This window comes from Lucilia sericata, unplaced genomic scaffold, assembly GCF_015586225.1.
Source record: "Lucilia sericata isolate MDLA Ls3-8-SP2 unplaced genomic scaffold, ASM1558622v1 Contig000048F_arrow, whole genome shotgun sequence".
Taxonomy (NCBI): domain Eukaryota; kingdom Metazoa; phylum Arthropoda; class Insecta; order Diptera; family Calliphoridae; genus Lucilia; species Lucilia sericata.
In genome coordinates this window covers 302,828-444,390 of record NW_023994085.1, presented here as the reverse complement: position 1 = coordinate 444,390, position 141,563 = coordinate 302,828, and the positions used below count along the sequence as shown (strand labels likewise).

The 141,563-nt window shown below is 30.0% G+C and overlaps 11 protein-coding genes across 37 annotated transcripts; 9 read left to right on the top strand and 2 right to left on the bottom strand.

Moving 5' to 3' along the window:
* The first annotated feature begins 3,501 nt into the window (after positions 1–3,501).
* On the top strand, positions 3,502–6,728 carry LOC119615341 (DNA replication licensing factor MCM4). Its single transcript, XM_037971406.1, has 7 exons — positions 3,502–3,737; positions 3,805–4,112; positions 4,175–5,103; positions 5,172–5,543; positions 5,605–5,971; positions 6,036–6,488; positions 6,561–6,728. The coding sequence occupies exons 1-7, from the start codon at positions 3,671–3,673 to the stop codon at positions 6,654–6,656; spliced, it is 2,592 nt and encodes an 863-aa protein (XP_037827334.1). The 5' UTR covers positions 3,502–3,670; the 3' UTR covers positions 6,657–6,728.
* Positions 6,729–7,387: 659 nt separating this feature from the next.
* On the top strand, positions 7,388–11,138 carry LOC119615313 (mesoderm induction early response protein 1). Of its 2 annotated transcripts, none has more exons than XM_037971384.1 (4): positions 7,388–8,490; positions 8,821–9,275; positions 9,337–9,513; positions 9,577–11,138. In XM_037971384.1, exons 1-4 carry the CDS (start codon positions 7,479–7,481, stop codon positions 10,006–10,008), a joined length of 2,076 nt encoding a protein of 691 aa, XP_037827312.1. In that variant the 5' UTR covers positions 7,388–7,478; the 3' UTR covers positions 10,009–11,138. The 2 variants fall into 2 exon arrangements, with proteins under 2 accessions (XP_037827312.1, XP_037827317.1); XM_037971389.1 differs by having other exon boundaries at positions 8,833–9,275; positions 9,577–10,717.
* Positions 11,139–11,361: 223 nt separating this feature from the next.
* Positions 11,362–13,468, top strand: LOC119615329. Its single transcript, XM_037971398.1, has 2 exons — positions 11,362–11,746; positions 12,283–13,468. Exons 1-2 carry the CDS (start codon positions 11,482–11,484, stop codon positions 13,083–13,085), a joined length of 1,068 nt encoding a protein of 355 aa, XP_037827326.1. The 5' UTR covers positions 11,362–11,481; the 3' UTR covers positions 13,086–13,468.
* Positions 13,469–17,048: 3,580 nt separating this feature from the next.
* Positions 17,049–31,702, top strand: LOC119615893 (protein wech). Of its 4 annotated transcripts, none has more exons than XR_005232480.1 (6): positions 17,049–17,442; positions 24,481–24,748; positions 24,811–26,686; positions 26,750–26,902; positions 26,990–28,328; positions 31,684–31,702. XR_005232480.1 is itself a non-coding variant. In XM_037971874.1 (5 exons), exons 2-5 carry the CDS (start codon positions 24,558–24,560, stop codon positions 27,158–27,160), a joined length of 2,391 nt encoding a protein of 796 aa, XP_037827802.1. In that variant the 5' UTR covers positions 17,049–17,442; positions 24,481–24,557; the 3' UTR covers positions 27,161–29,262. The 4 variants fall into 4 exon arrangements, 1 of the variants encoding a protein (XP_037827802.1); XR_005232479.1 differs by lacking the exon at positions 31,684–31,702 and adding an exon at positions 29,016–29,262; XR_005232478.1 differs by lacking the exon at positions 31,684–31,702 and adding an exon at positions 29,016–29,262 and having other exon boundaries at positions 26,990–28,738.
* A 4,792-nt stretch (positions 31,703–36,494) lies between these two features.
* Positions 36,495–62,325, top strand: LOC119615894 (aldehyde dehydrogenase, dimeric NADP-preferring). 13 transcript variants are annotated; one of them, XM_037971879.1, is made up of 12 exons: positions 36,495–36,756; positions 41,217–41,329; positions 41,402–41,470; positions 46,725–46,762; positions 47,028–47,086; positions 57,011–57,413; positions 57,473–57,867; positions 57,933–58,130; positions 59,356–59,471; positions 61,002–61,137; positions 61,207–61,357; positions 62,241–62,325. In XM_037971879.1, the coding sequence occupies exons 2-12, from the start codon at positions 41,251–41,253 to the stop codon at positions 62,253–62,255; spliced, it is 1,659 nt and encodes a 552-aa protein (XP_037827807.1). In that variant the 5' UTR covers positions 36,495–36,756; positions 41,217–41,250; the 3' UTR covers positions 62,256–62,325. The 13 variants fall into 13 exon arrangements, with proteins under 13 accessions (XP_037827807.1, XP_037827803.1, XP_037827805.1 ...); XM_037971875.1 differs by having other exon boundaries at positions 61,443–62,325; XM_037971877.1 differs by lacking the exons at positions 59,356–59,471; positions 62,241–62,325 and adding exons at positions 59,671–59,786; positions 61,443–61,976.
* Positions 62,326–63,199: 874 nt separating this feature from the next.
* Positions 63,200–65,058, top strand: LOC119615897 (NSFL1 cofactor p47). The gene is made up of 6 exons (XM_037971890.1): positions 63,200–63,458; positions 63,523–63,683; positions 63,744–64,160; positions 64,240–64,371; positions 64,437–64,667; positions 64,724–65,058. The coding sequence occupies exons 1-6, from the start codon at positions 63,357–63,359 to the stop codon at positions 64,854–64,856; spliced, it is 1,176 nt and encodes a 391-aa protein (XP_037827818.1). The 5' UTR covers positions 63,200–63,356; the 3' UTR covers positions 64,857–65,058.
* Positions 64,897–66,646, bottom strand: LOC119615896. Its single transcript, XM_037971889.1, has one exon. The coding sequence runs from the start codon at positions 66,537–66,539 to the stop codon at positions 65,232–65,234; it is 1,308 nt and encodes a 435-aa protein (XP_037827817.1). The 5' UTR covers positions 66,540–66,646; the 3' UTR covers positions 64,897–65,231.
* A 507-nt stretch (positions 66,647–67,153) lies between these two features.
* LOC119615873 (beta-alanine transporter) lies at positions 67,154–69,318 on the top strand. The gene is made up of 4 exons (XM_037971857.1): positions 67,154–67,377; positions 67,446–67,752; positions 67,819–68,077; positions 68,163–69,318. The coding sequence occupies exons 1-4, from the start codon at positions 67,265–67,267 to the stop codon at positions 69,239–69,241; spliced, it is 1,758 nt and encodes a 585-aa protein (XP_037827785.1). The 5' UTR covers positions 67,154–67,264; the 3' UTR covers positions 69,242–69,318.
* On the bottom strand, positions 69,310–74,590 carry LOC119615882 (protein lifeguard 1-like). Of its 6 annotated transcripts, XM_037971868.1 has the most exons (6): positions 74,373–74,521; positions 73,247–73,305; positions 73,075–73,191; positions 71,102–71,406; positions 70,779–71,027; positions 70,067–70,722 (listed from the first exon to the last, which is right to left on the bottom strand). In XM_037971868.1, exons 3-6 carry the CDS (start codon positions 73,103–73,105, stop codon positions 70,363–70,365), a joined length of 945 nt encoding a protein of 314 aa, XP_037827796.1. In that variant the 5' UTR covers positions 73,106–73,191; positions 73,247–73,305; positions 74,373–74,521; the 3' UTR covers positions 70,067–70,362. The 6 variants fall into 6 exon arrangements, with proteins under 6 accessions (XP_037827789.1, XP_037827800.1, XP_037827796.1 ...); XM_037971861.1 differs by lacking the exon at positions 73,247–73,305 and having other exon boundaries at positions 69,310–70,722; positions 74,373–74,590; XM_037971872.1 differs by lacking the exon at positions 73,075–73,191 and having other exon boundaries at positions 69,407–70,722; positions 74,373–74,519.
* A 686-nt stretch (positions 74,591–75,276) lies between these two features.
* On the top strand, positions 75,277–78,193 carry LOC119615901 (aspartate--tRNA ligase, cytoplasmic). 2 transcript variants are annotated; one of them, XM_037971894.1, is made up of 6 exons: positions 75,277–75,408; positions 75,894–76,023; positions 76,093–76,415; positions 76,477–76,883; positions 76,951–77,568; positions 77,626–78,193. In XM_037971894.1, exons 2-6 carry the CDS (start codon positions 75,916–75,918, stop codon positions 77,787–77,789), a joined length of 1,620 nt encoding a protein of 539 aa, XP_037827822.1. In that variant the 5' UTR covers positions 75,277–75,408; positions 75,894–75,915; the 3' UTR covers positions 77,790–78,193. The 2 variants fall into 2 exon arrangements, with proteins under 2 accessions (XP_037827822.1, XP_037827824.1); XM_037971896.1 differs by lacking the exon at positions 75,277–75,408 and adding an exon at positions 75,821–75,839.
* Positions 78,194–80,675: 2,482 nt separating this feature from the next.
* Positions 80,676–105,889, top strand: LOC119615917 (protein vestigial). 5 transcript variants are annotated; one of them, XM_037971955.1, is made up of 9 exons: positions 80,691–80,787; positions 81,373–81,393; positions 84,844–85,784; positions 94,092–94,521; positions 96,100–96,363; positions 103,580–103,671; positions 103,784–103,971; positions 104,135–104,208; positions 105,659–105,889. In XM_037971955.1, the coding sequence occupies exons 3-9, from the start codon at positions 85,689–85,691 to the stop codon at positions 105,706–105,708; spliced, it is 1,194 nt and encodes a 397-aa protein (XP_037827883.1). In that variant the 5' UTR covers positions 80,691–80,787; positions 81,373–81,393; positions 84,844–85,688; the 3' UTR covers positions 105,709–105,889. The 5 variants fall into 5 exon arrangements, with proteins under 5 accessions (XP_037827880.1, XP_037827882.1, XP_037827883.1 ...); XM_037971951.1 differs by lacking the exons at positions 80,691–80,787; positions 81,373–81,393 and adding exons at positions 81,498–81,549; positions 84,185–84,446; XM_037971952.1 differs by lacking the exon at positions 81,373–81,393 and having other exon boundaries at positions 80,676–80,848.
* Positions 105,890–141,563: the final 35,674 nt, after the last annotated feature.

The following is a 141,563-nucleotide window of genomic DNA, read 5'->3' as shown; positions in this document are numbered from 1 at the left end:
ATGAAAACATCCGGGATGGAAAAATAAAATTTTTTGCATCGACTTAATTTTATTTTGGATTGACTTAAATTTTTCTGCATCGGTTAACCGGATAATAGGGGTAACGTGTTATCCGTGATTATAAGCAAAATTCTTTATATTTTTTAACAATCAAGCACAGTTAGAACAAAGCGAAAAGGGGAGACAAAAAAATAACAACATAATATGATTATTTTTAGAAATTACATAACATGAAATCATTATCTACTGTTCACTGTTTTCTGACAAAATTACTTTTTTATTGTTGAATAAAATCCTTAAATTATTTAGTTTTTAAATAAATATGTACATTTTTTATTAATAAAAATGTTTATTAAAAAACTACCCAAAATTGGTGCTCAAAACGACCAGGAAGACGATAATCGAGGTCCCACTGTATTTCAAATTTTGCAATTTTAATACATAAACAAAAAATGATGTGGCAACTCTTTTCAATTTGGCTTTCAAAAGTGGCAACTCAATTCAGCATGCATTTCTGTTCCCGCCAGAGACTTGCGCCGATTCGGCTTAAGCCGACTAAGCCTAGCCGCCGAACAAAATGTCAAAGCCGCCGCCGCCGAAAATTTTTCAGCTTAATACGGCTTGAAAATTTCGCCATATTTTGTACAATTTACAGAATACTTTCGCTAAATTTGTGGAATTTTACAATATAAAATTAATTTGTTTTCATTTAAGCAAGTTTTCTTTTATCTAATAATAAGCCGCTCATTGAAATTTGGCCGGTGTAGAACTTTGCTCAACGTTCGATGTACATGCTTCGCCTCAGATATTTTCGTGTTTTCGCGCCTAATTCGAGTCGCTGCTTTGACTTCAAACCAGCTTCGTTGACGTCAACGGAGCTACACCTTTTTACATTGCTGGTATGTCATACCGTAAAGGGCTAGGGTATCGAACATGTGTATTTCAAATGGGAAGTGCAGTTGATGTCAATTCTGCCGACTGCGAAAAGAAATTCTGCTAGAATTTTTCGCGCCAAGCTGTTTTCTGCATTTTTTATTTGCCACAAAAAATCTGTTGTTGTGTGTGTGCGAAAATCTAAAATGACAGATCTAGAAGATTAAAAAATGTAAGTAATGGTGTTAATTAATTATTTATTTGTCTATAAAGAACGTCTTTCTTTTCAAGAAAGAGGAGGCATCATGATGGTCTCCTGGAAGAATGCCCACATATATACCGTGAAAACGAAACTTGAATTCAAGTCGAACATTACAATGTTTTTACAGTATAATTCAATGCACGAAATCTATATACATAATCTATATATATATATAAAATTCTAACGTTACTGACTGACTGACTGATTCATCATCGCACAGCCTAAACGGTTGAAGCTAAAGAGCTGAAATTTGGACAGGAGGTTGGTCTCCCGCCAAATAGATCCACTAAGACGGGATTTTTGGAAATTCGAATGTTTAGGGGGTAAAAAAGGGTATAAACGGGTAAATTCGGTAACCTTATATCTCCTAAACTAGAAAAGATACAAAAACAGTTTAAAGCTTATAGCCGTTCATTTAAAAAATAAACGGACAGGTGTCTGGTACTTTTTTAAAATTCGGCCCCTTTAGGGAATAAACGGGTAAAAACTGTATTTTGGTACTTTTTTCGCACCCCATGTATCTTTTAAACCAGTGCACATTCAAAAAATATTTTTGACTCCTTCATAACTTAACGAAAAAATAAAAATATGAATTTAGTACTTTTTGGATATTCGGACGTTTAAGGGGTTAAAATTGTACCTATTTTTGGTACTTTTTTCATAAAACATTGTTTTTGGTTTATTAACTTATACATATGAATACATAATAACGGGCTCCCAATACGATGTTGCAACTGGTACTTTTTTGACTTAGAACTTAGAAACATGTAATTAAGCACTTGAGAATCTATAAAAGTGGACTTTTTGGTACTTTTTCGTTCTTCAAAAGGTACTTTTTGAGTTTTCTATTTTTCGTTCTTCGACTGGTACTTTTTGAATTTTTTATAATATTGAACCTAGAAACATGAATTTAGGAATGTACAGCCCGGATTAAGTAATAACATATAAAAGGGAACTTTTTGGTACTTTTTCGTTCTTCAAAAGGTATTTTTTGAATTTTCTATAATATTAAACATGGAGTAAGTGAGAACATATAAAACGGGACTTTTTGGTACTTTTTCGTTCTTCAACTTGTATTATTTGGATTTTCTTTTATAATGAACCTAAAAACATAAAACTAAGCAATCAGGGACTTGAGTGAATGAAAATTTAAACTGGAGTATTTCTGGTAATTTTTCGTTCTTTAACTGGTACTTTTTTAATTTTCTAAAATATTGAATATATAAACATAAAATTAAACACGCAGTATCCTAATTGAACGAAAATTTATCTCGCTTACGTCCACTAAAATAGGAATAGTCTTCCTTTAGAGTTGCGAGTTTTCATACATTCTAATAATGTTTTCAAAGTGAAACGTTTGGAATATTTTTCAATCTCTTTGTGATCCCTTTAAATGATGTTGTTCTGGAAGAACTTTAACATCCATGTAAACATTTTGGGTAATAAACTGGGAGACTACCAATGAGGGGAGCGGAAACTCCCATATGAATTAAATACAAAAATTCGTTTATCTGGGAAACTAATATAACTAAATTCTTCAAATTTTGCACGAACAACTTTAATATTCATCTGAACATTTTGGAGAAAAAAGGGCGGATTTTCATCTGGGGGGCTTGGAGCTCCCATATGAATTAAATAGAAAAATTCGTATATCTGAGAAATTATTAGAGCTAGAATCTTCAAATTTTACTGAAGAACATTTAGAGAATAACGGGCGGACTTTCAATGGGGGGCTTGGCACTTCCCATATGAATTAAATACAAAATTTTGTATATCTGGAAACTATTAGATTATTCAAATTTTTCATAGAATAAATTAAAATCTTAATTAACGTTCGGAATAATTGGCGAAATTGCAATAATTTGCGTGGAATCTCCCATATGTAACAAATTGTATATCAGGAAAACCATTGTAGTTAGAATCATCAAAATTGTTAAGTAGGCTTCTTATTTATATTGCTTTTAGGGTAGCACAGCACACTGGGTATAGCTAGTAAATAAACAAATAAAATATCTTTGTTTTTACGTTATTGATCATTTTCTTAATGCAAAATTTTTTAGAAACTGATTTTCTGCAAGATGTTTTATATGGAAGATAGGGTTAAATATCGGCAGATCCTAGTAAAACTTGGAGAAAGGATTTGTTTTTAATTTTTAAGAATTTTTTATTCATCCCTGCATAATTTCTCATGCAACTTTTGAGTTTGCTCTGTTTTGTTGTTATAAACAATATATTTTCTTCCAAAATCCTACTTTCTGATCTCTCGGATTCCGTTTTTATTTAAAATCGTTGAAAAATTAAAAACTAAACGTAGTTGAAAACTTAGCCGGCTTACAGTCGATTTTAAGCCGCCGCCGATATATTTAGTGTCAGTCGCCGCCGCCGTTAATATTTGTCGGCGCAGGGCTCTGGTTCCCGCGTAAAAATTTGTCAAAGAACGCTTGCATATTTATTGTTTATCGAAGTGTTGTGAAGGATAGTTGTATTGCTGTTTTACTATTTTTGCAATTGAAATATTTAAGGAAATAAATTATTATGTCTAGCCCCGCAAGAACTCCTAACAGCGGTATAACCTCTAAGGGCCAGAAGACACCAACACGTTGTAAGTTGTGGCTATTGTTCATTAATTGTAGTTTCTTGAGTTCTCTATTTGTTGTGTTTTCAATTAGCTATCAATGTCCAAGATGCAGAGACACCAATGCGTATGGGACCGAATCAACATGCCCAGCCTTCGGACAACATAAGTTTACCTCCTACTTCACCGGGTAATATAAGCTTACCAGCAACCAGCCCAGCTAGAGGTCTGGGAGCCAATATGAGCGAAATTGACTTGAGTTCTCCTTTAAATTATGGTACACCCAGTTCAATGGGTTCTATAAGAACTCCACGTTCAGGCATCCGAGGAACGCCGTTGCGTGCAAGACCTGACATTCGTACAGACAAAAAAATGCGTCAAGTAGCAATCGCCGGTACTGGGGTAAGATCTATGAAATTTGTATAAGATGGGAGTTGTAAATTGTAATTGTATTATTTTTTTAGCTGGAACCAATACCAGAACGCGTTTCTGAAACAACAGATCCAGTGTCGGAAGCATCTACAGCTCCGCAGATGGTAGTTTGGGGCACAAATGTTGTTGTTAGTCATTGCAAAACTAAGTTTAAACAATTTTTACTACGCTATATTGATCCCACTGCTGAGCAAGATGAAATATCTGAAAATATAGATGTAAATCAACCATTGTATTTGCAAAAGTTGGAAGAAATTCATACTCTCGAGGAGCCGTACTTGAATTTAAATTGTTCTCATTTGAAGACGTTTGATGAGGCTTTATATCGCCAACTGATTTGTTACCCCCAGGAAGTCATACCAAGTTTTGACATGGCCGTCAACGAAATGTTCTTCGAACGTTACCCCGCTGCAGTGTTGGAACATCAAATCCAAGTTCGACCCTTCAATGCTGATAAAACTCGTAATATGCGTTCGCTCAACCCTGAGGATATGGATCAATTGATTAGTATTAGTGGCATGGTCATTCGTACCTCAAATGTTATACCCGAAATGCGAGAAGCATTTTTCAAGTGTATTATTTGTGATTTTGTGACTACCGTGGAGGTTGATCGTGGTCGAATTGCCCAGCCTACATTGTGTACAAATTGTAATACGAATCATTGCTTCCGCTTGGTTCATAACCGTTCCGAATTCACGGACAAGCAATTGGTAAAATTACAAGAATCGCCGGATGATATGGCAGCTGGCCAAACGCCTCATAACGTTCTCTTATATGCTCACAATGATTTAGTCGATAAGGTACAGCCCGGTGATCGTGTTACAGTGACTGGCATCTATCGCGCTACACCCATGAAAAATAGTAATACTTCATCCAGTGTAAAGAGCGTCTATAAAACACATGTCGATGTTGTTCATTTCCGCAAAGTTGATAATAAACGCTTATATGAAGAGGAAGAAGGGTATTTAGATGTAAACAATTTTCTTCTCACCATATTTAACTTTTGTTCTTTATTTTTTTTTTTTTTAGCAAAGACCATATATTTCCCCCAGAACGAGTGGAATTGTTGCATGCTCTCTCACAAAAACCAGATATATACGATAGATTGGCCCGTGCTATTGCACCATCGATCTATGAAAATGATGACATTAAAAAAGGAATTCTTTTGCAGTTGTTTGGTGGCACTAAGAAGAAACATTCCACTTTGGGAAGACAAAACTTTCGATCTGAAATCCATTTGTTGTTATGTGGAGACCCAGGAACGTCCAAGTCGCAAATGTTGCAGTACGTTTTCAATTTGGTACCACGTTCACAATACACATCGGGACGTGGTTCATCTGCTGTCGGCTTAACAGCATATGTAACGAAAGATCCAGAAACCAGGCAATTGGTATTGCAAACGTGAGTTAGAATATTGTTAGTAAATACTTCAGTTTTATTAGTAAATTTATTTGATTTCTAGTGGTGCCCTTGTTTTAGCTGATAATGGTGTCTGCTGTATTGATGAATTTGATAAAATGAATGATGCTACCCGTAGTGTTTTACACGAAGTTATGGAACAGCAAACCTTAAGTATTGCAAAGGCCGGAATCATTTGTCAATTGAATGCTCGTACTTCTATATTAGCAGCTGCCAATCCAGCTGAGAGTCAATGGAACAAAAAGAAAAATATAATTGATAATGTTCATTTGCCACATACTTTGTTGTCACGTTTCGATTTAATTTTCTTGGTTCTCGATCCTCAAGATGAAATATTTGATCGTCGTTTGGCAGGACATTTAGTGTCATTGTACTATGTAACTCGGCATGAGGAAGAGGATACAATGTTTGTAAGTATTCATAATATAATGGATCGAATCGTTTTCTCAATGAGTTATAATTGATTTAATTTAGGACATGAGTGTTTTGCGTGATTACTTAGCTTATGCCCGCGAACACATTGCTCCTACTCTTTCTGAAGAAGCTCAACAACGTTTAATACAAGCGTATGTTGACATGCGCAAAGTTGGTGCTGGACGCGGACAGATTTCCGCTTATCCACGTCAGCTTGAGAGTTTAATTCGTCTTTCAGAAGCACATGCTAAAGTTCGTTTAAGTCAGCAAGTAACAGTTCAAGATGTGGAGGAAGCCTGGCGTTTACATCGTGAAGCTCTTAAGCAATCGGCCACAGATCCTTTATCGGGCAAAATAGACGTTGGTATTTTAACAACTGGCCTTTCAACAGCTGCTCGTAAAAAGCGTGCCGATTTAGTGGCGGCCATTAAAGAGAATCTTCAAAAGAAAGGCAAAATACCAACAGTGCCATATCAAAAACTTTTCAAAGAAATTAAAGAAGCTTCACAAATTGTAAGTTATCATTATATTATATGATGTGTTTGTTAAATGAATATTATTAAAATTGATAAATATTTTTTGCAGCTTATTACTCGCGAACAGTTTGAAGACGCTCTTAAAGAAATACAAGACGAGGGCACCATTGTTGTTATGGGTAAAAATACCATACGTATTTGTTAAGTTTTTTTAACCATTTCCAATAATTTTTTCATGTTTACCATTAAAATTTATCTGTTAAAAATCAAATTGTTATCATTAATGTGTTTTATTTTGGTGGGATATAGAAAATCATCAAAACCGTCGTTGAAGATATTTATTTTAAGAAATAAACTTAATAAAAAAATCAATACTTGGGAATTTTTTCGAGCGTTCGCTTTTGTTTATTGCAGCCCTTATGTATAAAAAGTATATTTCCAAAATTCTGATAAATTTCACACTTCATTAATTTTTAAACCATACTTGAAATTTTCTTGTAGTTGATGTAGAATGTACTTATTGCATCCTGGTAGATATTAAACAAAAGTGAATTTTTATTTTAAATTTGAACTTTACCAACTAAACACAGCCCAACGCAACGACGTGACCGGGGAAGTTACTAAGACCTGGTCCACACTAGGAAACTTTTGTTGAGAAACTTTTTCTTAATTCTCTTTTGAAGTCTCCTTAATGTCCACACATAGAAACTTTTGTTTCAGAAACTACGTATTAATTGCATTGATTTGTTGTTGTACGAATGAGAAGAATAACAAAACAAGTTTCCGAGTACGAGAAACTCCGTACCGCGAGAGAGATGAATGATATTCTTTCTCTCTCACGCAAAATCAAAAGTTTCCCAAAAAAAGTTTTCTAGTGTGGACTGACAGAAACAAAAAATGTACGTGACTTAAAAAAATAACACCGCGCTAACAGAATTAACGGCGTCAATTGCAACAATGTTTGACTACGAGTTTTTTGTGAGGAATATATTTGTTTTGTGTGTAAATTTTGGAATGTTTTTAATAAATGGATATCGATACAATTAAAATCTCTTCGGATCCAAGTCCACTGAAAATGTCCATTTGTAAGGCGAATGAAAGTACTATAAGTGAAAATAATATTGTTTCCAGTAATTATAAAATCAGTAGAACTGCGACAACATATCAAGCAAGTGATAGTGGTGCACCAGCAAATATGGAGGGCAACAATAGTATTGCTAAAACTACTGAAGAGTGTGCAGCAGGTAACAATGTTCCGCTTAAAGCACCAACTATGTTAGTTGGCCGAGAAAAACGCAATTTATCACCAACCATGCAGGAAACTTTCGTTGATCCCCAATCACCATCATCATCGTCCTCTACTTCACAGGCCACTAGTGCCAATGATGCGACTTTTGAACCCACCATTGAAATGATGGTAAATGATTTCGATGATGAGCAAACTTTAAATGAGGAAGAAGCTTTAGCTGCTCTAGAATCACAGGATCCGGATGAGGAAATAAATACGCTAAAGGAAGAAAGTGAAATGCCTTTGGAAGAATTGTTAGCTAAATACAGTGCATTGCCTCCTCTTCCGCCTACAATAGAACCGTTACGAAAAAAATCTAAAAAGTCTTCATCATCCTCACACAAGAAAAAACACAAATCGAAACAAAAGCATAATGTTCGTCCACAACAAACTCCAAATGATTCTATTGAGCAATGTACTGCTTCCAATGAAGTTGATGACCCTACAAAACACGCCAAAGCTAATTTAGAATTGAATAATGCAGAGAATGTAGAGGAAAAGGATTTGCCAGAAGATAAAAAGGTAGATGATTATGATGAAGAAGGCGCTAGCAGCCCCTCTTCACCCCGAAAACCCACAACACCCTCGCTAGACGAAGAGCGCAAAGAAGACGAAGAAAGTGCTTTTGTTAACGAAAATGGAATACATAGTGAAATTCTTAAAGTTCGTCGATCTCATTTACTCGATTTGTATCCGGAAGGAACATTTGATAATGTTGTGATTAATGATGCTATTGCAGGCAATAGTAAAGGTAAAGAAGCTTATTTTGATTTTTTAGATAATTTATTATTTTCTCATCAGCATTTTGGTTGGTAAAAGATACATCTTTTAGAACTTTTATTTAAAAATTATATTTTTAGATTTATTTTTTATTAAGAAAATGCAGTTGCATTAAGTTATGCATGCATGCTTATAAAAATATTATAGTTCTTTTTTTATAACCTTGTGAAATTCACGTTTTCTATAAAATTCAATCTTGTGATTGTAGTTTCTTAACTTTTTTGTGAAATTCAGAAATATGTAATTTTAAAACTCTAGAATTAAAATTTAACGGTAGAGACATAAAAGTAAATAGAAACAGATATTCCCCTAGAATCTTTATATGGCGTTGAGGATGACGATGAAGACGAAGAAATTGAGGAAGAGGAGGATGAAGACTACAAAAAGAAAGTAATGATTGGAACATCATATCAAGCTACTATACCAGTGGGTCTATCGCAGTATGGCGATATTTTACCGTATGAAAATGAAGATAAACTCATTTGGGAACCCAGTCAAGTCAGTGAACGTGAAGTAGAAGAGTATTTAATTAAAATTAGAGATATTAAATCTAATCAACAAGGCGACGAAGAGGAAGACGAGGATTCCGTTATTGATACAAATTTGGAAAACCAATCGAAGGAAAATAGTAGAGCTGACAACAATAAAGACAATTTGGAAAATAATTCCTTTTTAGCGAATGGCAACAAATTACAACTTGATACAGCAGCGTCTTTAGATATGGACAGTCAAGCTGTAGTCAAAGATAACGAACAGGTATGTGTCAACATATTATTTGTAATACAAGAAAGTTCTTTAATATTCATTTTGCTCTTAGGCTCTTCATTTATTGGTGCAATGTGGCTACGATTTTAAGGAAGCTTTACGACGAAAACGTCTAAATGCACTTCCCCTAAATGATTGCATGAGTTTGTGGTCTGAAGAGGAATGTCATAAATTTGAGGAGGGCATACAAAAGTATGGAAAAGATTTTCTAAAAATTAGACAACACCAAGTTAGTTTAACTGGACTTAACTCTCATCGGATCATATAAAATTATAGGTTTTACTTATTTCAGGTGAGGACACGCACTATGCGGGAGTTGGTACAATTTTATTACCTATGGAAAAAGAGTGAAAGAAGAGATCATAATTTCGCCAATGCTGATACCGTAGATCATATGGATATTTATTTAAATGAAGATAACGAATACGGATCCAATTCTACCTCAGCTGTAACACCAGTAGGTTCACCAGTGGCTAATATTTCAAATTGCACAAGTACTCGAAGAAATAGCAATGCTTCACAGAAAAACTTTTCCATAATGACTACTACCACTTCCACAAACAATACAACATCGACAGCAACAATAAATTTAAATTTAGAGAAACCTGCTTCCAATACTTCTCAGCAGCAACATCATAAAAGACGTACCAACAACAGTTGTATAACAGCATGCGATTTTAGCAATGATAACTCTGGCATTCTGCACACGAATACCACCAAATGATGACAACGGACGAAGCGGTCTAAAAAACGTTATATACCGATTCAAAATCGTGTCAAAAGAAAACGTAAACGTATAATAGTTCGTAGACATTTTCGTAAAAGTGTAAATTTACGCAAAACAGCAACTAGTATTGCGAATTAAAACAACATAAAAAGTAATAATATTCCATTGCAATTACAAACATACATAAGTACGTACATACAAACCTTTTATATATATAACTTAGATATGGACATGTTTTAAAAGAAACATGCAATTGGAAAATAATAAATTTTTGAAATCCCTTCTTGAGTTGTACTCATAAAAAACATTTAGATTTTGTGTTTTTTTTTTAATAATATGTACATATTACGTATTTTTCTCAGTTTCATTCCCAGTCAGATTTTTATGGATTTTTGGGAAGAAAACATAGAGTTTTAATCATATACATTTTTAGGTATTTCTGTCTAATTCTTGACTGTAAATCTGATGGACTTTAATGCACAGAAAGAAATAATTGCTGCTTAATGCAAATGTAATAATAATGAAAAAACTTTAAGTTGTACAAATTGAATAAAAAATGTGTTTTCATTTTTTAAAATCATATTTAATACGTTTATATTGAATACATGCAACAAAATTGAGTTAAATACTTACGCAAATACAAATTTTCGAACTTTCATTTCAATAACATTGTCCTTATTTGGGAAACTATAGTTTTATAAAACATATTTTTTTAACAAATACATACTGAAATACCTATGTTGTTTTGAAAATAATGATTTTTTTTTAATTTAAACATTTTGTGAACACTTAAAATGTTTGTAAACAATCTATTTCTGTAAAAAAATCAATTTTTCGAATATTTTTTTTTTTAATTCAATGAAAATAAATTTTCGAAAAATATTTTTTTTCATTCAATCGTGAACCACTCTACTGTAATATATTAACAATGGAGCAACTTGGTCTCTTAAACCGTACAGCCGTAAACGTAAGAAACGCTCTCACCCATTAAATTAGTAATGGGCGGATTGTTGAAATTGATTGGATTAAAGAAGAAAATATGTAAAGTGAAAACAAAGAAAATATCATAAAAGATGTAAAAAAAAAACGAATAAAAAAATAAAATTGCAATATTAACGGAAGTTAAGTATCCGGAAAAATATATAAAAAACTTTACTTTAATCAGTATTGTTGTTGGTATATATGTATGTAGGTAAGTATTTACATATAAAATTTATTGTTAGTTTGTTTGTGTAAATACGAGAAAATTTCTCTTTAGTATTCTCTTTTGCAAACAAGATAAACAGTAAATAGAGCGCCAAACTACATGTTTGTATTTTAACGAGGGCTTAGCTCAAGTCGATTCAATGATCTTGGCCCAAGTTTGTTGTTAATCAGTCAGTAGTGAGTGGAGGAGCATCGTTTGTACATTGTATTTAAAAACGATCACGCATTGTGTGGAAAACCATTCTTTCTTCTTACTTGTACTTCATGGCTATGCAGCAGAATAGTCAACAGCAGCAGCAACAACAACATCAAACACAAAGAGCTTCCGCACAATCAACATCAGCTGCTGCTGGTGCAGTGGCAACAACACATTTTACCAATACTGCTAAATTACCAATAGAAACAGTTAAGTTGTTGATTGGATCAGTATCACGTAGACCCAATCTATGGATTCGGACTAATAATGGTCAAAAAAGATCCGATATAAATGCATTGTGGCAACAAGTTAGTCAAGAGGTTCATCTGCCAGGTGAGTAAAATCGCACTACTTTGTTATATGAATACATGTATGTACATATATACATATGTATGTATATATTTATGAATGATTACATACATACTAATGTAAAGGGGAATTTCCTTATTTTTCGCTCTTAAATAGTACGGGAATTTAAGTGTTTGTTTAATGTAGTGAGTTCTCTAACATGGTTGTATTTATATGATACAAAATTAATCTATTAAGAGCCAGTTTTAAACATAAAGTTTATTTATTAATAGTATTCTTTTTCTTTTAATTTTTCCTTAATACTTACTACACATACCTAAGCTTGCTTATTTTTTTATAAATATCCATTGGAAATATTGAAAAAATTGAACTCGTATTCAAAAATTATTAAAATTATATTCGATTTCTGTGTTTTAAGATTAAGTAATCCGATTATTAGCATTTAATCTGTTACTTCAAAACTGATTCTAAATAACGGTTAATTGTTACTAAATAATTTATTTATTTTATCAAGTTACTTTTTCATAATCATGTTTACTATTTAAATCTTGTTTATATAGCTGATATTTGTCGAATTAAATGGGGCCATTTGCGTGATAATTTTCGGAAAGTGTTCATACGAAATACCATTTCAGCTGAACCTCCTACAACATGGCGTTTCTATAATGATATGCGCTTTATGGAAGCTGCCGTAGCTGAAAATGTTATGCGCCATCATAGACTACGTGAACAATCACTTTACTGGCAGGGACTACACGGTGCCGCAGAACCACGTCACAGCAACTCAACTTCATTAGCAACAACTCTTAATGATAATAGCGAACGATCTCTAGAAAATCAATTCAATTTCTCCGAAATATCAGCATTCTTTCAAAATCACGGTCACAACAAACGTATTAAATTAGAAACCTCGGAATCGGATACATCATTACATGATTTGACACATGTTACGCCACCAATAAAATCTTTTTATCAAAATAGTAATGCTTATGAAAAATCAAATAATCATACACATCATCTGAATGAAGTCCAAATCCATAATGATGTTGATGAAAACAACATTGAGGACGACGATGATGATGACCAGTTTGATGAAGATGCTACTTCCATAGAGGACAATTATCAAATGTCTATGAGAAATGAAAAGTTCTCAATTGATAACAATTCGAAGATAAATGTACAAAATTGCAATTTATCTAAAAAGGAAACTAAAGAAGAGGAAATTTGTAGACACCATGATGAGCAGGATTCAGATCGTATGTTTCTATTGAGTTTGCTACCATATTTACGAAAAGTGAAAGAACAGAGGAAACTTCAAGTTCGACAGAAGCTGCAGGATGTTTTAATACAAGAATTTGGTTGAAGGCAACTATACCCGGTTAGGGGTAAAACAGTGGTACTACAAATTACCGGAATTTTATAAATTATTTTGTCCTTACGTCAATGCAGTAACGACGTTAATGGAAACAATTTAAAATCCTTCTTCGAAGGATATTTCTTCACATGCTTTTAAAATTTATATTATATATAATAAGATATAATGAAACATTAGTTTATATGATAATATAAGTTATAAATTATTGTTTTTAAAAAAAATATGCAGCTAAAAGATATTAACTATAAAAGCAAACTGTATGTTTATGTATACATACATACTATAATGAGCTGCATCCTATATGGAAAATTTTTCTAAATTTTCAAAAATGGTCTAAATTCTCTAATAAAAATTATTAACATACATATTAATAATTATCAATTTTTATTTGTATACATTTATTTATTTAAATTAACAAAAGGCCAATATCATAATTAAATGCAGAAAAAAGAAAACAACGATTATTTATTATTAATGGTTCTGCCAAAACATTGGAAACTTTTGAACTTTTACAGGAACAAATTTTGATAATTTTGTAAAATTTCTTTTTGGAATTTTTTAGCAAAATTAATTTTTTATATCATCAATCAAAATGTCTAGAGCTAAGATTTTAAAACCAAAAATAATTTACGATTTTAATAGTCGTTTCAATATTTTACTTAATATTTGTTGATCTGTGATAAATATTTAATAAAGATATCAACACTTTTCTTATTTGGAAGTATCCAAATTCAATTTTAGGAGACGTTTGTAAGGCGACCAAAGGGGAATAAATATATCAATACTTTTCTTATTTGGACGTATCCAAATTCAATTTTAGAGGACGTTTGTAAGGCGACCAAAGGGGAAAAATACTGGGCCCCAAGAATGCAGAGGAAACTAGGGCCATAGTTTGGAGACAACGACCCTAAAAGCTAACATTTGAGTTGTAATCGAGTGAATAGTCTCTAAAGTGATACGTGTATTGAAGTGGGTGACTATATACCAGATCGCAAGCCCATAGAAAATCTATGGGAAACAGTCCATATGGACTCAAAATTACCCCTGTATGCGGTCATAGGGAATAGCAAAATTGTTCGAAGGAAATTATTGACTCAATTGTTGTTTCAATGCATGGCCGATGTTAAGCAGTAATACAAAGTAAGGATACCTATATAGAAATGAAATACTAAAAAAATAAACAAATTTTAATACATTTTTGTGTTTTTGAGTCCTTTTGTGAAAATTTAGAAAAAGTTTCCATTGTTTTGTTGTCCATTGTACATACATACTATGTATGTATGTAAATATCCATCAGTTCACAACATTGTTAATAATAGTTATGTTTCCTTTTTACCAATTTCTCAGCATGAGATTGTTCTAGGACATTATATGTAAGTTCTTCTTTTAGTATATGCTTGGATTATGAGGAATCTGAAGTACACCTGCATTTTCATTCAGGTAGCGGATTAAAAATTATATTTTGCAATTTTTAGGTTTAATTTTTAGCACTGTACAAGTACTGAAACTTTGTAAAAACAATGAGAAATTTGTATTTATTGACGAATTCCTTTTTAGATTTTAAACAATAGCCATTGAAACTATATTAACACCATCATACGGTATCCTATTGTTAAAAAGCCATATCCAAGTGAAATATGTTGGCTCAGCTTGTCAAAAGATTAACATTAAGAACTTATTTCTAAAAATTCTAATATAATTTGAATTTTTTTCTTTCTATTTACATTACATTATTATGAATTGTTTCATTCCATACATTCATTTCCAACCTTCCACTAAAAACCGTAATGTGGATTTTAACTTTGTTTTGGGTACAATTTTTCGAAGATTTAAATAAAAATTCAATAATTAAAATTTTAATTATTAACATATACATAAATCCTAATAATAAAGATCAAATAGGTATAAAATGAAAATTCGCCCGATGTACCTTTGTACCAATGTCTGCTTATTTTTTTATCATAACAATATATGTATGTATGTATGTATGTAGTATATGTACATCTACATTGCGTCACCTAAAACGCAAACGGCCCTGCCCTATCTAACATTTTTTTAAATTTTACAGGAGAAGCAAAAAACTATTTAAATTGAAAAGTTTGTTTCTATCACCGTGATTTATTTGTGGCAAATAAACAAATTTTTTAATAGTGAAACCTTTTAGTTGTTATGATAGTTGGTAATGGCGTATACCTATAAAAATGGATAAATTGGACTTTTTACCTTTAATATTTAAATGTTTTTATAGATGGGGCCGTTTGTTTTTCGTCAATAAAATTGCTTATTTTGATCGTATGAGTCCATTTTTTTGTGTGGAAATTTGTTTTGATGCAATATTCAACAATAAAATCAATTTTGAATTGTTTGGTTAGTTAGGGCCGTTTGCGTTTCAGGTGACGATATAAATATATTGAGAGTTTGTATACAATAAACGATAAACCCGAATCTGAATGTTAAAAGTTCAATATAATAGATTAAATTTTGGTCAAATTCTTTCGCAATTTCAACTTTCTATGGGTATGTCCTTCTGAGTTTTTTCCACATATTATAATATGTATTGTTTTTGGGGCCTTTTCTCGTTGGACAGTTCATCCATTTTCAATACCAAATGGTCGCATAACAGTAACTCTGGTTATGGTACGTTTAGTATCCAATTTATGGTACTAAATGGAAATTCTATAATCTGACTAATATGAAGAGAATATATTATTATAGCTTCTTATATTCTCTTGTTTTAAAGAGTAATTTTAAGGTAAAATTTTAATAAACAGTAACGAAATTAACTTAATTTTGCTATATTACAGTAGCTTCTAGACTTTGTCAACATAAATTAAGCTTTTATGAATTTACTTTGAAAATGGTTAGTGCAATGATACTGACATACATATACTAAAATCAGGTTTAATAGGTATATACATACATATGTATGTATATAAATAGTTAGATTTGATATGTTCCAATATTTGTGTTAAAATTAATTTTTCGAAAATCGTTTGATATTAATAACACCCTTTCCAATATGGGATGTACTTCGATTTAATGTACTTGTTCAATTTGTTTCGAAATGTGTTCCACTTTCAACATTGACGGCAAAAACCACCACCATTTCAATATTAACAACAACCACTTCTCGTAACTAACACAAATACTGAAATCATCCCCTTGATTTATTTTACAAACAGAAAAAAAAAACAAATTACTATTTTATATAAAAGCAAAATATGTAGAATAAATAACAGAAAAAACTCACTCCACTGTTAAGGGTTACTCATTTTATTCCACTTTGAATTTAGTTACAAAACATAATCCAACAAAAGAGGTGGCCACAAGACAAAGATAGGAAAAACAATTTAATAATAGGAATTTAAAAAATCAAGAAAAACAGTGGTTAGATAAAATTTATTAAATGAAGAAATGTTTAAAAATAACAATAATAAAAAAGAAAATTAAAAAATACTGCAATGGAAAGAACAAAACATAATTAAATAACATTGAATAGAAAGAAAATCCCCAATAACAGTTGTATGTTTAAGAGTATTGTTGTGTTTTTTAAGAGAAATTTGAGCTCTCTTTGGCAAAAGTCTACCAGACCCAAATGTTTGGGAAATTAAAAAATCGAAAACATTGAGCGAGCATATTTAGAGTGTGTCATTGCTGCACTCGAAATACATCCAATCCAACTCTGCCGTCAGTGGTGTATGTCAGCAGTGTGCTCGCTGGTTGGTGTACATAAACATATACTTTGTGAGATTCATCATAATCAGTCTGGAATCTTAAGTGACAGAAACAAAAACTAAATAAAAATATACTAACCGAAAAATACAAAACAATAATACAACAAACACACTAAAAAAGAAAAACATAGAAAAATGTACAATAATCAAGAAAAAAATAACAACAACAAAGAAAGATAAGAGATCCAAACTCAAAACTAAAAAATATTTACTTTCATCATACATTAAAAAAATTAAGAAACAACAAACTAACAAATAAAATTAAGGAAAAGTAAAATACATAAAATAATAAAAGATACAAAATCTAAAAAATACATACAAACAAACAAACAAATAAAAGTCAAATAAATATTCATGAATGTTTGTGAATAAAAAACTACTATTTTAGAAGAAAATTATTTTGTGATTAAAACGGTGTTAATAATAATAAAAATATTTTATTTTATATTTTATGAAAGAAAAGTCTTTTAAAGACACAAATCCTAGTATAAATATTACAGTAAATTTGTATTAAAACATCATCATCCAACAATTTAGATCAAGGCCATACATACATCCATCGTACACCTATAAAACACTTCATTTAGCTTCGTATGCCTGGGCCACAAATTGTAAGTACACTTTTTCTTTTTTCGTTTTATTTTTTTCTTTTTATTTCAATTTTATTTCTTATTAAAATCAACGTAGTGTGTAGAAAATTTTCTCTTCTTAAAAACAAAAATACTGTGTGTATGTACAAATGTATAAATAATATACATACCTACATTCATACAATACGAACAAACACACATCTAGAAGATGTAGTAGTTAGTACGAATTATATTTTTGTATGTATGAAGTTAGTACCTGTATCAAAATATGGAGTATCTTTTATATGAAAATAATTGTTTTCTTTCTTTAAAGTTATTGATTTATTTTAGAAAAAAATGAATTGTGTAGAACTCAAAATTACAAGAAAAATGTCGCCAAGAAAATATTGATTTTACTTGTTCCCCAATACAAATACTAAAATTAAACAGTCTCAAAAAGTATGTTTTTTTCGTATTACTTATTTTGTTTGTTGAACATCCCCTAAAACAACAACACAGACATTTACACATACATACAAACATCCTTTTTCTTCTTTTGATTATTATTTACCGAAACAAGTTTAAGATTCAGAACCTTAAATGTATTAAAACATATTACATTAAGAAAATCCTGAAGGGGCGTATTCATATTATGACTAGTATTAAAAAAAGTTTGTTTACATTAGCACTTAGCTGTCGTGCCCAGCAAAAACTTACATTGATCAGTAAGGAGTTAAAACACTTATTCGTTCGCATTTTAACTCATTATTTTAACTCGATGATGACATTGGAGGTAAATACTTACTACGCTCGCTTACAAATAAGTACTAACAAATAGGGAGTTATTTTGCAAATATAATGGCAAAACTCAAAATGAAGTACTTGCGTATCTGATAATATGTAATATTATATGAGTACTTAAAAGTAATGCAGACGGTATGTAGTTACTGCTAAAATACATTTTCAACATACCAATACCGAAATAAGCCAAAATATCGTTACCGCTAAAATACCAATACCGTTACTTTTTTAATAGTTTTAGAATTAGTTTTATTATAAAATTTTATGTCATTTAGATTAGCGAGAAACAAATGTTTTAATTTTTTTGATTGATTTGATTAATTCTCACTCTGAACTACTATTGCCAGTTAACTCACATATTTGTAATGCGCTTTGACATGTTGCTTTTTTTGTTGATATTTCAAAAATTACAAAAAAAATAAAAATTAAACATTATTTTTACAAATATGCTGGATAAGAATTATTCATTCGGAACACATAAGGTAATCTGTATTACGTACGAATGAGATCAATCGCACTTAAAATTTTGTATGGCCAATCATTCAGTTGGAAATGGTATTTAAATTATATTAGAACAAAATATTGCAATTTCTAGGATTTCGCATTTAATAAAAATGCGGAATCTCATTGTCGAGATTTTTTTTGCAAAATTAAGTCTTGTTTTGAGATATGTATGTATCTTATTCTCAAGTCGGAAAATGAATGCATTACTTTTAATTCTGTACAGTAGTCATGATAATGCGAGTAAAGAAAAAGAAACAGCATACAAAAATGAAAAGGAGGAGGAGAAGAATAACAAATTAGAAACAACATAAAACAGAAGGACTTTATTTTGTGTTTCTCTATAGTATCAATTTAACTTGAAAATCTTGTTAAACCGACGACGATGTATGTTAAATGTTGATATTCACAAAGTTGACGCCGTTTATCCGTTTTTTCGTTTGTCTGTAATTTCTAGAATATACATACATATGTAGATACAATGCGAACTTGCATACATCCTATGTAACGTACACGCACCAGGTATGGGAAATTCAATATTGTTGCACTTTTCAGTTAATTTCTTGTTCTCAATATCTTTAATATTAAAATTATTTTATCGTGGAAAAGAAAATAAAACTGCAATTTCTAAACGATTGGATGTAATTTATATGCCTAGAATAACTATGTATGTATGTCACCTAGGGAAAATATAAATTTTACAACGCTTTCAATTTTACGGTATATCTCTGCAAAATTGATTCCACTCCACAAACCTGTGCAAAGAGTACTCCTCAAAAGACTAGTTAGTACTGGTTCAAAATTAATCCAAATATACATACAAAAACATTACAAGATCCGCAACATGGTAATATGTAATGCAGGATATGGACTATGTTGTTTTCAAAAAATAAACATGGTCCATGGCTGCATTACATAGGATTACTAAACGGGTCATGTACTCCAATAATCTTTACAGGGGAGTAGTTTTGGGATTATCTAAATGTATTCCAATAATTTTTGTAGGATAATATCTTTAAATATACATACTTACGTATTGCTTATTTACTAAAAGGTTGGCGTAATCCTAAATCCTAAAGTCGTTTCGATAAAAATGTCTTTGAATTGTTAATAATAGTTTACTTTTTTTAAATTACATTTCAACATGAAACCAGATTCAGATAGTAGGGGTTAATATGTTTCTCATATAAATTGAAATTTAATTATTATTTAGGTATCTAATAGTCGTGATAACATGTGTTTAAGTTTTTACAAGAAAAAATTGTTTTCATACCTAAGATAATATGTCTGTTCCCGTACTCGTAAGTTTTGCAGGTTTTTAGTCCAGAATAGTCAGTTCATCAGTAATCAGAAAAACAAAAAATACATTAAAATTTTAGTACATGAACGACTTATTGAAAGAACTTGCAATCCAGAAATTTGGAAAATCTATATGAAAGTCTTTAGTGCGACGAATGTTTTGTTGTCCTCAGTTCAAAAAAATCCGAATTTGGATTATGCCAGTCTTGTGGAAAATTATCGATAGGTAAATATCTTCTAAATATTGTTTTCGTAGTTAGAATGCGACTGGGTATAACGTAGCGATAGGACTAATTTTGCTCTCACGAATGACACGGATAATATTAACCGTAAGTGTGTGGATTCTTTCCGGATTATTGGCGTATTAGTCGCGTAACTTTGTTTTGTAATGTCAAACCGCAATAAAAAGTCTTAAGATAACAACATGCAGTTACCGAAGGTTATCCATATTTAATATCCATTTCAGCCCTTTTTATGTGTTCAAGTAGTTGCAGTACTCTTACGGTACTTATCGAACTGCTTTAGGGACAATTTATGCTGAGAATTTAAAAGAATATTTTGAAAAGTTATGGAAATGTTGAAATTATGACCAAAACTTCATGCAAAAGAAATCTAAGTATTTTTTGTACTGTATAGATGCAGTCTAAGGACTCTAATAATGGTTTTAAAGGGCCCTTATTCTATTAGGGCCTTTATTAGCAAATTCTGCAGGCTATGCGAAGATGTTGAGAAACTAGGGACAATTGAGCTTATAATGTCTTATTGTTCTAGATTACAGGATCATAAGGTTAGAAATGGCAAGGAAATAGATTACACGACGAACTGTGTAATGTTTCTGGGTGCAATCTATTAGGTTTTATCAAGTGAATTAACAGTGAAGATTCTGATCCTCTGTCTGTCACCTTACTTTCTTGATCTGAATCTGATTATGTTCTATCTTATTATATTTACAATTCTGCGATCTTCTTAAATAAAGAACCATGATTATTTGGTAAAGGGTGTTTCAAAAAGAACTTATTACTCGAAACAAAATAGATTCTTGTTAAAAACACCGATACCATTTAAAAGTTTCAATTTTCCATGTCTGTAATGATTTTATTTCTCTTCAACATGTTCTTTTATTACATACATATTTATGTTACATATGTATGTAAGTATGTATTGTATTTTTTTTAGACCAAAATTCATTTCAATTACCACATTTGGGACAAAAATCTTCAAGTCTGGCAACAACGTCTACAACTTAAATCCAGTCAAATAAGTGTGAAGACGTGAAAAAATATACTCACGGTGCGTGTTTTTTTTCCTAACTTTAGTGTAGGGTGAGTTTATAGTAAATGCGAAATGAAGTACTATGTATGTGTGTAAAAAAGTTTGGGGATGATTCTTGTACTTTTATTTTTACTCCCCAATTGCACTACTTTTTCTTAAAGCAAAATATACAAATACAACGTACATATGAATGTATGTATGTAAGTATGTTTGTGTATGTCTGTTTATAAATATAAAACAAGGTAATAAAACGAAAAACAATCCTTATTTTTTGTTATTTTGTATGTATCTATGTTGTGCGTATTTATAAGATGCAACATTATTATGTTTTTATTTTTTTCTGCGTTCGTGTGTGTGTTTTCTGTCTCATATTTCTGTATTTGGTATACAGAAATTGCGTTCTTTATTTAAGGTGGAGTAAGGGAGGGAAAAGAACTTTGTAAAGGATAATAATTTGGCTTTTTGTGTATTTGATATTTAAAGATACATACAAATAGATGTTTGGATGAATATACAATGTATGTACTTTTTGTTTTGGTTCTACCTTCTTTGGTAGGCAGGTAAATTGAAATAATTTATATAACATTGCATACTTTAAGGCATTTCAAAATATACATTGATAAATTAAAAATTGAATTTTAGTATTTTACAAAAACTATCTATCTATACCTTTATACAGAAATAAATAAACGTATTAAAATAATTAAAATTGTATTTTTTCCCTTTAATTTTAATAGTTTTCAATTATTTTGTTCTTAAAAATTTTAACTAAATTATTTATTTATAAAATTTATAGTCATAATGAATTATGAATACAAAAAAATTGTTTTACATACATAGGTCCTAACAACTATGGCTTTTGACTAAATTATTTATTATGTAATAATGTTGCAATATTTTTAATGCTGTTGCTAAATTGCGCCATTCGATGTCAATCGAAATGTTCAAATAATAATGTCACTAATGTGAAAATAATTTCTAAATTATGAACATTTTAAGAATATTGTTCTAATTTTCCTTCAATCGATAAGTATTGAAGTAATGAATATGGAAATCTGTCGACTTTCAAATAAAGTTTAAAGCTATATTATAGTTTCTTCCTTTTTGGATAAATTTTGATTCCAGATTCAGCGTTAGAAAAGTATATCTTGGACCTTGCGTTTCGTCTTTTGAAAAATGTCATCTATATCGAAGATTAATAAATTTCTTCAGTATATAATTATTTAAACAGTACCCAGAAATAAATTTGGTTTTGAATGAAGATTTTACAAAATTTATATTTATTCATTCAATGATCTAATCTAAAACTCTAAAAATAGTTCGTTTTAAACGTGACAACTGACAAATTAATAGCGTGAAACATAAAATATTCCACGAAATGTTTAATCTAAATAAGGTTTTATTTATATTTATGCTTATTTAAAGTAAATCTTCAAATTTCTTTATTTGAATTCCGAGTTTTAATAACGTACTGAGTATATTAATGGGGTGGCCTTGCTTGAAGAAACGTTTGGGGTGGTTGGTTCAATTCACGAATATATAGTTCAATAATGATTTTCTCCCCTCCTATTTTTTCACGAAAGGAAAAGCGCATCGATATCTTACAAGATTTATAATGTATGTAAGTTAATGACTTTTTACACTTAATTAACTATAGAAATATTTTTAGAATATTTCTATAATTGACGGTAAATAAATATCAATTCTCATCACCAACCCCAGCCTGAGGAAATGCAATTCTAGGAAATATTACAATCCACGTACCAATTATAGATATACATTTATTTATTTATTAGTAGCAGATGTTTATAGTTTTTGAGAAATCGGTGACAACTGTTTAAAAATTGGAAACAAAGGACTACTGTTTGTAATTTATTATAAAATTTTGTTTTTGAAAAAGTAATTAGAATTTTCCATGTAGGTTAGAAATAGAAATGTTATAATACGATTCCTTTAATTATAATCTAAAAAAAATACTCAATAAAATAGTAATGAATTTAAATGTGATATTTAGCTTTTTATCACAACAAACTTATCGACATTAAATCATATGAAATCGCTTTAAGAAACTTCATGAAAATTGAATAACAAACCTAAACTTATATTATTTTTTATTAAAAACTGCCTTTAACTACTTTGAAATCTCTTAAAGCATTTTCCATATTCTAAATATCGTTAAGATTTTCTTTGAACTCTTGCAATTAGTAACGGATAGATTGAGAGTTGTTGTAAATCATTTACAAAATAAATTCCATGGATTACAAAATTTGTATTAAATGTCAGGAAAAATGCATACATACACATACATTGTGTATAATGACCTGCTGATCGATCTATCAAAGCATCCTGTAGAATTTTAAAGGAAAAAACCAATATGACACACATCTGCCCCGCTAAGGATAATGAATAGTAAAAGTGTAGCCATAAAAATTGTAATATTTATTGGTGTTGTTGTTGTGTATGGTTATGGGTTTTTCTTCTAGTTAGGGACAAAAGAAGGATCTTCTTTTATTCTACCTATACACATGCAACCAACAGTAATGCACACACAAAAACACAAACACAGAGACATTGCATTCGAATGCATACAAAATAGTCTAGGAGGATGTGTAAAATGTACGTGCATGCCTGCTCATTAATATGAGTTTGAGTACCTACTAAGATTAAAAGAAAGAACGAAGGAAAGAAAGAATTAGGGTCTTAAAGACGCAGCTTCTATAATTGTGTTGCAGCAGTACTTAAGCAGCAGTACTGAGTGTTTTTGATTTAGTTGCGCTTGGTAACATCTGGCGGTATCATCACCATCCTCTCCTCAATCGTTCAACGCGTGCGTTCTAAACGCTTTAAAAAATAACAAACAACCTCAATTCTCACAAGAACTCTTATTTACAATTTATTTTTAAGGAGTTTTACTCTTATATTTACGTTAAAATAAGTGTTTTTAAGTTTAACTTTTAATCTTTGCAAAGTTTTTAAAACAATTCGCTCGCTACGTAAAATCGACTCGAATATCGTTTTTTTGCATACACAACCCTTAAGGCTTCATACATACAAATAATAATATTGACAGCAAGTTACTACTCCAGTTTTCTTGAGCTACATTCTACATACAAACGTATTTTTGAAGACAGGGAAAGAAGAAAGAAAAAAACTGTGCAAAAACATAATAAATATTTTTATTTTTTTGTTTGTTTTTACTACACCAAGTGTAACGTTATTTATTGCGGCTTAATTTTGACCGTCAATAGTGCCGTATTTTCATTTAAACGGTTATCGATTATTTTATGATGGAACTGTTGTCTAACAACTCCTCGTTATCAGCACAAATGGCATCGGCAGCTGGCAATAATGCAGCATCGAATGGCAATCCCAATAACGGCGCTACCACCGCCGAGCGACTATTAGCAGGTATTTTGGACTCATTTCCTGCTTGGGACATTGGCAGCGGCATGATGAACAACGATGTTCGAAATGAGTAAGTATCTACAGGGATTTGAGTTTTGATTTTGAAAAAATATAACAAAATTTTCATTACAGTTCACCACCTCGTAATGATTTCTTTTTCAACAACTTCCTTTCGTCATTGGAAACACCACAAGAGTTTAGCATTGGTGTAGCACCCATAGGCAGTGGCATGAGAGCACCCAAAATGTCTCCGGAATCGTCGAATAACTCGAGTATTAGTTGCAGTTGGTGTGAAGTTAATGCTTCGATTCGCTGCTTGGAATGCAATGAGTTCATGTGCAATGATTGTTTAAGAGAACATCGCAAATCACCATTATCCTCTAATCACTCCATTATCTCGTTGCCGACTCCGATTGGCACTTCACCCACCGGCGGTATGTCGACTAGCGTACCCAACATTCCTTGTCCCAACTATCTATGCGATCAACACAATGAGATGCTCCGTTATGTTTGCGAATACTGCAAAAAGTTGGTATGTCAATGTTGTACCCTACACGAGCACAAGGAGCACTGCTACTCCTCGATCCAAAGCTTTGTGGATGAATCCAGGGAAAAGATAGAAACAGCCTTGGAAAGTAGTCGCATGGGTACTAAATGTATTAAGAGTAGCATTGATAAGGCTTTGGCTTTCATACGTCACATCGAGAGAAATTGCGCTGAGTTAAGCGACAATATCCGCAAAGGCTTTCGTCAATTTCTCATTGCAATTGAAGATCGTGAACGTTTCCTTTTGGACTTTGTGGAGAAACTAAGACAGCGTCGTTTGGCCATGTTACATGATCAAATGGCTGGACTCAAATCAGCTTTAGCTGGTTTAGCCGAAACTTCCGACATGTTGCACAAAGTAGCCGAAAACGGTGGCCGTATGGATCACGTCGATATTGCCATGAAAGTGACAAATGGTCAAAGACAACTTGAACAGTTTGCAGCTATTTACAAAGACTTACAGCCCAAACAAGAAGTATTTGCTTTTGCTGCTCCCGATTACTCTTTATTGCAAGATATACGTAACCAAGGCGGCATTGTTTTGGTGGATGAGAAAAATATGCCCCTTATGAATATCAGCGGAGGTACCATTGTGGGTGGTAGTGCCGCTGTAGAGTCGGTGGGCACCGTATTATCAATGGCTGGAAATGGTTTATCAAATGGCGTAGTTCCCGCTAACATGAGACGTCCACTTCTGAGAGACAATTCTTTCCGTAATCCTTCGCCGGTGATGCAAGTAAGAGGCGGTAGTGCTTGTAGTATGCCTAATCCTGGTTTGGATTGGGAACTTAGTGTAATGCGCAGTTCGCCTGGTCTACACTTTGGTGCTCCTCGTTCAACACCCGCTATACCTGGTACTACAGAACCCGTCAAGGCCCGAAACTCGAATGCTTTATCTCTCTCGTTTGCTACAGAAGGCCACGAAGATGGGCAAGTTAGCCGCCCGTGGGGCTTGTGTGTAGACAAACTCGGACACATTTTGGTCTCCGATAGACGCAACAATCGTGTTCAAGTTTTCAATCCTGATGGCTCTCTTAAATTCAAGTTCGGTCGCAAAGGTGTCGGTAATGGAGAATTCGATCTTCCCGCCGGTATTTGTGTAGATATTGATAATCGCATTATAGTCGTGGACAAGGATAACCATCGTGTGCAGATCTTTACATCTTCGGGTGTATTCCTACTGAAATTTGGCAGTTACGGCAAGGAATATGGTCAATTCCAATATCCTTGGGATGTGGCCGTAAACTCAAGACGTCAAATTGTCGTAACCGATTCACGCAATCATCGTATACAACAATTCGACTCAGAAGGTAGATTTATACGTCAAATTGTATTTGATAATCATGGTTCCAATAAGGGCATAGCCTCGCCGCGTGGTGTGTGCTACACACCCACCGGTAATATTATAGTATCCGATTTTGACAATCATTGTTTGTACCTGATAGATCCTGATATAAATGAGGTAAGTTTTTAGTAACTAAAACAAAGAATGAAATGTTATAATCAAATGTTCTTTTAATTGTAGATTTTATCAGCCAAGGGTCACGAAGGTTCTGGTTTCCAGGAATTTAATCGCCCTTCAGGTATATGCTGCGACGATGATGGTCGCATTATAGTTGCTGATTCCAAGAATCAACGTATTGTAGTATATAGTCCTACACTGGATTATTTATGGGATGTAAGTAGTTTCAGCTTAATTTTGTGATTAAAGAAATTGTTTATTAATTGTGTTTTTTTTCCTCTCTCTCTATTTTTGTATTTGCAGATTGAAATAAGACCTTCTTTGAATCCCTTAATGCCTCCTACTTTGGATGAAAAAGATCGTACTTGTGATGTGGCCTTAATGCCAGACGGTCGAATTGTATTCCTTATTGAATTATCTCCCGACTCTAAAGAGGGATCTAATCCCTACAAACGTTTTGTACATGTCTTCTAACGTTCAACATATCCGTCATTGGGATGGATAAATAATACTACAAATACCACTGCTGCTGTGGACACCAACTCAACGGCGGCAGTAGTGGCGGCAACAATATCATCAGCGGCATACACTTTTCATGGGTAACAATCCAAACAACATAGAAAATTAGAAAATTCATCGATCCTCAAAAACAGATGATTGATTCAAAAACAAAAAGAAACTTTTTATTAGTATTTAAGTTACAACGATTACCTCGTTCATATATTATTTAGGGATCAGTTATAGTATGAATCATACATTCAGATATAGTTAAACAAAAAACACTCCATTACTAAATACTTTAACTCCAAACCATAAAGAACAAAAACCTAATACATGACCATCTCATTTTTAAACTCACATCACATATTGCACTCATTATAATTATTGTCGTTACGTTGTGCTAAACGTAACTCAATGACGACCGATAGCGACGAATTCGCCACAATTTGAAATCGTTATTTCTTACATAAATTATATTCGTGTTTGGTTTATTCATTTCATCCATAAATTCATTTATACATCTATACGTGTATTGTAATATTTTTTTAGTTTATTAATCCAAGATTAATTTCATTTATAAATAGACTGATAATGATAAAAACAAAGTTAAAAACTCAATTTCAAACAGACTTTAAAAAGAATGTTATTAAAAGTTCAACCGATAAAATACACCGTTATTAAACAAACAACTTACTTACTTACTTACTTACTTACTTACTAAATAGCTTAAAAGCTAAAAAACAAAAAAGAAAACAAAAACACACATTAAAACAATAACTTTACACAGTAGATTATCATTTTATTTACCCAAAAACTGAAAAAAACTCTTTGCGTGAGACAAGAGATACAAAGTGAATAAAAATTGCTGTGAAAGTTAAATAATAGAGATTAATAACTAATTATAACTAAATATTTTCTTTTTTATATGTTTTCATTCTCATTCTTCTTTTACTCTATTACATACTTATTATACTTGTTGTGTTTGTGTTTTACATTATATTTTTTTTTACAAAATTGAGAGACTGAACTCAAGGAAATTATTTTCATATGATTTCATTTTATATTTTATTTAATTTACGAAACTTATTAATTTTATTTTTTTTAAGTAAGACTGATTACCAAAGTGACTACATAACACCGAGTAAAAACAAAATGACACACAAAAAATAATTAAATTATAACAAAACAAAAACAAATACTTACAATATATGAAAATATTATAAAATAAAATACAAAAAATAACCCTAAATACTAAGCAACAGCTAGAACTAAACTAAATGAGATGAAAAAAAAAAATAATTAAATTTAATGCAAATTAACTATTAATTGAAAACTAAATTTTCAAAGAAAAAATTTATATTAAATGTGTTCATTAGTATTATATATAATATAAATAAAACAAAAACAAACAAATTATTAGATAATTTTAAAACAAAACAACTAAAAAAATATTATAATTATTATAATTCAATAAATAAATTAATAAAAATAAGAGCAATAAGGCAAAATACTAAGGCATTTCATAAATAAAACTAGGATGGAAAAGAATGAGTCAGTTTAAATAACAAAATATAACGTGGTTTATAAACATAAACTATAAATATGAATACTAGACTGCTGCCAAGAAATTTATAATTAAAATATAATTCAAAGAGAATCAAAATAACATATAAAAAGATCAAAACATTTCCCAATTTCCAATTATTTATAGCAGCTATGCATAAACCTAACCTAACATTTTTAAATTGGAGCAGTCTTTTTGAACTTCTCTTTGATGTTTATATTACACTAAATTTCTCTTTATTAAATTGGAAATTTTCAAAATTAGTTCTTTTTGCAAGAAACAAACATTGATGGGATGAAACCATTATTTAAATAACTTAAAGGATGAGAGAGGCAAAGAAAGTTCATAACAAATAAGCAATAAAACTTAAAAGTAAACAAAACATCATCGACATTTTTATATCACAAGAATATTATTCTAAACAATTAAATACTTTGCTAACAATTCTAATCATCTCTCTCTCCCTCTGGCCCATCCAAACTCATTTACATTTTTTTTTTTTTTTCAAAATTTGCATTGTAAAGAAACCAGGTTTAATTAAAGCCATGAAATTTCAAGCTTAGGGTTCCTGGTGTTGCTAAATATTAGAAGAAAAAAAATTAAGAAAATTATAAATAATTTAAAAAACACAAACAACAAAATGTAGCTAAATATGAGTTCTTAACTCATTTAAATTTATTCTTTAATAAAATTATTTAAAATATTACAAAATCTAAGTGATTAGAAAAGTAGTTAAAAACATGCTTAAATGCATAATTAGCATAAATTATTAATTATAAATTAAACAAAAAAAAAAAAAAACGAAATATTTATATAAAAAATATTTAAAAAAAAATTCAAAACTATAAAAAATAACATACATATATATGTATGTAGTATATGTACTACATATAGACATATTGATCTTATACAAATATTTTGAGAAAGGAGTAAAAAAATATATATTGTAATTTAAGTCCTTCCACAAAACGAAGCAAGTTGCATTTAATGCGCCAACCAACCATTCTGAAAAAACTCTACGAGAGCGAATGTTGGTGTTGAATTTATTGAAAACAAAAACAAAAACTAAAACAACAAATATATTAACTAAGAAGTCTTAATATTTTTTATATCAACTACAAATATTTATACATGCAAAAATTTTATATAAATATTATTATTTTTAAATATTTTTTTTTTCGTTTTGTCATCAATATGCATGCTCAGGTATTTACACATACAGATTTTTTATTAATTTATTTCTTCTAATTATATATATTATATTTTTTGTGATTATTTTAAAAAATATTTTTCTTTTCATTTGGCATAATTTAACTTTAATAACATAAATTGATCTGATTGATAAATTAACTGAACTGTGGTGGTGTTGTTTTCGAAACTATTTAAGAAAAAAATACTTATTAAAAGTAACAATCTGTTCTGCCTGAAAGCTAGTTTTGTCATTAGGTAAACGTTAGTATATTTCTGTTTCTGGGTCTTCAATATAGAACCCCAGGAAAGCTTTGTCCCCCAATTAAAAGACGTCCTTATAGCAACGGATTTATTTATTAATTTAGTTTTGAGTATTTTTCGTATAAAAATATTAATATTGTTTTCCATTCGTGTTACTGAAATTCTCAATACTTGCCAGGATAATATTGTTTTATGTTTTTTTTTTTTCGGAAATTATTTTCAAAACACCAACACACAATATTGAAGAAACTAATACACAGTTCACTTACACATATGCATATGTTGTGTTTATATTATTATTAATTTTTTTTAGTTTTAAACAAATTTAGTTATACATATTATTTTTTTAAATTTTATTTTCTAATTTTTATTTTTTTAATTGCCATGCTTCTCTTGTTCTTTTTATACGCTTCACCAAAATACTTTATACAGACAAAGCACTAACAATTTCGAAATTTATGTTCTAATAAACATAACAACAAGATCCATTAGTCTGTTTTATGTGGAATACGTTTTCCACAGTGACCATTTAATTAATTAAAGAAAATGTTTAAAAGACAAATTTTGGTGAAGTTGTGTATTTGATTCGGCCCAGACGAATGTAATATTTTGATTTGTTTTGTTTTCATTTATAACACAGTATAGTTTAAATCTAATTTTTATTTGCCAAAGGCTATAAATCAAAAATAAATTTTAAAAATTTTGTTTAATTAAATTTATATATTTTTTTTAATTATACATATAGTTCATTTTTTAAATATCACACATAGTTTTTTATTTAAAGCCATAATGCTCATTTAAAAGTCAACTTAAAAAGCGCATATAAAACAAAATCATCCCTCATATTTTACTAGACTTAAGTTAAAAGTAATACACACCTACATATACATATATAGTATATAAATTAAAAAAATACAATTTGAAACCCTTCGTCTTAAAGTCGATGACGTTGAAAATCTAAAACTTTTTTTCAATAACATAAAACTAATCAATAGATCTTTAAAAAGAATTAAATAAAGTAATAAACATTTATACATTATGTATGTACTAAATATCAAAATAAAATTTTGAAAAAAAAAATACTTAAAAAATTTAAGTTAAAAAAAGTTTTTAAAAAATACCTACAAATATATATATAAATAATTTTAGTTTTTCTTTAATTATATTAAATATAATAAAAACAATTAACAAAACATTCTTTTACAATATAGTTCAATTTTTTTTTTGTAAAAAAAAACAAAATCATAAAAAATAATCACATAAATTTTTGAGTACAAAACATAAAAGTACAAATTAACCATTTAAGTTTGAAAAACAAATTAGTAAAAAGAAAACTTAAAAACAAAAACTGCAAATACTACAAGAAAAATAAAAACAGATTTTTGTCTTCAGAATTATTTTTTTGTTAAAGCAGTTTTACTTCTTAAAATAAAACGATAAGTTCATTAAATCAAATAAAATTAATTAAAAACATTCTTAGTAAAATTCTAAAACTACTTAAAGACTATTAAAATATATTAATAAAAAAAATATATAATATATAAACAAAAACAACAACAACAACAAAGAAAGTTTAAAACCTTTCATCAGGTGTTAAAATATTCTTATTAGAGGTTCTTATAAAATAAAGTAAACTCAAAAAACTTAAGCTTAAATTTATAAATAAAATACTACTATAGTATATATACAAACAAAAATAAAACATTAAAATATAAAAATATATAATTTTAATAAAAATAACTACATAAATACATTAATAATTACATACTACATACATATTTGGTAATTATACAAACATACATACATACTTAACTATAAGAAATTTTACATTGAATTGAATTGAATTGTGTGCTAATTCTATGTTATATTCATTTGTTCATTAAACAAAAAAAAAAACAAAAAAAAAAAAAAAAAAAAAAAAACAATACAGAATACATAATAATAATAAGAATAATACATAATAATAATAAGAATAATAAATAATAATATTAAAGAAAACCCCTTACATCATTCATTGAAACAATTGATAAATAAGTTTTTAAACATCTAAGTAGTTTTACACACTAATAGTTCATTTATTTACTCATCATAAATTGATTAAACTTGTTTGATTCATATGTAAATGTATCTATGTACTAACATTGAATTAAATTAATTAAAATAATATAATTAATTTAAAAACAAAAATACATAGAAATACATTCTAAATACACACTTTCTTCATACACATTTTTATTAATTATAAGACAAATTGTAATTGTAATAAAATTAATAAAAAACAACTTTCTATTGATTGATTTGTATTTGAAAAGAACAACAACAACAACAACTACCAGCAACTATTACATTCATTCATACATATATTTTATAATAAAAATAATAATAACAACAACAACATAATTGATAACATAATTTATAATAATATTATTATATATAAAAACATAATAATTTTATAAATGTTTAATAAATAAATTATACACTTGAAACGCAATTAATTATTCTTTTTTCTATAAAAACCATATTCTAGGTTATATGGAAAGACGGTTCCTTCCTAATTTGGGCCGTCTTGGTATTCCTCTGGTACTAAAGAGAATCATCCGGTAGTTATAACAAATTTCATTCGTTAGTGCCACATATTTGAGACAAGATCTCAACACCTGCCTTGTTGGCCTTATTTCACGGTGGTACTTTTTCAACCACTGGGTGAGCTGACTAGACGACTAACCACCGCCCCTTTGTGTATCTTGCACATGTTTACTCATGTACTCGAGCTATCTAATCTCTGACCATTGTTGTCCCGTTGCTTAACTGCCGAGATGCAAAAACATCATTTCCGTTTACAACTACACAGATGGGATGGCCTCTGTTGAGTCCGCAACAGCACCTAGAGACGTATTCGAAAACCGAAACACAAGGAAAATTCAATGGTATCACTTGTATAAGATAGCTTTCATATATCACCATTCAACCCAGCACACTCCTCATTCCTTCGACACACTCATAGTGCACAATATCCGACCACTCACTCTAGGTATATGGGCGAGTACGTTCCGTATACCCCTTCAATCATCCTCTATCATATATACTTAACACGAACTCATTTCTAACGCTTAGTCACAGCTCTGTGGGGTATCTATTGACTTCGGCTACAGCACCAAACTTATCTAGAATTATAGATTTTACCGTGCATCAGTCTTTTAATCGACATTCTCTTCCTTCGAATTTGGGTTTAAATCTCAGCTACCACGTGCACTCCGAAGGGACTTCTCCAATAACCAGGACAATACAAATTCTGTAACTCTGCCCTGCTGGTTATTGGTTCCCGTGGTTCGACCCCATGTCAAATCATTCCAAGGGAAGACCGAGGATACATTTGATCATCACCAGCTTATAGTCCCGGCAGACTAGATTCAATACGAATCGAAATTTTCTCCGTTTGGCAACTTTAGTATTCTGCATTTCGATTCGAAGATCCGTTACTAAAATGGCAATCGTAAAGCATTGAAATAAAATGGAATTTCTTATGATTCCGTTTTTTGTTGGAATACCTATTTTCGATCGTAGCGTAACTGAATGCGGAAACGTATTCAAAATTGAGAATAACACCAAGATGGGGTCTTTTATCAAGGTAATATGCCCTCGGGGGACATACTTTAGACAATTTAGATCATACAAGAGTCTCGTGGCAAGATATCTCAGTCTGCCCCCGGGGGGACATACAATTTATATCATAAAATAGTCTTGTGGCATTATAATGAAGAATGCCCCACATAAAACGTGTTTTACCGCTAACAGTCTAAACTTCTTTTGCTGCGTAGCTCATATGATCTGACATGCTCTCGTGTACCGTAATCAGAATGACGTCTCAGTTGGGACTGGGAGTGAATGCAATTGAGCAATGTCCGTCCTTCCATTCGTTGAAACATTTGATAAATTCCATTTAGATTTTGTAATCAAACTACAGGTCTCAATTTCGAAGATACTTACATTTGTTTCGTTTCAGCGAATAAGGCTTTGCAGCTCATAATTATGTTATATAATAGTAAATCTAGGGTTGAATCCTTCTACTAAAATTTAAGAGGAAAGTTAGGTTATAGGTCTGACTCTACTTTCTTGTTCAATTATTTTTAGGACTAGTGATTGGTAGGTACTACAGAATGTGCAATTAATTTTTCAACAATGATTAAATAAATCATTTTCATTTGATTAAATGTAAGCAAATTTATTAGCAACCAAGCGAAATAATTATCATAACGATGGTGAAAGGTGGACACCACTTAAATGACATATTTTCAAATATGAGATAATAACAGCAATCGATTTTTTTATAATGGCAAATAATGATTATCTCATTCTAGTTACAGTATTGTTTGAAACCTAAGCTATTTTCCTAATGGTACAATCAAAGTATTTTCTGTTTATTTTCAAAGTTACGATTATTTTGTTTTAAGAGTTTTTAAAGTAAAGTATATGACGAGTAGAAAATGTCACTTTAATGGGGTTTGCAGCATGATAATACTTATTCCAAAACATTTGTTAAAGTTGTAGTCTGCTAATGGCATTCAAGTCTTAGATTGGCTAGCATACTAAGCAGACTAAAATTTTTCAGAAATTCTGTTCAGATTTTTGCAAGGTCGACGTTTTAAAAATTAGTATATGAAGGCAGAATATTATAAAAAAAGTATATCAGGCCCGAAAGAAGCCCTATTTTAAAAATCAGCCGTATAACGTAAATCATACGAAATGCCGTGAGTAGTGGTGTAGGATATCTTATACACAGGTATGACCGACCATATTTTCCTACACGTTTTTTTGCATAAATCAATTTAAATTAAATATCTATGTATGTATGTATTTATATAAGACTTTGTTAAAAATATCTGGAAAAGTTGCTTAGGTTACGAACAATACTGTATGTACATTAACTACCGGCAAATAATAAATAAAATACTGTTGTTATAAGCGTGCTTGCGGACAGACTTAAAGAGTAATAAAGTGGTAATGATGTTGAGTAAAAAAAATTATTTAACCAGAAGACTAAAAGAGCAGAAGGGAACGATATGAATAAGAAATAACAATCATACCACTATATACAACCATACATATTAACATAAATGTTTATATAGAAAAAATAATAATAATAATAGGAGACGGCTCAATGTCGTACGCACTATCCATATGATCTATGTGTTTATAAATTATGATGACTCTTAACCCATTAAGTTGAAACAAATCTTTAAATTTTCCGAAAACACAGATATGTTGTTAATTATTTAAGAATTGTAGTATAATATTGTTAAATAATTATTAACAAAACAATTCGTTCAAAAATAAAAATAACAACGAGATTTCTAATTCCAGTTACATCCTTTCAACTTGACACACACATGCACGGCTGGATTTAAGTATTATTCCTGGTAATTTTATTAAAACAATACAACACTTCCCAACACGACATGATACTATTCAATGTAAAACGCAGTCAGTGGCTGTTACCGGTATCAAACTCTGTCAACGTTGACAGACTTGAATATCGACTACATATACTCATACATATGGGTAAACTTTAGGGTGGTTCAAACCCTATTCAAATTTCCAATATCAGTTGATGTTATGTTCTTATAAAAGTTCGATTGTTTAAAACTCGATTTATAAAACCTTGCTTCTCTAAGGAGTTTCAACTAGAACCGGACTCTATTGCAACCTTTTTCAATTAAGCAACCGGTTCATTTTAGCTTATATTTACGCAAAGTATCCAAAAATTCTAGAATAACTTTTCAAATTTTAAAATAACTTCAGTTATCAAAAATATTTGCTTTTTTCTCTCTATTCCAAACTCGTAGATTATTTGCGAATGGTTTTCAATCCACGAATAAAATAGTTTTTTTAGGAGTGGTTGCAGCTGGAGAACAAAACATGCGATTCATAAAGCTGTCGCTGGTTTGACAATCATTCCCCGATTATGACTCATTCGTTCCGGAGCGAAAATCCAATTGTCGTCGGAATGTTTATTGATGGTAGTTACTGTTGGTTATGCCCCTAATGTAAATACGTACATGTGTATTTAGTTAATTTTCAATACAATTAAGTAAAAAATATATAAATATTTAGTAGATGTAGGAATGACTGACTGACTGGCTGAATGAATGAATGTGTGTATTGTATGTAAATATATAAAAATGTACTTAATACGATACAATATTAAAACGAAACGAAAGATTTGTTGTTGTCCGATTTGTTTTCATATTAACAACAACAAGACAACAAAAATCTAATAGTAACGAACATTAGTTTTGAATCTGATATCACAAAGGAAACATTTAAAGTCGTTCTTTTAAATAAAACAAACCAAGAAATAAAAAAAATCAAGCAATACGATTAAATAAAAAAACATTGTGATAACAAGCGATTAACAATTATCAAAATTAACTAATATTTTACTGCTGTTTAACTAAAGTTTTATAAACCAAAAATAAAAAAAGTAATTTCAAGATTATCAAGTTAACAAATTGCCAAATAGAGTTTTCAAGTGCAAGTACAGGTACAAGGCAAAGTAAGTGAATGTTTTGCAGTGCGCGTGTTTTATTTATGTGAAGATCCTATGTTTTAAAATAAAATAAAATTAAAACGGATCTATTAGAGCTTATTCCTAATATTGGCATTTATTGTAATATTTGAAATTATACTATAGTTTTTGTTTTAATTAAATGTTATTCGATTTTTTGGATGTGCAATAAGTATTTCATTATATTCAACTTTGTATGTAGAAATATTTGTTGGATGGGTGTACTGGTTTGTAACGTATTCGTACTTTCAAAATCAAATCATACGTGACGTACGTTTTTTTTAAGTAACTTCATTATCATGTCTATAAATTTGTGTATATTTCTATAATTTGTTTTGTTGCCATTATTCATACTCAGTTGTTTTGAAATTATTTATTATAAAGCATAAAACTGTTTTTAAATGTTTTTGATCTTTAAAATATACATACATATCATTATGTGTTTTCTTAGAACAAATTCAAACTTTAGTTCAAATTTTATATATGTACATACATATCTATATTTTATCTTAAACAATTTGAATAAATTAGCGGAATTTACAATACATATTAGGCAGCAGCACATAGTCTTGTTAAAATGGCCCTTTTATATAAAGTATTACAACTAAAACCGGTAACAAACCACCAGGAACTAATGACGTGACCGGTTTTGTATAAGTTCTCTGCATATAGTTTGTTTACAATTTAGTTGATTATAGACGCTATCGTATTTTATACTCAAATAACTGAATAATAAATATAGTTTTAAAACTAAAGCCTTAATCAAAATCTGGCAAGATTAAAAAAAATGTTTGATATCTCGAATTTACGAGAGAGTACAATACCAAATTAACCAAAACCCGGTTTCAAATAAGCTAAATTTTTAATTGAATGTAAAAAATTTCAAAATTAATTAATTATTTACTCATTTTTTAAAAATTTATTATATCAAAGTGCTAACTTTAATATTTGAACAATATTTTCTGTAAAAGTGTGAAATATTAAAGTTTTAATGTTAATTAGCCATTTTTGTTTGCTCTGTCAAAAGCCCTTTAGTTAATTTAAGTGTTATTTTTAATTGGACAAAGTATTTTTCAGTGTTTTTTATTTAATAAAATAATTTTTGTTGATATAATAGGTCTGTTCACATACTTTGTACATATCCATTAAAAGAATTAGAAATTGAACTCATCAAATAAAAAAAACCATGAAAATGTTGTAGAGTTTGGACTTCAATGCTCTTGAAAATTTAATATCCTTTTTAAATCTTTATTTTGTAATATTCCTTAAAAATCATAACCTTTAAAATAATATATTGCATATCGCATAAAATGTACACATTTTTATTGATTTTTATTTACTCAAATTAAAGTTGACATCACTCTTGAGTTTGTACTTCCATAACTTTCAGCAAAAGAGTAAATAAACCAAGCGCAAAAAAGTCCTACTAAAATTCGTTACAAATTGTTAAAACCACCATTAATGTATTGTTTAAACAATTAAATAAATAAACAAATGAATACAAGTTTACAATTCAAGTTCAAACATTCGCACATACATACATATACATAAAGTAAGTAATATAACGTATTTAATTATATATTTAGTTGAGGCAGCCAACAGTGTTATTTGTCATGACATATATTTTTAAGGTTTACTGAATGAAATGTTTTTTTTTTATTAGTGACAATCTATATATGGTTGAATATGTCATTTAAACTGAATGCAAATGAAACAAAAACTTATCTAAAATATTATAAATTCATAATTATTTCTTTGATCCTACTTTGATAATATATTTATAATTGACTCTAAAATAGATCGCTGTGTTGGGGTAAAAGTAACGGGGTCTTAAAGTAACGAATCTGTATTTAGGAAGATGTCTATTGCAATCTAATTGCAAAAATCTTAAAGTAAATAATATATATGTAAATATTTTTTTTAATCAAAGTTTAAATTAAATTGAAAACGTGCAGAATAAAGTCCATAGTCAATAAACATACATATGTATTCGTATGTACATATGTATTCAATTCTTTTAAACATTTCATCGTAAGTTTTATAAATAAAAAATGTGTTATGCATTCTCTTATAAACAGTTCGATCGTGTAATACCTGTTTAATTCTTTAATAAGCGGGTCGTGTGTGCAAAGGTATAAAGTCCTGGCTGTATGACTAAAACACTCATTCATACTCATTACTAAAAAATGGGAGGGTTCCTTAACAAGAAGTTATTTTTTCAATAGGGGCATATTGGAATAATATGAAAATTTTGACATTTTACATCTTTATATATCAATCTAGTCTAGTCTATAGTCTAGTCTACAGCCTAGTCTATAGTCTAGTCTATAGTCTAGTCTGTAGTCTAGTCTATAGTCTAGTCTATAGTCTAGTCTATAGTCTAGTCTATAGTATAGTCTATAGTCTAGTCTATAGTCTAGTCTATAGTATAGTCTATAGTCTAGTCTATAGTCTAGTCTATAGTCTAGTCTATAGTCTAGTCTATAGTCTAGTCTATAGTCTAGTCTATAGTCTAGTCTATAGTATAGTCTAGTCTATAGTCTAGTCTATAGTCTAGTCTATAGTCTAGTCTATAGTCTAGTCTATAGTCTAGTCTATAGTCTAGTCTATAGTCTAGTCTATAATCTAGTCTATAATCTAGTCTATAATCTAGTCTATAGTCTAGTATATAGTCTAGTCTATAGTCTAGTCTATAGTCTAGTCTATAGTCTAGTCTATAGTCTAGTCTATAGTCTAGTCTATAGTCTAGTCTATAGTCTAGTCTATAGTCTAGTCTATAGTCTAGTCTATAGTCTAGTCTATAGTCTAGTCTATAGTCTAGTCTATAGTCTAGTCTATAGTCTAGTCTATAGTCTAGTCTATAGTCTAGTCTATAGTCTAGTCTATAGTCTAGTCTATAGTCTAGTCTATAGTCTAGTCTATAGTCTAGTCTATAGTCTAATCTATAGTCTAGTCTATAGTCTAGTCTATAGTCTAGTCTATAGTCTAGTCTATAGTCTAGTCTATAGTCTAGTCTATAGTCTAGTCTAGTCTAGTCTGGTCTAGTCTACTATGTCTAGTACTATAGTCTAGTCTATAGTCTAGTCTAGTCTATAGTCTCGTCTAGTCTAGTCTAGTATGTCTAGTCTAGTCTATAGTCTAGTCTAGTCTATAGTCTAGCTCTAGTCTATAGTCTAGTCTATAGTCTAGTATATACGTCTAGTCTATAGTCTAGTCTATAGTCTAGTCTCTAGTCTAGTCTATAGTCTCAGTCTGATAGTCGTAGTTATAGTCTAGCTATAGTTCTAGTTCTATAGTCTAGTCTATAGTCTAGTCTATCGTCTAGTCTATAGTTCTAGTCTATTAGTCTAGTCTAATAGTCTAGTCTATAGTCTAGTCTATAGTCTAGTCTATAGTCTAGTCTATAGTCTAGTATATAGTCTAGTTATAGCTAGTCTATAGTCTAGTCTATAGTCTAGTCTATAGTCTAGTCTATAGTCTAGTCTATAGTCTAGTCTATAGTCTAGTCTATAGTCTAGTCTATAGTTTAGTCTATAGTCTAGTCTATAGACTAGTCTATAGTCTAGTCTATAGTCTAGTCTAGTCTAGTCTATAGTCTAGTCTATAGTCTAGTCTATAGTCTAGTCTATAGTCTACTCTATAGTCTAGTCTATAGTCTAGTCCATAGTCTAGTCCATAGTCTAGTCTATAGTCTAGTCTATAGTCTAGTCTATAGTCTACCGAAAGACTTAAAATTTTTTTTGTGTGTTCAAATTACACTAGGGCCTATATGGGAGTCAAAAATTGTTGGTTTAAAAATAAAATTAAATTTTCAATAATTATCTCTATTATTTTATTATTTTGCGTGATAAGCCACTGTGCAAATGAATTACACCTAGAAAATTTTGTGTAAAAATAATAACAAAAACTTTTAGTTTATTTAATTGGCACCAATATTTGTTTTCTTCCAAAAATTATTATAAATAAATAAAAGATTTTCAAATAATTTCTTTCTTTTAATTGCCGAGGACATTTAAGTGTTTTTAGTTGCACCTGTTATCTATACAATTCGTAATTACTAATATAATTACATACATTTTATAATTAAAAATTCTTCATATTTCTTTATTTGTAAAATCTACAAATTTGAAAACAATATGTGTCTGTATTTATTTGCATTGAATTTTATTAAGTTGTTAATTAAATATTAAAAATTCATTTTGAGAAAAGGTGCATAGAGTGTCATTCAGTATTTTTTTATTTAATTTATTTTATTTATTTATTTTTTTTGTATTATAAATATTTTGCTGTTGTACTAATGTTTGCAAATTCCAAGTCAGTTTTATAAAATCAGCAAAAATTAAAGGTTGTCTAAAAATATAAATAAAGAATAAAAAAGAAATAAAGAAAATAATTTTTGTTTACAAATCATCATAAATTCACAATAATTTAATTTTTCTTATTTTCAGTTGTCATTAAGTTTAAAACAGAAATCTGCTTAAAATGACGGATCAAAATGGCCATATACCGAATAATAATACAGAACATACCATATTGGATATACCCACCATAAATAGCGTTGGTATGAAGTTTATCTGTTTTGAATATATGTATTTAAAAATATATTTCATTCCTTGTTTAATCTATATTTTAGAAACCACAACATCAGTCGTGCAGGTGAATCAAAATGTACCGTTCGAAAAGATTGAAGTTATAGATATTGGTAAGTAAATTATTTTATACTTAATTATGTTTAAATATTCGGTCATTAGAAAATTTTAAAACCTCGGATTTAATTGAGTAGATTGAAATACATTTAAAGATTTTAAATGTTGAATGAATTTTACTCATAATTATTGGTCCAGTGTTTTTATTTTCTACATATGAATGGGATATTAATTTAATTTAGTCAAAGAAGTTAATTGTACTTTGTTTAATATACATACATATACAGTATAAATTTTTATTCTATAAGCAGGTTTTTGTATATATTTTTAATTATTAAGTACATATGTACGTACAATATATAATATACAGTAGTGGTCAAAATATTCGGCACAGTTGTAACATTTCACATTTTTTGATATTTATTTTGAGAGAAACTTGTTTTTATGTTTACAAATAATAATAATTCTAATTTAAATAAATATTATCTGTTTAAAATAAAAATGTAAAAATGTTGCCTCAGTTCCGAATGTTTTGAACACTACTGTATGTCGTCATATATAGAAACAGGCTTTAGAGTAGAATTATTAGTATATTATTTAATAAAACCTCGGGCTTTTATTTTTTTAATTTTTAAAGTAAGGAATTATAATCGAGTATGATGAACTATATGATACCTTACAGAAGTAATTTTTGGAAAGTCTGGTGTTTATTTTAGGCCATAAAGAGGCCATATAAACTTCTCCTTCGTGAGAAGGATATACAAACATACAGATACAAATATTTGTTATAAGTAATACAAATATTTATAGGTTAGTTAAACCGACTTTTGAACTATAGTTTTTTCTTAATTTTAAAAAACTTAAATTTATAACTACGGTTATACATTTATAAATCAATTTGGATAAATATTTTTGAAATAAACTTATTTGTATTTTTTTATATTTTAAAGTTATCTTAAAATTTTATTATTGACATTTCTATTTAACATTACTTTGTTTGCTGGGTTAGATGTATATACATACATGTATTTATATAAAATACAAGTATCTAATCGATATTTTGTATAAAGAACATAAAAACTTCTTTATCATTAAAAAAAACATTTCATGCTAATCGTGGTTAATTTACTCATAAATATTAAATTTATTAAAAATCATCATTACTTGACATGTATTAAGTATATAATTGGAACTACAGCTGTTTTCCTGCAACTTTTGCAAATAAAACTTACAAATAGTTTTACTTACATTAACCTATGTAAAAGATAAACTATAGATTGTAAAAATAGATACATGTCTTCTTTTACCTTTATAAAGAAATAAGTTTATAAAAAAATTTAGATATTTTAGAATCTTTTCATCTTTTGTTAATGAATTTTACATTATAAATATTTTATATGCATTTATGTTTTAAATATTTATGAATTTATGTAAATAAAAACAATTTACTTGTTGTTTATAGTGTATTTCTAAATGCTTTCTTAAAAAAAAATTTGAACTCTGTTTCCCCCAGTATGACTTTGACTCTGATAACTAAAATCAGATGAGATAAAGAATATTTTGTTTGTACATAAAAATAGAATAATATATACAGTAGAGCTGCCCTTAAAATAAATTTAATATTTATTTAATTCAATTCGCTTTCTTTTGATTATATTTAATAAAAAAGTATATATTTTTTTTAATTTAAATAACATTTTTACTATTAATAGGCGCCACCAGTTAACGTAGTCCAAAATTTTTCCATACCAAATAATAATGGGATTAGTGAAAATTACTTAAAAAGCCTTTTCATTGTTGACCTGTGTAATTAATATCAAAGTAAAATCATTGATTTTTCAAAAAAGTTTTTTATTCCGAAGTTTTTTGTGAATTCTTTACGACTTGATTCCGAATTTCCAAACATAAGCCCATATAAGACAGATTTCTTTTTTAAGGGCGGGTATAATGTGATTGTTTAAAAGAAAATAATGTATATACAAATATATACTTCTGTCTGATAACAATACTTTCACGATCTATTCATTTATTTGTATTTTGAGTACTCAAAGAGCGCAATTTTATTTTGTTTTTGAACATGCACATTTAGTTTAATTTTAAACTTCATTCTTAACAGGTTAGCTTCTTCTAAATTTGTTTTATTCAAAATATAAATCTACATTAAAAAAAAATACATAAATTTATTTTAGTGAAAAAAAAATAAAAAGGAGAATGCAATATCTAAATTACAATATTTGTATAGTATTAGTGAAAAATATTGTTTAAAAATACATACATACATACATAATAATAATTGTTATAAATATAGGGAGACATTGTATACAATGTGAAGAAATAATATTTTTTAATTGTTTTAATATTACCCGTTTTAGAATCAATTCAATAACACAAGTGCAAATTTTTTATTATAAATTATATAAATAATTAAACTGGTTAATATGTGCAATATATAAAAGAACTTTGATATAAATATTAAAAATAATTATATATTTAATGTCCAAGGTTCAGAATACTGGTACAAAAGCATTTACTTGGATATATAGACATTTATAAAGTAAACTAGTGTTATTTTTTATTATAACTGATATTTTAAAATTTAATTTATGCAAGTATTTTCTTTTAATTCTTTTATATTGTTTATATGAACATAAAAAGTATATTTGCTTTAGATAGGTATGTTTTATAAAAAATATTTATAGTGGGAAGGGTATTATACGTTTGAGCTGATGTTTGTAACACCAAAAAATATTGGTTCTACGTCCGTCCGTCTGTGTGTCCATGTAAAATTCGTGCGCATGCTACAGGTCGCAATTTTCAAGATAATTTGATGAAATTTGGCACATACTGCTCTTTTGACGAATTCTGTTGATAATGGTTTAAATCGGTCCATTATTTCGCCTAGCCCCCATACGACCGTAGCCCCCGAGTAGGTATTTTGAGGTCATAATTATAGTAGGTGTTTTGAGGTCATAATTATATTCCTGTATCTCTACAAAAATCGTTAAGACTTTAGTTTATACAAGTATAGATTTATATAAGTTTAAATGATATTGCCGATTTTCGTAATGATCGGCCTCATACAAAGTCCCATTCAGAAAACGACGTCACTAATTAACACTAATATCACGATGAATTTTTGCATAAATAAATTTACACATTGTTCTTAAAAAACTTTTCTTTATTCATTTTCTGAGAAAATAAAAATTGAATGTCAGTCATTAATAAACTGCTTATAAGTAATGTAGGTGGTTTGAAATAGCATTCTCTGTTCAGTAATTGCAAGTCATTGCCAATGTTTTACTGGTTTGTTATTCACCTTATCTATTCCAAGTTTTCAACAGAACAATATGGAGACCTGTGTAATGAACTGATAAGAATTATTTTCTAAATAAAACTGCATGACCTAAATCGTCACGTTAATATAAAACAAGTAGGAACGTATAGTCGACCATTTGCTGAATTTTACCCTAACTTCAATTATTTAAACAATTTATTTATGAAAAACCAGAGATTCCCCAAAAAAAAATTAGAGGAGTGATTTATTTTGAAATCTTAGTAATTTTCAATGGGCTTCGTTCTTGGGCCGAAAAACACTTTTAGTCCAAATTTCGTACCTTGTGCACAAGGTTAAAATGGATAGCCATCCGGACGGACGGACACGTCCTAATCGACTCAGATTCTGAGTCGACCGGTATACTTTTGGATGTAGCACTAATATTTCTGTGTGTTACAAATATCAGCACTCTACACACTTTAATAGCGTATAATGAATTTAACATTTCGCACATTTACTACAAGACTGACTAGCATTTCTTCTATTTAAATAAGGTCTTGATCTTGATTTGATCAATGATTTGTTTAAAAGTTATTTAAAATATCATAAAACATTCAATTCTATCGGAATTGAAATAATTTCAACCGGAATATACATACATACATAAGTATGTATGACAGAATATGTAATTCGATTCAACTATGTCAGTCTGATGGTTATACATATGTATGTTGTGTACCAACAGCAACACAACCAAATATCATCAAAATATGTATATAGTTGAATAGAGATAGCTCCATTTAGTATACATCGTTAAAAAACAGCTCAATGTGCAGAATTATTATTTTTTTAATACATATATGTATGTATGCATGTAGTTCGAGTGTTTCATTTCCAAAATTGTGCTTTTACGCGTTGTTATGACTTACAAATCACTAGTTTATCTCAATAAAGAGATAAATAAAACAGTTTGTAAGATTAATGGAATCTTGTAAAAACAAATTTTGGCTATTCTGAAAAGACACCCGAAATACATAAAATTTGGGTCTTATTCATAAACTTTTATCAATGGTTTATAAATCAAATTTTCATGCAAAATTTGTTCTATAAACCTTTGATAAATGTTTATGAATAAGGCAGTTGTGTTTTACCGTTATTTTATATAAATAAGTATTTTCCTGTGCCGGTTTATGCAACACTGTTATTTTTCATTTTGTTATGTTTTTGTTAAACGGAATACAACTCTAGTTGTTAGTTCTCTTTTGATTTAGCTTTCATATTTCATTTTACATTCTCTTTGCCGAACAAAACAAACATCAGAAAACAGCTGACGGTCACAGATTTGATTCAAGTTTGTTTCTCAAAGTTGCTCTACTGTGCGGTATTCGAATGCGATGTATTTCAGTTGATTTTTAACGCTCGTCTAAATTTAACGTATCTAAAGGAGGCAAACGGGCATTTATAGTAGTAAAAGATTGTTCAGTTAATAAAAAAAAATCATATTTTTTTGGGGTTTGTTTTGTCGATTATTTCGTTTCATCTCTTATTCGCCTTTGCTTTTGGTCTGACTGTCTGTCTATCATATAGTATAAAATAAATGGAAAAAGTGTTCCGTGTTGTATCATTAAAGCAAAGATTAACTTTTGGACCGGAGCAGTGAGTGATTGCGTGTGTGATATTTAATAAAATTTGAAAAAAAGCTTTAATAAAAAATAGTATTAGTTCAATTAAAAATAAATTACTATTACTACAACAATTACTGTTTAACAAATGTAGATGTAAAATTGTGAATAAATTTCGATATTTTCATTTTAATTTCGGTCCATATAAAACTTGCTCATAAAAAATTCCACTCTACCTTTTGTATGCACGTAGAGATTGTGGGAATAATCAATTAATGAAAGTGATTTTTACGCAATTAACAACAAGAAAGAAAAAAACACGATTAACGAAAACAAAATAAAATTGTAATTAATACAAATTAAGCAAAACAAAAAGTTTAAATTTATAAACATTCTATATTTAAAAACTTGCAGATAATTACCAAGTGGAAAATATGACCAACTACGACGATGTAAGTATTCAAAATCATTTTTATTTATTTATAGAAATTAAAATTAAATATACATACATATACATACCTAGTTACTAGCTCTATTTCTTCATACTTTAAAATTTTCTTTATTTGTATATAATTGAGTCTGACGAAATTAATTTTTTTCTTGTAATTTTCCTGTTTTTCTTTTTTTGTTATTTCATAACTTTTACTACAACTACCTTACTTGTCCGTTGGAAACGCTAACAATTACTTCAACTAAAATAATAACAACAACACCTAGATATTGCAAAGATGCCGCACAGCTTTTGCTAGTGGAAAAACAAGAGATGTCAGCTTTAGGTAAGTGAACAAAAACAAACAAAACTAACAGCAACAACAAAATTAACTAACTGAAACTTACAAAACTACACAGCGGACAATAAAACGAAAAGGAAGTTATAAATATTTATGAATAATTTGTATATTTTTTCTTCAAATTTATGAATAGAATATTCGAAACAAAAGTGCGAAATATTATGAAAATAATTTGTTAATGTTTGCGTTGTTACAACAGGTTTTTTTATTAGAAGGCTTTTTTGCTCTTCGTTTTGCTGAATGCCAAACATATAGAAGTGAAGTTTTAAAATAAATATTGAATTGAAATACATATTGTGAATAGAGCAGTTATTAAGTTATTCTGAATATTAAAATGGTCCAAAAATTAGGTTTATATAAATTAAAAAACATACATATGTAATTGTACAATGCGCCAAAACTAAAATTTCGGGGTTTTTAAAATGCGTATGTATGTTCATCAAAATATTCGATGTGTTAAATAAAACCGTTTATACTGTTTTATTTTTTTACATAGATCTTTATTAATTCGATGTGAAAGTATTGTTTTAGAAACGTTAAATGAAAAAAGTACGTATATTTAATTAGTAATCGTTTAGTTTAAATTCAATTAAGATACATCTTAATTTTTGCTGTATAAAGTCTAAAGAAATACCTCTCAATCGATGCGGACAATAGACTAGACTATAGACTAGACTATAGACTAGACTATAGACTAGACTATAGACTAGACTATGGACTAGACTATAGACTAGACTATAGACTAGACTATAGACTAGACTATAGACTAGACTATAGACTAGACTATAGACTAGACTATAGACTAGACTATAGACTAGACTATAGACTAGACTATAGACTAGACTACAAGACTAGACTATAGACTAGACTATAGACTAGACTATAGATTAGACTATATACTAGACTATGACTAGACTATAGACTAGACTATAGACTAGACTATAGACTAGACTATAGACTAGACTATAGACTAGACTATAGACTAGACTATAGACTGACTATAAACTAGACTATAGACTAGACTATAGACTAGACTATAGACTAGACTAATAGACTAGACTAGAACTATAGACTAGACTAGACTAGACTAGACTAGACTATAGACTAGACTAGACTATAGACTAGACTAGACTAGACTAGACTAGACTATAGACTAGACTATAGACTAGACTATAGACTAGACTATAGACTAGACTAGACTAGACTAGACTAGACTATAGACTAGACTATAGACTAGACTATAGACTAGACTATAGACTAGACTATAGACTAGACTATAGACTAGACTATAGACTAGACTATAGACTAGACTATAGACTAGACTATAGACTAGACTATAGACTAGACTATAGACTAGACTATAGACTAGACTATAGACTAGACTATAGACTAGACTATAGACTAGACTATAGACTAGACTATAGACTAGACTATAGACTAGACTATAGACTAGACTATAGACTAGACTATAGACTAGACTATAGACTAGACTATAGACTAGACTATAGACTAGACTATAGACTAGACTATAGACTAGACTTAGACTAGACTATAGACTAGACTATAGACTGAGACTATAGACTAGACTATAGACTAGACTATAGACTAGACTATAGACTAGACTATAGACTAGACTATAGACTATAGACTAGACTAGACTATAGACTAGACTATAGGACTATAGACTAGACTATAGACTAGACTATAGACTAGACTATAGACTAGACTATAGACTAGACTATAGACTAGACTATAGACTAGACTATAGACTAGACTATAGACTAGACTATAGACTAGACTATAGACTAGACTATAGACTAGACTATAGACTAGACTATAGACTAGACTATAGACTAGACTATAGACTAGACTAGACTATAGACTAGACTATAGACTAGACTATAGACTAGACTACAGACAGTTCTAGAGACTAGTCTTTGGACAATTCATTAAGAGTTTATAAGTTAGAAAAAATGCCGAAAATGTCATGAGTTTACCGCGATATTTTTTTTTTTTTTTGATATCAAAAAGTACTAAATTTTCTAATCCTGTTTTAGATAAAAGCACTGTTCGCATTAAAAATATAATTTTATTTAAAAATTTAAAATTGTAACCAAGTGTTACAATTTTATGTGTTTTAGGTTTTGTAATAATGATTTTTCAACCAATTTTATTTTGGCAAATAAGGTGTTTTTTCCTTCAAGCAAATATGAATTAACGCAAATGATAAGAAAATATGTAATAAAAATTACCATTTTCCCATGACAATAAAAGTAATGTATTTTTGTAAGAAAAGTATTAACTTACATAATAAAAGCAATTAAAAATCATATTTGCATTCAAATTTTACAGGATTGTACTTGACCAACATTTTTATAGTGGTTTTTTAATTGTCAATTTATTCAACTTTAAATTAAAACAATTTTGGAAAAATACAAAGTTTTTGTTTGCAACTTTTGAATAGTTTTTTTTGATGGCTTTATAATGTTAAAGTGCACAATATTGCATACGACTTTTTACGTGATTTACAATTATATTATACTTAATGTAAAAACCTGTATTTTTTATTAAATATAATGTTTTTTTATTACATTATATGTATTCGTATAATTCTTTTTATTTATTTTAATAAGTACATACTTACTTTGTTTACTAAAAATGCTTATTATAAAGTTTAAAATATTATTTTTTCTTTTATAATTAATGCCTTAATAGAGCAATTAAAACTTTAATTGCGAGATTCGCTTTTTTTCTTAATTAATAATATTCATAACTGGATTTAATGATCTTTAACTTTTAAACTTTGTCTTTGTTTTAAACATTTAATTGTTGTTGCTTTTGAAATTTATTAAATATTTCTACTAAATTCTATACATTTCCATACTATATATTGCGATAAAATAATTTAAATCGAGTTAGAAAATTTATATGTATGAATATTATAGTAGTGGACCATACAAACATTTGAAAGATATCTTCTATAGAAGATATCAATGCAATATCTTCATATTAACATTGGAAAGAAAGTCATCAAAGCAATATTTGTTTGACATCGTAGTTTTATTATTTAGAACAAAATTTGGCAATAGGTAATAAAATATATATGTCGATAACTTATATTTAACTTCCAGAAGATAACCTAAAGATATATTTTTATTTCCACCTGTCTGAAATTTCGCTTTTTTTATCTTCTGGAGGAATCGCTTTCATATTTAGACGCTCAAACTCTTCTTCTTTTTTTCTTCTAAGCAATACGAATTCGAATCATTCTCGTATCCCCTTGGGATCTTTGATTATTTATCACGGTCTAAAAGGACCTACGCATGCGTCTTTCTAAGCCTGTTAAACCAAAACACTCACAAAAAATGAGCTAAGTAAGTCTAAGTATGTATGTTCGGGGTCCTTATTTGATTCTATAACGATCTAGCTATGTTCGTCCGTCTGCCTGTTCAAAACACAATAGGGGCTAAACGGGAAGAGCAAAAGTACTGAAATTGTTCACAAATATTTTCAATTGATAAAGTCACTTAAAAATACAAGTAATGAAATTTAAAATTGACATGTTTTGAACCAAAATCTCTGCACATCATTTCAAAAGGATCGGACATTATTGGTCCAACTCATCTGAGAGAATATCACTTTATCGCTAGGTATTAAGATCCAAAGAGTTCGGTCTATAATAAACCCAAGTCCCCACATAACTGTCTCTTCCGAATATCACATTGATGCTCATATTAATATCGATATAAGACACGGTTTTGATGATAGTCATATAAAATTTGAAATTGGTCCATGATTTCTCGTAGATTTATATAAATATGATACAGAATTGTGCTTAAGTGCCTTGATTTTACAGTAATTGTAATACAATTTCCTTAAATAAAATGGCTAAAAGAAAAGTCCTATTAGTATCTGAATAAATTTTATATTTTAAAACTAATTTCAATGTTGAATATATAAAAATTGCTCGTGTTTTTTTTTTTTGTGGTTCGTCTAGTATATAGTTTATTAGTTTGATGGGTTTTTTGTGTGTTTCGATTTACAAACGAGCAGATTAGGTTCTAAAACGGAAGTATTCTAATCAAGGTTTGCAATTAAATTTTAAAACTTGGTAAAAGAAAAAGAGAAAAAAGAAGTGAATCATTTTATTTATTTTTTTTGATGATAAATAATTTAAATAAATATTTGTGAACATGTGTATGTCTATACAAGTAGATAAATAAATAAATATGCATTTCAAGTATAACTAAAAATAGCAATAAAAAATATTTCACATATCTATCTCTTTATATACTTATTTGTATTTTTTAAACTGAAGATGAAAGTTATTTTTTTATTATAATTTTATAAATGTATTTGATTTTACTTTCCATTTTCAAATTCAGTGTGTTTTAAGTGCAACAAAAATAAACATTATTATTTTTTAGGCAAAATTTTTAAGCAACAAATTAGAATTCTTCTTAAGAATTCCTCATGATTTAATTGATCAACAACGATGTGTTTAAAATTGTTAAACACTAGCAATATGTTAATTGATTGAATTTATTTGTTTGTATACATTTTTGTATACATTTTGTTTTGGCATTGACCTTGCTCATCCATATGGCTGATTGCTTGGTTAACTAACTGATGGGTTGGTTGGTTGTCTAGCTGGCTGACTGGTAGTTTGGTTAACAAACAAGTAACGTTTGCCGCTAGTTTGTTTCATTAACCGTTGTCTTTTACCATGTTTTTTTTTTTTTTTTTTTTTAAATTCTTTAAATAATTTCGTTGTTTATAATTCATTTGTCAAATCATTGTTTTCGTAAATTCTTATTTAATTTTTTGCTTAAAAACTGTTATCATTAGCAGTTTATACGCTCAATTTATTCGATACCCGGTTTTCTACCAGTTTTTTTCTTCTTTTAATATCTAACAAAATCGGAAGTAATTCTCCAAGTTAATGCGTAACATACAGACATATACATATATAACATACTACATACGTAGATACATTTTTTAGTTTCTTTTAAATGTTTATTAATTAATTTATTCATTTTCACACGTTTGTTAAAAAAAACAAACTGCTAATAAATATCAAACGCCTTTTAAAGAAAAACTTAATATTTATATATTTAATGATAACCACATAGTTATACATATTTATTACATATAAAGTACGTGTAATGATAGCAAAATTAATTCAATTTTGAAATAAACAATCAGAATTTTAATTTAATTGTGTGGGAAATATTGCAACTTCTGTAACTTCTTATAAATTTATAACAATTTCAAATTATTTATAACTTTGTGATGTTTGCATATATAAATTTGAAATCTAAGAGAACTAAGCAACTTGTTTATTTTATTGCAAAATTATATAAAGGCTTTAAAATTTTGTTAAGAAATTATGCAGTGCGGCATATAGAATTTATTTTGAATAACGTTTATCGACAAATTTTTTCCATTAAATTCAAATTATGTCATATTTATATTTAAAGTATTTCTGATTCATAAATTTTACTTGCAATTTTTTTTTTAATTATTTCAAGTACATTTCCGAACATTTATATCTTCTTAATAAATAAACCAGATATTTTCTACTCTAGTCTATAGTCTAGTCTATAATCTAGTCTATAGTCTAGTCTATAGTCTAGTCTATAGTCTAGTCTATAGTCTAGTCTATAGTCTAGTCTATAGTCTAGTCTATAGTCTAGTCTATAGTCTAGTCTATAGTCTAGTCTATAGTTTAGTCTATAGTCTAGTCTATAGTCTAGTCTATAGTCTAGTCTATAGTCTAGTCTATAGTCTAGTCTATAGTCTAGTCTATAGTCTAGTCTATAGTCTAGTCTATAGTCTAGTCTATAGTCTAGTCTATAGTCTAGTCTATAGTCTAGTCTATAGTCTAGTCTATAGTATAGTCTATAGTCTAGTCTATAGTCTAGTCTATAGTCTAGTCTATAGTCTAGTCTATAGTCTAGTCTATAGTCTAGTCTATAGTCTAGTCTATAGTCTAGTCTATAATCTAGTCTATAGTCTAGTTCTAGTCTAGTCTATAGTCTAGTCTATAGTCTAGTCTATAGTCTAGTTCTAGTCTAGTCTATAGTCTAGTCTATAGTCTAGTCTATAGTATAGTCTATAGTCTAGTCTATAGTCTAGTCTATAGTCTAGTCTATATTCTAGTCTATATTCTAGTCTATATTCTAGTCTATAGTCTAGTCTATAGTATAGTCTATATTCTAGTCTATAGTCTAGTCTATAGTCTAGTCTATAGTCTAGTCTATAGTCTAGTCTATAGTCTAGTCTATAGTCTAGTCTATAGTCTAGTCTATAGTCTAGTCTATAGTCTAGTCTATAGTCTAGTCTATAGTATAGTCTAGTAGTCTATAGTCTAGTCTATAGTCTAGTCTATAGTCTAGTCTATAGTCTAGTCTATAGTCTAGTCTATAGTCTAGTCTATAGTCTAGTCTAGTCTAGTCTATAGTCTAGTCTATAGTCTAGTCTATAGTCTAGTCTATAGTCTAGTCTATAGTCTAGTCTATAGTCTAGTCTATAGTCTAGTCTATAGTCTAGTCTATAGTCTAGTCTATAGTCTAGTCTATAGTCTAGTCTATAGTCTAGTCTATAGTCTAGTCTATAGTCTAGTCTATAGTCTAGTCTATATTCTAGTCTATATTCTAGTCTATATTCTAGTCTATAGTCTATAGTCTAGTCTACAGTCTAGTCTACAGTCTAGTCTATAGTCTAGTCTATAGTCTAGTCTATATTCTAGTCTATAGTCTAGTCTATAGTCTACTCTACAGCCTAGTCTATAGTCTAGTCTATAGTCTAGTCTATATTCTAGTCTATATTCTAGTCTATAGTCTAGTCTATAGTCTAGTCTATAGTCTAGTCTATAGTCTAGTCTAGTCTAATCTAGTCTATTCTAGTCTAGTCTAGTCTAGTCTAGTCTAGTCTAGTCTAGTCTAGTCTAGTCTAGTCTAGTCTAGTCTAGTCTAGTCTAGTCTAGTCTAGTCTAGTCTAGTCTAGTCTAGTCTATTCTAGTCTTTGTATACATTTTTGTATACATTTTGTTTTGGCATTGACCTTGCTCATCCATATGGCTGATTGCTTGGTTAACTAACTGATGGGTTGGTTGGTTGTCTAGCTGGCTGACTGGTAGTTTGGTTAACAAACAAGTAACGTTTGCCGCTAGTTTGTTTCATTAACCGTTGTCTTTTACCATGTTTTTTTTTTTTTTTTTTTTAAATTCTTTAAATAATTTCGTTGTTTATAATTCATTTGTCAAATCATTGTTTTCGTAAATTCTTATTTAATTTTTTGCTTAAAAACTGTTATCATTAGCAGTTTATACGCTCAATTTATTCGATACCCGGTTTTCTACCAGTTTTTTTCTTCTTTTAATATCTAACAAAATCGGAAGTAATTCTCCAAGTTAATGCGTAACATACAGACATATACATATATAACATACTACATACGTAGATACATTTTTTAGTTTCTTTTAAATGTTTATTAATTAATTTATTCATTTTCACACGTTTGTTAAAAAAAACAAACTGCTAATAAATATCAAACGCCTTTTAAAGAAAAACTTAATATTTATATATTTAATGATAACCACATAGTTATACATATTTATTACATATAAAGTACGTGTAATGATAGCAAAATTAATTCAATTTTGAAATAAACAATCAGAATTTTAATTTAATTGTGTGGGAAATATTGCAACTTCTGTAACTTCTTATAAATTTATAACAATTTCAAATTATTTATAACTTTGTGATGTTTGCATATATAAATTTGAAATCTAAGAGAACTAAGCAACTTGTTTATTTTATTGCAAAATTATATAAAGGCTTTAAAATTTTGTTAAGAAATTATGCAGTGCGGCATATAGAATTTATTTTGAATAACGTTTATCGACAAATTTTTTCCATTAAATTCAAATTATGTCATATTTATATTTAAAGTATTTCTGATTCATAAATTTTACTTGCAATTTTTTTTTTAATTATTTCAAGTACATTTCCGAACATTTATATCTTCTTAATAAATAAACCAGATATTTTCTACTCTAGTCTATAGTCTAGTCTATAATCTAGTCTATAGTCTAGTCTATAGTCTAGTCTATAGTCTAGTCTATAGTCTAGTCTATAGTCTAGTCTATAGTCTAGTCTATAGTCTAGTCTATAGTCTAGTCTATAGTCTAGTCTATAGTTTAGTCTATAGTCTAGTCTATAGTCTAGTCTATAGTCTAGTCTATAGTCTAGTCTATAGTCTAGTCTATAGTCTAGTCTATAGTCTAGTCTATAGTCTAGTCTATAGTCTAGTCTATAGTCTAGTCTATAGTCTAGTCTATAGTCTAGTCTATAGTCTAGTCTATAGTATAGTCTATAGTCTAGTCTATAGTCTAGTCTATAGTCTAGTCTATAGTCTAGTCTATAGTCTAGTCTATAGTCTAGTCTATAGTCTAGTCTATAGTCTAGTCTATAATCTAGTCTATAGTCTAGTTCTAGTCTAGTCTATAGTCTAGTCTATAGTCTAGTCTATAGTCTAGTTCTAGTCTAGTCTATAGTCTAGTCTATAGTCTAGTCTATAGTATAGTCTATAGTCTAGTCTATAGTCTAGTCTATAGTCTAGTCTATATTCTAGTCTATATTCTAGTCTATATTCTAGTCTATAGTCTAGTCTATAGTATAGTCTATATTCTAGTCTATAGTCTAGTCTATAGTCTAGTCTATAGTCTAGTCTATAGTCTAGTCTATAGTCTAGTCTATAGTCTAGTCTATAGTCTAGTCTATAGTCTAGTCTATAGTCTAGTCTATAGTATAGTCTATAGTATAGTCTATAGTCTAGTCTATAGTCTAGTCTATAGTCTAGTCTATAGTCTAGTCTATAGTCTAGTCTATAGTCTAGTCTATAGTCTAGTCTATAGTCTAGTCTATAGTCTAGTCTGTAGTCTAGTCTATAGTCTAGTCTATAGTCTAGTCTATAGTCTAGTCTATAGTCTAGTCTATAGTCTAGTCTATAGTCTAGTCTATAGTCTAGTCTATAGTCTAGTCTATAGTCTAGTCTATAGTCTAGTCTATAGTCTAGTCTATAGTCTAGTCTAGTCTAGTCTAGTCTATTCTAGTCTATATTCTAGTCTATATTCTAGTCTATAGTCTATAGTCTAGTCTACAGTCTAGTCTACAGTCTAGTCTATAGTCTAGTCTATAGTCTAGTCTATATTCTAGTCTATAGTCTAGTCTATAGTCTACTCTACAGCCTAGTCTATAGTCTAGTCTATAGTCTAGTCTATATTCTAGTCTATATTCTAGTCTATAGTCTAGTCTATAGTCTAGTCTATAGTCTAGTCTATAGTCTAGTCTAGTCTAATCTAGTCTATTCTAGTCTAGTCTAGTCTAGTCTAGTCTAGTCTAGTCTAGTCTAGTCTAGTCTAGTCTAGTCTAGTCTAGTCTAGTCTAGTCTAGTCTATTCTAGTCTAGTCTATAGTCTATAGTCTAGTCTAGTCTATAGTCTAGTCTATAGTCTAGTCTATAGTCTAGTCTATAGTCTAGTCTGTAGTCTAGTCTATAGTCTAGTCTATAGTCTTGGATTCTGTAGATAACCGGGTCCTTCAGTAAATTCTTTTCAACAAAACACAGACAGACAGACAGACATACGTGCAACGCTAAATCTATAAGGATTCAGAATATATGTATATATTGTTATAACCTTCTCACATACATAGGTAAAGGATATAAAAAGCATAAGAGAATTAATTATTTTGAATCCTTGACTAGTAATAACTTCCTCAAACATTTTGTAAGCAATTATCTAGATTTTATAAAAGACAAATTTTGTTTTTTTGTTTTTTGTTCTATTAATAAGAATATTTTGGATACTTAATTAAATACACAATTATATCATTTCATTTTTTAGAAAGAAACAGTTGGAAAATCTCCTGCGAATGTATGAGGAGCATGAAAATGACATGATTAATGCTTTAGACGCTGATTTGCGTCGTCCCAAACAGGAAAGTTTGGTCGTTGAAACAGAGTTTATGAAAAACGATATAAAGCACATTCTATACAATATAAATGACTGGGTAAAGCCAGAGTATCCCGAGAAACCTTTGGTCAATTTAATGGATGATGTGCAAATTTATAATGATCCCTATGGTGTGGTACTTGTGATTGGCGCCTGGAATTATCCCTTGCAATTGTTGTTGGTTCCTGTAGCATCTGCCATTGCAGCTGGTAATTGTGTTGTTATAAAACCCAGTGAAATTGCAGCGAATTGTGCTAAATTCGTAGAAGAAACTTTACCAAAATATTTGGATAATGTAAGTTAAATTGAAGAAATTGTCTAGGTATTCATATAATAATATTTTGCTTCTACTAGGAATGCTATCCAGTCGTTTGTGGTGGTCCCGAAGAAACAACAGAACTTCTTAAGCAACGTTTTGATTACATTTTCTATACTGGTTCCACACGCGTTGGCCAGATTATACATGCTGCCGCCAATAAATATTTGACACCTTGTACTTTGGAATTGGGCGGCAAAAGTCCCTGTTATATTGACAAATCTGTAGAATTAACCACAGCCGTTAAACGTATTTTATGGGGCAAATTAATAAACTGTGGCCAGACATGTATTGCCCCCGATTATGTTTTGTGTTCCAAAGAAATTCAAGAACAATTCATCAAAGAAGCCAAAATTATACTTAAGGAATGGTACGGTGACAATATCAAAGACAGTCCTGATCTCAGTCGTATTATTAATAAAACTAATTTCGAGTACGTATTAGAAAACGTTGTTTTAAGTATTTTATTTAACCATTAAACTCTTACTATTTCTACAGTCGTTTAGTGGGTTTAATGAAACATGGCAAAATTGCTATTGGTGGCAATCACAATGCAGCCGAACGTTTTATTGAACCAACTGTAATTGTTGATGTAAAACCAGAAGATCCCGTTATGCAGTCAGAAATTTTCGGACCCATCTTGCCAATTATTAATGTGGAGAGTGCCTACGAAGCAATTAAATTCATTAATTCCAGGTAAGACAAATGTTGCAAGAATATGATTTAAAATAAATTTATTCCAATTACGAATACAAGGCATATGAATACGTTAAAAGCTAATAAATAATCTTGTTTGTTTAGAAATTTGTTAAAATAATAATTTTTTTTTTTGAATTAAGTTAAAAGCTCTTCGAATCATTGAATCAAAATAAAATTGACTCTTAAACTGTAGAGTTTACAATAAATAAAATATGTGTACCCTCGCGTAATTTAATAGTCATTGACTTATGTAAAGTACTTAAAAATATTCATTAATTTGCCAAATGAAAAGTATTTTAATTAATATGAGAGACTTTGACGTATTCCTATGCTTTGTTTACATTTTTTGGTGATTTCAGAATTAATTTCAAATTAATTCGTTGTTTTTGTATTTAATGGTAAAATTTCATTTGAATACTGTTGTTGTTGTGTCCCAGGGAGGTTCTAATTTTTCATATTCATTGTACTTTTGTATTGTGTTTTCTCATTATTTTCACACATATAAAAGCACATTTCATGGAAAAAATAAAATTTGGAAAAAAATTATTAATTACACAACATAGAGAATGACATAGAGAGGAAACTCAACTGTAAAAAAAAAATAGTTTAAAAAAAGCGCATTTCTCTTTGGTAGGTATGAAAATGAAATGTTCCTGTTCTATGTGTAATTCTCTAGAGAAATATTATTATTATTTTTTTTTTTTTGTATAATTTGGAAAAAGAAAAACAAACATTTGCACTCATTAAATATTTTTTTATTTTTCATTTACAAACATGTGTCTTGTCCCACGATTTACATGATAAATTCATACATTAACGAAACAAAAATAAAAAAAATATATTAGAGAAAGCCCACTAGCGATGTACATTTTCACAATGGAACCAGAAGTACAAAATTTATTCATACACGGTACACAATCAGGAGGCATTTTATTAAATGATACAATAATGCATTACGCCGGTAAGAAAACCAAAACAAACAACTTTAATTCATGTCTAAAATCAAACTTCTGGGTGAAGGTGAAATTTGTTTAGAGAATTTTTCAGACGATTTTATGTTTATTCCTAAATAGTTGTAGTGTATGTATGTAGGTCAAGGATATTTAAGGTGTTGGTGGCGTATACTTATTATTTTTTATGTTTTTATGTTTTTATGTAATTTATAAATAAATATATTATCATTTATATTTGTTATTATAAACTTTTAAACATTTTTAAATAGGGAAAAGCCTTTAGTCGTTTATGTTTTCTCCAAATCGCAGAAACTCGTACAGGAGTTTGTAGATAATACCCAAAGTGGTGGATTTTGCAGTAATGACACTATTATGCACGTCGGAGGTATTGGTTTTATTTAATTAATAAACTATTAATAGAAATTATGCATGTATTTCTGAAGGGTTTATAGTTTTAAGTCTGACAAAAGAATTCCTTGTGTTTGCATGTTTATGTATTTATATTAACACTAATTTATTTTTATTTTTATATTTAATTATTTTTAAATCTACCAAACAATACTTTTAATTTATATACTATATAGAGAAAAACCTTTGGCATTATATGTTTTGAGTAATTCTCAAAAAACTATAGAATTATTTAAGGCTCAAACATCCAGTGGAGGTTTTTGCAGTAATGAAACTTTAAATCATTTTCAAGGTACAAACAATAAAACTGTTTTATTTAGCTATTAGCCACTTCAGTGTGTGTGTATATGCAAATAATTAGACTTTAAAATTTTAAGAATTTGTATTAATAAAATTCCAATGTGGGGTCTAGTATTCCTCTTAAAGACACTCCTTCAGAAATTGAAAATTACACATTTTCTTCCTAACACATTAGTTTACTTTTAAAATATGCCCATAACAAATTTATTTATGAAAATAAGATCTTTAATCTTTCACCTTTTAGAAATTTATATGAGTAATTAGTACAAAATTTTCCTTTGACTGCTAGTATTACTATTAGTATTTTCTTTATAGTTTTATTTAAATCAAAATTACAAGTAAAACACATCTGTTTTATACAAAAACTTATGAAATTTATGAAAACCATATACTGTATGTAATATTAGTTAATCTTATTTTTTACTTTATTCAATTTAATGCTTGATTGGCACTTTAAAAAATTTTTTTTTTGCTTTCTTTTTGCAAGTATTAACTAAAATTATAAATTGCACAACTCAACAAATTGTTTATAGGCCGTATTGTAATTTTTTTTTAAAATACAAAATAAATTCTCAAAATAAACTGTCGAAGCACTCTATGGCTTATTCATAATAATTTATCAAAGGTTTATAGAACAATTTTTTACGAAAAATTTGATAAATTATTGTGAATAAAGCCTATAGATAAAAATAAATGTTACAAACTTTGTTTTATAAACCTCTAATAAATTAAATTGTTATAATACAATTTGTTGACGTTAAAGCAATTTAAATAATTACTATGTAAATTAAATTAGTTTAAGTTAATTAATTCAATTCGATACACTAATCTTTATATAATTTTTGTATTTAAATTTGCTTTTGTATTTATCTAAGTTAAAATGCTTGTTCTTTGTAATAATATGTTAAAGGCTTTATCGATTTAATATGTATTAAAAACAACGAGCAAGATCGCAAGAAAGACAATTTAACTACATAAAAGCTTTAGGAATTAATTATTAAAAAAATCTAAGGAAATTCATTTCAATAATTCAACTAAAAAACTGGAAAAACGTTCGAAATTTTAGAAATAGTTTAACAGGAAATGTGGAGTCAAATCCTAGTAAAAACGAGTGATAAAAAAATCGATAAGACCTTTAACAAATTAATTATTATAAACATTTCAGCAAAATAATAAATATTTCTTTTGTGAATTTCTACGAATTCAGTTGATGTACTACCATTTGGAGGCGTTGGTTCCAGTGGTATGGGCTGTTATCATGGCAAATATGGCTTTGATACATTTACCCATAAAAAATCCTGCTTGGGTAAAGATTTAAAACCACTTGGAGAAAAATTAGCTTCGTAAGTATTAAAATTTCTCCTTTCATGTTAGCATATTTGTAATATAATATTGGTTTCTTTTTCTGATAGTGGTCGCTATCCTCCATACTCGGAACGTAAAGCGAATATTTTGAATTTCTTATTGCGTAAACGTCGTCCATTACCCAACATGTACTTAACGCATATATTTGCCTTTGGTTTAGGCATTGGATTAACATTCCTGGCAAATCATTTCATGCAGGTAAATAAAAAATGTCTCAATATTATATTTATTATTAATTTCATAAGGTTGAATAAAAATAACTCATCCAATATGTACATTAAAGGGGAAACTGTTTTCGCGCTAAGCTAAGTACACTCACACACAAACACAATATGAACCAATAACACTGTTTTACAACTCTTGTAAACACGTCTAGGATGGCATTATTGTGCAGTTTCCGTTTTGATCAGCATCGCTTACCTCATCGCTTATTTACATACTTACTTAGAAACGCATAAAGGAAAATTGATTGATTGAACATTAAACTTCTTCTATCTACTTACAATGTAAAACACTACAAAACATACTATCATTTGAACTTTCTATCTAGTATTTAGTTTGGAGTAAAATGTAATAATCATTAAAAAAAATAATCATACTTATTACATTTTTTTATTTAAAGTTTCTTACATAAAATGTCATGGCATGTTGGGTAATATTTATATACTACATACATAAAAACATGTATGTTTGCAGTTATTACTTTCTTTTAAACATTATGTAGTCGATTTTTTTATCACATATTACATCAACAATTGTTATTTCTTAGTTTGTTTACATACTTATATATTAAATAAATAATAAAAGTCCGCAATAATCTAAAAAGTTTTTTTAATTTGAAAAATTACAGTAAATTAATAATATTCAAATAAACATGTAGTAGTATATAAAATAAAGATATACATACATACCTACCTATGTACATATATATTAATTTCCTAAAAAGCTTTATAATTATATTCTAACTTTGATACTCATGGGTAGTAAATATTGATACATACATCAATGCATATTATTTTTTATATTAATTTTGAAATATTTTTGTTTCTGTTTTCAATTTCTTTTATTTTTTCAATTTCAGAGCGATCAAAACTAATACATATTTTTTCATGTTATTTAATTTTAAAAATAAAAGTGGTTAATGGAACTGGTTTTCAAATCCAAAATTGTTGTAAATTGTTTTGTTAAGTAATAAACAAATTATTTTTAATATTGTATGTACTATGTAATTTTTAATAAAATTTATAATTTTATATTTAAATATATAAAAGTGTTTGTTTATTTATTTTATTCAATGGTAAACACTAATTTTCAGGACTTTTTAAAGAAGGTTAGTATGAACGACAATTTAAAACAAGTTTGGAAATGGGAACAACAAGTGTTTGTTAAATATTTGATCCATATTTTACTTCTTTGGAAATAGTCAAATGACTACTAAAGATGTTGTTTCGGAACTAGTATACGTTCCATGGAACTAGTGTATGTGTAATGCATTTGGGAGGCCTTTTTACTGCCTCTTTTTGCTTTAAATATTACATTAGCCCTCTTGATAATCTGTAAGTATTTTCAAAAGCTTTCGATGTAGTTGGAGAGTTGAAATATAAATACATAGTTCTCGTGAGTTTAAAAATAAATCTCGTGAAAATGAGTTGTATAACGAGAGAAATAAATAAAATAGTATTACGAATACAAAAATTTCCTACACTGATAGACAATCCCGATTTTTAAAATATTTGCTTTCAAAATCCCACTCTTAAATGTCTCGGATCCTCTTTTTATTTAAAATCGTTGAAAATTTAAAAATAACTGAAAACTTTGTCGGCTTAGAATAGGTGGCCTCCGATATGTTAATGGTTAGTGCTCTAGTCTGGTAGTTCGATTCTCACCTTAGGAACTGGTTAAGGAGTGCACAACAGGCCCAATAAAGGCCTAGGTGTATTTCTTGGGGTTTGTTTTATATACACCCTCTTTCAAACTAACTAACTAGACGGCTTACAGTCGATTTTAAGCCGCCGCCGACATTTTTAGTGTCAGACGCCGACGTAGTTATTATTTGTCGGCGCACGGCTCTGCTAGACGATTATTTGTTTTTTGTAAAATCATTGTGCAAAAATATTAAAGAACATTTTGCAAAATTCTTTTCTATAAACAAATAAACCATAGTATTTTGTTGAAAAGGATTAAATAAAAAGACAGCATGGCAGATCATGATGAATTAATTGCCCAATTTATTGATATAAGTGGTGGAGAAGAAAATGTTGCTAGATTTTATTTGTCTAGCAGCAATTGGTCATTAGAGGTAAAAATGCCATTCAATGCGAAACTTCTAACAAAGACTTTTGATGAAAATATTGTTTTTAAAGGATGCTTTGTCGAATTTTTTGGGTAATCAAGCAGATGAGGGTATGTCAGAAGCCGCAGGCGGCGTACCAGAAGAGCAGACGGCTACAGACTTGAGCGAGACGAAAACAGCATCATCAGAAGGTGGAAATTTTGGTAAAGGTACTTCTGGTGCCAAACCAAGGTATAGATTTCAAATATTAAATTTAAGCTTTTAGTAGTAAGTTAATTTTATTTTTTTTAGGTTTGCCACACTGGGTGACATGTCAAAACGTAACAGCAGCAACGATGATGAGGAAGGTCAAGCATTTTATGCCGGCGGCTCTGATCGTTCTGGTCAACAAGTTTTAGGCCCACCAAAACGTAAAAACTTTCGTGAGCAATTAACTGATATGTTTCGCATGGCTCAAGAAAATAGTGCAGGTGTTGATAGTGCACCAGCTCCAAGCACTTCCTCCGGGGCAAGCTGGGGACAAGGAATTCGTCTTGGTATGACTGATTCCGACCATTCAGTTGTTACGCCCTCCTCTAAAGAAGGCGATAAAACTAAACCAGTAGTTGTGTTAAAATTGTGGAGCCAAGGATTTTCCATTGATGATGGAGAACTACGCTTGTATGATGATCCTCAAAACAAGGAATTTTTAGAAACTGTTATGAGAGGGTAAGTTTAAGTCATAGTAAATGACTGTTTTGCGCCGCGTCGGAATTGATTTTGTGTAATTTATTTTGTATACAAATAGCGAGATTCCCAATGAACTTTTGGAAATGGGCTGGTTGGTCAATGTTGATGTAGAAGACCATCGACATGAAGATTACAAAAAGAAGCCAACAACCGTAAAGACTTTCAAAGGTTCTGGACATGCATTAGGAAGGTAATTATTGGCATTTAAAATATATAAAAGCTAGGTTATCAGTAAATCGTCTTCTTTTTCTCCAGCCCAACACCCAATATTACTGAAAATACTACCGATTTACCATCGGCAGCTTCAGCATCAGCGGATGCACCTACTGACACAAAATCATGTGATGAAGCAGCAAAGGAAAAGCTTAAAGTTGATACCTCTGCTCCAACTACAACACTACAAATACGTTTAGCTGATGGCACACGTCTAGCATCACAATTTAATCTGTCCCACACTGTAGGCGATATACAAGAATATATACAAACGTAAATATACATTTTAATTGTTTAGGCTTTCTACTAACATAAGTTATTATTTTTAGTGCACGTCCTCAATATGCAAATCGTAATTTCATATTGGTTTCATCATTTCCTACACGAGAACTAACTGATGTAAGTGCTACCATAGAATCAGCTGGTCTTAAAAACGCTGCTCTAATGCAAAGACTAAAATAAGAATTTAGTTTGTGAAAGATAAATAATTAGTCAGTTGTTATACACAAGAGTCAAGAAGATTTCAAAAGCATCAAATCGTATTCCATTTCAACATTTTTTACATTACTTCAATGGTTAGTTTTATCCTCTATACATAAATTCTTATTTTCTTATTTGTTGGATTACTATGAATAATAATAACATAAAAATTCGTATAAAGTAATTGAAATATAAAATGGTTTTATTTAATACAAATAATTACTATGAAGTGCGGAAGCAAAATGTGCTTTTTTAATTTGTAAAAATTTTAAACCTAAGATGTAAAAAATAATTCAAGGAAGACTGGAAATGTAAAAAAGAAAAAATATTCTAATACTCTAAATTCTATATAACAAGTTATATTAAAATCTTAATCTCTTGGTTGAGTCTTTGTATGTGTTGCATGAAATCCTCTCTCAAAGAATTGCGCCAATCATGTAGTCCATCTTTACCTACGTGAACACAGTTGACATAACGATGAGTGAATACTTGTGACAAAGGCAATGCAATTCGCCTAGGAGTATTCGATAAATCCTCGGCACTTAGTGCTATACCTGTATCTTGTGGTCTGTATATCGAAATGGTATGCAAAGGACGAAGTTCGGGGTCGTATAAATTGTTTTCGAATAGATATTTGTATTTTTCGGATTTACAAACTGCAAATACTGGCAAATCAAAGCGGGATACCTCGTTTGAGTAGTGATTTAGAGCGCGTACGATAGATTTCTGATGGTCAAGTTTTGTGTTGGGATAGAAGAATTCATTGGGAGCCAATAACAAACAGTGACGAGCTCTGTTGGTGGATCTTAGCAAGCAGTCTGATTCGATTAGGCCACGTATTCTTTCACTGGCATTTTGCATTGTGTAGGGAAAATTAAAAGGCAACAAATGAACACGTATATTAAAACGGTTTAGCAAGGGTAGTAAATTTTGGGGTAAACTATCTCCATTGTATATTATGAAATCCTCTATACCCAGAGCAAAATGGTGTATGAAAAATTCGAGTAATTCCGGGCTTTGTTTGTCTACCGCAGTCATATTTTGAAATTCTGGACTTAGCAGATCTACGCATACTGTTAAAGGATGTATGGCTAATTTCTTTGATAAATCATCAATAACTTTAACATGACGAAGCCTTAATGAATGTCCATTTTTACTGCTACTAGTGAGGTCATTAAACGTAACTGTTTCGGGCAGACCAAAGTCGCGTGTAACACGACAATAGAAATTATAACGTGTAAAATCGGAATTGTCATCATCTCCATCTTTATCCAGTCTCTGGAAACGAAATTTACCCTGTATATTTGAAGAGCTACCTTTAAAGCTGAGAGAACATTTAAAATTCAAAACGGCACCTTTACGACCAACTACCAGCACCACTGCCTCTCCACCAGCCACTAACTCATTACGTTTCCAATGTGCCGAATAACCATGAAAATTATCACCAATTGATTGCCATACTGCCAGAGGATGTAGGTAATCAACTAAATAATTCATAGTGGCATTATTTTCGATTCTCTTTAAAATAGCTGCATCGTTGCGTCCAAAGAAATTAATTACATGCAAGACATCTTTCAATCGATTATTCTCCGTTTTGTACATGAAAAGTACTCCAACACTTATGACCGATATAAGCAATAACAGCAGCTGTTGATATTTACGCATAATGATGTCTCAGAATGAAATTTTCTTTATTAATTTTTAATTTAATAAAGTTGCAATTTACTTAATTAAAATGTTTATTTAGACTTGATCAGCTGCACTACTTTTTTCTAATATTACTTTTGTTGTTATTGCTAAACACAGTTGTATAATTTTACACTTAATAAACCGGTATCATGAAAAAGGATGCCACCATATCGAATAAATAAAACCGTTAGAATTATTAAATTTAAAATATTTTATTTAAATCTAATTACATACTAATTTTGCAAATAAATTTCCAATACATATAAAAAAAGTATTTTGAAATTTTGAATAACTTTTAGCTACAATAAGAAAAATTATGCAGTTGAAAATATTCCATGCTAATATGGAAATGGTGTTTAGATAAAATGTGTCCCAGTGTGTTATGTTGTAAAGACCTTCAAAGCCCAGTGGTAGGCAATTAATTAAACACTTGTAGCCCCATAATATAATTATGTCCAATTGAAATCTTTGTGCACAATCACAGTTACACACACATAAAAAACGTAAATATTTTCACAAAACTATCAAACTTAGACAAATTTCCTTTGTTTTCAATTAATAAGATTTTGCGATTTGCATACACTCTTCAAATGGACAGATGGAACTAAGTTCAGTTGGACTGTTGCTCTACAAAAAAACACACACAGTGTTTATATTTCGAATCGGATTATTTTACTTTATAAAATATTGAATAATAAAAAATGGATTTCGATGAAGTACTTAAGGAGGTAGGATCCTTTGGATTATATCAAAAAATTATTATTTGTGCCGTTTTATTGCCTGCTGCCCTTCCATGCGCCTTCCATGCCTATAGGTGGGTAATCGACGAACAATTCAGTTAAAAGACTTCATTTGAAAAAATGTGTAAATGCAATTGTTTAGTCAATTATTTATTGCAGCCACGCCTAAACACTGGTGTCGCATACCCGAATTGGAACCATGGGTACAGGATTATACCGAATTAGTAATGAATCTTAGCATACCACTCACAGCAACTGAATATTCTCAATGTGAAATGTATGTGCGAAATTATTCAGATATCGTACGTTACATGGAATATCGTACTCCAGTTGATTTACAACGTGATAAGGTGTGGCATATAGGTAGTCCTTCTGGTTCAAAATTAATGCCGTGCCAGCATGGTTGGCATTATGATCGTTCACAGTATCCAACAACAGTTGTTACTGAGGTAAGGCGTTCTCGAGAATGTTCGATTTTTTTACTAACCTTGAATGTCCTTTGAAAATTTTTACAGTGGAACTTGGTATGTGATCAGAGCTATTTAGTTACACTTGCGTTGGTCGTATTCGGTGTAGGTGGTCTTGTAGGAAACTATATTTTTGGATATCTTCAAGATATGTGGGGAAGAAGACCTAGCTTTTACGCATATCTAATGCTGGAAATAGCCGCATGTGCTGCTAGCGCTTTGGCTTGGAGTTTTAACTCTTGGCTGGGCTTACGATTTATCGTGGGCCTTACCGTACCGGCCATATTAGCCAGTCCATATGTATTGGGTGAGTAATAATGTAATTGTAACAAATAAAAATACAAATGAATGTATATACTAATTAATATTTGCATTAAAATTTTAATTTTCAGCCATTGAAATGGTGGGTCCTGATAAACGTGTCTTCTGCACCATAGTCTCCAACATTGCATATTCCTGCGGTTTGGTACTGTTAGCAGGTATTGTATATATAGTACGTGATTGGCGATATTTAACTTTGGCAGTTTCTTTGCCGTTATTGCTGCTGTTCTCTTGTTTTTTTGTTTTGCCCGAATCGCCCAGGTGGTTAATGGCGGTCGGACAACCACGTAAAGCTGCTAAAGTCTTAAAGACAATGGCGAGAGTAAATGGTTTAACGGTTGTTCCAGATTTTATCAATATCATTGAACAGAAATTTCAGTCAACGCACCAATCCAGCAATAGTTCAACCTCTGCTGGTATTTTAGATCTTTTCAGGACCAAAAATATGTGTCGCAAAACATTAATAATTACGTTGATATGGTTTGCCAATACAAGTGTATACGTCGGTCTAAGCTATTATGCTCCTGCTTTGGGTGGCGATGAAATATGGAATTTCTTTTTGGCGGGTGTTGTCGAGTTGCCCACATATATTTTACTATGGCCGGGATTAAGCTATTTTGGACGTCGTTTCATATTGTGCATTTCAATGTTATCTGGTGGCGTGGCATGTGTTACCACGTTCCTTTATAGTGAAAATGCCGACATGATGTTAATATTGTATTGCATTGGTAAAATGGGCATTTCATCTGCTTTTGTTGTTCTGCCGCTACTGGCATCGGAAATCTATCCCACTGTCGTAAGAGGTTTGGGCATGAGTTTCAGTTCAGTTATAGCTATGATCGGTCCCATAGTCATTCCAATTATAAATCACATGGGACAACAAATGCTTGTTTTACCTTTAATCGTTATGGGTTCTCTGCTAATTGTCGGAGGTGTAGCTAGTTTATTTTTGCCCGAAACAAAAGGCAAAAACTTGCCTCAAACAATAGCAGAAGGTGAGGCCGTACCTTTGAGCTTTCTTTCCAATTGTTGTGATAATGATCCCAAAAATAATGTTCGGAAATCCCGAAATTCAAGATCAGATAGATGTAAACGACAGTATACAGTGTGTAGCATATGTAAAACAGAAATAAAGAATCGGGGTGTTTAACAAATAAAGATAATAATGTAAAATAGTATAAATTTAGGAAAAATCATAAATTGAACATAACTTTAAGGTTTATTATTAATGCTATTAATTTATTCCACAACAACATACACAATTTCATAGCGCATTTATCCATATAAATAGATTTTTGCCCGAGAGTTAAACAAATACAATGTACTAATATTTTTTTAATGGTTTTCTTAAGAAACATATTTTTCAATTCAATTATACTACAGAAATAGTATGCAATTTAAAATGTATGTCAATTTGTTCTTGCATCAAAACAAGTTTTGAATATAAATGTAGTAAAAATAATACACAAATTGAATTGGAATTTCTAAATTATTTAATTTTATTACATTTTTAATATTCCAAATATACATAATTTTCACGAAATATAGTTTCATATTATTTTTTATTGGATTTTTAATGGTTTCAGATGTAAAGTAAATATATTAAAAATGAGCAACAATTTAAAAAAATTAATTACAATAACTTTTAAATAATAAGTTATAAATCTATTATTATTATTTTTTTTTTTTGGTATAAGGTTAACAAAAAATACTATAATTCATAAAAAAACAGAACAAAACAAAAAATGTATAATAAATAACAATACTAAACAATGATAGTTTAATCTATATGAATAATTCATTATTTTTCAACAAGATAGGAAATTAGTTAATGACTAACAAGGTTCTTTTTTTATTGTGGTATTAAGCATACTATGATTTTTTTCTTCTTAACCATTGACAAGTTTAGAACTTATTTATGTATAAAAATAAATAAGAATTTAACATTAAGCATAAATATGTAGGTATGTATGTATGCATTTATATAAATGTAGACAAGTTTGCATTAGTTAAAATAAAAATTTGTATAATCCATATTTTAAAATGTTTAGTTATAATGTTAAAGGGAATTTAGGTAAGAAACAACAACATAATAGCTTGATTAAATTTCTCTTTCACCTTTTTTTTAAGTAAATTCTTTAATTGCTTAGAATATTTTAATAATGGGTTTATATAGTTGTTGTTGTATTGAATAAACAACAATTATTGTTTTATGTTTATAGAGATTGTTTCATTTTTTCTCTGCAAAATTGTTTATGCAATCGATAGTGTTTAGTCTCTCGATGCCCCTATAATGGCCAAAATGTACATGAATATATTAACAATATCCAAGTACAGATTTAAAGCGGCAAAAATGTATTCCTCGGGGCTAATGGAGTACTTGTGGTCACCTCCCATCATTAATTGGGTGTCGTATACCAAATAAATGGAGAACAGCAAGGCTCCAATTGATGAATAAACCAGTGTCATTATTTTGCCCTGCACGAAAATTGCTACAATGCCAAAGATAACAAACACCACCATACAAACTAGGAGGACCCCACCGCACATAGTGAAATCATATTTCGTTTGCATAGCGAATAGTGTTAAAGCCAAACAAACAGCCGCAGTAATGCCAACCGCCATAAGGACCTAAAAATACATTTCTTTAGAATTCAAGTGGATGATGATTTCAATTTAGCACTTACCTCATTAGGCGCATAACGACTGGCTGACACGCCCAGCAAGAAAGATTCTGCCAACGTAAATAAACCCAGGAATATAAAGTTCATTGGTGTCTTACGTCGCACTCCCTCACAACATGCCATTGAAATCATGGTAACCAAAAGAACAGCCAAAGCAATCCAAAACAGATATGAGTTCCTTCTAACAAATTCTTTAGTACCATCATGGAATGCGAATAAGGCCACGAAACCAAATGTCACCAGCAATTGACCCTAAACAAATAGAGTACGCCAAATTTAATATAATTTTTGAATTTAGACACATTTGTATATTAAGAGATACTTACCATTAATATCATATAAACTTTACGTATAAATCCTTTGCGAATACTCTGGTCATCGAATGAAAAGTTTTTGGGTGCTTCTGGATCTTCGTAGCCTCCATAAGAGTCATTAACTGGAGGTGGTTGTATGAAGCCAGGTTGTGGCACAAAACCTCCTGGAGGATAGCCGCCTGGAGCACCATATCCTCCGGGTGGAGGATAACCTCCAGCTGGAGGTGGATATCCTCCTGGTGGTGGGTAACCACCTGGTGGTGGATAAGCTCCTTGTGGTGGTGGATAGCCGCTGCCGTAATATTGTTGATTGGGATCTAAAATAATTAAGAAATTGTTAAAATTTAAAATCATTTACAGTGCATGAAATTAGTTTCGAGATGGAGTTGAATTTAATTAGTTCATGTGTTCTACATTTCTTCATAACATTTTGTTAAAACAAATATTATTTTTTACATGCATTATAACAATGCTTTACATAAAATTACTTTTAATGCAATCCTCTATAGCTTTAAACAACTACTTTCCTTGATTTGAATTCACAGATTGATACATTTTGTGGTTTACTTTGAAAATAACTTTAGAAATAAAAAATAAGCTTGTTTTGAGGGAATATTGATAGTTGGACAAAGACTACTGTTTTACCATATATAAAAGGCGTGAATAACTTCCAGTTAATGTTTAAAAATAAAGAAAAAATGCCATTCTTTGTTATCAAACAGATAAGACTGATATAGCAAATGAGAGTGTGTTGAAAGTATATAAATGATAAAGTATTCCATTGCAAGAAAAATAATTTAAATAGAACACTCTCACACAAACGTATGTATGTAATAATACATTAACTGGAAATATGCTTTTCTAATATCCACGTATACATGGTGTATTAGTAATTGTTTATAAATGTTGTTTTGGTGAAAATATATAAAACTAATACACGTCAAGAAGTGTTGAAAATATCGTTGTTTTTATAGCAATGTGCCACCTGTTTTTAAATATTTAATACGTTTGTTTGTACTATATATGACTATTGATACATACATACATACATATGTAGAAATAAACATATGCATATGTACGTTAAGAAGTATTTATAACTATTATAATATAAAATAATTTAATTGCCCACGTTATATTTAAGGCTTTTGATTCCACTCTCTCCGTTATGAAGTGGTTGGGATTTTAAAGTGAATTTTACATTTTACAATTGGACCTTATCATTTATTTTATTTGTCAAAATTATCTGTAACATATATTTTGCAAATAAAATGAGGGAATCCCGTAAATAATAATTAATGGCGAGTAAAAGTTGTGCAAAACTTTGTCACTTTTCGCACTACATACATATACAAACAAACATAAAATTTTAATTGGCTCATCAGATTCACAGGTTTAAGGCGGAAATAGTCAGAATTAACCAGAAAAAAAAATGACTAAGTACAAAAATGGATTTGTACTTTGATGTCAGAATGACATATTTTTTATTACGGTTTCTAATGGCAATATAATGACATGTTTAAGAAATTTTAAGAAATACCTTATAGAGTTCACAAAATATGTTCATTTATGTCCAGCATTTCTAGCAGACAAACACAAAACATTAAGAAAATTAAATTTGTTACGAATTATTAAAAACTTCTTAATTAACAAATTAATTAAAGCTTTCTAGCAGTAAGGTTAAAAAAAATAGAACAAAAACTCAATTTTAAATACTACATAATAATATGTATCAGTTCTACATATAAATGCTAGTACTACGTGGATGACGTTAGTCTAATTGAACACTTTTTTTTTGCAATAATTATCACCAAATTTTATGAATGTTTGTACATGTGTATCAAGTGCCAAATCTTAAATTTGTATTAGAAAAAAACGTATTAAATTTAAAGCATGCAAATTAGTTAAATACACTAGCAAGTTTTGTTAGTTTGTGTGTTAAAGAAAATTAACAAAAAATTTAGGTATAACCAAATTAAAAATTAAACCTTGATAATAAGGGCCCCCTTGCCAAGACATTTCCTCAAACTTTTCCTTTTAAATACTCAGTAGGTTGTAAATAGATTGATTTTGAATTTTGAAGTATAAGTTTATTTAATTGAAAGCTGAAAATTAGAAAGAAGCCGAGTTTAATAAAAAATTCCATTCAATCTTACTTACCAGCCATTATAATGTTGCTGTTGTATTAGAACTATGTATTAAATATCTATAATATGTACCTAAAAAGATATAAAGTACATAATTAGATTATTTTATTGCAGTTTCCAGATTCTATGATTCAATAACTAACAAATATGTAGGTAACTATTTGATTAAAAACTGTTATTTTTCTGGGATTTTTAGGTCAATTGTTTATAGATAGATACAAAAATTTCAAAACAACATAATTTTCTAAATTCATGTTTTTCTTCTAATATGTATTTAAAAGCTCACATGCATACGTAGGTACATACATTCGAGGTACAATTAATACCTTTTAAATGTATGTACCTTGGGGACGTTTAGAAGATCAAACTTATTTTTAATATTTCAAAGGTATGTTTTCCTTATAAAGATTTCATTTTTATTAAAAAATCTGCGTTAAAAATTAGGTTTTTTTCAAATAATGTTGTACCTATGACGATAAAGTCGTCAATATATCAAACCACAAAGATTATTGGAATTGATGGTATATAGCCACTTTGAAAGTATTTCATTTACTTATGATAAGATAAAAAACATAAAATGTCCATTTTAATACATATTGCTTTTGTTAGATTGATATTTTAATTCTGAATCATTTGGAATGAGGAAAAATCGATTAAATTATTTTTAAATACTAATTCCACAAAAGTAGTACATAATTATGAGTTTAATAAACTTCTTAAAAAAATTTGTAGACCCCTAAACCACTTTCAAGGCAACCGAGTAACATTAATAATTTTTTTCATATCCTGTTATTAAACGCACGGAATGTATGGCGTCGCCTTTGAAAAGTGGCCAATCATCTCTCATGCAATTAGTGGCGTCATGTTTTATGAAGTAAGAATAATATTGGATATAAGAAAAAACTGTAACACCTTCGCACTTTTTTAGTTGCAATTTGTTGGGCTCACTTAACAGAAATTGCGAAAATAACCGAGAAATTGTAAAAAGTATGAGTCACACTTTGGAGCCAGTAACTTGTAGAAAAAAATAGGAAATCATTTACATCACAATTGCGTCTATTTTGATATTTTTCATTATTGTTTCTCTTGTGAAAATTTTCCGTTTTTTAATCTTTTTATTGTTTACATTATTTATTTACCTTTTCGAGATGATTTAAACAAATATTAAACACAATAACTTTGATTTTTCACTTGTAGTTTAATGGCTTTTGTGTTAAAACACTGTTAAGTTTGTTTTGGTAGATGATTCTGGACTAAAAAAGAAAAACAAACAAACACACAAAATTACTTTGAAAATAATAAATGTATTAAATTTGTACTAGATTACAGTACATCTAATACAGTGGTGGCAGTTCTACAACAATAAATTATTTTACAAAAACAACAGGCATTTTCTTTTTGTTCAAGTGTACAAAACTGTCAAAGTTTGTCAATAGTTACTTGTTTTTGACTTTCACTTGACAGTTGTATAGCACAAAAACAACTTAAAATAAAAACAAACAAAAAGCAGCTACATAAGTGCTACCACCTTGTTAAGTGTACCTTAATATGTGTATTAAATTTAGTGCTGCCGGAGTCTATATTTATTTTTATAGAACAATACAAATAGGTATATTGAAAATATTTTTTTTTAACAAAAATAAAAAATTTATGTGTATAAAGTTATACATTTTTACATTAAGTTCAAATTCTAGTCATTAATTGATAAGAATAACTAGTAGATATTCTGCCGGTTAAAATATTTTTTGTATGAAAACTGTCACTTTAACCTTACGATAAAATATAACCATACATTGAGATAATGGGGGTAAATTCGAGAAATCTTATATCGAAATTTTAAAGAATTTTAAAATGTTAATTTTGGAATTGGAATATTCTTACAATAAAAATGTCTTTCAGATTATAAAGGCAAATATTCAAATATCAACTGAATTGGAGATCTTTGTTTAAGCATTTTTTAAATTATACATTGCCTAATTCCGAGTAAAAAATATATTATTTTAGCGATTTTTTAAATACTTATAATTTTATACACAGCTATCTGGCAACTATATTGACACGTCAAATTGTAGTTGCCTGCTCTCTTTTCTTCAGCAGCAGCAGATAACATTATTCATCTGTTTTTAAAGTGTTTCATTTTTAAGATTTTTTAAATAAAATTTTAATAAATAAAAGGTAAATTAATGGAAAAGTTTTATTGTACATAAATACCATAGTGTATAAATATAAAATTTAGTTTTTTTCATTTAAAAGTTTTCATTAAAAACAGTTGCGAAAATAAAGCATGTGGTGTGTTGCGTGCTCTGTCAGTGGATAGTGGAAATGGCATTTGAAATAGAAAAAATAATAAATTTGTTAAAAAAAAACTTTCTTTGTATTTAGTAGGATTTTAATTTTGTTTATCAACATTTTTACTATTTAAGTTAGTACAATTTTTGTTTCTTTAATATGATGCAATAGTTTTTCTAAGACATGCAAGTAACATAAGAGAATTAGTTTTTATCTCTTAAAAGTCGGCTTATCGTTCTTGTCTTATCAACATTATTGTTCTCTTTATTATTGTTGCTTTTAATAGTGCAATATTTTGCTATAAGACGGATGTCGAGGTTAATTCTTGTGGTAGATTCCATACAATTTTTTAACATTATTATTTTTCATAGATAAAAGAAACATCTTATCAATATGGTGACTGAAAACGAATCGGCTACGCAAAACCCTGCAGGTGAAGGGGAAACTACTTCTAAAAAGGCAGCAAAGAAGCAGGCTAAAGAAGCTTTAAAAGCAGCAAAAGTAAGTTTTAGGACATTATAATGATTTTAATTGATATTTGAGGATAACAGATACATTATTACTTTTTAGAAAGCGGAACACAGAGCCGCAGCTGGTAAAATCGACAATACTGCAGAAGCTGGCGATTCATCAGAAGACTGCTCTGCTGGACGTTATGGCATGTCTGGTATTATTAACTCCCAGAATAAGCATGAAGAAAGAAAATTCGTGGCAGTACATGAATTGAATCAACATGTAGGTAAAGATGCGGTATGGGTACGTGGCCGTGTTCATAACACCAGAGCCAAGGGTAAACAATGCTTTTTGGTTTTACGCCAACAAAGCAGTACTGTTCAATGTATTCTTGCTGTAGGAGAAAACGTATCCAAACAATTTGTTAAATTCGCTGGAAAGTAAGTACAATGATGACAATGATCAAAGATAAGAATTTATAAATTCGTTTTCATTTTATAGTTTGAACAAAGAAAGCATTATCGATGTTGAAGCTAAGGCTGTGAGCGTTCCCACAAAAATCGAATCGTGTACTGAACAAAACCTGGAATTATCCCTTTTGCAGTTGTTTGTGGTTTCCCAAGCTAAACCACAATTGCCTCTGCAAATTGAGGATGCTTCTCGCCCAGATAATGCTGACGACACCGATGGACTTAATATTCGTGTAAACCAAGACACACGTTTAGATAATCGTGTTTTAGATTTGAGAACACCAGCAAATCAAGCAATTTTCCGTTTGGAAGCCGGTGTTTGCAAACTGTTCCGCGATATTTTAACTGAAAAAGGTTTTACTGAAATTCACACTCCAAAAATTATATCCGCTGCTAGTGAGGGTGGTGCTAATGTGTTCACCGTTAGCTATTTCAAAGGTAAAGAAAGATGCTTATGCAAATTTATTGTTTGTTGAGTAATATTTCAAACATTTTTATTTTTTAGACTCCGCTTATTTGGCACAATCACCCCAATTGTATAAACAAATGGCTATTGCTGCCGATTTCGACAAGGTATTCACCGTAGGAGCTGTTTTCCGTGCTGAAGACTCTAATACTCACAGACATTTGACTGAATTTGTTGGTCTTGATTTGGAAATGTCCTTCAAATATCACTACCATGAAGTACTTCATACCATTGGCAATACCTTTACTGGTATTTTCAAAGGTTTGCGCGATCGTTACAGTCGTGAAATTGAAGCCGTGGGGCAACAATACAAAGTAGAACCCTTCAAGTTCTTGGAACCACCACTTATTTTAGAATTTTCGGAAGGTGTAGCTATGCTGAGAGAAGCTGGTGTTGAAACTGGTGATGAAGAGGATCTCTCAACACCCAATGAGAAATTGTTGGGTCGTCTAGTAAAAGCTAAATATGATACTGACTTTTATATTTTGGACAAATTCCCCTTGGCTATACGTCCATTCTACACTATGCCTGATCCCAACAATCCCATCTACTCTAATTCCTACGATATGTTTATGAGAGGCGAGGAAATTCTATCTGGTGCCCAACGTATTCATGACCCAGACTTTTTAACCGAGAGGGCGAAACATCATGGAATTGGTAAGAATCGAGTAAAAAAACATTGATTCAATTTCTTACTTACACTTTTCTTTACAGATATTAGTAAAATTGCTGCCTATATCGAATCGTTCCGTTTTGGTTGTCCTCCTCATGCTGGCGGTGGTATTGGTATGGAACGTGTTGTCATGTTGTACTTGGGTCTTGACAATATTCGCAAAACATCCATGTTCCCACGTGATCCTAAGAGGCTAACGCCTTAAAAAGTGGATTTTCTTACAAGCTTTAAGCTATACATTTTTCGTAGAAATTCCCGTTTTCTTTTTTATGTTTTTGACATTTAGTTTTTTTTTTTTTTTGTTTTAATAATATGAAGAATTAATTTTGCTGTGTTTTGGTACTTGTCTCACTTAAAGATTTCTGTGCAGATTAAAGAATAGAAGAAAAATCCAATAGTCTGAGTGAATATGTAATTAAGACAAGTACAAACAGCATTTATTATTTTTTTTAAATTAATTTTTGATTTGTTTTATTTTTTTCCGAACGAATAACTTTAAATGATTATTAAACACACTTTTTATTTACTTAATTTATGTTGTTCAACAACAAAATCCTCTAAATTATGTGAATAAACTCTCTAAATTCCAACTAGGGATAAAAACCAAAATCTTTCTTTTTTTCGATCCATAGTAATAATAAAAATATTTGTACTAAAACTAAAATTTTATATATAAAGTAGTTTTTATTTATTTCATAAATGGGTAAATTATTATGAGCTTCTATAAATCGATTTTCGAACAATCGATTTTTTGTAAAAAAATAGAAGTCGACTATTTTGCCCTAACGAAGTCAATATTTCGATTATTTTGTGAATAAAGGTAAAAAGTCGATATAAAAAATACTTTCTTTCTCTATTTCAATATTGTTACAATAGTACATAGTAGGGATGCCAATCGGGATTGATTTTTAGAAATACCGGGATTCGGAATTTTCAAATAAATCGCGATATCGGGATATTAATCCATTATTTTACACACATTTTTAATATAAACGTCAACTTTTTTTAATATAATCCCTGTATTCATAAAGATATTAATATTTTATTTTAAGTTTTTTACACACATTTTCAATATAAACATCGACTTTTTTTATTAAAAAATTCGATTTTTTTAAAAGTTAAAAAATTTTGAAACATAATCACCCCTATTCTGTATTTCGATTACGTTTCCGCATTCAGTTACGCTACCATCGAAAATTGGTATTCCAACAAAAAACGTAATCATAAGAAAAAGAAGAAGCAATTCCATTTAATTTCAATGCTTTGCATCGAACGGAGCCAAATGGAGAAAATTTCGATTCGAATTGCAGAATGTGATTGTGATAAAACGTAAAATAACACAGGCCAAAAAATGTTTAACCCAGGGATTGAAGATCGGTAAATCCGAATCTGAATTACTCCAACACATTAGGTTTTTGAGATATCGTGCTCTAAATACTGACATATTTGTTGAAAAAATATGTTATGTCATCTGAAAGATGACTTAAAAATATATGCTTAACCAGTCAGTTTCTTTGAGATATTTTAACCTAAACCATGGAACAATTGTAAAATAGCAAAAACTAAGTTTTTAGCTTCATTACGTCTTTATTCTTAGTCTTACAAACTTATATGTCACAATTCCCATAAAAACCGTTGAACTATTTATAAATCTTTTGTACTTGCGAAGATATAAAATAAAGGCAAATTTACAGTTGTTTTTAAGTTAAGACAGGAATAAACCTTATTTTAAAAGTCAGATTCAGACGAAATAATGGATTTTATAAATAAAGAAGTCTTCCCGCTTTTATAAGGCCTCAAATGTGGCCAAAAGCGGGGTTTTTTAAGTTTTTAGACACGATATTTTCGAACCTTGAAATGTACCTATACTTTGGTGTTTGGATTTCGACAATTTTCAAATTTTGTTGGTCTGTACAATTAAATACTATGTAATATTAGTCTATAGTTTACGACGAAAAGATATGTTAAAAGACACAATGCTGTTAAGTTTTTTTAACAATATCCCGAAAATTTTCTAATCTGATAATGCCAAATAATCATATCCTGACTTCTATTTTAAATGTCACAATACATGTATGTATGTATATAAAAACGAATACATTATGTACTAAATATGTATGTATGTACATATGTAGAACTGATTTAATATGAATATACTTTTATATAATTCTTTGTATTTTTATCTTTTTGTTGTGTTGAATTCTAAATAATATTAAACTTAAATTCATCTTTTTAATTAAATGCACCTAATAAATCATAAAAAATTGTCTATAAATTTCCCATAAGTTGAATTTCGTAAAATGTAATCCATTAGTTAATGAGCAGCCAGCTTATAGACACTTTAAATACCATTCGACCACGAAACATCCATACAAACATTCAACACACATTGTTTCTCAGCTTATTTGCATGAAAACAATAGGAAAATGGAAGAGAAAAAAAAAGAAAAGAAATCCTCAGTCAGTGTAGAAAACAAAAATTAAAAACTTTACTACGTATAGATGTTTTACATACATAATATGTACAAATGTATGTACATATGTATTAAATGGATGTACTATATGTATACATAAGTGTGTATTTAAACAAAAAAAAAACATTGATGTTTATCATACAAAAACAAAAAACACACAAAACAGAACAAGTTCTTAATACACGACACTAACAACAACAATAAGAGAACTATGCAACGGAAATAAAAGTCACACCATTTTAAAAATAATGTAGGAAAAGGAAGGAAGTTCTTAATAACACTAAAAAGAGAGACAAACAAATGCTGTCAAGAACAAACACACAAACTGAAAACAATAGTTATGTGCAAACAGAAGAGAAAAGGAGGTACTAAATAAAATTTAAACACTCACTACACACACATACGCACACATATAAGGAACATACAAAACCCCATGTAAACAAAACAACCAATCAAAATGAACCATCACTCCATTACATATATTTATCTCTTTCTAATGCATGTTTATGAAAGAGCAAATTGATGGTATTGACTTTATGAGCATCTCATGTGCTTTGATTTTAATTTGCAGTAACATGGAAGTGGCGTAAATATTTCTATGTTGTATTAGGCAGTTGATTGTTAAAATACAGCGAATGCGCACGTTTCTTAGTACGGACGGATTGTTGCAGTCGATTAATTTGAATTATTTAAATTCAAATAACAAATATTTCATATTCGTACGGTTAACGTAAGGAAACAAAAATAAAACTAGTTCTGGAACTATTATTAGTGAAATGGAAAAATAGAGTGTAAGAAAAGAAATATTAACTAATTAATAGTGATCGATAGCAAATAGCAAAAACGCGATAATAACTCGCATGTTCATATTCAAACAATGCGATCGTCGTGACCGCCGTGGATCATGTAAAATTGGAATTATTTTATAAATGTTGTTTAAAACAAAAGTGAAACATTTATTTGGAATTTGCTAAAAAAAAATATATTACTATTTTATATAAAATTAAATATATAAATGTGCTCACATACATACATACATACGTAATTTACTTGAAGCACACACGCTCCCTCACATACATACAATTCACTTAATCTCTCACTCGTTCACATGTACATACATACATACATACATACATACATACATACATACATACATACATATGTATATTTTCGCATTCTACAATTTCCGCGATATTTGTGAAATAATAAAATTTCGAAAAAAATCTCAAATATTCACGTGAGAATTTAAATTTGTTTTTATTTGTTTTCTTCATCTTTTGTGAATATTTTAATGAATTCCTTAAGTTTTTTAAAGTGATTCATTATGTGTAAAAAGGTATTTAGAAAAATAAAATATTACATAAAAATATTTTCAAGTAAAAAAGTTGATTTTCTTAATTTTGCATAAATAATTAATTAATTCAACTTAAATACCATTAGAATTTATGGATTAACTATAAATTACAATTTGGATTAGCTGTTTTATTAAACGGTAAGTTATTATTGTTTGTGGTAAACATATACATACATACATACATATGTATCTATATAAACAAATTAATTTATATAAATTATACTTAAATAAAATAAAAATATATATATTTTTTAATTATTAATTTTTATTGTAAATTTAAAAAAATAAAAAATTTAAAAATTAAAAAATTCTTACTTTTGTTAGATTTACAAAGTAGAACTTTTATTTCAAAGGCATATCTTATAAAATATCATTGTATTTAGTTGTATCAACTAAAATGTTCGCACTAAAATTTTCCGACGCTATAAATCAAATGAACATTAGTCAAAATGGAAGATTTTTTGTTCAAACCAATATTTTTCCATTGTCAACAAATTCGACAATTAAACTCAATTTTATAAATTAAATTAAATTAAATTATTATCCAAATAACAAACTAAATTTATGAAAAAAAATATATGCTAAAAATCTAAATTCAACATTTAAGATTAAAGAGATTATTTCAACGGCCTTAGAATGAGTTAAAATATTTGTACTTTTTAAATTTCTATCTAGTTTTTTAACCTATAAACATATTTCTATTTGATTTCTTAAAGAAAATCACATACATATGTATATTTGGCAAAGCCCACATATTTCATAATATCTATGACTCCAAACTAAAACGTTTTATAGAACTTTGAACATTATCCAAATGAAATACTGTCAAAATTTCAAATCCTCCAATCTGTTGAGACTTTATAAATCTACATTGTATAATTTTAAACTTTGAAAGCTTTTTCCAAAAGATTTAAAATTAGTTTTTACATTTTAAATGTGAAAATATGTTTCAGATATATGGATCCGATCAAAGGTACATAGCATACACCACTTTAAGAGTTTAAAGCTGACTTCTTACACCCTTCACCTTCGTGAGAAGAGTATATATAAGTTTGTCATTCCGTTTGTAATTTCTACAATATAATTTTTCGACCCTATAATGTATATACATATATTCTGGATTTTATAGATAGCGGAGTCGCAAAATCGGTTCATAAATAACGTAGATATAAGCAAAAATCTTAGACAACCTCTGAAAATTTCGTCGAAAAATTAGTATTTTTTACAACAACAATGTTCAGATTGTGCTTGTTTATGTGTACGTTGTGTTTGCTTGTTTATAATAAACAGTAAACCGCTGGAAACAACAACGTTTAGTATATATTTTAGTTTAGTATGGTGAAGGGTATATAAGATTCGGCACAGTCGAACGTAGCACTCTTAAGGCAGGTTTCCGAATACACCGTAATCGGCACCGAAAACATTTTATACATTTGTGACAAAAAAAACTTTTTTCGACACAAATATATGAAATTTCGTTTTCGGCACCGATTACGATGTATGCAGAACTGAGCCTTTACTTGTTCAACTTAGAATGTTTAAGCTTGGAGGCGTCGATGTAAGAATTCTCTCACCCATGTTCTATGTTTGTTCAAATTTCTGTTATTTGATGCAAATAGTTTTTAATTTGTTTGTAATTTATTGTACGAGCTACTATCTAACAAAAACTAATACATAGTAATACAATTAACTCCATAAATTATATATTGTGGATCAGGAATGGAAAATCTATTTTTTTCAAAAAAGTACTTCTTAACGATTAAAAAGTACTAAAATTGTTTTTATCCTTTGTACTAGATTATTAACTAGTTTCGACTGGTCTATTGACGAATCTCTAGACTAATTTCTATACTATTCTATACTCCAATATATTGACTAGTCTGTGGACTGGTCAGCTGTATAGCTTTTACACCATTATCTTGTTTAGTCAATGTATTAGTCCATAAATTAGTCGACTACTAATATAACACACAAGGCATTTAAAATGTCTTGGGGGTATTCTAGTTACCAAAAAGTACTGAATTTTCCATGCCGATTATGGATCCATTAAAGACGAAACATTTTTGATCGGTGAAGATTGTATTGGAAAATCAATCAAACAGAAAACAAATTAGAACAAATTGTTTGTCCGTATGACGTCTACAACGGAGATAAATTAAATTGTCATAACTATTTTCCAAGACTATTTGAAACAAAATAATATGAACCGTTAAAAAGTTTTGAAACAAAATATTTGAAAATTCCTTGCTCGGAAAGTGTTTAAATGTCATTTAAAAACGTTAATTTAGCAACGATATCGGGGTTTGTGGGAGGATGTAAAATATGGTGTATAGCCGCAGAGTTTTAATATAAAATATTCCAAAAGTCGAAAACGTTTTCAAAATTCTGTTATGTGATGGAATCCGAACGGTTTCAAATCGAAATGTTTTAAAAATCGAATTTCATCACATACCTGATTCCCATTATAGATGACCGGAAGCGAATTTTCTTGATATTAACGACATTATATAGAAGCAGCAGAGTCTCAGATGTTTCATATATCGTATGTAGGATCCAAATATAGGCTAAAGACATACATATATTTATATAGGAAAAATGTTAATTTGTTTACTGCATAGCTTTAGACCAAACATGTTCCATAACATTGGATCGTCATAAAAACTTTAAAATTTTTGATTTCTCTTAAACTTAAGTTTATTATTTATTCCCATTTTACATAAACTTTATTTAAGTGATAAAACAATTAACCAAAATTATTTTTCTTTACTTACAGATCTATAACAAGTCAATATGAAAGATCGTATTAAGAATGAAAATAAATTACAAGAAATAAAAGAAAATATGTAATCATATAAAAGAAGTGTTTAGGAAACTGTGAATTAAAAGTACCCGGTTAAAAATATATATATAATTATAAATATATGACGAACGGAATGAGAAGTTTTACCAAGTGCGAGTGCAATAATGAATGTTTTTTGCAGCACAACTTATGGATTGCCATTGTTGTTGTGGCTGCTGCTGGTTGGCATTAACTTGTACATGAATGAAAGTTAATTCACATAATCGTCATCATTATCATCGTCATTATCGTCAGCATTGAATTATAATTTATATATTTATAGTAGATACAAAGTATTTTTAACCATTTATACAAAAGTATAATTACAGCAACAATTACAATTGTTTCATTTAAACACGAATAAATGGAAAACGTTTGAATTGCTATGAAATTATATTTATAAAATAATAAAACAGTAGATACTCGTGAAGAAAACAAAAAAAAAAAAGAAATATTTCTAAAATAATCCATCCCAACAGATCCAACTAATAACTAGTTGCTGGCAGTTACTAACTAACTTTGCCAGTTATTGTTTTTAGTTATTTTAGTGTTAATGATAATGATGATAATAATGATTACGATTGCAATTACAGTGATAATGGTGCTATTGTAAATATTTGAAACAATAAAAAAACTATTAAAAAAAGAGTTAAAACAGAAAACATAACAAAAAAAAAAAAAAAAAAACATTTAAACATAAAGTAGGAAAGATATCTATAGATACATGCAACATCGTATGTAAATGTAACAACAAACGGAACGATGGATGGATTTCTTTCCTAGAATTTAAACTGCTGCGAGTACAACTACAAGAAGAGTTACACGCTTGTAACAAAATAAATAAGAAAAAAAAGAAAATTAAATAAAATAAAACAAAAACATAAAATTATTGCCATAATTGCATGAGAGTTAAGTGAAAATTAAAAAATATATAAAAGAAAATACACACCACAACAACAAGAAACCGAAGAAGATTCCAAAACTCAAATAATAATAAAGAAAAAAAAACATCAACAACAAAATAAACAAACAAGTGTTTCCAGAGTTACAACAATCAACATTGCAAAAGTCTTTGTTGCTGTTGGTAGTAGCGATTGTTTTTTTTTGTTGCATTAAATTAATTGTTAAATTGATGAACAAGTTTGTGTGTTTTTTTCTTTTAATTTTCTCAACAACTGTTTAATAGACCAACAACAGCAACAAATCTTAACAACGTCAACACCAACAACATCCAGTTTAGAGATTTGATCACATCACATCGCATCTAGATTAACTAACAATTCTTTTGAGAATAGAATTTATTAAGGATACAAACTGACAGACAGGCAAGCAGGCAGGCAGAACTTCAAGGTAGACAGAAAGACAACGTGTTTTCTTCTGATATTCCAAAAATAAAGAAAAAACATCAGAATTTTGCGCCTCGTTTAGAGAGCCTACAATGGCAGTATCCTGCCCTGAAGTTATGTACGGTGCTTATTATCCATATTTATATGGCCGTGCTGGACCAAGTCGTTCATTTTATCAATATGAAAGAGTAAGTATAACATTTTTTTTGTAATTATTAAATTAAACGTACGATTTTTTGAAATTTAACCCATTTTGAAGTGTTAAATATCGTTCGAAGACCTCATAAGTTTTAAAGAAAGGAACGTTTTTCTAGGGCCGCACCGTATAATTTGAATTTTGGCCTAGTAGAAATCAAAGTGTTAAAAAACCTCCAGAATTTTAAATTTTAGTCCAAAATCATCGGTATAGCTGGTTAAATACGAATAGACTTTCAACAAATATCTAACAAAATCGCTGGTACAAGCGTCAAATACTTAACATACTTCCCAATATCTTGACAATATTAGTATAGATGGTCGCATTTTTTCTCTTTCAGCGTCTGGATTTAACAGATGTTCTTGAATTCTCAATATCTTACTTGGCTTTGTTCTTCATTTCTCGCAGAATTCTGGGCTGAAAGCCCTTTGAGAGAAGTATGATATGACTTTGAAAGTATATTAGAGAACGGGGAGCTCGTTTTCTTCTTAGACCTATTTTCAGTATTCAACTCATAGGGATCTCAAAAGTCTGATTTACCCTTCGGAATTTCCTAAGCTTAACCCAATATTCTTCCTCTGTCCACCAGTTAAACGTTTTTTGGTGTTCGATAGCTTGGCAATATTGTCGCCCACCTCCTCCACCATAATTGTAATTAGGTACTTATGATGGTCTTGTTGTTCTTCAAAGTCGGAACCGTCAACATTTAAACGTTGAGATTGCTTGAAGCCTCCTCCGACAACATCACTCTAATTTGCCTCACCATTTTTCCAAAGGCGTGTTGTACACACACACTTCCATTGAAGTATTTTGTTGTTTAGAAACACGTATTTTACTAAAATTGATCTATGAATATATACTACATATAGTAGTTGACAAAGTAGGTCCCAGAGAAGAGGACTTAAGAAAATTACATTTTCCAAAACATTTTCAGATCATAAGAAAAATTTTTATTGAAAATTGGTCAGATCGGATCAGTGCCGATATTAGATAGTCTATTTATGAATGAAATTAGTTATTTTTTAAATATAATTTTTTCGCGAATCTAACTAACCATTTTTTAAATATGTATGTATATTTTTTATGTTTTTTGGAAAATTGTCTAGTTTTAATTTGAACTATTTCTGAAGTTCTGAAGCTCTTATCTTACCATTATGGGTCGAATTTATTAACTATTTATAATCTTAACATAACTTTTAAAGCTCTAATGGAAACATTTATAAGATCCTTTAAATTGAATATCTGATTCTTGTACCTACCATTTTGTAATAAGAGTAAAAGGTCCATTGATGGTGGAAAGAGTAAAAGGTCCATTGAGTTCTAAATAGTATGTCCTAAACAATTTATAATTAAAAAATAAATATTTTTTAATTCAACTACTCCCTACACACCTCTCTTTTCCCACAAATAAAACTACAACAACTACGTCATTGTTTGAAATGACAAATTTTCCTCTTGACTAAATTTACTTCAACTTGAAAGGTTTGGATGGACTACGAACGATTCAATTCAATTCAAGCCAATACAACAAGAACAAAACAAAAATCAACTCAATGCTTTTGTTTTGTTTTCCAAAAAACAATAAATGTTCAATGATTTTTCGCCGTTTCTTTGAGCTGACTCATGCTTCTTCATTTGTTGGCCGGTTGGCGGGCTGTTTTGGTGGCTAAATTCTCAACAAGAAAGAAACAAACTAATGGCGGCAAAGACTATAAATTACCAAAACATGATACCAACTACAAACGACAACGTTTTGTTATTTTGTTTGCAAAGCGATTTCAGGTTTTTTTTCTTAAATTTTTATTTTGCAGTAAAAATAAAAAAGTTTGCTAAAAACGAAAACAAGCAATAGCAATTTTAAAATTTTCTACTGAAGACTCTTGTTTATTTATAAACAAACATACAATATATTTGGATGTTTGTATGTATGTATGGCTGTTGGTGTGTCGATGGTGGGTTTCATTGCAGGAGTTGTTTGACTGTTATCACATTATGATGATGATGGTTCTCGTTCGGCTGCTGGTGCTTTCCATGCACATGCGTATGTATGAACGTTCATTGGTTATGCAAAGGTGCTTGTTTGACGTATTTGGTTTTGAGTTTAAAAAAAGATCAATTTTTGTTTAATGCCGCGGCCTTGTATAATTGGGGCCTTAAGACATAAGAATTCCTTTGTATTTATGCGACACTTTTTAAGGGCAAACAAAACAACAACATGACAAGAACTTCTACTACTATATGGATAACAGCAACAACATCGACAACAAAACTTAATCGAACTGAACCAAACACTTTTAAGGATTTTTGTTTGTTATATCGCGATCTACAGGTAGAATAGACAGACATATTTACGATCGTCACCGTGAGAACTTTTATTGCAAAACTTTAACAAAGAAACTAACTTTATATTGAGAAAATATTTGAAAACATGGTTTTAAAAACTACTTGTCACCAATGACTGACTGACCTTTAAGTTATCGAAAATTTCAAAGGTAACACTTATATATTTATATGTGTTTAATCTTACTATTACTGCTACATATTACTAAGTAGTGATCAGTTGTTTTATTCGTAGATAGTGTTGTAATTTTATCGTTATAGATTAAACACTTGGCATATATTAACTTCGATTTCGGTTGTATTGCACTTTGTTTTAAATTCGAGATCGATTTGCTCCTTTCGTTGATGAACAAGCTTTCAAATGAAGTATAAATTCCGATATCAATATTACCGTTTTAGACATTTCTGCATAGATAATGCCAAAATTAAAAGCAGGAATTTTACGTAAATTTTACTCTTCATGCAGTGTATTGTGTTGGAACTAGGTAAATTGGTTGTGGGAGGGAAAATAGAGGAAGTAGTGTTTGTGGACAATTGATTTAAATATTTTTATATTTAAAATGGCGCGGATAGCTCGGGAAGTCTGTCAGACGGACGGTTCGTCTGAAGAATGAATTTTCCCTGTAATGTGTTGTGCGATTCACGGGCCAATCGACCCCAAATGGGTATGTTTTTGATCGCATTAAGGAGTTTCTGATTCCTTAAGAAGCAACATTGAGTCTTACGGGCGTTGAAATCGACTCTATTAGCTCTCATCCAGAGATTGTTACTAAGTCATGGTTGAGGGATTCGTTCATGATTTGCCTCATTGTCCCTATCTTCAAAGGATGGGGACAATCTTTTAACGAATATGAATGGCAGATATTGCTGTCATGGGCGAAGGAGTATTTATAATAAGAAGTTTGATAAAGAGGGTCGTTTGTGATAATGACAGAGTAGGGGAAAAACAGAGCATTGCGGTACCCCAGAATTTATCTTGAACCCGTTAGATGAAACCCCATCTATAATAACTCTTATAGTGTAATCACTCAGAAAACTCGAAATAAACCGAAGGAAACTATTACCAACTCCAAAAGTAATTTGCTTGGAAAATAAGATCTTTAAAATATGCTGGATAATTCGAATTTAAGATCAGATATTTATAAAAGCATAAAATTTTTTATTATATTTTTTAAATAAGCATTTTTGTTTGACCATGCGTACTCTTTAGACATACGTACATATTTGTAATTTTATCTAACTAACTGAATTCATTCAAGCAACAAATTATTATAAATGATCAATTATTTAATATGCAACAAAGTATGATTTGATCAGACCACAAAAAAACGTCATAGAAAATAATATAAAAGAAAAGAATTTTACTTGAATGTATGTGTTAAACAACTAGTAAAATGTATTTACTATATGTATGTATGAATGTCTGTCTGTATATTCAAATTTTTTTGGGTATACAGTTTTTTGTAAGCATTTCTGATCTGTCAGTTGTTTTAAGCACATAATCAATGTTGTTTCTTATCGAAAGACACGATCGGTACGAAGCATAAAGTCAAATTGTTTTGCTGAGCAAATGACAAGCCAAAACTCTGCTGCAAAAGTTAAAAAAAGTGCAGTAGCACAGATGCCGACAATACACTGGCCAACTAAATAAAAATACGGGCGGACAGACAAACGAACGAACGGAAAAAAGAAACAATTATTTTGTTAAACCAAACATACACAAAAAATAAGTTGAACTAACCAAAATAGTATTTTAAACCTTCTTCTCTTAACCAAATACAAATTTTTATTTTCTTTTCTCCACCCTGTCCATGGTCCATCCATGTTCGTGGTCCGTTCTTATAACAATAATATTGTTCTTTTAAGTTTCGCCTTGTCAGAGACATAGTATAAAGTTCTTTCTGGTTTTGATTTTGGTCACAAAAATCTTCATACTCTCAAGAGTTTAAACAACAAAAGGAATTTGTTTGCGTATTTTTGTATACTTTTAGTCAATCGATCCGATTGTATTGATTTTTCGTTGATTTTCTGCGTTTTTGTGCTTAAGCATTATTTGTATTTTAAACATTTAGGGCTTAAAACACACACACGCACAAAACCCAAAGAAATGAAAATTAAAGAAATACAAAAACTTTAAAAAAATGCTCAACAAAAAGTGTTTGCCAAGTTATTAGGTGAATTGATATTTCGATAATGTTCGAACAGTCCCAAACAGAATCACACGACATAAATCACGCATTTGTTTTTTGCTCTTTTTTTTTCTTTAATCAGTATGTGTTAAGGTTAGTAGGACCTTATGTTTACCAGTCTAGATGGACTAGATGACAATCTTTAGCTGTTGAAAAAATAAGAAAAACGAGACAAAAAACTAAAATTCACACATCTTTTTCTTTGAGAAGATAAAAGTTTACCCAATAAACAGGATAATATTTAGAATGTCCAGTAGCGTGTTAGTTGGAAGCTTGGTAAAGGGATACACATTTTTATTATAATTCTTTGGTGAAACTAAATTATTTTATAAAAACTAAATTTAAAAAAAAAATAATGGTCATAGGGAGCGTTCTGTATCGATCAAAAACAAATATGGGGTAGTAGGATGAGGTAAAGTCTGAAATATAAGGCAAGAGAGGAAAATCTTTCGATTTATACATCTGTAGTTGATAATCTTTGCTCGAATAAGACTCGGAACGTTCTAAAGCAAAGATAAAATTGCCATGTGTCGATTCGGTTGGTTGGTCGTGTTTTCTTGATGCTTCGGGTTATGAGTAGATAACTTAAACTTCTTAAACTAACAAGCAAGAGTTCTATGTTCGTATATGCCGAATCTTATATAAACACCATAATGTTTAAAAAAAAAACAGTCAGTACGTATTTTATTATAAAAAAGAGTAAGAATTTATAGTCAGGCATGACCGACCATATGATACCCTTCACCAGTGATTACCTTAAAAATGCTGATTATTTTTTTTATAATAAATTATGTAAATAAATTTTTACCTTAATTCAGAAATATTTTAACAATTTGTTGACAAGAAAGGGATTTTCTAAAAGAGGAGTTACATATATGGGGGCATTGGTTAATATGGTTCTATCCTTATGAATTTTGGTATAGGGATTTATGTTTACATCAGTTATTTATGCAGAATATTACGTGATATTAGTGTTTATAAGTGAATTTTGATCAAGTCATTTTCTGAAGTGTACTTTGTATGGGGAATAGGGTCAAATCATTGCGAAAATTAGCAGTATCATTACAAAACTAAGTTTTGTCTAGTTTTGAAGTGATACAAGAACATTTAACATATTTATGAGCTAAAAAGCCCTATTCGGGGGGTACGGTTATATAGGGGGTATACGAAATAATGGACCGATTTTCAATAGGCCAGTAGGTCCTTGGGTCAAAAGAAGAGTATGTGCAAAATTTCATAAAATTATCTTGAAAATTGCGACATGGTTTACAAGGTCACACTGAGGGACATAGCTAAATCGACCCAGAAAGAGATTCTGAGCCGATTGGTAAGTACCTTTTGAAGATAGCAAAAGTACCAAAAAGTCCCCTTTTATAGGTTCTATTTTAAGTTTTATTTTTAATATTATAGAAAATTCAAAAATTACCTTTTGAAGAACGAAAAAGCATCATTCTCATTTACTCACGTTCTATCTTCAAGTTAAAGTACCAAAGTTACAAATAACACCCCATTACCATATTTAATTTTTAAAATTAAATACACAATTTTCCATCTCTGATTCTGACATTGAAAAACAATAACAATCTTTATACGTAACTTGTTCTTTCTCCGTTTTGTTCTTTTAAACAAGCAAACTAAGTACTTATTTATCTTATAAAACTGCATGTTGTTGTTGTTATTTATTTTAGAATTGTTAAAGATTTTGGTCCCGAAGATATCTGGGATCTTCAGAAAATTGATTTTAACAAACATACAGGCAATCAGACAGACACAAGGACATAGCTTAATCGATTCTTTATAGGGTCCGAAAGTTATATTATAGAAGTTACAAACGGAATGACAAAAAAGTGAAAAATACAAAAAGAAGTTAAAAAAGTGGAAAATTAAAAAAATGTTTATAAAGTCGAAAATCAACTTCATATTAAAAGCAGAGTCGATTTTGGGGGGTTCGGGAGGCACTCTACTTTGCAATAAGAGATTTACTTAAATATTTCAGATGGTAACTATTCCTTTCGACTTACTTATTCAATGCTTTAATGATTATTGTTGTAATGTTAGTTAGTTAGTTAGTTAGTTAGTTAGTTAGTTAGTTAGTTAGTTAGTTAGTTAGTTAGTTAGTTAGTTAGTTAGTTAGTTAGTTAGTTAGTTAGTTAGTTAGTTAGTTAGTTAGTTAGTTAGTTAGTTAGTTAGTTAGTTAGTTAGTTAGTTAGTTAGTTAGTTAGTTAGTTAGTTAGTTAGTTAGTTAGTTAGTTAGTTAGTTAGTTAGTTTGAAAGGAGGATGTATATACATCAAATCCGAAGAAATACACCTAGGCCTCTATGGGGCCTGTTGTGCGCTCCTTAACCAGTGCCTCAGGTGGGAATCGAACCCACCACCTCCGGTCTACCAGACTAGAACACTAACCACTAACCTACCGGAGGCCATAATGTAATGTTAAGAAACTGTAATTAAAACATTTGATAAAGTTAAAAAGAGTTTAATGCTGTTAAGAAGTTAAATATTAGGGGGTAAATCTTTAAATAACTTAATTTTTCAAGATGAGTTTACAAAAATTTTTAAATAATACAGAGATAATCATTAACTTGGAAACATAATGAAGTGGAACGCACGTGATAAGAAGATTTTTAAATTGTTTAAACAAAAACATTAACATTAAGTTTAAATATACAATTTAAGACTATTACTTAGAATTCCCAGCAGACAACATTTCATACCTAAACTAATACAGGAATATGTATGTATGTTTATGTCTGTGATAATAATAAAACTCTTAAATAATAAATCAATATTTTGGTGACACCAGAAAGTGTGTATGTATGTACATATGTTTCCAAGGGAAGGGTGTTGAGTGCAAACTATAAAATGTGTATTATATGTATAACCACTTAGCTAAAGAGGGCGATAACACTTTGGGTTAACCCATTATTATTATTATGATTATTATTGTTTTCCACTTAAAAATAGAAGGTGTTAAATTTAGTAACAAAAACTAAATGATGCTTTCAGTGTTATGCTCAAATTAAAAGAAGGCATTTTTAGGAAACGTGTAACAAAAATACCAAAGTATTAATAAATACCAAACCAACATCCCTACATACTACTTAATAGTTTGACGACGGCAAATGCCAAAAACGTAAAACTATGCGGCTCATAAATTAAAAAATGTTTAACGGCAGCAGTAGCACGGTAGTCGCCGATATGCATGCGTTACACAATTCATTTAAAATTATAAAATGAAATGTTATTAGAGGTTTGTTTATCTATTTTAACACACACACACACACAAACGCTAGCATTTAAGGCAAATGACAAGCATAACATATAAAATGTAAACATGACCTCAACCCCTACAACTCAATACCACCAAAGACCCCGATCCCGACCCTTTACTTTTAGTTTTAGTTAATATCTTTGTCAATATGTGTGTTTAAACAAAAACACAATAGCTGCTTACTCGTTTATAGAGTAAAATTATAAAAAAGAGATCGATTGAAAGAGCGCGGGTGTGTTTGACTCTTTTCAGCTATAAATTATAAAAGTGACATTTTTTCTTTATAGATATTTTTCCATTTTCATAAATTAGCTTAAATGTCACATGCAATTAACTTTAAAAGGCATTTTTATTTTAAACACACGAAACGTGCTAATGAACCATTTAAATATTTAAATAAAATTTAAACAATTTCAAAATAAAATAAAACAAAACATTACTCTGAAATACTTAACATTTCCCTACAAATTAATAAAATTATTGTTTTCTTACTTACAGTTTAATCAAGATTTGTATTCGTCATCTGGTGTGCAATTGGCATCGTCCAGCGCATCGGGCAGTTCACATTCACCCTGCAGTCCTATATTACCGCCATCGGTGAGTGCCAATGCGGCGGCTGCTGCTGTGGCAGCTGCTCACAATACAGCGGCGGCAGTTGTGGCAGCCGCAGCACAAACAGCAAATCAGGCCTCATCTTCCTCTAGTTTAAGTGCAAATTTACCTTTGAGTGCGGGCAGCAGCGGTAGTAGTGGGGGTGCTGGCGGCGGCGGTGGTGGGGGCGGTGTTGTTGTCGGCTCAAATGTTACAGGAGCTATACACGGCAGTGCGGGTGCAAGTCTGATGGGCAGTAGTATTGGCAATACTCTACATAGTAGAACACATACCAAAGAAGAAGATCTGGGTGCGGTACCACGAAATGATGCTGAAGGTAGGTAAAATATCGACTAATTTCCAAAATTGTTCGAATGTTCGTTCGTTTAGAAGGAATTTAACATTAAACAGTAATTTATTCATCAGGGATTAGTTTAGAGATATCGAAAGAATCAATTCTCGATATCAAATTTCAAATTTCGATGCTGTGAGAAGTTGTTTAATAAAAATTTTAAAATATTTCGAATCAAAGTTTAAAAATATCTCCTAAAATTACATTTTTTTGCTAAACAAAACCCCAAATAAATCTATTTTCAACAATTCGTCAAATATGATTTAATTTTTAACATTTTTGCAAATCTGTGTGCTCCACTCAATCACCATCACAACACAGTTAAAAATACACATTCATAACCAACCACTGAAACATGCGTTGGATATTGATGATGATGGGCTTAGAGGCACACTTATAGAAATGGATGCAAACTGCCGATGCGGGCTGTGGAAATAAGTAGCAGTACTTGTTTGAAATTCGTGGAATGTCGTTTTGTTTAATATGGTGTCGAAGTCCATCTAAATGTTTAGCATTTCTGACAACAAGTAGCTATAAATGAATATATTTTTTTTCCTTTTTTTAACGATTTAACCGCAGAAAACAAAAGTGATGGAAAAAATACAAATAGTATATTTGGATATGTAATTATGTAGATAGTAGGGTATGTGTGTGGCTTACAAGCAGCAAACACAGTAGGGAGCAGATGAACATTTAGAAGTTACTCTATTTAAAACTGTAACAGGGAATAATAATATGTAACAGATATTGAGATAAATAGAACAAACTGGAATTTAGTAAGTGTTGTCAATTTGACTGGTTTTAACAGTTTGTAAACATTAGACAACAAAGGCAAAATTAACAATGAAAAATAACAGATAACTTGGGGATCCATATAATTTCAAGAATTACTCTACTGAAATAGGAACCAAAGATGGAGTGAAGTTGGATCATTTTCATATTTCTTTCAAAATTCTTTAATTTTAAAATGTTAAAGTGGGAAATTAATTAAGTATAAAGTTTTTTTGAAGCATAGATTTTTGGCGCTGTTTTATTTAATAAAGCATGTAGACATCATTGTTTATTTTTTGCGGTTGATAGTGTTACTACTACGACTACAATAACAACGACAACGGCTACTTACTTAACTCCTTCGCACGAACGCGCGCGTCACTAATTAATTTGCAAATTTTTTAGATAGTTCGGCAACAAATGAACGACATTTACTGCTGCGATGACGACGAATATAAGAAGTGTTGTACGTTTGTATGCTCAGTTAGTTGACTGCTACAGATTGTATGTATGTATGTAGCAGTGGCATGCCTGAACACATTCCAAACAAATTCTTTCATGATACAAACAGTCAACAGCAACTACGGCAGCAGCAGCAACAGAAAAATAAAATTTATTATTAAATTGTTATTGCAAACAAAAAAAAAAAAATGCCATATTTTTATTATCATAATTATTTTTATTACGAATATTCTGAAAATATTTATGAAGAAAATCTTGAAATATTTTTTTTTTTTATTTCGCCATAAATTTTCTAATATATTTTTTGAATATTTTTAAATTTATTTCTAGCGCGTTTAGTGGGTGCTCATCATCATAATGAGTCGTCGTGTTCCTCGGGTCCAGATTCTCCGCGCCATCATTCAATGCATCAAGGTGGTGGTGCCCAAGCGAAGGAATTACCCTTGGATACCACCAGCATAAATGCTGGTCAAGGGAGAGCACAATATTTATCAGCCACCTGCGTCGTTTTTACAAATTATTCCGGTGATACAGCCAGTGTCGTGGATGAACATTTCTCACGAGCTCTCAATTTTAATAATAAAGAAAGTAAAGGTAAGAATCAAGTTCATCTAATAGTTTCCAATATGTTTATTTGTTATTTCCCCACCAACAGCTGATACTTTGGCCTGGGTTTTAAACATACAACTTAATTATGTCACTTTGTATACAAATATTAATGTATCATCTTCAAAAGATCAAAAGTTTTTTAGCTGTCATGTAAATGTCACACATATTCATTTTATGTTTGTTGTTGTTTTTAAATCTCAAAAAAATCCTTTATGAAAAGAATTAAAAAAATAATCAAATACATAAATTACACATATAATTTACTCATTAACAATCAGGGAGGGAGCTCCCCAGATATTAGTGATAGTGTTGGAAAAGAAGAGTATTTATTTTTCTTACTTTGGTGTGTGTTTTTTGTAATTCTAAGAAAAAGTGTCAACATGACATTTAACATGAGCACCTAATGTTGCGCTTGTCAGTGTCAAAGACATCTTAATAATGAAAGTGTTTAAACGAATGAATGAATTAATTAATGAATCTTTTTATAATTCAAATTAAATTGATATGATTTTTTTACATATGTACGTAGTACGTATGCGTTGTAATTAATGCTTACACAAATAAAAATGGACAAATTATTTATGAAAAGATTTGACATTTAGAAAATTAACAGAAATAGCATCATTGTTTTTGTTTTAATATCAAATTAGTTAGTTAGTTAGTTTGAAAGGAGGATGTATATACATCAAATCCGAAGAAATACACCTAGGCCTCTATCGGGCCTGTTGTGCGCTCCTTAACCAGTGCCTCAGGTGGGAATCGAACCCACCACCTCCGGTCTACCAGTCTAGAACACTAACCACTAACCTACCGGAGGCCATATATCAAATTAAGGCCAACCCAATTCCTTTTTTATATACATATGTATATTAATTGTGATGTGATTAATTTGGTTCATATTTGTGTTTAATTTGATTCACATTTGCTTAAACTATTTATTATTTTATACATAACTTTTGTATTTATTATTCACGTATAAAGGCGTTTTATTATTTCTAAAGACATTTAGGAATTTTTATTAAAATAAATCGAAAAACACATGAAAGTCACGCACACAATGTTCACATAATTTACAAATACAACTTTGTAAACGTGCGTCATTTCGACCGAAAATGTCCTCACATCAAAACTGTTTATTCGGTTTGTTGAAAAAAGGATCTTAAAGAAAAGTGGGTTTAAAGATACCTGTTTTAGAAAAAAACAGTAGCAGTCTATCTAATGAAAATGAAACCCGTTAATGATCACAAATTACACAAGAAAGTAGTAAGGTACAGGTGAACACTGCCATAATGAATGTTAAAATATTTGAATGATGAATTTAGTTGAATATATCTTTAGTCGAACTGTTAGGTGACAAATTATTTTCAAATAGATACGGGGCCATTTTTCAGTTTTTCTTTTAAACGGTTGAATTGAAATATTAGGGGTTTTCATTTGGCACAAGACTCATTTTGTTTTCTTTTAAAATATTTACATACGAACGCAAAATTGGGTTCAGCATATTCAGTCGTCTAAAGTAAAATATTTAAGAATAAGAATTGTATAACACCAAAAACACCTTGATGTCTGTATAGTAAGTAAGTCCATTAACACCCTCTAACCTAACATCATACATGGGAATTTTTCATTAAGCATTAAAATTTCATTACCATTTATAGAAAAAATTGTAATGAAAAATATTTTAAGTACCATTTAATGAAAATTATATTTTTTTCATTACAACATTTTTTGATAATGGTAATGAATTTGATAATGAGTTTTCAAAAACGAATTTAATTAGTATTTATAATTGTCGAAAAATATAATAAGGAAAATTTTTCGAAGATTCGAGGTTTGAAAGCTTTTAAAACCAGCTCCCGTAGCCCAAATTGGCTGAAATTTTGCAGTCATAAGTACATCTGATGACAATACAATAATATGTTCGAATATTCGAAATTAAGTTCGAAAATTCGAAGTTATTTTCGAAAATTTTTTTATGTTTTTAAATTAATCTCTGTGTCATAAAACCTAAAAAAAAAATTTCGAAAATTTGAACTCGTGTTCGAAAAATTTTTAAAGCTGTTAAAACTAGTTCTTCTAGTCCGAATGTGCTGAAATTTGGCATACATGATTTCACCTAATGACAATACATTATAATGTTCGGATATTCGAAATTAATTTCGAAATTCGAACTAATGTTCGAAAATTTTTAAAATCCATTGAATAATGGTAATGAAAATTTATTTTTAAATAATTACTAATGAAATCGTTTCATTAAAAACCATTACCATTAGACAAAATAATGCTAATGAAAAAAAAAATAATTATAATTTTTTTCAATTTAATGCTAATGAAATCGTCAATTAATTAGTCGATATAATTAACTACTCCCATGTATGCCTAACATACTCCAAGAGTCGTACATACTGTTAGTTAGTTAGTTAGTTAGTTAGTTAGTTAGTTAGTTAGTTAGTTAGTTAGTTAGTTAGTTAGTTAGTTAGTTAGTTAGTTAGTTAGTTAGTTAGTTAGTTAGTTAGTTAGTTAGTTAGTTAGTTAGTTAGTTAGTTAGTTAGTTAGTTAGTTAGTTAGTTAGTTAGTTAGTTAGTTAGTTAGTTAGTTAGTTAGTTAGTTAGTTAGTTAGTTAGTTAGTTAGTTAGTTAGTTAGTTAGTTAGTTAGTTAGTTAGTTAGTTAGTTAGTTAGTTAGTTAGTTAGTTAGTTAGTTAGTTAGTTAGTTAGTTAGTTAGTTAGTTAGTTAGTTAGTTAGTTAGTTAGTTAGTTAGTTAGTTAGTTAGTTAGTTAGTTAGTTAGTTAGTTAGTTAGTTAGTTAGTTAGTTAGTTAGTTAGTTAGTTAGTTAGTTAGTTAGTTAGTTAGTTAGTTAGTTAGTTAGTTAGTTAGTTAGTTAGTTAGTTAGTTAGTTAGTTAGTTAGTTAGTTAGTTAGTTAGTTAGTTAGTTAGTTAGTTAGTTAGTTAGTTGAAAGGAGGATGTACATACATAAAATCCGAAAATGTACACCTAAACTTCTATCAACCACCTCCGATCTACCAGACTAAGTAGAACACTAACCACTAATTTACCGGAGGCGGTTGCCTCTATTTCTACTATTAAAATATCAAAATTTTGAAAACGTTTCACGAATTGCTTGTTTTATAAAGAAACATCAGCGATCTTATGAAAATTAAATATAACGTTTCGTTTTATAACAGTTCCACTGTACATGCAATGACATCTCTATTTAGCACACCAACAAGCACCTGTTGCATATCATCGTACGTAACATAACTGCATATGAAAAGGTCATCACCTCACTGTAAAGATCTGATCTGATAATGTGGAGATGTTGATAAAAATCTTTGAATGACCTTAAAAATGTATAAAAGACCACCTTGCTGCAACTAAGCAGTAGATTGAAATATCAAACATACATACAACAGATATCTGTAAATGTGTATTTATATCACAAAATAATGTCCTTTTATACCAAAAGTACTTGTGTACTTTTGTTCTTGTTATTTCATTTCAAAAATTCTTTACATCATTTGGCCCAATAATCAATGTTTTAAAAAAAATCTATCTACACAACTGCAATTGTTTGTAATTTGTGGTTCTTTTAGATTTAATTTTGTTTGTATTTGATTTGATATTTGTTGTTGTTATTATTTTGGTTTTCGTTTAAAAATGTTCGAAAAATGTTTAAAAATAGAAAGGTATGAATGTTCAAATGCAGAACACAAGGAATTTGATTGTATCTTAAAAGCGGCATCTAATTAAATTGTTTCTTTTTATTTAATGCTACAGATACAGATAAAAAACTATTTGTACATATACATACATATGAATGTATGTATGTATGTAAGAGTACCATAGTGGCCCAGAGTACCAAAATAAATAAATTTGAAAAAAAGTCAAATAATAGCAAATAAATAAATAGATATACATACGTAGGTATGTTAGGGATATAACAATTCTTAATTGTTTATGTTCGGGGTAATATAAGTATGTAAAACTATAAATATATAGTATTTTACTAGCCTCCCCTAGACGGAAATTATAAAATCTAACTCTGTTAAGATCTTCCGCTAAGGAAGTAATTTCAGAATGTAGTAGAGAGAGTATAGGATATACTATTAAATTGGCCTTTAAAACGCTAGGAGCCCTTAGCAAAGTTTCCAGGAGTCCATGAAGAAATCAAAGAAAATATCTCAAAATGTCTATTGGGTCCGTAATATTGTATTCATTTCTTAAGAAGAAAATTATGATGGCCTGCCCGCGATATGTTCAATATCCCTAATAAATGTCGGTATTTCACTTGTGTTCATTTGTATTAAATGCAATTTACATCTCTATGTATGTATATACATATGTATACTTTAAGATATTTTTGGTCCAAAAAAAGCAAATGGTGATGGCTTTTAAATCGTTTTTTGTTCTGTTGCTCGATTTATACTCGTAAGTACTTTCGATTTGTGTTCGAATCTTTTGAAAATAGTTGCTAAATAGTACATAAATACATAACAATATAAAAAAATACTTAAATAAACGAATAAATAGCTGCTTGTAAGTATGCAATGTAGTTGGATGGTTGGCTGGCTAGCCGGTCGGCCGATTGTCTAGTGGGTTGGCTGGCTGGCTGTTTGTTAGTTTTTTAGTTGGATTTTGGTTATTTTCGTTTGCTAATTGAATAATGAATGCATTTAAAAACTGCCATGAATCCAAGTGGCATGTGATGGTATTCGCCATTGGCATATGAACGGAGCAACTGGCAAGTGTTTAGCATTCCGTCGACATTTTATTACAAAATGCCAATGAAACAAAAAAAAAAGTAGAAAAAAATTTTAAAAAGCTAAGAAATAACAAAAGATATTTAAATACTTAAACACAAAGACAAACAAAAAGAACAACACAAATGTTTATATATTGTCAACACTAAAGCCTCGACTTCTACCACCATACCCATTAGCATCATCAACCACCTTTAGAACCACAAAATGATTTGCAGCCACTAAATGTATTTCTTTGGTTTTTTCTTCTTTTTGTAAAATTCAAATGTTTTATTCAATTAAATTTAAGAAGAGCAAGCATTTAAATAAGGCGCACAATCTTACAAATAGCAATAAAATTCACATAAATTGCAAATAAATTGTTTAAATGTTGCCTCAATTCCTTAAAACACCCGCTATTATCATAAAAATATTGCTTAATTTCTTTGATTTTATAGCAATTTATATTTGATACACGTTTTGATTTAACATGCTAGTTAACATTTAGAAATGCTTAGATGGGAAATGTGCTAAGTTTATTTTTTTTTTGAAAACTAAGATTTCAATACTTGTTAGTATGAAAAGCTTTATTTGCTAAGGATTTAAATCGTCTTTAGTAATAAAGACCAGTCTATGGATTATTCTATTGACTTGTTTAAGGACTAATTGAATGATAAATCGAATGACTAGTCTATGGAGCAACCTATTGACTGGTCTATTTTATGAACTAGCCTATTTACTAGTCTATGGACCAGCCTATTGACTGGTTTATTGGGTAGCCTATTGGCAGGTCTATGGACTATTGATTATTCTATGGAAAGGCATATTGATTTGTTTATGGACTAGGCTATTGAATACTCTATGGACTATTTTATGAACTAGCCTATGGACTATTTTATGAACTAGCCTATTTACTAGAATATCGACCAGCCTATTGACTTGTCTATGGACTAGCCTATTGACTTGGATATGAACTGGCCTATGAATCAGCCTATTGACTAGTCTTTGGACTATTATATTGACCTATTAGGTAGCCTATTGGCAAGTCTATGGACTAGCCTATTGACTTGTCGATGGACCAACATATTGACATATTGATGGACATAAGTCTATAAACTATTCTATGGACTAGCTTATGATTAGCGTATTGACTATTCTATGGACTAATCTATCTGTTAACTAATCTATTGACTAGTTTATGGACTAGTCTGTGAATTATTCCATTAACTAGTCCATGGATTAGTATGTATATTGACTAGTCCTCATTGCACAAATGAAGGTCCCAAATCTATGTTAATAACTAATTATATATTACTTCCTAAATTAAAGTATTCCCCAAAAAGCGGCTCGACTTAAAAGACAAGTTTCAATATTTCAAGAAAAAACAAACTAAAACAAAATATTTTTTTCAAACATACACCCAAACAAAGGGATATCTATAAGATGTGAATAATATAATGACAAAGATGATGATGCTGATGACGACGTTACCCCTTCCATCACATCCAGTTTCATCATAATATATCCAAAGGATCTTTGTTGTTCTTAATTCTGATGATGCACTCTGCAATCGTTTCAAAAACGACACACATGCTTTACAAACATATCACATCACATGGAAATTGTATGAAAACAAGTTAAGAGGAATGTTGTCATCAATGTTTGGATGTTGGTTGTTGCTTCTTGGATTTCGATTCTAGTTGCACGTTCATCACTACAATACAAATATTTTTGTGTGCGAGTGTATTTATGTTTGAATATATTTAAAATATCAAACAATGTCTGCCAGCAACTACTACATTTATTTTGAATAAATTTGCAGCGACCAGAGGCATGAATAGGGAATGGAAAGGAGGAAGAAGGGCTATAAATGTAGTGTGTTTGTGCCCTTAAACGCATTCCTTTAATACACTGCTCCTCACTTGGTCTTTACTCGTCAATATAGAGGAAAAATGCTGCTTACTTAAAGCAATGGAAACAGTGAATTTTGCAAAATTTATACATATCGTTATATAAGTAGTATTTGTGGTAATTTTTTTTTTGTGTCCCCTTGATATTTCTGGAGCATTTTATATTTAAATTCTGTTTGCGTTTTGCTAAATAAACGTGAAATTCTTAAGTACTCGTTAGTAAAGGCACACTTTTCACATGTTGGCAAATTTTCCTTACAATTTGTGATCTTGTGGCTGTAAGTAAGTGAGACATGGTTGGTGTTTCGATTTTTTTTGGGAAACTTGTTGGCAGATTGTTTTTTGCAACAAGCCATAACGTAACGGTACAACTGTTACAAGGCATTAGTTCTTAATCAGGCGCGTTCTCTGTTGATTTTAACATTTCATTTAGTTTCTTAAACTTTACTGATGACTCATTTTATAGTGCACATTTAAATATTATATTGGATAACTTAATAAAATGTATAATTTGGAAAGTCACTTAATAATTGTTTCTTATTTTCTTTATAGAATCAACCACACCAATGTCTACTCGTAATTTCCCACCTTCATTTTGGAATAGTAATTATGTGCATCCTGTAACGGCAACAACACATCCGCAGGTAATTTTTCTACTTTAAAACCAATTTTAACAATGTAAACACTTTATGTTTTAGTGTATTTAATTAATTATGTTTTTTTTTTTTGATGCTTCCTTCAATTTCATTGATCAAGATGAGCGATTTATATTCATCTGATGGTGGTTATGCAACAGATCCTTGGGTACCCCATGCAGCGGCTCACTATGGCACTTATGCACATGCTGCTCATGCTCATGCGGCCCATGCTCATGCCTATCATCATAATATGGCGCAATATGGAAGTCTCTTGCGTTTACCCCAACAGTATGGCCACAGTTCAAGGTAAATAAATTAAAATACTGTAAAACACATAAAATACATGCATATACTCGTAGATATGTATGTATGTTTTACTGTTACAGAGACAGTAGCAGTTGTTCTGTCTAAATCTGTAAGTTTGTATTTTTATTACATTTTTGTTTTGTGTCGTTTCATTTCTTTGCAGACTGCATCATGACCAACAGACCGCCCATGCGTTAGAAAGTGCTGCTGCGTATTCCAGTTACCCCACAATGGCTGGTAAGTTTCCTTTTTTAATATTCAATTCATTATATAAACGTGTGTGTATTTGGTTGTGTTGCCAAAGTTACTTCACAATACTTTACGTTTCAATATCTGCGTCTACCATGACAACGTTTTGACCCTTGTGTGTTACAATAACTTTGTTCGTACGGTTTTTATAGACCACATTTAAATTTTAATTTTAAACTTGATCTTTAAACAAGGGTGGCAATTTTTTAATAAAAAAATCTTGCTTTTAAATGTTTAGACGTTTTGCGATATATATCTGTTTTTTGGAAACTTAATTAAAATCAGATAACTTGCTGATTCATTGGAAAAAATATTTCATATAATTTTTTTAATTTTGATTTATTGATAGGTCTCTCGATAAAATGATGTAGTAAAGATTTTTTCTAAAAGGCCTTTTTTTAGCAGACATAAGGTTTCCTAATATGTACATGTTAATGGGGATACATATTTTCTAGTGCAGTTTTTTTATGGACTAGTCTATTGTTTAGTCTATGTACTAGGGTTCTATAGTTGAAACGAAAACTCGACTTTAGTTAAAGTCGACTTTTCGACTTTTTTCATTTAATTAAAAGTCGACTTTTAGTATTTTATAAATAGTCGACTTTTGGACTATTTTTTTACTTTTTTCGAGTTTTTCCGACTATTTTCGAGTTTTTGACTTTTATTTCCACTTTTTTTAAATTTTCGACTATTTTTGACTTTTTTCTACTATTTTCGAGTTTTCGACTTTTTCCGACTTTTCGATTTTCTTCGACTTTTCGACTTTTTTCGGCTTTTCGACTTTTTGTCTTTTTTCGACTTTCCGACTTTTCGACTTTTATTTACAAAGTCGACTTTTCGACTTTTTTCATAGACGATAGTCGAGTTATCCACTTTTTTGGAACAAAATAGTCGACTTCGACTTTTTTCGACAAAAAGTCGATTGTTCGATTATTCGAAAGTCGATTTATAGAACCCTAATATGGGCTAGTCTGTTAATTAGTCTTTGGGATAGTATGTTGAATAGTCTTAATACTAGTATATGGAGCAGTCTATGGTCTAGTCTACGGACTTGTCGATAGGCCATTCTGGGGAGTAGTTTATTGAGTATGGGGAGTATGGTCTAAACTTGAGAAAAGGCAAAGGGCTGTGGATTTGTCTATGGATTACACACACCTCAGATTTTCAGTGTGATGCATCTGGGATATGAGATATCGTGTCCTGAAAAAACGCCAATTTTGAGACTTTATAACAGCGCCAAAACAACTTTATTTATAAAATGTTTGCACTTCTGAAAGACCATTCTCAGAACTTTAAAATTAAGACTTCTTTCTACTTCGAGATTAAATGGTTTCAATATTTAAATTATATTTTTCCCTTATTAAATTTTAGTTATAAAATAGGCTTTCTTAATCAAATTTACATAAAACTAAAAACATTTCTATTTTTTTATTTTCAGGTCTAGAAGCTCAAGTTCAAGAGTCCTCTAAGGATTTATATTGGTTTTAAGTACTATACAAAACAAAACAAGCATTGACTTGATAAAAAGGACATCCTAATACAACAAAAAGACAAACAGGAATAAATCTAACGAACTGACAAACTCAAAAAGGTTTTGTGGATAAAAAAAGAAAAACAAAAAATAGTTAAATGGAAATAAATAAAAAATAAAAACATTTTGAATTTAAAAGGAAAACAAAAAATTAAGTATTTCAAAGGATTTGTACTTAAGTAAATATTTATTTATTTAATAAAAATGTGCAACAATTTTTTAGATTTAGTTTAAAATAAATTCATATAAATGGGTTGTTTTCAGTTTTAAACAATTTTTATTTTCAAACAAAATGCTGTTACAAAATTTAAGAAAACACAACAACAACAACCCCTACCAAAAACAAAACACAAATTCTGTATTAAATATTTATTTAAGAAACGAAATTAAACAAAAAAAAAATAATTAAATAATGAATATATGTTAAATTTTAATTTAATTAATAAATTGTTTAGTTTTATATTAAAAAGAAGAAGGAATTAAATAAAAAGTCCTGCAAAAAATGGCTTAAAATTGTATTGTATGTAGTCTAGTTTAGTTATGATGATTATAATGATAATTATACTCGTATGACTTTTAAAACAAATTTAAAGTTCTAAGTTAAATTAAAATTACAACAAACAAAAAGAAACCTTAATTAATTTTAAATAATAAAATAAAATATATATAATATATACGAGTATATATAGTATATGAAGATTAAACAAAAGACAAAACTTCATAATTCTAATAATAAAAAGAAAACAACATAAAAAATGACGCAAATATTAAAACATTTGTGTGTGTGTGTGTGTCTATTTATTTTCCTTTATGGCAAAAAACAAAAAAACAACAAAGAAATCTCTTTTTTATATTTTTTACGTCAAGCAACCGTTATTCATTTATACCAATTAGGAACGAATGAATGAATGAAACATCTTATCAAATTGAATCAGTCAAACCAAAACCAAAAGAACTAATTCCCATTTGATTGTTCAGTTATGACTTGAACATCATTAACACAGGCGCCTAACTCCTGACTGATTATTTATTATCTCTGGGTGTTTTTTATATTTTACTTTATTTTTCTTCTTTTTTTTAAGATGCATAATTAATGAAAACTATATATGAGATTGTCAGATACTAAATACAGACAAGAAAACGTTTATACATAAATATATAGAGATGTATAAGAACGATTAAAAACGTATTTTATTTTTCTTAATTTCAATCATTACAGTAGTCAAGAGAAAAAAAAAGCAGAACAAATTCCACAGTTGTCCCTCAAAAATATGAAAACTCATGATCATGTAACAATAATAACTAACACACATAGAATAGTTGAATATATAAAAGATACTGCGATACAGTAATACTGAATTTTCAATCCCTGATCTTATTTCTCATGATATTCTTTTTAAGGTTTTGCCTGTTTGCAAAAATAACATTTCCATATAACTTATTTAAGGAAAAAATTTAATTTTAACACTTTAGTGATAAATTTGCTTTAAAAACCAATGTTAATCGATTTAGTCCGATATTTCCCGCAACTCGTTCATAAAGGGCAAACTGTATAACTATATGGAATGTTCCCATTTTTGCGTTTTAACTTCCACACATCTTGCCTGAAATGTGTGTGGTTTTAATTCAGTTTACAGTCCAGGTATGAAAGAAAGCTTTTTGTTTTATTATTACTGTTTTTCTACATCTTCTTCTTATGAGGGATCATAATGGAAAACTAAACTGATCCAAATGGCTGGATGTTTAATGTTAAAGTTGTTTATTTCTTTTTACAGCGAAACATTTGTGCGTTTCGTTAAAACTCATGAATTAAACAGATGATTTTATTTTATTGCATTGAAGACGATGAATGACTTACTGTTTTTACCATGTGGACACAATTTATTAAGACGAGTTTGAATTGGTAAATAAAAGTACGAGGAATATTTTCCGTTGTAAAAAATATTGCACATGTCTAGTAAAGTTAGGAAGAGTTTTTTTTAACACACCCAAAATATTTTGCTTACATTTTGTTTTTGCTTATATTTTTGCAGGATTTCACAGAAATTTTCATTAAAGCCTGAAATATTAAAAAAATCTAAATATTCCCATATACTTCCGCTAGAGGACTCTGGTTACCGAGGGTTTTTGAACAAACTTCCTAATGTTAGAATTGTTTGGGAAGGATGTAGGTCTCTATTTCTCTAAGAAAAATAGGAGTTTAAGACGAAAAGTTATCTTTTTTTATGAAATACTAGCGAGGCTAGGTCTGCCCAAATTTTGACCGATATGCTCTTCTCATAGAAATCTAAATACCCTTCTAATTTTAAAATAATTGGTTTAAAGGTTTAGGTATAATTGAACAAAAATCCGAAACTTCAGCAAAAACTTTACAGGTCAGTAAGATAGACAGATAGATAGATAGATAGATAGATAGATAGATAGATAGATAGATAGATAGATAGATAGATAGATAGATAGATAGATAGATAGATAGATAGATAGATAGATAGATAGATAGATAGATAGATAGATAGATAGATAGATATATAGATAGATAGATAGATAGATAGATAGATAGATAGATAGATAGATAGATAGATAGATAGATAGATAGATAGATAGATAGATAGATAGATAGATAGATAGATAGATAGATAGATAGATAGATAGATAGATAGATAGATAGATAGATAGATAGATAGATAGATAGATAGATAGATAGATAGATAGATAGATAGATAGATAGATAGATAGATAGATAGATAGATAGATAGATAGATAGATAGATAGATAGATAGATAGATAGATAGATAGATAGATAGATAGATAGATAGATACATAGATAGATACATAGATAGATACATAGATAGATAGATAGATAGATAGATAGATAGATAGATAGATAGATAGATAGATAGATAGATAGATAGATAGAAAGAAAAATCGACAAAGTATTGGTGCATCATACTTCGTAACATTTAAAAAGCACGAAGGTCTACTAACATTTAAAAACACGAAAGTCTACTAAGATCTTCATTTCGATAGATAGATAGATAGATAGATAGATAGATAGATAGATAGATAGATAGATAGATAGATAGATAGATAGATAGATAGATAGATAGATAGATAGATAGATAGATAGATAGATAGATAGATAGATAGATAGATAGATAGATAGATAGATAGATAGATAGATAGATAGATAGATAGATAGATAGATAGATAGATAGATAGATAGATAGATAGATAGATAGATAGATAGATAGATAGATAGATAGATAGATAGATAGATAGATAGATAGATAGATAGATAGATAGATAGATAGATAGATAGATAGATAGATAGATAGATAGATAGATAGATAGATAGATAGATAGATAGATAGATAGATAGATAGATAGATAGATAGATAGATAGATAGATAGATAGATAGATAGATAGATAGATAGATAGATAGATAGATAGATAGATAGATAGATAGATAGATAGATAGATAGATAGATAGATAGATAGATAGATAGATAGATAGATAGATAGATAGATAGATAGATAGATAGATAGATAGATAGATAGATAGATAGATAGATAGATAGATAGATAGATAGATAGATAGATAGATAGATAGATAGATAGATAGATAGATAGATAGATAGATAGATAGATAGATAGATAGATAGATAGATAGATAGATAGATAGATAGATAGATAGATAGATAGATAGATAGATAGATAGATAGATAGATAGATAGATAGATAGATAGATAGATAGATAGATAGATAGATAGATAGATAGATAGATAGATAGATAGATAGATAGATAGATAGATAGATAGATAGATAGATAGATAGATAGATAGATAGATAGATAGATAGATAGATAGATAGATAGATAGATAGATAGATAGATAGATAGATAGATAGATAGATAGATAGATAGATAGATAGATAGATAGATAGATAGATAGATAGATAGATAGAAAGAAAAAAAATCGACAAAGTATTGGTGCATCATACTTCGTAACATTTAAAAAGCACGAAGGTCTACTAACATTTAAAAACACGAAAGTCTACTAAGATCTTCATTTCGATTGTACTTTTCTTCTAAAATATCTAATACACATTCTAAGTTCCCTTATTTAGAAATGAAGTTAGACATTGGTTTACTTTGGTCTTACATCTTCTTTAAACAAAAACCAAAGCTACTCAGAAACCCTAAAAAAAACAATAAAAAAATAAAACAAAATTCAATAAACATGAAGTCTGGCATTGTATTGTAGAAATCATTACGCGAGTGTAATGGTTCTAAATATGCATTGGAGTCGAATGTCTTGTGTCTACTAAATAAGACTTTCAGAATGTATCCATACTTCTTCTATAGAAGAAGCGAAATGTGGTCGTAGTTGTTGTTGACAGTTCGTTGTCGATTAATGTTCCTACCCTAGAGAGTTCCCGTCGATTTAAATCCAGTCGTTAATAGCTTAAACTATGTATTTCTTAACATATAGACTTCTGAATACACTTGACCTTATTTTCCGTTTTTACATAAAAATATGTATTCCTATTTCAAAAATTTATTGTTTAACAATTTAGAATTATAATATTTATTATCTTTCTTTAAAATGTTGTATGGAAATATGCTAAAAAAGGAATCCCTTTTTGCAAAATGTTCACTGCTGCCGTTTAGAAGATATCCAACATACTACAATGAGAATTTATTTTGTTGTTGTACAGAATTTATTACTTTTCGCACTAGAAGGCATGTGAGTGACTGTGTCAAGCGATTCGAAAATACATTATTTTAACATAAGAATTCAATATTTTTCGGACAACAATTGATGGATGGATGGTTGGATGTTTGTACGAGTATGTTGGTTGTGCTGTGAGTTGCATATAAAGGCAACAAAAACAGTAAACAACAAATACAAACAATAAGAACAAGCCATGTTGTATGTAGTTGAAATATTTCGTTTTTTCCACTACAGCTTTATGAATCCACAAAGTTGTGCTTTCCTTACGTTATGTTTGGATCTTGTTTGTTGCTGTGTTGTCATTGTGGTCGTCAAGGTGTTCAACAATTCGCAAATGACTGAGTTTATCGCTTTTTAATAAGTTCGTCCGTTTGTCTGTCTCTTTATACTAGAGAGGAGTAAGTAGTGGCAAATTTTTTTGGTATACGTATGTATCAAGTGACCGGTGAGTTAGTCTAAACAAAATAAACAGGGGGTTTCTCTAGAGGAACACACTGTTGTGTCTGTTGAAGTTTCAACGAATTCGTTTGGTCGCTTATGTTTGCAGGTTTGTCACTACACAAGTAGGATACAAATGACAGATGTTGTTGCAAGTTTAAGTGACCAAAATGTTAAAGAATAATATAAATAAATATAAACATGCTTCCGACTTTACTAATGTTGCCGTTTTTTCTTTCTTTTTGAGTGGAAAAAAGATGAATACATTTTTTATGCTTTTACTTTGTTTGTTTTTTTCTTTTTGGTAGATGACACAATGATAAGTGCAACAAATTTATGAGTTGTTTCAAATGAATTCAAGTTTAAAGTTTATATTATGATAACTAAATGTCTTGTAATTTCATATCGATTTACACACACTGATACAGACAGAGAAAGAAAATGAATAAAATTAATAATAAAAAGTGTGTTGCACAAATGTTGTTCAATAAAATATACAAATTAAGTATCTGTGCTGTATGTGTGTGTGCTGGAGTTGATGTTGACTCGTGTAAAGTATCCACTTAAGTTAGATGTACTAAATTTGTCACATTGATTCCTTAACAAATAAATTTCAAATAGATACAAATACAAAAAATTAGAAATTTATTTTTGATTTGAAGAAAAAGCCAGAAGACAATAATGATGATGACGATAAAGTAGTTTGTGTGCTGCTGTTGATATTTTTAGTATTCTTTTGACACTTTCTTTATTTTACGATATTAAACATTCAAAACAAAAACAACAATGACAAATCCAACTGAAACACTTAAGTTCTTTTAGTTAAAACTATTTTCACATTCCATAGAAATGGAAAATTGTTTCATTTTCTTTTCATTTGTCGCCTAAATGTATGTTAAATACAGTGATCGGCTGTCAAGTAGTTCAGATTACAACAATCGAGAGTAAAAGAAATATATAAATGCGTCTAAATCTCTAGATGCCGAACTTTGCTTTAATGTCTTCTTTAAATGTAAAATTTTACGAAAATTTCTTCAAATATATTTGGTTGAGTGTGCGTGTGTGTAGAATAGTTTATGGCTTTTTTATTTTTTCTAAATAAACAATTTTTGATTGTTTATGGGAGCAAAGGTGTTATAGGTTGTTTGATTGTGGCCGTGTATCGTATCGTTAACAGTCACGCGTCTTAAGAAAATCTCAAATGTCATCTCTTCATTGATTGTTTTTAGTTTGTGGTGAAGCCCAAAGTATACATTTGTGTATTTGTTTGTCAGTGTGTGTTGTTTTTGTCTATTAAAAGCTAATTGTTAAATCGTAAAATTTAATGGCATCATTTCGAATCTTAATGGATTAGAATTTGTCACCAATTCCAATAAAATCTATTGATATAAAAATTTTCTGGTGTTTTGTTTAGCTATTTGTTAGAAATTTAATAAGAGCAATTAGAAATGGCTCGTTTAAACAAAAGCAATTGTTGCTGTTTGTTGTAAACAGAAAAAGGTCTTAATTGATGTTATATGAAAATTCGAAATTATTTATAATTTTCACACATTTGCCAACGTCACAAATTTATCAATGAGAGTCACTGAATTTGTTCATTAGAATAAATAATTGTGCAAAAATTAAAATTTTTTTCAATTAAACATTTTAAAGATTTTTTGTAAATAATTTTTTTAAATGTTTTATTTACTTATTTTTTTCAGCTATATGTATTTAGTTTTGAAAAACATTTCTCGTGTTATAATATTCCATTTTTTGTGAACATTTCATTTAAGTTTGCGTGGCTGGGTGCGGTAATTTTTGCCTGTAATCAGGAACATTTTTTTAAAAAAACTCCAATTAATTTGTATGATTTTATACTCTAGTGAGTTTTAAATTTAACAGTTTGTTGGTTATTAAATGTGTAACATGATTTTTTTTTTTTTGAAATAAATTTGTAGTGAAATGGTAGTAAATTTGTAGGTAATTTTAATGTCATGTATAATAAAGCTAAACAAAAATAAGAAATTTTTGTTTGAGATTTCATTACCAATGAGAAATTTTTTTAAAACATTGGAAATTAAAAAAAATTCTCAATGTCACTTTTCTCAAATAAGGAAGAAGATATAACATGGTTTATGCCTTTATTTTAAAATCAAAATATTGGACTTTCAGATGACATTAACAAAGTGCCTTCACTCTGTTATATGGTAAAAAATAGGGATATTTTCAAACTTTAGGAGATGATGTCTCCAAAAACTAATGTGATAGAGGTATTCCGATGTCTCTCGTTTATGAATGACTATATTTATTTGGACTTCTAAGATATCGAAATTATCAATTAGAAAGTTAAACATGTGACCCATTGTACTAGAACTAGAACTGAACTAAAACTGAACTAGAACTAAACTAGAACTGAACTAGAACTGAACTAGAACTGAACTAGAACTGAACTAGAACTGAACTAGAACTGAACTAGAACTGAACTAGAACTGAACTAGAACTGAACTAGAACTGAACTAGAACTGAACTAGAACTGAACTAGAACTGAACTAGAACTGAACTAGAACTGAACTAGAACTGAACTAGAACTGAACTAGAACTGAACTAGAACTGAACTAGAACTGAACTAGAACTGAACTAGAACTGAACTAGAACTGAACTAGAACTGAACTAGAACTGAACTAGAACTGAACTAGAACTGAACTAGAACTGAACTAGAACTGAACTAGAACTGAACTAGAACTGAACTAGAAATGAACTAGAACTGAATAGAACTAAACTAGAACTGAATAGAACTGAACTAGAACTGAACTAGAACTGAACTAGAACTGAACTAGAACTGAACTAGAACTGAACTAGAACTGAACTAGAACTGAACTAGAACTGACTAGAACTGAACTAGAACTGAACTAGAACTGAACTAGAACTGAACTAGAACTGAACTAGAACTGAACTAGAACTGTACTAGAACTGTACTAGAACTGAACTAGAACTGAACTAGAACTAGAACTGAACTAGAACTGAACTAGAACTGAACTAGAACTGAACTAGAACTGAACTAGAACTGAACTAGAACTGAACTAGAACTAAACTAGAACTGAACTAGAACTGAACTAGAACTTAACTAGAACTGAACTAGAACTGAACTAGAACTGAACTAGAACTGAACTAGAAATGAACTAGAACTGAACTAGAACTGAACTAGAACTGAACTAGAACTGAACTAGAACTGAACTAGAACTGAACTAGAACTGAACTAGAACTGAACTAGAATTGAACTAGAAGTGAACTAGAACTGAACTTGAAATATTTTTTCCGTTTGTAGAAACAATAAAACAAAGTGTCAAGGCTAAAAAGTAAGTACTTACATATAGTAAGTACTTATATATACATATAAGCCACTAAGTAATGCAGAGGGTATGTAGTAGTAATTGGAAAATAAGTTGTTGGGTAAGTGCAAGTCATTATCGTGTTTTTACTGGGTAACGCAGATATGACCAATATTATGGTTTTGATTGCAGTTAGTTATTTGATGGTATTAACTGAATTTTTCGGTTTTAAACATTGAAATTTTGTAAAGCAAGCCCGAAATCGATTAATGTCCCAGCATAATAAGAAATAAAATACTAGTAAGTATAATTAACAAAAATAATTTATAATTAAAACATTAAACTTGAACTTAAATAAAAGTAACAAAGAAATCCTTTACAAATTTCTTTTTTTGAGTGGGAAACAAAACACCTCGTTCATGTTTTATTTTTCTCCAAACAGCAGTCAATGTCCTTAGACATTTGTTTCAATTTTGAATCCCCCCACAATAATAAAAAATGTATAAAATCTATTAAACAAAAAAATCAATTTATTCATTTATTTACATTTTTTTTTTTTTTGACAAAATAAAACAACACATTTGAACCATATGTGGCTGAACCGACGGACACATGCGGAGTAACCAAACACATTTTAAAAGGCACAAACAACACAACATATTCTACTACTAGTAGAGGTTTTTAGTAGTAAATATATTCGGGATAAAGGCGGCATTCCTTCTTTATGGAACTTGTTGTTCTTGTTGTATGTATTCTACCAAAAAACACACAGACTTACGCGATCAGTAGCGTTAAAAGAGCAATTCATCATTTTCATGCAGTTCATTGCATTTCGATTTGGATTTGAATTGGATTTTGGCGCAGTAGCTGGCGTTTATGTGATTTATTTGTCTCTGATTTGGGAGGATACACTACTACTCTCACTTGTAGTTGTTGTTTTACTTTTGTATTTCTTATGGATTTCTTATCTTATAGTTTTTAGTTCTCATAATGTTTGTGGTTTAGTTTTTTCTTCTACTTTGTTGGATTTTGTATCTTTTCGAGGTTTTTGATAATGATGTTATTGTTTTTTTTTCGACTAAATGAAATGTATTTTACATATTATGATCTTCAACAAGTTGAGAAGATAAATAATTAAAACAAAAAAAAAAAAAAAAAAAGAAAAAGGTGGTGCAATTTTACATGTTTTCAATGACATTTCCGGGGAGAAGATTTTGTTTTCAAATTTGTGCTTGAGTGAGAATTCTATTAATTATTCACTTTTTCAAAAAGGAATTTTTTAATTATAGACATTTCAATTAACTAAATATTGATTTTTAGTTACACATTTATAAAGAAAATTAAGGGTAGTGTGTTTTGTCAAATAAGTTTTAAGATTAGGGAACAGTCGTAAAACTAGTCCCGTGATTAGAGGGAACACTTTGTGAGAAGGGGGTCTGTAAGCTTAACGATCCTAGGAGAGATTCAATATCTTTGGATATTGGATACTCTCTCTACAAAGTGACTCTTCAGAGAGTAGATCTGAGATTACATTAACTTATGCAAGATGGAATAAGTTTTTGTATTGAATTATAGTTCGATAGCAATATCAAAATAACATAATACTAGCACATTTAAAAGTTATGGTATTCAAGGCCCTATACGGAGATCTGTTTGACAGAATGGGCCGATTTTAATAATTTTTAATAGGATTGGTTGGTTAACGTGGTAGTTCACTGCGTCAAGTAGATTCGAAGAGACTCCGTTTTGACCGGATCACTCCACTCGTCAGATGTAGTATTATTAGTGTTAGATCCAGCCTGTAGCAGTGATAAATCTCAGGATATCATTAAGCTTAGATCCAGATATCTCACCAAGGTTAGATATGAAGCAACTGCCCTGCCCCAAAGGATGGAGCAGGGCATTCGCAGTGAAGATGAAAGACTGTTTCTTCCTTTTCCCTGTCTTTGCAATAGCGACAGTGTTCATTGAAGGGTAGCTCAAACCGACTTGCATGTCTGCCTAGCACCCAGTGTCCTGTTATTACTGCTATCAATCTCGATATATCCCGTCTACTACGGTTTATAAGGTGTCTTGTGCGTTTCTCATTGAAGGAGGGCTACAATATCTTGGCCCCTTACATGTGTCTAGGTTATTCCAACTATTTTCAGCCTTTTGAGTATAGAATCAGAGGTTACTACTCCTAAAAAAATCAGGGATCTAAACAAGAGTAATGTCAAACCCAGCCTTGACAGATCTTTCTTGCATTGTCTAACTAATAGGGAGGTGGTAGTATAAGAATTTAGTGAGAGAAGTGCCGCTTTACTATCGACAAAAATTCCTATGTTGCCTCGAATATTGAGGCCATGTAGTACCCTACAAGCTGACATTATCGCGAATATTTCAGCCTGAAAGACACTACAGTTGTTGAGAAGACGGCGAGCTATACTTACCCCAGCTTCTTCATAGAATACACCAAAACCAACACCGCAGTTCATTTTAGAACCATCTGCAAAGATTCTGGTGGTATTTTCGCTCGGTAGGTTATCCCTACACCACTCGCTCCTGGAAGGAACTTTGACTTTGAAAAATCTATTGAAATCCGTGTATGGGGTAATATAATCGGATGGTTGGTTCAATATTGGAGGAAATTGGCTTTAAATCTTAGCGTGTCCATATATTCTTGATTTTCAACTTCCGGATGAGTTAAGGCTCGCAGATCTATAGATCTGCATATGACATAATATGCAGATCTATGGGTAGAATGTGCTATATAGTGTTCAGAGCTTTTGAAGGACTAGTTCTTTGAACACCAATGCATGCTGATCTCTGAACTTTTTCTTCTTAGCTGAAGTCCACAATATAAGAGATCCATATATATAAGAATAGGATGTACTATAGCTGTTTACATCCATTTAACTATGTTGGGTCCCCATTTCATTCCAAACATCTTACAACAGGTATAGTAGGTAACCGCTGCCTTATTGACTCTGTGCTGCATGTTGAGTTTCCATATGGAGTCTAGAATAATTCCTAGATATTTGACATTGTTCGATAACAGTGTTTCGCAGTTATTTAATTGCGTTAAGTTGAAGCTGGGAATCTTGGTCTTTGTTGTGAATAGTACCAGTTCCGTCTTGCTTGGGTTTACTCCTAGGCCGCTGTCTGTGGCTCAATTATCGAGTAGCACCAAATCATTAGACATGATATCACTAATCACTTCTGGGAACATTCCTGATACCAATATCACAACATCGTATGCGTAAGCAACGACTTTTATGCCTCTGATGTCCAGTTAAATGAGAATCGAGTTAACAACGATGAGATAAGTAGTGGAGAGATTACGCTAACCTGTGGTATGTCTCGTTCCACCTGCTTGGACTTAACGCTGTTACCAAGACTTGCAGTAACTATTCTGGATTTCAACACAGTTACTAACCAGTTGCTGATATACTCTTCAACATCGAGATTAGCAAGAGCTTGTTGAATTGCAGAAGTATTATGTTATTGAAGGCACCTTCTATGTCTAAGAAGGCTCCCATAGTATATTGTTTAAATTCGAGGGATCTTTCTGACAACCTCTGACAAGTACTTGCCTCCAATGACATCCCCATGTTAAAATAATGACATTAAATTGTAAAATAAGAAGACGAGATCTTTCCTGAAGAAAACGTTTTGGTTAATACATTAATCACTGAGTTGAAAATCTTTGGCCGATTATGACCTAATTCGTTGCACACAATTTTAAAATATTTTTGATTTGTTTTCGCAGTATTAAGAATATTTTCATATGTCTAGATTCTAGATATTGGAACTAAATCAATCATTTCAGAAGAGTTATCTGATTTTCTGTATAAAATATTTAAATCGGTTTCCATGCCTAATAAATGGGAAGTTAATTAGTTAACACTTACATTTCCTCTCATGTAAATATAAAAAAACATCCTTATACAAAATTCAAAAAATCTACTAATGTGTATATTATATCGTATTGTAAAAATATTTTAACCAGAAGTGATAAAATATGTTGAAGTTGTTTAAAATACACGATAGTATAATATTAATGTGCGATTAATTTATTTTATCCAAATTCAAAAATGTGCAAAAAATAATCAACTACAATATGTATGTATATAAAAGGTAGGTAGGTATGTATTACATACATATTTGTATGTACATATGTATTTATGAAAGTATGAATGTGGATACACAGTAGTATATCATAATTTAATATGATAAATTACACAATGGAATGCAATAAAATAACAAATATTTCATTCATCATCATCATATTTCACTAAGTTGTACGTAGCAAATACTAATGAAAACAACAAATGAAAGAAAAAAATAACAAAAATAATAGTAACAAATAAAAAAATGAAAAAAAAAAACTGAAATGAAATAAAAAATATTTGTAAAATAATCTAAAAACACTTGCAGGAGGTCTTAAACACATACAAGGATGATGGTTGCATACTCGTCTACACATTCATCATTATACCTCTACATACAAACTCACAACCCTACCTAGTAGAGTCAATCATAGATACACAGATACATGTACAATGCCCATACATACATACATATATACGAAAGTATGTACGACATCGAGTATTTAATTAAAATAATATAAAGTGCCAATTACAAAATCAAGTATAAATATGATATGAATATTGGAATGCAGTTGAAAATGTGTGAATTTCAGATGAAGATGCAGTTGTGGAATAAATATTGTATGGAATTGTATCGAATCGTCTATTCAATATATTTGTATTGCTTACACATTTACTGTGCTACCGATTTATTAGGGAGATTTTTTAAGTTTTATATTTGAAATATTGGAAATTATATTTGTATTTTATAATTTTCTGCCTATTGATAGATCTGACAATCGTCTGAAAAAAGCTATAGATTTCTATATATTCATCAAAATCCATAAATATGCTTGAGAAGTTATTCTGAATCATAAACAATTTTCTAGTTATACACCTAATATTTGTTTATAGAAATGGCAAATTTAGTATCATCAGGGACGGATAATTTGATAATTTTGTCACTTATCTCAATAATTTACAATATCGCCAAGTTGAGCCGAATGGGGAAACATTATTTTCAAAGTCGAAAGCGTTTACATAGAACTTTCAGTCAAATTAATTTCTCTATTGACAAGATGCTTTGATGGATGTGATCAAAGCGTGAAAAAATTATTCCTAACGTTGTAGACAAGTACTTATCATGCTCGCTTACAAATAACTACTTAAATAAATGCTTACAAATAGGGTTTTAAAAAGTTGTTTTGTTTTAATTACACCGAATACGAACCTGGACCTCTTATTCGTTAGTTCGGTGTCGAACAATACGACGGTTTAGTTATGTTATTGTGTTTCAAATAATGGGTTTCTGTATTCAAAACCCCGTTGATAGCGATCAAGTAAAATGTGCAATTAAAACGGCAAAACTCAAATTAAACTACTTACGTATCTGATTATATGTACGGCATTATAAGAGTATTTAAAAGTTAATGCAGATAGTATTTGGTAGTAATTGAAAAGTAAGAAAAGTGTTATAATGATAAAAATTTTCCTATACAATAGAATTTTAAGTCATTATTTCAACACGTTAATGTCATTAGATGTAAGCACTTAACTCAATCGCTTAAAATGTAATTAGAAAAATAGTCAGTTATAGTTTCTATAGCTTCTCGGAGAAGATGACTAATGAATTAGTAATTATATAACACATTATTAATAAGACATTGTGAGACTACTTCTATGTAAACAGGACGATATGAAGTAGTAATTGAATGTAAATAGGAAAGTGTTTAAAATTGAAAGTCATTGCAGGAGAGCATTTGCGGGATACAGTCCTTAGCTCCTTCTATGTTCCACAGACAAACAGTCGTCTTGGCTAGATCATCATAGATTCAATTAAGGACCCATAATATACTTTTTTTGGGTCGGTCTACGAATAATACATATTTCTATGTATTAAAAAACAATTATATAGTAAATAGAAAATCTTCTTCAGAATAACTTAACATTGAAGGAAAAAACCTACAATAGAAATCGAAGATCCAACTCCGACACTGACAAAACAAAGACTGAGAGGAGGCAAAATTGTATAGAAACTGCATGTAGTATGTAGTGTGTACTTATTGGATCCATGGAATCAAATGATATAGTATTTATGAAGTGTACACACATGTAAACCAAAATAAATATGTATGGATGTGCGCTACTGATAGTGTGAAGTACTGTAAGATACCCAGGAACATTAAAACAAAACACAACAACTACAAGAGTACAAAATAGAAAGAAAAAATTAAATTTACACAACCACACATTGTAATACATACATCCATACATATTACAGTAAATTTTACTACACACAACAGCAAACAGCTGCAGCAATTTTGTTTTGGAAAAGTTAAATGGTGGTTACATTATTGAAATAACGGATGTTAAAAAGAGACAGAGAGAGGGACTCGACTCTTTAGTTTAATATGTTTATAAGTGTGTCTGTGATACCATATCCGTGAGAGAGTGTTTATTTTATAAATGTCAATGTGTAAGTGTTAAAATAGTCTCCGCCCTTTTGGCTTAAATAAACTGGCTTCTTCTGCTTACCACAATTTTGTACTAACTGAAAAAAACCGGTTCATCAGTCATACGTTGAATATTTTAAAGCATACAAATGCGAACGTGCCACACACTCATACTCAGATATACAAACATAGAAAGGCAAATGTTTGTGTCTTTGTTTGTTCATTTCAAATAAACTGTGAAAGCGGACATCTTTTGCAAGGGTTGGACTTGTAGACATAAAGTAAACATTTTCACCTCCATCATATCGTAGCCGTTATGACCATCATCATCATCATCGCCGCCAGCAACAGCAACATCAACGTCATCAATTCATAGTCGTAGTCGTCGTCGCACTTGTATATTTGTATTAAACATATCTATTGTAGACATAGACATTTGTAACGTTTATTAGTACGTTCTTAAATACAATTACTTTGATACCTACAATTCGTAAATAATTGCACGTTATTGTCCCCACCACCATTCTAGCCACTTTGCCGCTCTTTGGTCTTCTCGTTAATTCACGCGAATTGACATGTTCGTACTTTTACAGCTACAATACATAACCCCAACCTTAGTGTTTTTAGCTCTTTCTAATAATGATAATACTACTATGGGTTTAATTCAAGGCTAAATAGTAAAAAAATTGTTTTTTCAAGAATAAACTTTGAAGGTTTTATTCAAAATCTATTTTTTTTAATTATCAGAAGAATTTTGGAACTTTTGTTTTATAATCTTTAATAAATTGTGTACGTACACATGAGAGGGATTATTCAGAAATCATTTTATAACATATGGTCAATGCATCAAATGTGTTCGATAGAGGTCCCCCGTAACGGGGGCCCCATGATCTAACATAAAGTTATTTAGAGGAGATGCCTTCATTAACAATGTAATCTCTGGACGCAGGGAAAATCAAATAACTAATCATTTTTTGTGAATCCATTTACGAATTAAGCCAATTTCCTGATCTAACATCAGATAAGGCTTAACTTATCAATCAAATAGTTTTACAACATACTTATTTCAATGGCATAAAATGTGTTCGGTACATTCAACATAAACATAAAGTTATTCAGAGGAGATCTCTTCATTTTCAAAATAATCTCTGAAAACTAACTAATCATTTTTAAGCCAATTTTCTATACTCATTCAGCATCGATCGGTATTAAGTCAGCTTCCGATAACCGTTCTGCATCCATCGAAATAATTGGTAATTGAAAGTATTTGGACTAAACAGCAGAAGAGGCTAAACTTCAATATAATCTCGGAAAGCATGTAAGCCACAAATGAATTAAGTCAATTTCTGATACCCGTTCTTTACCAATCGAATCAAATATTAATTGGTCGGGTTTGGATCAAAAACTTTAGTTTCAAATAGTTATGGATCAAATGTGATCGGTATAGCCCCCCTGTATCGTATGACATGGAGTTATTCGGAGGATCTCCCTTCATTATCAAAGTAGTCTCTGAAATCAAGCAAGTTTACGGCTAAGAACGAATTAAGTCAATTTCCGATAACCCTTCCGCATCGATCGAAAGAAATGGTAATGAAGTCAAAACTTCTCAAAGAAATAGTTTTGCAACAAGTATTTAATATTCGTTTCAAGCATATCAAGTATGTTTGGAACAAGTCCGCTGTGATCTAATCTAGTACAGTATTATTCAGAAGATATTTCTTCACTACCAAAGTAATCTGTGGAAGCAGGGACTCAAAAACAAAAATCAGACTTACCCGTTATTTCTTATGTTGTATAAGATTTAAATGACTCTGACTGTATTTCGTTTTGAATACAATCATCATAATTTGTAAAAGTTATCAAAACATATAAGTACATATCGTCACCTGAAATACAAAGAGGCGTAACAACCAAAAAATTTAAAATCGACTTTTTGATTGAAAATGGCCCACTGCATCATGTTGATGAAATTTTTAGAATCCTATTGTCAAAAATACCGACTTTATTGAAGTGAAATTCAAAAGGGCGTAACAACAAATTATTAATTTCCACAAATATGAAAGTCCTAAAAAGCAACATAATAGAGTATGTCTGGCGGTTTTACTTTTTTGCCTCTCCTGTAAAATTCTTAAAACCCTTTTTCATTTCAGGTGACGATATGTAGATCAGAGATAGAAATTAGATCTAAATATCTTCGTTGAGATGTTAATCCAGATATAACATTCCTCAGGAACACTGATTGAAAAATTTTAAGAAACTACGTCTGGGAAACTGAATTTCGGAACATTGAAAATTTTCTTGAAAAACTTTTCTTTCTAATGGTTATTTGTAATATTAATATCAAGCCACTGTGTAATAATGTTTGTTTTTTGATTTAGAAAGGGAAAAACTACCACTATGGTCTGTCATGATTTTAGATATACATATATGTATGTGTATATATATGTACGATTATATACTTATAGTTTCAGAACTTACCTCTGTAGTGTTGTTTTATTTCCTTAAGAAAAGTATTCAGCTGTAAATTGTATGTATGAATATATTGACCAAGTTCTCTATTTTCTGGCATGTCCATGCCCATGTACAGGCAGATTGGAACGCAAATGAAATATTCTACCAAAGTAGTTGAGATTGGCTTGCGTTTGTATGGTGGTTGGTTGTTTGCCATCAAAGTGACAGAAGTAGTGGCATGATACAAGCACGATGTTATCATAAAAGTTTTATCATAATTAAATGGCCGTCTACTTTGGCTTGTCATAAAATTCTCTCTTTGACCATTGTGACATAATGTTTCAACAACATGCAATATTTGTGGCCTTTCTATGGTATTTTACATAAGTATGAATGTCTATGTGTGTGTCCTCGTTTTCTTTAATTTTTAATATACATGCAAATTTTCATATACAATGTTTTGTGTGTTGGTTTATATATAATTCTGTAATTAGAAATTAAAGTTAATTTTACATGAGTTTATGGATATTTAATTCATGAAAATATTTCCTAATTTTTACAATAAAATAGTTAAATAGTCGAAGAACTCATTTATTTACAATAAATGGAATTTCTTTTACATAAACATCGCGTTATGGTTTAGAACATTTTGTTTATATGTATATATGTATGTATGTTAAATTAATTCAGTTAATTGAATGTAATATTTTTTTTTAACAATTTGACCTAAATTCAAATTCGTTACATAATATCAGATATACAGGGTTAAGGAGGTAATCAAGAGCTTTGCACTCTATAAAGCTGCAGGATCTGATGAGAATTTCCTTTTGCAGATGGAGGTGGGTCTGCTTTCCGTACATATAATTATACATACATATGTCACAAATTTTTTGACAATTGACATATCCAAGGGTGATATTTGTACCCAAAAAAACTAGCTATGCGTCACCTAAGTCCTATTTACCGATAAGCTTTTCGTCCTTCCTAGTTAAAACTTTGGAACAGATAGTCGATAGTATGGTTAAAATCAGTATACTAGGCAAAGACCTCGAATGCAAGCAGCATACTTATGTAAAGGGACGATCGGAGGAAACCGCGTTAAATGAAGTTGTTCGCTACATACATAGGTGAATCCTTCGATAGTAAACTATATACACTGGCGGTATGCATTGACATCAAAGGCGCCTTCAATAACGTGCAAACTGATACCCTTATCCAATCCTTAGACCAGTTTTATGTAGTATTTCGCGGTACACAACAAGGTGGCATTTTGTCCTCTTTACTCTATGGGATACTATGACAAATAGCCTTCAAAGGACTCTAAACGAGAAAGGACTTAGACCTGTTTGCTATGGAGACGATGACGTAATACTTGTAAGGGGAAAGGATCCAAATTAAAGTGGAGATACGACATGCAGGATAAGATCATCGGTGCTGGGCGATACGTAGGAGAACCATAGACTTGAAATGGGGTCATAGCCCTACTATGACACATTGGCTTTATAAAAGTGTAATTAGACCAGTTCTAGCTTATGCTTCAATAATGTGGTGGTCTTTTTTGGACAACAAGTATAATATCAAACTACTACAGGGAGTATAAGTGGTGCCATGAGTACTACTTGAACCAAGATATTCCTTCCCTTGAAACATATTTAATATATGAGGCGGTACTTATAGCCGAACGACTTATATCTTTAGGCGAACTGGCCCAAAGCGGTTATAGGACACGTCATCAATGTATACTGGACACATTGGAAGACTGTACACAATCACCAGATACAGAGTATGTCGGAAACTTTGAAACGCTGATCCCAGAAAAAATGTCTTGGTCAAGTGGAAGATTAGAGCAAATGTCCGTAGAAATGGCTGTAAATTGAGAAAGAAAGTGGTCCTGGGGTTCTATATTGAAGACCCAGTAACAGAAATATATCATCGTTTACTTAATCAACAACACTAGCTTCCAGGCAGAAGTCCGAGTTATAACGGAATGCGTAAATCGGATTAAAATAAATATGGCGACCATATTTACCGATAGTCAGAAAGCAATTAGGGTGATATCAGATGATATCTAAGACCGTATTGGATTGTAAAAATGCTCTAATAATCTATCCTACCAGTGGTAACGTTTACGAAAGTGCGAATGTAATAAATTTAAAGGGAAGGGAATTAGAAGTAGTTAACCTGACGAACGCAAAACCATTTGACTCTACGAGGTCAAAGAGAAACCAGCACCATTGAAGGAAGATGTAATATTTAAACCTCTTTATCTCAAAATTTTGACATATAGGAACAAAATTTAAGTTGTTAATTAACCATCGGATATAGCCCTTTCAAAAAATTATAGAATAATTATTCCCCTTAAGGGTTTCTTCAGTCTAAGTATTAAAAAATATATATATATATATATGTATATGGCCCATTGACACTTTCAAGTAAAGATCTATCTATACCTCAAATTTCAAAATCGGTTCAGTCAATTAAAGGCTTTATTGACGCATATAAAAATTGAGTATACTTGTTATAATTATTTCACATCAATCATACGTTAACATGACAAATGCTGAAACACAGAAAAACAACTTAATTTAACATATTCAAATTTGGGTCTGTTCAATAACTAAAAGTTGTTATTAATTGTTAGTAATTTTCACAAAAATATTTCAAATTTGTATTGAAATACAAAAACAATTTATGATAATTTGTAACAATTATTTTTTATGGAAGATAGATTTTGATTTTATTATTTTCTTTAAAATATTTAATTAAAACTTTTTAATTAAATATTTCAAAATTTTATATTTTTTATAAAATATAACAAAGTTTATGTACTGGTAGCAAAATTGTGTAATCAGTTGTTGCAACATAAATAAAATTTCAAATTTAATTAATAACAAAAACCCAAAACACTTATGACCTCTGAACGAAATGACATGTCATTCGTGTGATTTGAATTGTTACAATTCTTAATTAAAGTATTTTTAATGATAAAACGAATCAAAGCAAACACACATACATACGTATATGCAACACATAGACGACACATTACAGTAACACAGACAACAAGGTGCGGCTGTTGGTAAAGCTTCAACTCTCAACTGCATTTGGTTTTCCCACAGATCACGATCATCGATCGACAACTATTTAACCTCATGTTCGTTCATTTATGTACTTTTAAGTTTTCCGCTGTTCATAGTTAAATGTTGCTGTTTTTTTTTCTTTAAGATTGTTAAATATTTTTTTTGTTATTGTGGTTGTTAATTTTTAATGGACAAATAAATGAATACAATTAGAAAGGACACCAGCATATAGAGGAGCGCATGGTGGAGACAAATATGTAGCACAACCACAATTATATTTATATGTTTGTGTGTAAGTATGTTTATGGTAGGTAGTTGCTAAATCTGATGGTTTGCTTTCCTTCAAAACTAGGATTTTAAAAGCCAATCAATTTGAAATGACATTGTTCCCATTACCACACTACTTCTATGCCAATTTTTTTCTTTACACTTACACACACAAACGATGAGAAAGTCATGATGAGTTAGTTGCTTTTTGGAATAGCGTAAAATATGGCCAATCGTATGTCAACGTTTTTGAAAGAAACACGTCACTGCCACTGGCACTATTAACTACAGTAGTGTTGCAGCTGATGCTGGCAACAAGTTGAAAAGAAAAAAAAAAACAAACAAATTCTTTTGGACATTGAAATGAACGTCCAGTCTCTACCTGACATCTTAGTGCTCTTTTGCTTTAAAGCCGCCATTCAAAGGAAAAAAATCCTCACCAAAGATCGAGTAGGTCTGGTCTGGTAGCAACAGACGAAGCTGTAGAAGCAGTAGAAAAAACTCTACGAAATGCCGAACAAGAAATATTTTCAAATTAATTTCAGTTTTTCTTATCGCGGTGGTCATTGGAAAAACGCATTCATTTAAGCCCAGCACAAACTAAAATGAGTTTTTTGTTTTTTTTTTTTTTATTTGTTAAATGTTGCTTAGTAGAGACACAATTTTAACGTTCATTTGTTTTAACGAGGGTCGTTATATGAGTTTTGAAATGCATAAATACATAATGCTAAAACTCATCAAAAATGTTTCTTATACTTTAATATTTTTTTTTTATTTTCGAAAAAATGTATACTATTTCCTATCAATTGATATATTGTTAGGGGAAATGATAAGATTATATAGTTCATCTCTTTAACACGATTCTGACATTGTAGGCTAGTACTAACCACGCTCGCTTACAAGTAGGTAGTTTGATAAGCACTTACTATGATCTCCTGAAAATAAGGAGTTAACTAAGTAGTTTTGTTTTTGAGAAGAAAAAATAACCTGCGAGGATACCTCCATTGAAAAGTAAGTACTTACATATATAGTTATTTGTAAGACATTACTAGACAACCCTTAAGTAAAGCATGCGATAAATAGTACACATTAAAATGCGAAAACACTTAAATAGTTCTGAAACATTTATCATTTACATATTTCTAAAAACAGAGTTAGAATTTTTTAAACGACCCATTTTCCTAACCGAGGTGAGAGTAAAGTGTTCTTTCTGCAGATTGTTTTTTCTTTGCATTTAGCGGTCGAAACAGTGATGTTGACTTATTTTTTTGTTTTTTTGTTAGTTTTATTTTTGTAGACCGGATGAACGTGCACAAACGTAAAGATGCATTTAAGATTCTTCCGATTGGTCATTATTGCTTTTGCAAACTGCAATGTGTTTATTTTTTTATAATTTTTCTTTTTTCTGGCTTTGTCAAAGTACATTTAGCTTTTTTTTCTTATTTTTTTTTTTTGCACAACGATTTGTCTTTAAAGAGCAAGTTTTAAGCCGCTTTTTGACTACATTTACGCTTTGTGCGTCTTGTTGTTGCTGCTGCAGCAAACTTAAATGCTTTTGTGAGGTAATGAAACTTTTGATTGATCTACTCCTGACATCGGCATGGATGGAAAATGACAAACGAACAAACGTTCAAATTATCGGTGAGTGGCTCATAACCTCTTAGATACAAAATAAGCTGCGGCAGCAATGTCAGTGGAAGAATAAACGAACAGCAATTGAAAAAGACCCAGTTTAAACTGTCAAACTAATAATAATAATAACAACAACAACTACTACATATTACCACTGCCACTAGCGCTAGTGGCAACAACAACTGGTTTTCTTTTTCGGTTTCTTTCTTAGACTAACAATCTAAATACCTTGTAAATGGTTGAATGAAGATGCCAGCAGATGTTATATTCATTCGCATGCTCGTTCATATTCAATGTATACTTCATGCCTTCCAATTGCATGTACATGTAGATGCTCCTTAGGTACGTTCATACACACACACACACACATACTTAAGCATAGCTCCTTGATATTGGCAATATGGAGGTTTCAAGGCTACATTGGGTTTCGTTTCTCTCTCCCTCTGTGCTTTCCTCTGGCATTTTGTTGAACAAGTCGCATATTAATTTAGTTTTCCTGGGTTTCTTTTATTCTTTGCACAAATAAAACAAAATTATTCTACATTTGTTCTTGGACTAGTTTGAAGTTGTACTCGTAGTGCAAACTTCATTAAAATCCAACAATCAATACTGCAACATACATATATACAATGTATACTTGAGAGTGCCCAGATACGGCATACATGTTCTGTAAGCTAAATTTGTTGAATTTGAATTAAACAGTTTTTTTGTGTATGAGTTTTATTTAAAATTTAAAATGTGTGCCGAAGATGTAAATACGAGGAGTTTGAAATAAAATACTTTATACCTATGTAGTTGTTTTTATTGTTGCAAGTACTTGTGTGCCTTTGTTTGAGCATGTGGCATCTTCGAACACATTTGGGTTACACATGTTTAACAATACGCGCCTTTACAAAAAGGTGAAACATTAATCGAGATGTAAATGTTTTTTATCGATAAATATTTATAATATTGACTATTTCCAAAGACTTGTATAACAGAAAAGATATGAATGTTGTTGCTGTTGTTGTTGGTATGATATTACTATGTATAAGGTTCACAAGAAATAAAATAACAATAACAAATTAGTTTATTTTATTCCGAATATTTAGTATTAGTCTGAAATCAAACTATCAAATATTACATTAATTCAGATTTAATTTATACAATCTGCACAATGGCTAAAATGTTAAGAAATGTGGTGAAATATTTTTAATTAAAATTAATTTAATGATATTTTTGTTTTAACACAATTTGATACTTAATTTTAGAAATTGCGTTGATTCTAAGCCCCAATCGATCGATTTTTATGTTTGTTTCACTGTATAATAAGAAGAAGAATCCAGAAATCAGGGCCCTTTTATAAAGAATGTAGATCATTGTATATCACTGCAGATCAGTCTATATAGTGATAATCAAAATTGGTAAAATTATTCTTTTTATGAGCCATGAATACGGGATAAGGATTAAAGTACTTTTTACTAGATTTTAGACTAGTCAAATGACTTTTCTTTTGTCTAGTCTATGAATTTGTCTTTGGACTGCACTTCTCTAATGTCTAATCTAGAGACTAGTCTACAGAGTAATCTACTGTCTAGTCTACATACTACTCTAGTCTATAGAGTACTTTATTGACTAGTCAATAGTCTAGTCTACAGACTAGCCTATTCTATAAAGTAGTCTATTGTCTATTTTATAGACTTCTCTATAGTCTAGTCAATATAATTGTCTCCCCATGGACTTGTTCAATTTTGACCCATGAATACAGGACAAAGGGTTAATGTACTTTTTACTAGATTTTAGAATAGTCGAATGACTTTTCTGTGGTCTAGTCTATGAATTAGTCTTTGGACTGCACTTCTCTAATGTCTAGTCTACGGAGTAGTCTATTCAATAGAGTAGTCTATTGTCTATTTTTTAGAAGTCTCTATTGTATAGTCAATATACCAGACATTATATTATCTCCCCATGGACTTATTTATTGACTAATCTAATCTGTGAGTTGTATGATTCCACTTTCTAAAATAATAATAAATGGAGTTATAGGATGGTGGTGAGTGAAGGATGGCAACAGTTCATTAGATTAGTTTACTGACCGATTTATACAGATTAACTTTTCTAAACATATCGTTATACAGGTAATCCAAATTTTATGCTAATATAAAGTTAAAAACAAGTAAATATTTCCTACTCCTGCTAAAAAAAAAAAAACATTTAAAATTATTAAAAAAAAAACTTCCAAGTACAAAATAATTCTTCCATTAGAAAGTTTATTATAAAATGTGGTATATAATGGACAAGCAACCAAACAACTTCCCACTACCCAACATTTAAAAATCCTTAAACAACAGAGTAATATAATGAAAATACTAAACTAAATAACTACAATTTAAAAAACTTCCAATTCAAAATACTCAATTTAACTGGAAACCCCAAGTAGATGTACATAAGTACTAAGTAAAAGCCGAAAGAAATAAACCTTTATTTTTCTTACTTTTTTTCAAACAACAGGAAGAAGAAGACGAGAATATTCATATACTAAAGACTAGAATGTAAAGTTGAACGGCGGCGGTTGTTTAGTAGAGTCTTATTGTTTTTCCATTCACTGAATTTTCACATAATTTTCTAAGAAAAATATTTTTTATTAACAAATTCATTACAACAATATTGACACAATACTCTGTTCTCTGCTTTGCGAAAAGTGAATGAGCCGCCATGACAACAACAACAACAGCAGCAATAAAAACGGAAAATAAGGACTGGAGTATCGGAAACCAACTTAACCACTTAAAAGCAAAAGCGGAAAATATGACAGAAAGGCAGCAAGCAGTAGCAATAGACAGGCAGCAAATAGTCAGAAATAGAAAATGAAGCAAATAAAACAGCAAATTTAAACAAAAGGATGGATGCCAACGGCAACTCCTCATCTGCCATACATACCTTAATAAAATATTATAAATGGGTTTTCGTTTGATTTTTATACAAACAGGTTGTTCCAGCGGTTGGTGTTATTTATGGTTTCCAGAAATAAAGTATGGTTGGTTAGATAGTTTACTGTGCAAACTGTAGGGATTCTGTTTTCACAAGACCAGTCCTATCCGTTCGATGCTTCATAGTTTATACTAGTGTGGTTTTAGATCCAGCATGGAACTTTGAGATATTACAATCTAGAGCGCCCCTAGATATAATGTATTTACCACAGAATCTATTTCTCCTGACAGCTAGGGCAGAGCATTCACAGTAAAGGTGAAAAGGGCCAAAGTCAGTTGAAAGGGATCTTCAGCCGACTTGTCTGCCAAGCGTCCAGTTATTACTACAAACAACCTTGATATATCCCGCCTATTTCGACGAAGACCACGTTAACTTAGTCCCTCTACATTTGTTCAAATATTCCATCTATATTCAGTCTATACTACCTTTTTAAAAACCCCAACAGAGTTGCAACTGAAACAGCGTTGGAGATCAAAATTATATCCTATTCTGGTAAGCTAGCCTACCTGTTCATTTCCACAGTATAGTCTCTATAAGCAAGGATCCCTACTATGGTAATGTCAGAAAGACGACCAAGCATTCGTAGATCACTTTTTGCATTGTTTAACCAGTAGAGATGTAATTAAGAAACTGTTTATCAATAAAAATTTCTATGTTGCCACGACTATTGAAATTTCAGGACGTTGAAAGAATCTTATCAGTTCTGTTGTTATATGTATTCACTAAGTAGGGGAGCTACACCATTCATTCCTAGAAGGAACATCGAAAATCCATGATTGGTTCAAGACTAAGGCCTGTGGGCTTAAAATCCTCAAGTGCCCATAAAAAAGATACTTATATAGTCTCCATTTCGAATTGTTTCATTATTTTCCTAATATAGTTTGAATCTCTAAAAGACGTACTTTAATGAAACACTCTTTTTACTAAATGAAGATGGTAATATTACAACTAATCCTTTATTTACGAGACATTGTAATTGAACCAATAAAAACTAAAAATTGTATATTCTCGATTTTAATGAAACATTTTGTGTGCCTCCGATAGTTTAGTTTAGTGATCTAGTCTGTCGTGGGTTCGATTGTATAAACTATGACCGTAAAAAGAGTCTGCTTTATGACTGTAAGTATGAAGTATGTAAGTGTAAGTCTCTTAAACATTTCTTACAAAGACCGACAAGAAGGCATGTCTGAAGAAACTTTTCAAAGTTAATACAAAAATATCTGTAATGTTGTAGGTATAAACAAAATGTAGTGGCAGTAGTAAGTAGTAGTATATTACCCGAAAAAAAGTACGTAATGAAAAGAAATGAAGACAAAAAAATAAAAATAAGCAGCCAACCAACAAACCTACCAACTTAACAAACGGCGACAAATTGCAATAATGAAAATGATTTCAAAATACGTGGTGGTACTTGAACAAAAGTATGGATTGGATTGGATGAAATAATACTTGGTGTGCTATCAACTGTGCTAAAAGGAAATTATTTACTAACAAAAGCGGCAAAGACGTACAAAAGTATGTTAACGATCAAAGAAAGTATTTATTTAATTCTACGGGGGTGGAGGAGGAGTAGGAGGCCGAAGCAATGGATGTGGAGAAAGGAATGAAATTATACACGAGTATGAAATAAAAGTTATGTAAATTATCAAATTTTCATTAAATAATTTTACAACAATTGTACAACAAAACAATAAAACACACAAAAATGAAAACATTCGAGTTGGAAAAATGTTTCCAAAGAATCTTGAAAACAAGATAAAGTTTTTTATGTTAAAGGAAAAATTGTTGAAAGGCGCGAAACAAGTCGCTTTTTTCTTGTTTTGAATTTTTCAGGTACAAAACAAAATCTTTCTTTAAAAAACATCATCTTTTTGAAAATTCACAAACATATTGTCCATGCACAGTGGGTAGATTAAGCAAAAATAATGAAAAACAATTTTTTAAATATCATAGTTACTTTTTAATGGTAAAATTCACATTTGAATATTTCTTATTTTGAGTATATTTTTAATAAATTTCAATAAAATTACCACAATAATTCTAAAAACCACTGTATATATGTACATTTAAACAAATACATACTATAAAAACAAGAAAAAAAGGCGAATATTCAAAAGATACTTTTTGTTGTTTTGTTTATCATCTATCAGATCCGATTGAGCTTCATTTACGTCGGCAAACAAAACAAACAGCATCCCAATACAACCCAAAAAAAATACAAAAAAAAAAAAGAACACAACAACAGCGGGACCAAACAAACCGATTGGAAAAAGGAACCAACTAAAATTTGTGCACGTAGATGTTTTAAATCGCTGATAAAAACAGAACAAAGTAAAAAATCGCCCAATACATTTATTTGATATACACAGTACTACTACAACACGATACGATAATACTTTCTGCCAACAATAGCAACAAAAAAAAAACACAAAAAACATCAACAACTTTTTCGAGAATCGGCAACAACTTGCAACAATCACAACAACTACTTATAAAACTGAAACACAAAATGAAACTTCATCATATACGAACATTTTTAGAAGACGAAACGAAAAACACACTCACTCATTCACTCGCTAAAGAAACCAACAACATCTTTAAATAGTACTGACCGAAAAAAAGGAAGGACAACAAAAACTACAAAGTGCAGATCGTTTTGGATCGGTTCGGTATCTTTTGAACATTTTCCAATGGCTGTAGAGTCATGGGAACCAAGTTTTTACATTCCACAAATGCTTCTGTTTTGCTGCAACTAAACAGCAGCAACAACTACAACAGCAAACAAAATATTTAGTCAACCAGCCAACCGACCAACCAACGAAAGAAGAACCAACCAGCCATTTAGTCATCTCACTGCCAGCTTAAAAGGCAGCTGAATATAACAAACATTTAAATTGAACTTTTCATCGAAGTTGGTTGGTTTGTTTGTTTGTTCTTTTCTCCGATTCTTTTTTGTTTATTTTGTATGCTTTTTGTCGGCTTTGCACAGTGGGCTTTCGGAATATCGGTTTCTTATTAAGAAGTTGTGAAATACAAAGTTTATTAAATGTATATTTTGAGAGTCCATTTAAACTAAACTCTGAGGTTCAAAGTCCCTATACAATTAACTTTAGAGATAATACTAAATGAACAGATTAATACGAATTAACATTGTCAATATGAAACAGGGATGGAAAATTCACTACCATTGTACTTCTCTTAGTACTTCTTCATATGATTCTAAAATAAATTTAATATTATATATAAACCAGTCAATAAACTATACAATACGCTAGTCCACACATAAGTCAATAGAATAGTCATTAAACTAGTAATCAGAATATTCAATAGACTAATTCCTAGACTCCTTAACAGACCATAACAAAGTCATTAGACTGGTCCTTAGTCTAGTAAAACAGATAAAAGCTTCGAATTTGCTTTTATTTACAATTTACTCTCTTCGTTTTAAGTGCCTTCTCTCTAGACTACTTAGAGGCACAAAAAAAATTCTGCCTAAAAGGATGATGGATGGTTTTTACACTTTGAAATACATTTGGTACCACTGTTAAAACTGCTTAATTTTTTTTACTCAAGTAAAGTACTTTTGGCAATATCTTTTCGATGTTATATTGTTGTAGTTCATCTTTTTGTTGTTTTACTTTAAAGAGATCTTAAAAACTATAATGTTTGGCACTTCAAATATGGCGCTGAAATTGAAATAGTTTTATAAAAGGAAAAACAATATATAATGTAGTTGAATCTATTTGATAAATGTAAATTATAAACAAAAAATCGTGAATATTTAATAGCGTTTTAGTTTTAATTAGTTTAATTTTAGTTTAGTTTAAATTTGATCTACATTTCACCTGTTATTCAAATCTACACACACACACACAAGATACATACTCATACATAGTATGAAACAGAAGGAAGCAACAGAAAAATTCCCATAAATTAGTATTGAAAAACAATTTTAAATCTACTTGTGCAACAAATATTAAAAAGCCTCCAGATACAACAGAGTGCTGTGCGCGCACAGTTAAACAAAAACAAAAAACAGATGACCGAACGACCACCTTGAACGAATCAGAAAATGCGTCAATCGACGAACAACTGGACAGGACACAATCAGCGTGTTAATGTCTTATCTTAATTGCTACTGGCCTGTTTTAAATATTCCAAATGCATCTTCAATGTAAAACCAGACAAGATGTTTGTTTAACAAATGGACAAAAAACTCAAACACCAACAACAGCAATAGCAAGCACGCACTTGCTTATGGATTAACAGAATGAGAAATAAAATTTCAAAAAAAAAAAAAAACAGAAGAAAAACTTAAAATGAAATATTGCAGTAAATCACTTTAGAATGTAGGTAAACATTTTGAAATGCAATCAAACCACTTAAATTCAAATAAAAAAACACAGAATTTAAATACAAAAAAATACAAACAAAAACAAATAGTCCAACAAATGAATGACATTCGTAAATTAAAACAAAATTGAAAGAATGAACGAAGAAAAAAATCCTCTTTGGGTGGTAAAATTCATAATGCCAAACAACTCTACTAACGGACTCGCTAACAAACTGACTGACATTGACTAACTGATTGATAAGGAAAACGTTTTCCACACAATACCACTCCCCATCATTAGTTGACAATAAAACAATGGTATGCATGCAGACTTAACACACTCACACTACTTGGCAATCCTTGAGAAGCTTGCGATCTTAAACATACATAGCTCGCAACTGTCATCAGCGTAAGCCAACTGTGTGGCAGTAGTATGCTAACTATATGACTAAAATAGTTAAGCAAATACTCTCGTACGTTACTATAACTAACTTCCCTGCTATTTTGACCATATATTGAAAGCCGTTTACCAACTATCACTCCAAATTCTAAGCGTAATTCTATTGAAATAGAGTGTAAATTGCAATTCATCATTATATTTTTATTCGGCTTTGTGAGTGCATATGTTCGCGTTCATTCTTCTCTATTTGTATGCATATATTCTTGCAGTTTCGGGTGGGTTTTGCGAACCTAGTGTTTTTGACTTTGTTACATTTATGACATTTACCTTTGATTAAAAGTGGCCAATTGGCTCTACAATAGATTACCTCTGATGAGTTAAATAACTACTTTCTAACGAACTGTATTGAAAAAGGTTTAGGGTGATTTCTCTTTAAAAAACATAGAGACTCAAAATTGACAACATCATCTCTGCGGTATCGTTACTTCCAAGCTATCGTTACCACTACAACCGTTACCGCTAAATTATCAATACTGAAATAAGTCTAAATATCGTTACCGAAATAAACCAAAATATCGATAACCCTAAGACACCGTTACCGAAATAAATTAAAATACCGATATCGCTATCTTTTAACCGTTTCGAAACTGTTACCAACCTTGGTTAAGACATGTTTCCGTATACACCGTAATCGGCACCGAAAAAAGTAAACTTTTTTCGATGTATCTTTCCATTCATTCATGGATTCATGGATGTTTCAAATTGTATATCAATTATGAAGACAATTTCACTCCTATTCGGAAAACGTCAAAAACAGAATGCATGGTTCTTTATATAGATTTAACTTATACAGGCCAGTAGTCGTCAACGAAAGAGCAAATGTATTAGATTTAAAGGGAAGGGATCTCAAAGTAAAAACCAAAACCATTCGACCCAACGACGGCTGAATTAAAAAGTGTGGGTAAGAGCATCCCATAAAAACTGTAGACCTGGAATAATGAAATAGTAGATAGAACCACAAAGATTCTATGGGGTAACCCTAATAAGAGCAGGGTGATAAGCCTCCTCAAAATGATCAAGTCTGAGGATAGAATAATGATACATATTGGTACGCATAATGGGCATATACAAATGAACGTACGGAATCAGAAGAATGTAGGGAGGACAGTGAAATTCTGGAACACTTTCATTGACATTGTCAGGCTTTCGTCGAAATTAGATCCAACTATTTTATCCGGAATAATCGAATAAAACATACCTTACGGACATGGATTGGAAAATTCTTATGAAATACGTCCGGGAACAACAAAATTTTCCAAGAAAAGAAGCCTAGAACAGGACCGATTATGGCCTAGGTATATTTCTTTGGATTTGATGTAGTATACATCCTCCTATCAACCTAACCTAAGTATTTAGATATTTCCCCTTCTAAAAAGAACACATTGGATCCTAGTAAAACTGCTGGGTTACTGCATTCACACAAACACACGTATTAAAAGTCTATATTGAGAAAGATCTTATTACGAGCGAGCATTCATTCCACGTTTGTTGCAAAAAAAAAAAAAAAAACTATAAAAAGAAAGAAAAAACTTTAACTTCATTTCATGGCATATTTTTATTTCTACATACATACGAATACACAAGATGTTCAGTTCAAATTACTCTCTGCTCAGTACAATTCCACTCCTGGTCTATGTTTTGCGTGCAGTCGTCTCAACCAAAACAGAGTTTTTTTCTTCTTCCATTTTTTACCACCATAGATGGCTTACGAAAAGCATTTTCTTTGTAATGCCGCTTTAGAGAATTATTTTGAAATGGTTTTCCACACTTCATTTTATTATATATAGATTTTTGTTTACTACTTTCTAGAAGCAAACGAATTGTAGGCAACTTTAAGTTATTGTGGGATTTGTAACATTAGGAAACTTTTTAGATGAATAGCAAGCAAATAAACTCGCAAACCGAAAAACAATTTGTAGCCTTAAAACTTAAATTTTAGGGCCGAAAATAGAGGGTTCCAAAGAGTTTCGAATAACAGCGAAAGCAGTTGCCGGTGCTATCTAATGTTGGTTAAAAAATTTGGGGCCACCAAGTATGTCTCTATGAACACCAAAAAACTGTTTAGATTTTCGGTCGATGAAGGCATTGAAGTGACAGTATACATAAGTGATCGGTGCTTGACGCAGTGTTTATAATCCAAGTGTTCTTTACAATTATTTTAGAAGCGGCTGTAAATCGTTTATTCCTCCCAATGAAACAAGTTAGAAAATCACAAAAAATTTGAGACTTTGGGTGTCATTTTAGACGCTACTTTCTCTAAAAAATTGTTAACTTTTTGGTCTAGCTGCTTTATTGTAACATTGTGTAGAGTATTTAAAGCTTCTCATTTGCCAAATAATTCTTATTTGAGATTATAGTAGAAAGACAAAAAAATGTTTGAAAGTTATTTGCAAATATTTAGTTAGATATTTTTTCCTCTTCTTCTTTAGCCTAACAGGCCGAGTAGTTACATACATGTTCGTGTAGAAAAAAAGTGGCCATTATATTCGTATTGTAATGTAATATGCAATGAAAATGGATATTATTTAAACTTATATGGTCTAGAAAATTTTAACTATATTATTTGAAAAAGTTTGTCTATTTTATTGTACATACGATTACGGCTTATAAAATGATATTGAAATTTACTTAAAGAATAACTTTCATTATTTTTATATTTCTATGATTTAAGATCTATACTAAATTGTTAGTTTAGAGTTAAATCGTAAACATATTCAGTCGAATTAATGCCGATCAACTACTAGATGGCCAATCTAAAATTGTGTGACAAAAAATTGGGCAATACTTTGGTAACTAATAGGTTAGGTAAAGGTCAGAGATGGGAAATCCAGTTCTATGTACTTTTTTAAAAATATCAGTACCACACGTCATATAAATTCTAAAATTTTCCCAACATTACATACACTAATAAATTGATTGACTGTTTTATTGTCTTAGTCCATGATACTAGTCCATAGAAATCTACTAGTCTAGTTCATGAATATAATACAAGACTATAGACTAAGCTTCAAAGTATTGGCTATAGCGAATCTTAGGACTAGTAACGAATAATGACTATAGAATAGACTATATCTATAGACTAGACTATAGACTAGCTAGACTAATATGACTATAGACTAGACTATAGACTAACTATAGACTATAGATGACTAGCTAGACTCCTATTAGACTAGACTATATACTAGACTTAGACTAGACTATAGACTAGACTATAGACTAGACTATAGACTAGACTATAGACTAGACTATAGACTAGACTATAGACTAGACTATAGACTAGACTATAGACTAGACTATAGACTAGACTATAGACTAGACTATAGACTAGACTATAGACTAGACTATAGACTAGACTATAGACTAGACTATAGACTAGACTATAGACTAGACTATAGACTAGACTATAGACTAGACTATAGACTAGACTATAGACTAGACTATAGACTAGACTATAGACTAGACTATAGACTAGACTATAGACTAGACTATAGACTAGACTATAGACGAGACTATAGACTAGACTATAGACTAGACTAGACTATAGACTAGACTAGAGACTAGACTATAGACTAGACTATAGACTAGACTATAGACTAGACTATAGACTAGACTATAGACTAGACCTATAGACTAGACTATAGACTAGACTATAGACTAGACTATAGACTAGACTATAAGACTAGACTATAGACTAGACTAGACTAGACTAGACTAGACTATAGACTAGACTATAGACTAGACTATAGACTAGACTATAGACTAGACTATAGACTAGACTATAGACTAGACTATAGACTAGACTATAGACTAGACTATAGACTAGACTATAGACTAGACTATAGACTAGACTATAGACTAGACTATAGACTAGACTATAGACTAGACTATAGACTAGACTATAGACTAGACTATAGACTAGACTATAGACTAGACTAGACTATAGACTAGACTATAGACTAGACTATAGACTAGACTATAGACTAGACTATAGACTAGACTATAGACTAGACTATAGACTAGACTATAGACTAGACTATAGACTAGACTATAGACTAGACTATAGACTAGACTATAGACTAGACTATAGACTAGACTATAGACTAGACTATAGACTAGACTATAGACTATAGACTAGACTATAGACTAGACTATAGACTAGACTATAGACTAGACTATAGACTAGACTATAGACTAGACTATAGACTAGACTATAGACTAGACTATAGACTAGACTATAGACTAGACTATAGACTAGACTATAGACTAGACTATAGACTAGACTATAGACTAGACTAGACTAGACTATAGACTAGACTATAGACTAGACTATAGACTAGACTATAGACTAGACTATAGACTAGACTAGACTAGACTATAGACTAGACTATAGACTAGACTATAGACTAGACTATAGACTAGACTATAGACTAGACTATAGACTAGACTATAGACTAGACTATAGACTAGACTATAGACTAGACTATAGACTAGACTATAGATTAGACTGTAGACTAGACTATAGACTTGTCTATAGACTAGTCTATAGACTATAGTCTATAGTCTAGTCTATAGTCTAATATATAGTATAGTCTGCGAAAAAGTTCCAAAATTTGGTTGCAGTTGCATAATCAACGATTGCTGAGATTTGCTACTGCTAGACAGTTGCATTAAGTTAGCTTTTTGGAACGTTCTGATATCTAAGGAAATTACACGAAATACGTAATAAATTACCTTTTAAAAGATTAGAGGGAAATTTTGAAATATGACTGTTTAGAGTACAGTCATGAAATTTAGATACTATAGATCTTTTCACATAGACTTGCGGATTAGTAAATGATTTTTTTTTTCAAATGTAATACAATATTGTTCAAATGTCTACCACGGAAGCGCTGTCAAAAATGAATCATGGTGAACCCATGTAATTTTACATTCGATATTGGTCGGTAAACTTCTTGACACAAGTCTGAGATTTAATGTAAAAAAAAAATAAATGGCATAGACTGGCAATTTAAATTATGAAAACACTGCATATTCAAATTCACTCCTATTCACAAAATTCATTGCTCTTTATGAAAAACCCTTTATAACTATACCAACGTTTAATAATAGTAACTACCAATTCATTTAGCCGTCGGTATTAATATTTGTATCCACAACTACTATTTACATAAGTAGAATGTTCATTGCAATGTTAAGGTAGTCTTCCTTGAATAAAACCACTAAATAGAAATATTAATGTCCCACAAAATTACCTATTCCATATGTCTTAACTTCTTTCTAATCATTTATCAAATGCATTTTTAAAGTAATATTTTAACAATGCAATAACATTTTATTGAAATTCTCATTAAACAAACAAACTAAAAGTAACCCTTTAAGTCTTGAAACCCCAAAAAGGACATTTTAATTAGTGATGACATTAAAACATTTTCATTAGATAAAACAGACACATACATAAAAATAAAAAAAACGTAAATTTAAACATTATTAAAAAAAATAATAATAAATGTTGAACAGGACATTTTTTATTAATAAACACTGTCCTTAATAATAAATCATTAGAATGAATGGAAATGTTTCATTTAATTTTATGGCACATAAAAACCAACCGATGAT

Bases quoted from the DNA above. Each gene is read 5' to 3' on its own strand.
- LOC119615341 (XM_037971406.1), top strand. From the start codon at position 3,671: ATGTCTAGCCCCGCAAGAACTCCTAACAGCGGTATAACCTCTAAGGGC. The intron at 3,738-3,804 runs GTAAGTTGTGGC...GTTTTCAATTAG, and splicing joins CCAGAAGACACCAACACGTT to CTATCAATGTCCAAGATGCA. The intron at 5,972-6,035 runs GTAAGTATTCAT...GATTTAATTTAG, and splicing joins AGGAAGAGGATACAATGTTT to GACATGAGTGTTTTGCGTGA.
- LOC119615896 (XM_037971889.1), bottom strand. From the start codon at position 66,539: ATGCGTAAATATCAACAGCTGCTGTTATTGCTTATATCGGTCATAAGT.
- LOC119615901 (XM_037971894.1), top strand. From the start codon at position 75,916: ATGGTGACTGAAAACGAATCGGCTACGCAAAACCCTGCAGGTGAAGGG. The intron at 76,024-76,092 runs GTAAGTTTTAGG...ATTACTTTTTAG, and splicing joins AAGCTTTAAAAGCAGCAAAA to AAAGCGGAACACAGAGCCGC. The intron at 76,416-76,476 runs GTAAGTACAATG...TTCATTTTATAG, and splicing joins TTTGTTAAATTCGCTGGAAA to TTTGAACAAAGAAAGCATTA.
- LOC119615893 (XM_037971874.1), top strand. From the start codon at position 24,558: ATGATGGAACTGTTGTCTAACAACTCCTCGTTATCAGCACAAATGGCA. The intron at 24,749-24,810 runs GTAAGTATCTAC...TTTTCATTACAG, and splicing joins AACAACGATGTTCGAAATGA to TTCACCACCTCGTAATGATT. The intron at 26,903-26,989 runs GTAAGTAGTTTC...TTGTATTTGCAG, and splicing joins CACTGGATTATTTATGGGAT to ATTGAAATAAGACCTTCTTT.
- LOC119615873 (XM_037971857.1), top strand. From the start codon at position 67,265: ATGGATTTCGATGAAGTACTTAAGGAGGTAGGATCCTTTGGATTATAT. The intron at 67,378-67,445 runs GTGGGTAATCGA...GCAATTGTTTAG, and splicing joins TGCGCCTTCCATGCCTATAG to TCAATTATTTATTGCAGCCA. The intron at 67,753-67,818 runs GTAAGGCGTTCT...AAATTTTTACAG, and splicing joins CAACAACAGTTGTTACTGAG to TGGAACTTGGTATGTGATCA.
- LOC119615894 (XM_037971875.1), top strand. From the start codon at position 41,251: ATGACGGATCAAAATGGCCATATACCGAATAATAATACAGAACATACC. The intron at 57,868-57,932 runs GTACGTATTAGA...CTATTTCTACAG, and splicing joins ATTAATAAAACTAATTTCGA to TCGTTTAGTGGGTTTAATGA. The intron at 61,138-61,206 runs GTAAGTATTAAA...TTTTTCTGATAG, and splicing joins CTTGGAGAAAAATTAGCTTC to TGGTCGCTATCCTCCATACT.
- LOC119615917 (XM_037971952.1), top strand. From the start codon at position 85,689: ATGGCAGTATCCTGCCCTGAAGTTATGTACGGTGCTTATTATCCATAT. The intron at 85,785-94,091 runs GTAAGTATAACA...TCTTACTTACAG, and splicing joins CATTTTATCAATATGAAAGA to TTTAATCAAGATTTGTATTC. The intron at 103,672-103,783 runs GTAATTTTTCTA...TCATTGATCAAG, and splicing joins CGGCAACAACACATCCGCAG to ATGAGCGATTTATATTCATC.
- LOC119615897 (XM_037971890.1), top strand. From the start codon at position 63,357: ATGGCAGATCATGATGAATTAATTGCCCAATTTATTGATATAAGTGGT. The intron at 64,161-64,239 runs GTAAGTTTAAGT...GTATACAAATAG, and splicing joins TTAGAAACTGTTATGAGAGG to CGAGATTCCCAATGAACTTT. The intron at 64,668-64,723 runs GTAAATATACAT...TATTATTTTTAG, and splicing joins ATACAAGAATATATACAAAC to TGCACGTCCTCAATATGCAA.
- LOC119615329 (XM_037971398.1), top strand. From the start codon at position 11,482: ATGGCTATGCAGCAGAATAGTCAACAGCAGCAGCAACAACAACATCAA. The intron at 11,747-12,282 runs GTGAGTAAAATC...TTGTTTATATAG, and splicing joins TCAAGAGGTTCATCTGCCAG to CTGATATTTGTCGAATTAAA.
- LOC119615882 (XM_037971861.1), bottom strand. From the start codon at position 73,105: ATGTCTTGGCAAGGGGGCCCTTATTATCAAG. The intron at 71,028-71,101 runs GTAAGTATCTCT...CTATTTGTTTAG, and splicing joins AAGTTTATATGATATTAATG to GGTCAATTGCTGGTGACATT. The intron at 70,723-70,778 runs GTAAGTGCTAAA...ATGTATTTTTAG, and splicing joins GTCGTTATGCGCCTAATGAG to GTCCTTATGGCGGTTGGCAT.
- LOC119615313 (XM_037971384.1), top strand. From the start codon at position 7,479: ATGGATATCGATACAATTAAAATCTCTTCGGATCCAAGTCCACTGAAA. The intron at 8,491-8,820 runs GTAAAGAAGCTT...AAATAGAAACAG, and splicing joins TATTGCAGGCAATAGTAAAG to ATATTCCCCTAGAATCTTTA. The intron at 9,276-9,336 runs GTATGTGTCAAC...TTTTGCTCTTAG, and splicing joins TAGTCAAAGATAACGAACAG to GCTCTTCATTTATTGGTGCA.